The 121896-nt window shown below is 42.5% G+C and overlaps 2 protein-coding genes and 3 long non-coding RNA genes across 5 annotated transcripts; all 5 read right to left on the bottom strand.

Annotated features, from left to right (window-relative positions):
• Nucleotides 1–11060: 11060 nt before the first annotated feature.
• Nucleotides 11061–16718, bottom strand: LOC120944862. Its single transcript, XR_005750517.1, has 4 exons — nt 16526–16718; nt 14715–14766; nt 11288–11354; nt 11061–11208 (listed from the first exon to the last, which is right to left on the bottom strand). It is a non-coding gene; the product is annotated as an uncharacterized LOC120944862 (long non-coding RNA).
• Nucleotides 16719–18535: 1817 nt separating this feature from the next.
• Nucleotides 18536–39239, bottom strand: LOC120946225. Its single transcript, XM_040361048.1, has 8 exons — nt 39095–39239; nt 36087–36138; nt 30383–30449; nt 24975–25119; nt 23808–23955; nt 22461–22527; nt 22194–22347; nt 18536–18606 (listed from the first exon to the last, which is right to left on the bottom strand). Exons 1-8 carry the CDS (start codon nt 39177–39179, stop codon nt 18536–18538), a joined length of 789 nt encoding a protein of 262 aa, XP_040216982.1. The 5' UTR covers nt 39180–39239.
• A 105-nt stretch (nt 39240–39344) lies between these two features.
• Nucleotides 39345–45981, bottom strand: LOC120944861. The gene is made up of 3 exons (XR_005750516.1): nt 45837–45981; nt 43562–43613; nt 39345–39409 (listed from the first exon to the last, which is right to left on the bottom strand). It is a non-coding gene; the product is annotated as an uncharacterized LOC120944861 (long non-coding RNA).
• A 4414-nt stretch (nt 45982–50395) lies between these two features.
• On the bottom strand, nt 50396–55704 carry LOC120944860. Its single transcript, XR_005750515.1, has 3 exons — nt 55644–55704; nt 55400–55544; nt 50396–50482 (listed from the first exon to the last, which is right to left on the bottom strand). It is a non-coding gene; the product is annotated as an uncharacterized LOC120944860 (long non-coding RNA).
• A 2320-nt stretch (nt 55705–58024) lies between these two features.
• Nucleotides 58025–77354, bottom strand: LOC120944859 (vitrin-like). The gene is made up of 7 exons (XM_040358615.1): nt 77181–77354; nt 76962–77011; nt 69225–69263; nt 64676–64727; nt 64406–64466; nt 64126–64318; nt 58025–58148 (listed from the first exon to the last, which is right to left on the bottom strand). The coding sequence occupies exons 1-7, from the start codon at nt 77216–77218 to the stop codon at nt 58027–58029; spliced, it is 555 nt and encodes a 184-aa protein (XP_040214549.1). The 5' UTR covers nt 77219–77354; the 3' UTR covers nt 58025–58026.
• Between the last annotated feature and the right edge of the window lie 44542 nt (nt 77355–121896).

Below are 121896 nucleotides of genomic sequence, written 5' to 3'. Positions count from 1 at the left end.
CTGATGTTTTTTTCTCAACAAAAATGGAGTTACGCTTTAGCCACTTGACTTCCAGACCAGACTTCATGACCAGGCCATTTTTTTGCGATACAACACTGCATTACTCTAACTGACAATTGCATGATAAGCAATGCTGTACCCAAATTAAATTTGTCCTTTTTTCCCCACAAATTGAGCTTTCTTTTGGTGCTATTTGATCACCACTGCATTTTAGATTTTTGAGCTATAAACAAAAAAAGACTGTACATTTTGAAAAAAAAAAATTCTACTTTTGTGAAATAAAACATATCCAATAAAAATAAATCACATTTCTGAATAAATTTAGGCCAATATGTATTCTGCTACATATTAAAAAATATTCAAATAAGCATATATTTATTGGTTTGCACAAAAGGTATCTTGGTATGCTGACGGCTTAAGAGTTTCCTTCACTGAAAATAAGGGTGCCAAGACCAACCCCTGAAAAATAACCCCACACCATAATCCCCACTCCACCAAGTGATTTGGACCAGTGCACATAGTAAGGTGACCTGCACAGAGTCCTGACCTCAACTCCATAAAACACTTGTGATACGAATAAGAAGTGGAGACTGCGAGCCAGGCCTTCTCGTCTACATCAGTGCCTGACCTCACAAATATGCTTCTGGAAGAATTGTAAAACATTCCCATGGACACATTCCTAAACCTTGTGGACGGCCTTCCCAGAAGTGGTGGGCCAACTCAATATTGAACGCTACAGACTAAGACTGGGATGCCATTAAAGTTCATGTGCGTGTAAAGGCAGACGTCCCAATACTTTTGGTAATATAGTGTATGTAAGTGTACAGAAAAGGACTTCTTTCTAAGGCTAGGTTCACATCACGATTTTTACATCCGATAATCGGACCGTTAAATCGGATGTAATCGTATATGACAAAATCGTATGTAATCGTATGTCAAAATGTATTTTTTAAATCGGATTCATAAATCGCACAGCTAAATTTTCCATCCGATTTTCACAAAAAAATCGGATCCTGGTTTTAAATAATGTCTGGCAATGGCCATAAAGTTTTGGCTATTTGAAGGTTTTTTTTTTGTTTTGTACAATAAAGCTTGTTTCAATGAACAAAAGGGGTGTGGTTTAGAGCGTGGAGAAAGAGAGACGAGCTTCTGATTCAGTGATCAAGCATTTCTGTGTTTTATAGCATGATTACCTCATTACTTTTGAGATTGAGGATGCTGCAATGGAGGAAGAGGCAAAGGAGACACTTTCTATCAGGGTAGGAGTATCTTCAGGGGTGGGCAGCCTGTCTCCTCACGTACTTCCTGTGTGTGTGGGAGAGAAGCCACGCCTTTCAATTATGTAGAGAAGTGCTTTCTGGGAAAAAGACGATTCTTGAAGTTTCTAGCTCGTTCCAGTGTCTAGTGCGCATGCGTAATAAAAAATCGGGTACGATTTATAGGATAAAAACGCACAGTCATCCGATTTATTACGATTTAGATTGACCACAATATAAAAAAAATCGGACACGATTTTAATACGATTTCAAATCAGGACCAAAAATCGTGGTCAAACACGATTTTTGATGCGATTTTAAATCGTATCAAATATGATGCGGATCAAATCGGATGCACTTGGGGACCTACATTAATGAATGGAAGTGAATAGATATGTTTTGCCATACAGATTTGTACGATTTCAAACCTAAGAATCGTGAGAACAAGTAGGATGATAAAATCGTGGTGTGAATGCACCCTAAAACGACAGATTTCAGGTCAATAATTCTGAAACTATTAAAGCTAAAAGGATCAGAATTACAGCCAGGCAACCACACTTTTTTGAAAAAGGTCAACAGTAGCAGCTTCCGTAGTATTCTTATTACAGATCAGCTTTAAAAAGAAAATCCATCCCAAGCTTTTTACTTTGGATTCCCAATCATTTATGTGCAGACTATCAGATGTAAACTCCATTCTCAATGTTACATACATCACTACCACATAATAATCTAATAATATAGTGATGGAAATTGACCAAATATTAACAAACTGCATTTCCTTCCCAAATGATTGTCTTACGTACTTTGAAACTTCTTCAGGAATCTCCTCTGCAGTTGTAGAACACTGAACTTTAACTGGAGGAGAGAAATAGTAAACAGGTAAATAGAGAATTATACAAATTAAATACATTTCAATTAGTAGTCATAATGCCCTATATTAAAGTTATTCATACATGGGGAGAACATATGAATTTCCTGCTCTGAACCCAACACAAGAAAACCTGGTGGCTTATTTTTAGCACTAGAGTCCCGGGTTCTCCTGCATACCATTGTCAGTGTCAGAATTTCCTATATAAATTGTTGTGTGCTGTACATGGATTTTAAACTTTCCTCTGCTACAGCACAGACCTTTGTCCTCCAACAGACCACAGCCGAGGTTTTGTTGACCATTACACATCGTTTTTTTTCGACGGGAAACCGCTTATGTGTACGGGGCATTAGAAATGCAGAGGAAACAGACATTCTTTAGCACAACTCTAGAGCATAAAAACCCATTCTGCCGTTGACCCGAATTGTGAAAGCAAGGACAAAAACAGACTGCTTCCTTTGGTGTATACCCACACACACATATGCATTTATCAAGAAATAAAAGAAATAAAACAATATAAGCAAAGAAAAGCAACACTTGAGTGGTTTTAGTATAAAAGTAGCATAAACACAAAATATTAATTTTAGTAACTTCCATCACACAGACAGCAGATCAGAGCGGAGCCACACTAAGTGCTTTGGATTCAGGCTAATGCACACTATAGAGGAAAATGCTTTGTTCATTTTTCATGACATAAGCCCTGTACACACAGCCCAGAATCTCGTCAGGAAAAAAAAGTTGTTTTTCCTGATGAGATTCTTGGCAAGATTCTCTTGCCGGCCGAGTGTACACACACTCCATTCAAAAGAACCGCAGTTCTTTTGAATGGCACGAACGTGGTGACATCATTGACTACGACGAGCATGCGCTCGTCACATTCTTTGCTTCACCCTATCTATGCTGTGGAAGTCATTTCGAGCATGCGCAGGTTTCCACGGCGACAGGTAAGTATCCAGACTCTCGGGTTCTCTATTTTTCTCGTCTAGATTCTGGGCAGTTTTCTTGACGAGAAACTTCAAAGCCTCGTACACACGCACGGTTTACTCGGCGTGTGTGCGAGGCTTGAGGTTTACAACCACTTTAAGACAAACCTCTTCTTTGCTTGGCCATACAATGTGTTCACCTTATTGTCTCCTCCTTGGCAGCACAACATCACTTTTGCAGTGCTTTTCTTCTATTCTGTTTAGGCCACTGGGGATGAAAGTACTTGGTACTTCCAGGTATAGGGGAAGTATGCATTTCTATCCTCTCCCTCCCATGTGACAGCGCTGCTCCTTGGGGAATAACCATTCTGGCACCAGCGGTGTTACATGGCAGCAAGAGAAAGTCCTTAGTTTTGTGTAAGCTCAAGTTTCATTCCCGCACATTACAGAAACTCTTTATTAAAGGATTTCAAGCACCCACCTTTCCCGGGAAGTATTGTTAAAAAGATTTCTCTAAAAACATTCCTTTCGATGTGGTGGTTATTATATATATATATATATATATATATATATATATATATATATATATATATATATATTATATTATAACCTCTTATTTTTATTCATGGTCAGCTTTAACATATCACTGGTATCCATTACTCGCAGCAACATACTCTCATTCAGCTGAAGAACACAATTATATTTATTTATCATGGATGCAAATGGTCATGTCCATTTAGTTTAAGGCTGGGTTCACACCTAATACCAATGCGGCTCACAGAAGGAGTCTGGTGCGTCCCGTTCACCATTTCGGGTCTGATTTCAGCCTGAATCTTTGGCTGAATTCAGACCTGAAATGGACCAAAAGACGCACAGGGCTCTTGTGTAAATTTGCACCGGAGCCACAGCGTAGATTTGTGAACAGATCCACAGAGAACCGGTCAAAATCTCCTGCTATTGCGAATTGGATGTGGCTTCACCGCATTCCAATTCGCAATGGTGTGAACCCAGTCCGAAAGAACATGAAAACATTGATACCGAGGAAAGAAAAATATTCACCTTCAAGTAGTTCTGTGGGCTGATTTTTGGGTAGTTCTTCAGTAGATGGCCATACAACAAATTTCTCTTGACTTGGCTTTTGTTCTAATATAAATGATTTATCTCTTGTGTGAAGTATACCGGTTTTAAGTGCCGCCATGCATACTGGAATTTCCTATTTTTTACAAATCAGTGAAAAAAAAATTTGAATTGTATTTTATAACTGATGTTTTATATATATCAGGATGATTCATCTGCAACTTACACTGCTAAATTCATCAGGGCCTGGCAAGTCGTCATTTTCCACTTTGCATTGTTCTGGACAGTTCACCCTGTAGAAGAAACAACATTGTATAATAAAGAATACTGAAGTGCATGAGAACACACGTGTCTAATATTTCCGAAGTCAACTAATCTACAATATGTTAGTTGCTAGTGTAGGGTATTTGGCACCAAGAAGTGTAAAGTAAAAAATAGAACCTTCCCCCAAAGTGTCACTTGTAAATGAAATGTCCCTAACAAAAAAAAAACTCCATAACTTATCTGAAACCTTATTCCTAAAATGTATTTATTTCCCTACAAATATTTAACCCTCTAACCTACCTTATCATACCCCTTGCTCACAGTGGCTTTTAGATTCAATTAATTTAAAACAAAATGAGCTTCAAACCCTGTAAATAATATATTGTTTCCTATAAGTAATATACATATGCCAATCAGCCATAACATTAATATCACTGACAGGTAACGTGAATAGCATTGATTATCTCGTGACAATAGCATCTGAAAGTAGGTTGGATATATTAGGCATCAAATGAACATGTTGTTCCTGAAGTTGATATGTCGAAAGCAGAAAAAATGTAAAAAAAAAAAAGTAAGGATTCGAATGACTTTGACAAGGGCCAAATTGTAATGGCTAGACAACTGGGTCAAAGCAACCCCAAAACTGCAGCTCTTGTGGGATGTTCCCTGGCCACAGTTGTCAGGACCTACCAAAAGTGTTCCAATGGAAGGAAAAATCCGGGGGAACTTGTGACAGGGTCATGGATGGTCAAGGCTCATAAATGCACATGGGGAGCAAAGGCTGGACCATGTAGTCCGATTCAATAAAAGAGCTACTGTACCTCAAATTAATGCTGATTCAAATAAAAAGCGTCAGACACACAGTGCATAGCAATTTTTTGTGTATGTCCGCAGCTAAAAGCACCTACAATGGGCACTTGAGCATGAGAACTAGAGCAATAAAAGAAGGTAGCAAGGTAGCCTGGTCTGATGAATCACGTTTTCTTTTGGACCCCTTTCACACTGGGGCACTTTGCAGGCGCTATAATCCTAAAAATAGCACCTGCAAAGCTGGTGGAGGAGCAGTAGAGCAGCGGTATACATACTGCTCCTTCACCGCTCCAAAGATGCTGCTAGCAGGACTTTTTTTAGCCGCAGCTATACCGCCAACAAAGCGCCTCTGCAGAGGTGCTTTGCAGTGGTTTTGACCCTTTCTCGGCTGCTAGTGGGGGGTTAAAAAACCCCACTAGCGACCGAATAGCGCCGCAAAATTCATGGTAAATCGCCGCTAAAAATAGCGGCGCTTTACCGCCGACACACACACCACCTTAGTGTGAAAGGGGCTTTAGTTCTGTCAGATGGGCTGCAGTACACATGGACAAAATTTTATCTGGTTTCTATTATAATATAACTTACATAGTTATATATTTTCAAAGTAGGTGAGGGTCAGGCTTAAGGTCAATGTTAGAGTCAAAAGTTAAGGTCAGTATATTTTAGGTAGGATTATTTTTTTTTTTTATATATAATATAGTATCACTGTCAGTGTGTTTTAGGTAGGATAAAACAAAACAAAATGCTCACTATTGTTTCTGGGCCCTTCTACTGGTACAAATGGTACAAATATTATACCCATATGTGGTATTTCTGCAATCGTCAGCAGCAGTTGAATTTATTTTGGGTTGTTCCTTGGCGGTAGGTCATGGTAATAGCAAGAAATATACAATTTTTCTTTGAGAATAAAAACATCAGGAGATATCCATTGCCATTTACCACCAAACGAAAGCCAATTTGGCCAGAAAAAAAAAACATGGTGTAATCCACCTGGATACACAAATTAGTTGCAATAACATGTACAGTTTTACAGAGACATGTCATGTCAAAGATCAAAACTATGTTCAGTTACATAGTTAGTCAGGTTGAAAAAAGACACAAGTCCATCAAGTTCAACCATAAAAAAATAATAATATCATACAGTCCCATCTACCCAATTCTATACCCAGGTGTTGTAATATGTTGGCCGATTTATGTGGGATATTATATTATAAGTCCAAAATTGACCAGGCCAGATTTCAGTTGACATTTGGTACCTGTTAAAATAATTGCACATATCAAAAGAGGCTTGTCGATTGTCAATTCACAAAGATCCAGGATAAGTCTACTTCACTACAGGGCGGACTGACCATTCGGGCTCTCGGGCACTGCCCGAGGGCCTCGTACCACTAGGGGGCACCATCAGGGTTGCCAGCCTCAGTAAAACCAGGGACAGTATGTAAAAATCTGTGTTTTAAAAAAAATCCAAAGATTATAGTTGCCCCGCCTCTCCAGTACCTTTTCAGTGTGCGTATGTGTATTCTGTGTGTATGTATACTGTGTGTATATTGTGCGTATACTGTGTATGTATACTGTATGTGTGTGTATATTATGTGTATACTGTGTATGTATACTGTATGTGTGTGTATATTGTGTGTCTGTATGTGTATACTGTGTATGTATACTATGTATACATATGTATGTGTGTGTGTGTATCTATTGTGTGTCTGTGTGTGTATACTGTGTATGTATACTATATGTGTGTGTGTGTGTATATTGTGTGGCCCCATAATCTATTGCCCGGGGGCCCCATAATCTCCTATTGCCTGGGGTGCCCCATAATCTCCTATTGTCTGGGGGCCCCATGAGTTGTCAGTCTGCCCCTGTCAATACCCACAGTTGATCCAGAGGAAGGTGAAAAACCCCAGCAGTGCATGATCCAATTTGCTACAGGTGAAAAAAATCTTTCCTGATCCCCAGAGAGTTAAGGTTTGTTTTACCTGCCCCCACCCCCCTCGTAAAGGGGTTAAAACCAAAATCCCTGATGTAACATTTATCTATGCTAAACATGTAATGATGAGACATGAAAGCTGCCATTTTGACATCTCCTATTAAAAATGAAAGTTGCCTGGCTATCATGGTGGCTTTGATACTTTGGGGTTGATTTACTAAAGGAAAATAGACTGTGCACTTTGCAAAGTGCAATTGTCCTCTGCAAGAGCAGTTTCTCCAGAGCATAATAAATGAGGGGGTGCCCTGCTGACTTTCATCATCCCATCACGTGCAAGCAAAAATGCATTCTTTTTTTTTTATCTTCCTTGTACGTGATTGGGCTCTCTTTGCAAATTGAGGCTTTACTTTATTTACTTAACTCTGGAGCAAATACACTTGCTCCTAAGGGCTCTTTCACACGGGCGGCCCGTTCAGCGCTTCGTGCTCCTCTATGGAGCCGCAGATGTCAGCGGTGACATGCCCGCTGACATCCGACACGCTCCGATCCGCCAAAGTGTGACAGAGAAAAAAAACGACTTTTCCATCCGTCTAGCGGATCGGATCGGGCGAACACGGACAGGCGGTCCGTGTTCATCTGATCCCCCCATAGGGGAGAGCGGAGAAAAGACAGGGTGGTCCCTTCACAGTGTGCGGGGACCGCCCTGTAATCCGCCGGCTCAGCAGGCATCAACGGAGCGATCCCCGCTGTGCAAGCGGAGGTTCACGGGGCGGATCATCCGCCCCGTGTGAAAGGGGCCTTAGAGTCACGATCTCAGACAAGTATACAGTACAGATAATACTTTTCCGCTGACTTTCCTGATTGGTAGACTTCTGGGCAACAATTTAGAATGATTGTGGAGGATCCGAGTGACAGGCAGCATTTTCAGAAAAAGGTCAGCAATGGCTGCCATTGCATTTTTCTCATGATAGGTTTACTTTAGGGAACAACTCCCAAGCTCTTTACTCTGGATTCCAAATCATCCAGGTGCAGACTGGGAGATAATGTAAAACAAATAATAATAACTCCTCCTCCTCCTCCTACTGTAGTGTGAATTTATGAGTGTTACTATTTATTTATTTTACTATTTATTTTACTATTAGCTAATATTTGAGTGATAGCTATGTCTTTGGATATCGACAAACTGAATTTCTCATGGGACAGTCGTACGTACTTTGCAACTAGTTCAGGTATCTCCGCTGCTGTTGAGTCACACTGAGCTTCAACTGGAGGAGAGAAAAAGTAAATCGGTTAAATACTGTAGTGTACACATAAAGGTAAAATGCCATTAATAGTCATCTCTGCAATATGAACTACATGGGTTGAACTCTGTGCAGATATAAAAACACAAATAAATGCAGCCCTGTAATCATTATTGTATGTTTAAATGTATCACAGTGCATGGCAGTCCATCATGGACTATAGAGTCTCAGGCCTCGTACACACGACCGAGTTTCTCGGCAAAAACCAGCAAGAAGCTTGCTGTTTTTTTTTTTGCAGAGGAAACCGGTCGTGTGTATACTTTTCGACGAGGAAACCACAGAGGATCTCGTCGGTCCAAAAAGAAAGCATGTCTTCTTTTTCCTCAACGGGAATGGGAAAATTTGGCTCGCCGAGATCCTCGGCGGCTTCACAAGGAACTCGACGAGCAAAACGATGTGTTTCGCCCATCAAGTTCCTTGGACGTGTGTACGAGGCTTCAGAGAAAGTAGGGAATGCTGCCAATCATCAGACTTTGAACGGCCAGTGCCAGAATAAAAAGTACTGCAGAGAAAATCTCTGGACGGAAGATGAATATTGCATTAATTGTAATGTGCTATTCATTTTAATCCTGTTATTTTTGGCTGTAATTCTGCTTCAACTACACAAACACACACAAAAATATATATCTACTGTACATATATACACTTACACTATATATTACCAAAAGTACTGAAATGCCGGCTACCAAAAGTTCTAGTCAAGTTCCTCCACCCCAAACTCGCTCATCCATGTCTTTATGGACCTTGTTTGTGCACTGGTGCGCAGTCATGTTGGAACAGGAAAGGGAAATCCCCAAACTGTTCCCACAAAGTTGGGAGCATGAAAATGTCCAAAATGTCTTGGTATGCTGACGCCTTAAGGCCTTGTACACACGATACGTTAACCAGAGGACAACGGTCTGAGGGACCGTTGTCCTAGGTTAACCTATGAAGCTGACTGATGGTCCGTCGTGCGTACACACCATCAGTTAAAAAAACAATTGTGTCAGAACGCGGTGACGTAAAACACAACGACGTGCTGAAAAAAACAAAGTTCAATGCTTCCAAGCATGCGTCGACTTGATTCTGAGCATGCATGGATTTTTAACCGATGGTTGTGCCTACTAACAATCGGTTTTGACCTATCGGTTACCAATCCATCGGTTAAATTTTAAAGCAAGTTGCCAATTTTTTAACCGAAGGTTAACTAACCTATGGGGCCTACACACGATCGGTTTTGACCGATGAAAACGGTCCATCAGACCGTTATCCTCTGGTTAACCGATCGTGTGTACGAGGCCTAAGAGTTCGCTTCATTGGAGATAATGACCCAAGCCCGACCACTGAAAAACAACCCCACACCATAATCCCCCCTCCACTAAATGATTTAGACCAGTGCACAAAGCAAGGTCCATAAAGACATGAATGAGCGAGTTTGGGGTGGAGGATCTTGACTGGCCTGTACAGAGTCCTGACCTCAACCCAATAGAACACCTTTGAGATGAATTTGAGCGCAGACTGCGAACCAGACCTTCTCGTCCAACATCAGTGCCTGACCTCACAAATGCGCTTCTGGAAGAATGGTCAAACATTCCCATAGACACACTCCTAAAACTTGTGGACAGCCTTCCCAGAAGAGTGGGCCAACTTAATATTGAAACTTACAGAGTGAGATTGGGATGCCATTAAAGTTCATGTGTGTGTAAAGGCAGGCGTCCCAATACCCTTGATTATACAGTGTGTGTGTATACTGTATATGCAATATTCTTCCATGTCTATGATATACTAAGCACATGCTTTGGTCACCAATCAGCTCAGCAAAGTTCATAAAATATCACCATATTTACAATAGTTTCCTGCATTTGTGAAAGTAAGGATTGTTTATTTAAGCACTCAGTGGAGGAAAGATTTACTATAGCATATACATATATAAGTCAGGTCTTGGGTTTAGCTCTCATTACACAGGCAGCTGCCCAGGAGGATAGAAATGTGCTAAAGCTCAAATGAAGTAAAAAATTTCTATAGAACACTGTACTATATACCGTATATATATATATATATATATATATATATATATATATATATATATATATATATATATACTGTATATATGCGTAATGGTTCAACGTTCTCTCTTGCTTTCTTGTAAAAGGTCTGTATGTCATTCAGCTGATTATATCTCCCAAATGTATTAAGTCGCAAATGTCGAAATTGCCCATGTATATTTAAAGGAGTTGTAAAGGTTAATTTTTTACTTTCTAAATAGGTTCCTTTAACCTAGTGCATTGTTGGTTCACTTACCTTTTCCTTCAATTTCCCTTCTAAATGTTTTTTTTCTTTGTCTGAATTTCTCACTTCCTGTTCCTCCTCAGTAAGCTTTCCACCATCATCCCAGTGTGTTCTGGCTGGGGGTTAGTCAGCCAGAACAGCTTACTGAGGAGGAACAGGAAGTGAGAAATTCAGACAAAGAAAAAAAACATTTAGAAGGGAAATCAAAGGAAAAGGTAAGTGAACCAACAATGCACTAGCTTAAAGGAACCTATTTAGAAGATAAAAAACAAACCTTTACAACCCCTTTAATTTAAAAGAAATTATATCCTGGCAGTTTTTTTTTTTTTTAATCCTGGCAGGTTTAAAAATAATCACCTTCTGGCAGTTCTGTTGACTTATTTTCTGCAATTTCTTCAATAGGTTTCCTTACAAAAAATTTCTTTCGACCTGGTTTTCTTTCTACTATAATTCTGATAACTCCTTTGCGAAGAATACCGGATTGAATTGCCGCCATACATACTGGTGTTTCCTGTTATAGAATAGAATTTTAGTAAATAATTGATGTTTTTCTCATTTACATGTTTACATTTTAAAATGATTAAACTTACACTGTCATATCCATCTGTGCTCTGCACTTGGTCCTTATTCATTTTGCACTGCTCTGGACATATCACTCTATAGTAGAAGAAAACATATTATTGGGGTCGTAACCAGGAACAGATTTTCTCAACCTTTTTAGCCCTGAGAAACCCTTGAAATAATTTTCAGCTCCCAAGGAACCCCTTGCACAAAGTATATGTACAGTTTCCAGTTCACAATAATAAGATTGATACGTTTTATGTACTCAGTGAGAGGAAGAATACCTGTCACATTGACACCATCTCATTAGGGGTGTGTGGGAAAAGAGCATCTTATATTTGAGGTAAGAGGGGATGAATACTAAAAGATCCTTGATTTCATGCCATTGGCTTTGACAAGTGATGCTGGCCCTGCAACTATTAGTTGGAAAGTTAAAGGGGTTGTAATGTTAAAAAAACTTTTTTTAAATAACAAACATGTTATACTTACCTCCACTGTGCAGCTCGTTTTGCACAGAGTGCCCCCAAACCTGGTCTTCTGGGGCCCCTCGGCAGCTGTCTCGGCTCCTCCCCGCAAGAACTCAACCCCCCTTAATGCAAGCGAGCTTGCATGGTGTTGTGTTCCTGCGGGCGCACTTCCGGCGCGCTGCATCATTGGATGTGATTGACAGCAGCACAAGCCTATGGCTGCGCTGCTTTCAATCCATCCAGTGTAGCCAATCAACGGCCAGGCTTAGAAATGAGGAGGATGATGGGGGCGAATGCAGGACTTTCGAGGGCTCAGGTAAGTAAAACGGGGGGTCGGGGGAGGGGGTCGGTATTGTCGGATGTTTTTTCACTTTAATGCATAGGATGCATTAAGGTGAAAAAGCATTTACCTTTACAACCCCTTTTAATTTCTCACAGCCCAATGAACCTCCACAAACCTTTGGAGGATTCCTAGGGTTCCACAGAACCCTGGTTGAGATTGTTCATGTAGGAGTACAGAAATTACACACTGATAGGGATAAGCCGAACACCCCCCTGTTTGGTTCGCACCAGAACCTGCGAACACACCAAATTTTCGTGTGAACTTTAGAACCCCGTTAAAGTCTATGGGACTCGAACGTTTAAAAAAGAAAGTGCTAATTTTAAAGGCTAATATGCAAGTTATTGTCCTAAAAAGTGTTTGGGGGAACTGGGTCCTGCCCCAGGGGACATGTATCAATGCAAAAAAAAGTTTTAAAAACTAACGTTTTTTTGGGAGCAGTGAATTTAATAATGCTTAAAGTGAAACAATAAAAGTGAAATATTCCTTTACATTTTGTACTTAGGGGGGGTGTAAAGTATGCATGTGAAATAGCGCATGTTTCCCGTACTTAGAACTGTCTCTGCACAAAGTGTCATTTCTGGAGGAAAAAAAATGACTCGCGGCTATAATGAATTGTTGGCTCCCGGCAATTCAGAGAAAATTCATTCATAAAAAAAAAAAAAGCATGGGGTCCCCCAAATTCAATTACCAGGCCCTTCAGGTCTGGTATGGATATTAAGGGGAACCCCGCCGTAAATTTTTTAAACAAAAATGACGTGGGGTCTCCCCCAAATATCCATTCCAGACCCTTCAGGTCTGGTGTGGATTTTAAGGGGAACTCCACCCCAAATAAAAAAAAATGGCGTGGAGTTCCCCCAAAAATCCACGCCAAACACCTTATCCGAGTACGTAACCTGGCCAGCCGCAGAAAAAAGGGGGGAAGAGAGAGCACCCCCCCCTCTTGAACCATACCAGGCCACATGCCCTCAACATGAGGAGAATGTCCCCATGTTGATGGGGACAAGGGCCTCATCCCCACAACCCTTGCCTGGTGGTTGTGGTGGTCTGCAGGCGGGGGCTTATCAAAATCGAGAAGACCCCTTTAACAAAGGGGACCCCCAAATCCTGACCCCCCCTATGTGAATTGGTAATGGGATACATTGTACCCCTACCATTTCACGGATGAAGTGTAAATAATTGTAAAAAAACACACACACCGTGGAAAAAAGTCCTTTATTTAAAAAAAAAATAATCCAGCGGTGGTAATCCACTCTCGATCCCCGCTCCAACATTGTCGGTATCAAGCGACGGGTGATCTCCTCTCCGGTCCAGCGATGATCATCTGGGATCCAGAGCGCAGCATCGCCGGCCGCCTGTCTCCACCGGAGACAGCCCGGCGAATGACGCGGCTCTTTAGAAAAACACTCTCTAACCATGAAAACGTAGCAACTAAGGAAATCCCTAAAATGAGTCCTTAAGCCCAGGCTCACACTGGGCTGCGGAAATGAAGCCGTACGAGTTCAGCTGAACGATTTCACTCCCGCTTGTCAGTCCGGATTTCGGGCGCAATTTAAGAGACATCTGTGCAGGTACAGAAACTACTTTTTGAAATCGGTGCCATTGCTGGCAATGGCCAACAAATGCCGCCGATTTAACATGCAATATTGACATGTCAAAATTCACCAGTGTGAACCAGGGCTTACAGTCAAACGCGTAATCCCTATCCTACCCTTTTAACAGTCACACTGCTCATGTAAAAACATATTATTTATTAAATACAGCAATATTAATAAAAACATATAACCCCTAAAAACATGAAAAACCCCATGTAACTCAAAAAGAGCCCAAAGAAATGTAAATAAGGGTTAAAATTGTTGTGTAAATTAAACAAGAGCATACAAACAAGAATCTTCAGTTGTAATTGTGTAATAGTATTGTAATAACACTATAAAATGATAGCACTTGTATACCCCAGAGGACAGCTATTTGAGGAGATCCTGTATTTAATAAATTTAACACAAATTGTTAGATTTATTAAATTTGTAGAACCCGAGTTCCCCCCAGATTGGCGCTTTTGCAGAAGGTCTTTTGAAGTTTACAGGTGCGATTAATTTATAGTCTTAATACAACTATGATAATAATATTCTTTTTTGTATATGCCTGCTGGTTTCTATACCATTTGTTACTGGTATTTACAATTTAGAGTGCTCCTTTTTGAGTTATATGATATTTCAAATTATTTTAATTGGTTGGAGTTCATATGTTTTTTTCATCTTGTTGTATTAGTAATATGATATACTGCATGTTTTAAATTTTTATATGAACATTGTAGCTGATTTAGTCTGTGTAGGGATTGTGGTGGTTTCTTAATCTTTCGCTGGCCAGTACACAAGGTGGTGTGTTCTAGTTTGGGATATTTTTCTACTGTCAGCATGTTTTTTGTTAGTACATGAGTACTGCAGCACAACTGATCAATTCAATTTATGAAACAACCCTGAATCACTTCACTCACTTTGCACATTTGTGTACATGCAGGGTAATAAAAACGATGTAGCCTCCTCCTCAATGTTACATACATTCATGCTATATGCTTCTATTAATATTGTGATGGAAATGTTTTGGATACCAACAAACTGCACATTTTTAACAGAGGGCTGTCTTACGTACTTTACAACTCCTTCAGGAATTTCCTTTGCTGTCGTTTCACACTGAGCTTCAACTGGAGGAGAGAAATAGTAAATCAGTTAAGTATAGAAGAGTATACATACAGGTAAATATGCTATGTATAGACATATAGACTTAAAAAATAATAATGCATATGTAAAGAGAATGTATGAACTTCTGATTTAAGTTTAGTTAAAATGTGTAAATAAATGTTTAAATAAAATAGGGTCCTTATTTAAACCAAAAACGTGTACTCATAAGGGTTTTAGGCCATTGTCCTGTACAATGCCCCTTGCTGTGGACACAATTATAAACTTCATCCCTTTGACAGCTACCAGCCAACACTTTGCATAGCTGGTATCTCTAAATTCCTGCTGTCACTGACTGTAAAATTCAGAAATGAATCCAAGTTGTAAAAAAGTACCCATTAAGGATTTAAACCATTGCCTAGTACAATGCCCTGTACTGTGGACACAATTATTAACTCCATCCCTTTGACAGCTACCAGCCAACACTTTGCCTATGTAGTAGCTCTAAATCCAAATTGTCACTGAACCTTAAATTTATAAATGAATCTGAGTTGTAAAAAAAAGTTGTACCAATAAAGAGTTTAGACCATTGGATAGTACAATTCCCCGTGCTGTAGACACAATTATAAACTTCATCCCCTTGACAGCTACCAGCCAACACTTTGTGTAAGAGGCGGCTCCAAATCCCAGCTGTCACTGAACTTAAATTTACAAACTAGTTCCGGATAGTTTTGAATCATGTGGTCGCTATGTCAGCCATGACACAGTGATAACAGGCATGCCAAAGGCTTCATGACTGTGGTGACAGCAGGGACGTGGAGCTCTGTGTGTAAACACAGAGCTCCACGTCCTGTCAGGGAGAGAGGAGACCGATCTGTGTCCCTTGTACATAGGGACACAGCATCGGTCACCTCCCCCAGTCAGTCCCCTCCCCCCACACAGTTAGAACACACCCAGGGAATACATTTAACCCCTTGCTCACCCCCTAGTGTTAACCCCTTCACTGCCAGTCACATTTATACAGTAATTCGTGCATTTTTAAAGCACTGATCACTGTATAAATGTGAATGGTCCCAAAATTGTGTCAAAAGTGTCCGATACGTCCACCGCAATATCGCAGGCCTGACAAAAAAAAAACGCTGATCGCCGCCATTACTAGTAAAAAAATAAATAAAAAACATAAATCTATCCCCTATTTTGTTGGCGCTATAACTTTTGTGCAAACCAATCAATATACGCTTATTGCGATTTTTTTAACAAAAATATGTAGAAGAATACGTATCGGCCTAAACCGAGGGAAATTATTATTTTTTTTTTAAATGGAATATTATTATAACAAAAAGTAAAAAATATTGTGTTTTTTTTTCAAAATGTTCTGTCTTTTTTTGTTTATAGCGCAAAAAATAAAAATCGCAGAGATATATAAATACCACCAAAAGAAAGCTCTATTTGTGGGAAAAAAATGATAAAAATATAATTTGGGTACAGTGTTGTATGACCGCGCAATTGTCATTCAAAATGAGTCAGCACTGAAAGCTGAAAATTGGTCTGGGCACGAAGGGGGTTTAAGTGCCCAGTAATGAAGTAATAATACTGTAATAATTTTTAATTATAGTATTAAAAGGAGAGGTAACTAATGTAAAAAATGTTGCAATATATCATTGTTCGGCTGACGAACATCGCCATATTTATTGTTTTCTGATGGTAAGAATGGCCATGTGTATTTCGTTTTTTTTTTAAAGAAAAGAAAATCATTGATACTAATGTAGGGTAATAAATAATTACCTTCTGGTAGATTCTTCGGCTTTTTTTCAGCTAAAACTTTAATAGGTCTCCTTATGACAAATTTGGTTTGACCTGTTTTTTTCTCTAATATAAATGATCGAACTCCTTTGGGAAGAACACCAGATTGCCTTGCAGCCAAGCACACTGGAGTTTCCTGGTTTTAGAAAAAGGTATGGACTAGAATTAGAATTTCACTTTTTAAATGATGCTTTATTTATTAAATGATGCTTACGCATTAACTGTTTAATATGATTCATCAACCACTTACATTGTTATATCCATCCATGTTCTTCTGCACTTTGTTTTTACGCATTTTACAGTGCTCGGGACATATTACCCTGTAGAAGAAGAAAACATTACTGGGGACTCATGTAAGAACATATTACTCTATAGAGTTTATACAGGAGTGCTCCATCTCCTACTGCCAGAAAGGAACATCTAGCTCTCTTTTAAATGCTACTTAGAAGGGCTCTAGCTCTTGAAAGTAGGCATTAGTGGATTTATATGAACAAGCTTGATAGTGGAATTACATGGATTGTCAAGTGGCTGCTAATTTATCCACGTGGTATAAGTAGCATAATAGAAAATTCACTTTAAAGTTAGAAATACACAGCATTTAAAAACGTTAAGGCCACATCACTATGTGACATGGCTTTTTGATCAACACAGCTTTTTGATTACCATATCAGTGCAGACAAAAGCCATTTCCTTTTACAGAGGGCTATCTTACATACCTTACAACTCCATCGGCAATCTCGTTTGCTGATGTAGTACAGGTGGCCTCAACTGGGAAATAGAAATAGTTACATAATAGTCAAGTTGAGAAAAAAAACAGTTCCTTGAGTTCACTGAAGAGAATAATAAATAAATAAATAAAACCCCTGCATATATAAAACCCTAAACCTACAGTAGTCCCAGAGAAGTGTAAAAAAAAAAGTCTTATTTTTTTACGGCATGGTCCAATTTGCTCCTGGGAAACAGGGGGAAAATATTCCTGATCGCCTATGGTAATCAAATATTTCCTGGATCAACATTAATCACTATCACTATAAATATTAATAACCGGTTATATTCTTTATGTTTAGAAATACATGCAGCTTTTTTTTTTAACAATCAGAAGAGCTGGATAGAAGAAGCCTTTCTGTGTGCGGAGGTTAAACGTATTTTCTTCCAGACATCCGGAGTACCCTCTTGTCCTTTGTAATGACCTTATGCCACGTACACATGACCGTTTTTCATGTCATGGAACAAAACAACGTTTTTCTCGACGAGATTCCTCTCAAGTCTGCCTTGCATACACACGATCGTGATAAAAAAATTGCTTGATCAAAGCGTGGTGATGTACAACACGTACGACGGCACTATAAAGGGGAAGTTCCATTCCAATGGCGCCACCCTTTGGGCTGATTATGCAAATTTCCCTTCTCATAACTTGCTTCTGAGCATGCACGTTTTTTTCCAGTCGTTAAAGCCAACACACAACCATTTTTCAGGATGAGAAAAAATAGAGCAGGTTATACATTTTTAATGGGCATTTTTCTCGTCGAGAAAAATGCTCTGGAGCCTACACACGACCGTTTTTAACAACCAATTTAAAAATGTAATTTTTCTCGTCATGAAAAAAGGTCGTGTGTACGGGGCATTAGAGTAAACAGCTTTTTACCAAGATTACTATTTGAAATATTTAGGTATATTTACAGTACATAGTAATCATGGAAAGTAGCAAAGGACGGATGGACGGCCGCACACCAAAGAACTCTTGTCTTTATTGAAGGAACATGAGCAAACACCGCAAATACACAGTGCGGCCGTCCATCCGTCCTTTGCTACTTTCCATTGCCTAGTGCATTGCCAGCACCCACATCCACCTGGACTTATCCACAATTGCACTTGGTATTTCCCTGGAGCAGTGAACCCCACCTCACATAGTAATCATATCCCCCTTAAATACCATTTCTCAAGAAAGAATACGTTCACTTTAGTTTGGTTTCTTTGAAACTTCATATCATTTTAGTTGCCCTTCTCTGCATTCTCTTCTGGTTTTGCAATGTATTTTCTGTGAACTGGTGCCCAAAATGGAACTGCAAATTCCAGATAAGGTTTTACTAATGCTTTGTACATGAACAAGATTATGTCTCTCTCCCTGGAGTCTATGGGGTTTATTTACTAAAGGTAAAAGGCTATTCACATGGTACATGTGCATTGTGATTGGCCCTGTCTGTACTATGTAATCACTGTGACCAATCAATGAATGGCTATGTATGAAAGCCATACATCTGACATGTGATCGCTATGATTGGTCACAGCAATCAGATGGTATCGGGCCTGGTACAATGATCTGTCATCACACAGTGGGTGCGGGAGCTGCGGTGGCTCAACGCGATTGGCACTGCGCTGACAAGCCATTCACCTCTGCAGCTAGGGGTTCGGATCCCGGTCTCGGCTAGATGTGAATTGAGTTTGGTGGTCTCAGCCCAGGCTCCCGGTGGGTGTGCTATGCGAGGTAAGCCTGCGCTTAGTACGCCCACCCCCCTCCCACAAAAACCACCACACTTACACGCACTCGAAATTGGGTTAACATGCACTCACTTTGACCACGCGGTCTCTAAAAAAGAGAGGCGAAGGACTAACGGGGCTGGTTGAGCGGGCAAATCCTCTCACTCCCTTATAGGGAGTCCCTCTGCCCCATTGGGCTTCAAAGCGGAGCAGGTAGGGCGGGCTGTGTGGGAGGATCCCCTCACACACCTGCCATTGCCACCCGGGGCATGGAGAAAAGTGGCAGATTGCCTCTGGGGGAGGCCTGCCTACTCCCAACTCCTGCAGTCCGGCTCCTCTCTCGAGTACACACACAAAATACACTTTAAAAAAAATAATCACACAGCGGGTGACAGATCGAGCCGCAGTACGCTCAGGAGGGCTCAACTAGAGGAACTTAACATAACAGTGCTCCTGTTCGGCTGCCATTTGACTATAGGCTGGGTGGGAGGTAGATAAGTAGAACTAAAGGCAAACATTTTTTTTTTTAATTTTGAATAGAGTAAGTGAGGGTTATAGCCACTGTCAGGTTTTTTTTGCCAGCTTTGTTCAATTGGGGAGATTTACCTTCACTTACTGTCCGATAGCCAAAACATGAAGTGAGAGAAAATGTCTGCAAATTAAGGCAATCCCTTGGGCCCCCCAAGGTCAATAGAAATAGTGTCCTCATTGGAAGATTTTCCCTCTATGGCCTCGTACACACGGCCGAGGAACTCGACGTGCCAAACACGTCGAGTTCCTCGGCCAGTTCAGCCCTGAAGCCGCCGAGGACCTCGGCGGGAGGAGAGCTCCCATAGAACAACGAGGAAATAGAGAACATGTTCTCTATTTCCTCGCCGAGGTCCTCGTCGGCTTCCTCGGCCGAAAGTGTACACACGGCCAGTTTCCTCGGCAGAATTCAGCCAGAAACTCGGTCGGAAGCTGAATTCTGCCGAGGAAACTGGTCGTGTGTACGGGGCCTATTACTTTGCTTGGAACAACCCAAAGTTTGGTATTTTCTTTTACTTTCACTTTAAATGATAATGGCAAACAGGACACACAGATGGGGTACATCTCCCTAACAAGGGCGTTCTAATCCATCTCCACTCTATCCAAAACAAACAAAAAATTGCCTTTAGTTATATTAAAATAAAGTAGTATTATATGGGGAGAACATATTAATTTGTGCCAGCTGTCTGCATGTAAAAGTACTAACCCTAATGTTATGATTTTTACCTGATTATTTATTGAAAATATCCTAAAATATCTTGAGCACTACCCCCAAAGGAACCATTGGTTAAGATTGGTCCTCTGTTCTCTGCCACAACCTTTTAAAAACTTCAGTCCTCCGGACACACCAGTTTGATAGAGGAAAAGAGCAAGAAGCACAAAAAAATATCTTAACACTCATTACTAAGGCTATCTTGATTGAGGCACAAAGACTATGTGTAAAAGTAAACATATATATAATTATTTAAAAAGGTGGTTAATAAGGCAAGTACTGTATATACCAACAACAGTTATGGTTGCACAATCCAACACACTGGGTAGTTCGCAAAAGAGAGAGAGAGAGGGTGGGGCATAAATGGAGTAATAGCCGAAAATCTGTATAAACTTTAGCAGTGCCACCCAGAATACCAATAGGCAGTGGTTAGATCTTATATAACAATACCAGAGCTATACTGTCTACATGTCCTAATGGTGGCTGTGCTAGGCCAAGACTGTTTGGGTTAACCCAATTAGTGATAAACAGCATAAACAATGTAAAGAAAAGGGGAGGGAGACTATTGAACTTAGTAAAAGAGGCAGGCTTTAAGTCTTTTGCCGGCTAACGTTGGGTTCCTTTAGATGAATGTTGGTGCACTAGAGGTAGTCTTTATATTCTGCAAGCAGTCAGACATGCAGCATGAACAAGGCAAGGCAGAACACTCATGACCCAGGGGCTGTGTGGTAATGCCAGGGGGTGCATGTGCTCTCTACTAATTTTAGTATTTGATGCAGGCATAGATCAGCAATGGCCTGAAACCTCATAACAAGTGTCCCCACAAAATGTGAGTGCAGAGAAAGTGGGGCATATCTGACTGGGAATGTTAGACCACAGAGTGCACTGGGTAAAACTCTGGTGCCTATTAATCTGCATAGCCATAGTTAGGCACACTGAGCAACTGCTACAACTCAAAATTAGAGGAAAGAGTATGTAACTGGAGGATGTTAATGTATTGTCTGTCAGAAAATGTATTAATGTGACATAGTTACATAGGGCCTGATCCACAAAAAACGGCCGTAACTTAACTTTTGGCATTTAAGTTACACCGCCGCAAAGTCTCTACCTAAGTGCCCGATCCACAAAGCACTTACCTAGAAATTTTGAGCGGTGTAACTTAAATCCGTCCGGCGCAAGGCGTTCCTAATCTAATGGGGCGAGTCCCATTTAAATTAGGCGCGCTCCCGCGCCGGACGTACTGCGCATGCTCCCGACGTGATTTTCCCGACGTGCATTGCGTGAAATTACGTTACACCGAGTTTTGGGAATCGCGCCGGGTAAAAAAAGTTGCGTCGGGAAAAAAAAGAGATGCGGCGGAAAAAAAAAATTAAAAAAAAAAAATTGACAGCGTCGCGGGAAAGAAGGGTCTACTTTTACATGGTGTGCTAACTTTACACTTTGTAAAAGCAGCCCTAATTTTGCGACGGCAAACTAATACTTACGGAGAAAAAACGAAGCTTAAAAGCTTCGTGGATCTCCGTAAGTGCTAATTTGCATACCCGACGCTGGATTTCGATGAGAAATGCCCCCAGCGGCGGCTGCGGTACTGCATCCTAAGATCCGACAGTGTAAGTCCCTTACACATGTCGAATCTTCTGCCTATCTATGAGAAACTGATTCTGTGGATAGCCGGCGTATCCCTTTTGTGGATCAGGCCCACTGTTTGTCTGGGTGAAAAAGTCCATCTAGTTAACCAATAAAAAATAAATAAAACATCAAATGACATTTAGGATATCATTAGACCTATTGTTCCTGGGATAGTTAAAAAATATGCTCATTAGGCTGAGCAAAACTTTTTATTATCCCATAAAATGAGAGAATGTGTATGTGTACTATGTTTTGAAGAATAGGAAACCACTGATACCCCCTGATATGGTAATAAATAATCACCTTCTGGTAGCTTCTTTGGCTTCTGTTCAGGTATTTCTTCAATAGGCTTCCTTACCACAAATTTCTTTTGACCTGATTTTCTTTGTAATATAAAAGATTGAGCTCCATTGCGAAGAATACCCTGCTGAGATGCTGCCAAGCATACTGGAGTTTCCTGTTTATTTATTTTTTAAGGGACAAAGTAAAATTAGAAATGCATTTTGTAAATTATGTTTTGCTCACTGATAATACATGCTTAGTTTTCAGCATGATTGATCTGCAACTTACCCTTCCATATCCATCTGTGTTCTGCACGATGCCTTCTTCCATTTTGCACTGTTTTGGACATATTACCCTGTAAGAGAAGAAAACAGGTTAATAGGGTCTCATCTCGGTTTATAGTACTTGATGGAGTTCATATAGGAGTGCTCCATCTTCTGCTGCCAGAAATCTACCTCTCCATCAGGAGAAGACTTTCAGGAAGAGGCGCTGCCTCGAAATGCATTAGCCAGGATATTAGAGGTCGAGCTTCAAATGAAGCACTAATGGACAAATTAGATGTTCCTTATTCGCTTGCCGAATGCCGCCTGTAGATATACGTCGGAAGAATGATGGCACCGCTGCGCAAAGCAAAGTACCTGTACGTTGCTTTGAATTTGCCACTGTGCGGGCGCGCGTGCCCCTGTCCCGCGATCGTGTCACAGAGCTGAAGAATTATGATGTGATTAGCTGTGTCCAATCACAGCGGATCACATTTAAACAAATGCCGGTTATCCTCTCCTAAGTGCTGTCAGTGTCTGTGGAAAGTGAAGCAGATAACCAGATTTCTAGATACAGGGGATATTTACACTGATAAGCAGTGCAGCCCCATCAGTGCCCATTAGTGCAGCATATTAGTGTCCATCAGTGCAACCTATCAGTGTCTATCGTTGCAACATATCAGTGCCCATCCGTGCAGCATATCAGTGCCGCCTTTTAGTGCCTCCTTATCAATACAGCCTTAGGCTGCATTCACACCTGAGCATAGCGTTTTGCGGGGTTTTTTTTACCGCGATTTGCCGTGACAAAACGCAGCGTTTTTTACCGCGATTTTTTACAGATCTAGGGTCACCAATGTAAAACGCCCAAACGCCCAAATTCGAGCGACAAAAAAGGGTCCAGAACTTGTTTGGGCTTCAGGCGTTCGGCGTCAGGCGTTTTGGAGTGGAGATGTGAACCATCTCCATAGAGAATAATGTATTTTTTCCCCTCTAGCGTTGAATGCAGCCTTAGTGCCAATCAGTGCAGCATATTAGTGCCCATCAGTGCAGCCTTATTAGTGCCCATCAGTGCTGCATCATTAGTGCAGCCTCATCAGTGCCCATCAGTGCAGCCTCATCAGTGCACATCAGTGAAGAAGAAAAATTACTTATTTTCGAAATTGTATGGCAGAAACCAAGAAAACTTTTTTTTTTTTTTCACATTTATCATTTGTTTGGCAAAAAATAAAAAACCCAGTGGTGATTAAATACCACCAAAATAAAGCTCTATCTGAAAGTGGTTAAGAAACTCCTTCCAAGTTCTTTACTGGGGATTCCAAGTTATTTATGTACAGACTGAGAGATATAAACCCTCTACCCTCTTTCTCAATGTTACTGTACTTTCATGCTACATCCTTCCATTAATATAGTGACAGAAATGTTTTGAATATCAGCAAACTGCATTTCATTCACAGAGGACTGTCTTACGTACTTCACAATTCCTTCAGGAATCTCCATTACTGTTGTAGTGCAGTCCACTTCAACTGGAGGAGCAAAATAGTAAATCAGTTAAGAACAGAAGGGTGTACAAATGGGTAAATAGGCTTATGCTTATACATAGATATACTGACCTAGAATAAAGTCACACACATATAGGGAGGACATATAATTTAAGGGGTTAAGAGGATATGTGCTGAGGGGCGCTTTGGGAGGGGAAAGGACCTATGCTAGAAGTGGGGGTTGGATTGGAAATCTGGCCCCCCCACAAGAGCATAAGCCCTCTCACCCCCCAAAGTGCCCCCGACACATATCTAACCCCCACACCTCCCTACTAGCACTACTAGTCCTCTCCTCTTTCAAAATGCCCCCCTAGCACATAATGGACCCCCACCTCCCTATTAGCACAAGTGGAGAGGGGTGTGTGTACTGAGGAAAGGGGGTCTATGCTTAGTAGAGGGGGAATCTGTACTGGGGGGAGTCTGTACCTAGTGGAGAGGGATATCTGCACTGAGGGGGGTCTATATTTAGTGGACAGGGGAGTCTCTACAGAGGGACTGGGGTTCTATATATATTGGGGAGGGGGGTCTGTACTGAGGCATGGGGGGGGGGGGGGCTATGCTTATTGGCTGAGGGGGGTCTTTACTGTGGGAGGGGGGTCTATACTTGGTAGAGAGGATGGTCTGTACTGAGGGGGGCTATACTTGGCAGAGAAGGGTCTGTACTGAGGGAGGGGGGTCTAAACTTAGTGGAGAGGGGGGGACTGAACTGAGGGGGGGCTATACTTGGCGGAGGGGGAGGTGACACCATGTTTTACCACACCAGGTGACACCAACCCTAGTGACGCCACTGCACATGTTACAGTAGTACCATGCGATCCAGTTTTTGTAAAGTAGTGCATGCATTACTTTGGTGCGGTTCAGCGTGATTTCAGCCGATTCAAATGAATGGGCTGAAATCAGACTGCACCCAGATCACAAGAAAAAAATAACAGGAATGTGCTTTGTAAACTGGCCCCTAAAGAATAGGATATCACTGATACTCCTGTAGTGTTATAAATAATCACCTTCCTGTAGCTTCTCTTCAGCAATTTCTTTAGGAGGTTTTCTTACAAGAAATTTGTCTTGACCTGTTTTTTTCTCTAATATAAACTTTCGAACTCCTTTCGGAAGAATGCCAAAATTAAATGCTGCCAAGCAAACTGGGGTTTCCTGTTTTATTAAAAATAGGAACAGAATAGAAATTAAAATTACATTTTACAAATGATTTATGAACATTTAAAGGCTATGTTCAGCTTTTAATTTTTCACAATAAATAGAAGCCTTTTTCTAATGTCTTTTCTGCTTATCTCTCATTTACTGGATCAATGGAAGCTCTGAATCTTCACCTCTTACCGTAGTTCAAAATTAAAAAGAAATCTATTCTGAGCCCACCACTTCCTGTAGCATCGTGTGACCTTCCCAGAAATGTTATATCCCATCATGTACTGCCTTACTGCATCACAGAATAGGGTGTGTTTTACCTCTGTGGATTACACCTCTCTACTATACCACATCTCTTTTATTTCCACACACTTTCCTAATTTTTCCTTTAGGATGACCATACACATACAAGGACTGTACAAGAATTAAAAATCATACATATGTGTACATATAAATGGTGAGAACCCGAATGCATCAATGCGTTTCGCCTTGAGGGCTTCTTCAGGACGCAATTTCAGGAAAACAGTAGTTGTAGAGGTAAGAAAGGGATCTCACTCTTACAAATTAGTTTATTGGTTAGCATGTGGCCAAACCAGACATCCAATAGAGGGGAAAACGAGCCACGCAAAGAAGGTGCATTTCAAGGCGAAGCAAAAACGGGGAGACCAACTGTAATCTCCAAATAGTCGGTGTATATGACTACAAAAGTCACAAATGGAGAAAATGGATATAATAAGAATGTCTTTATTTTCAGCCGACAAGCCCAAATATAGGACGTCAAAGTGATAATTCAAAATATCAATAAGACGGGATTTACAATACGGATCCCCCAAGTAGTAACTATTATTAGACTGGACAGGTTCAAGGTAATCCCCAGGGGAGAGCACAAAAATAGGGCTCTACACCCACTAGCAAATGTATGAAGGCATAGGACACGCCCCCTGCCACACCCCCTTAAAGGAGAATTAACCAAAAAAGGTTAAAGGGTCACTAAATGAATTTTTTTTTGCTGAAATGACTGTATACAGCAGGGGTCTCAAACTCAAATTACCTGAGGGCCACAAGACAAGTTTCCATATCCCATGGGGGGCCGCATGCAAACTTTCAAACTTCAAAAACAGTACTGGTGTCAGCGAACGCATTATTAACCCTGACCACTACACTGCACACTGACCACTACACTACACACTGACCACTCACCATCAGGGTACAGCACATCAGGGCACATGGAACAGCACACATGAGTGCACAGTGCACATCAGGGTACAAAGCCCAGCACATCAGGGTACAAAGCCCAGCACATCAGAGCACAGCACATAGGGGTACAGCACAACAGGCCACATCAGGGTGCACGGCACATCAGGACAGGGCATATCAGGACAGGGCACAGTGCAGGACATGGCACATCAGGGCACAGCACATCAGGACAGGGCACATGGCACATCAGGGTACAGGGCACATGAAACAGCACACCAGGGTACAAAGCCCAGCACATCAGGGTACATGGGGCACATCAGGGTACATGGTGCATGTGGCACATCAGGGTACATGGGCCACATCAGGGTACATGGGGCACAATCAGAGCACATCAGGGCACATGGGGCATATTAGGGCACAATCAGAGCACATGGGGCATATCAGGGCACATGGGGCACATACAAGCACACCAGGGCACAATTAGGGCTCATGGGGCACAACCAGGGAACGTGGGGCACATGAGAGCACATCAGGGCACATGGGGCACAGCACATCAGGACATGGCACATGGCACATCAGGGTACAGGGTACCCTGATGTACAGAGCCCAGATCATCAGGGTACATGAGGGTACATGGGGCACATGGCACATGGCACATTGGGGCACATGAGGGTACAATCAGGGCACATGAGAGCACATCAGGGCACATGAGAGCACAATCAGGGCACACCAGGGCACACGAGAGCACATGAGGGCACATGAGAGCACATCAGGGCACATGGGAGCACATCAGGGCACATGGGAGCACATCAGGGCACATGAGAGCACATCAGGGCACATGAGAGCACATGAGAGCACATCAGGGCACATGAGGGCACATCAGGGCACATGAGAGCACATCAGGGCACATGAGAGCACATCAGGGCACAATCAGGGCACATGAAAGCACATCAGGGCACATGAGAGCACATTAGGGCACAATCAGGGCACATGAAAGCACATCAGGGCACATGAAAGCACATCAGGGCACATGAGAGCACATGAGGGCACATCAGGGAACATGAGAGCACATCAGGGCACAATCAGGGCACATGAGAGCACATCAGGGCACAATCAGGGCACATGAAAGCACATCTGGGCACATGAGAGCACATCAGGGCACAATCAGGGCACATGAGAGCACATCAGGGCACAATCAGGGCACATGAGAGCACATCAGGGCACATGAGAGCACATCAGGGCACATGAGAGCACATCAGGTCACATGAGAGCACATCAGGGCACAATCAGGGCACATGAGAGCACATCAGGTCACATGAGAGCACATCAGGGCACAATCAGGGCACATGAGAGCACATCAGGGCACATGAGAGCACATCAGGGCACATGAGAGCACATCAGGGTACATGAGAGCACATCAGGGCACAATCAGGGCACATGAGAGCACATCAGGGCACATGAGAGCACATCAGGGCACATGAGAGCACACCAGGGCACATGAGAGCACACCAGGGCACAGGTCAGCATTTACTTGTTGTTTTCTTCAAAGGCAGAGTAGCGCAGGAAGCGTATGTCATAAGTTCACTTGTCTCTCATGTCACGCTGCTCCTCCCCCCCGGCAGCCCCCCTCTCTTCTCGTCCATCTCAGATGATGTCACAAGCAAATGGGGATGGACGAGAAGAGAGGAGGGGCCGCCGGGGAGTAGCAGTGTGACATGAGAGACAAGTGAACTTATGACAGACGCTTCCTGCGCTACTCTTCATGCACCTCGATCTACACTTACGCGGCACCCGCAATGCCTGCAGGCCATTTAAAACCGGCGGCCCGCGGGCCGGTACTTTGAGACCCCTGGTTTACAGGGTATAGAGACATAATAGTTAACTGATTCTTTTTAAAAATGATTCAAAATAGATAAAAAACAATCATATAATGTACCTACAGTTTAGTTTTGTTTTTGCTGTTGTTTCCTGGTTCTCTGATGTACAAAGCCAGAGAGCCAATAGAGGGCAGTGAAGGTTTTGTAAAACGAAACCGGATTGGTGCTGACACACAGTAATCACACCTCCTTGATTAGTCACCACAGTGAGAAATCTCCCAGTACTGTGGTGATCATGAAACAGACAACCAGGAAGGGTCCAGAACAGAGAGGAATTACAGCAACATCAGAGCAAAAACGAACAATGAGGACATGAAACCAGGACTGCAGTAAGGTAAAGGAAGCTATTTAGCTACAAAAAAAATTCCTTTAGTGACCCTTTAATTATTTTCACAAGTGTTTTTTTTTACCACTACTATTCCATTATATTGGCTTTTAACATTTACAAATGCAGCAATTTAGAAATTGGATGAAAGGTTTAGCACTTTGAATCACTTTTTAAAAGATAAAAAGTGCATTTCATTTACAACTATATAGATCAGACCAAAATGAGGAACAAATGAAGGGGAGAGAGGGACAGAGGGACATTGCTCCAATTCAGGGACAGTCCCTCGAAATCAGGGACAGTTGGGAGCTATGCCATTCACAGTACAATCTGATTGTACAATCACCTTTAGATTTGCCATCAGCTATGTAGTGTAAGGGGCCTGTCAGATTTGATACAAATTAAATGGATTGTTCAGGTGGGTTCTGCTATTGCATAGTTTTGGTAAACCTAACATAAATTGTACAGAGATTGTACAATCAGATTGCATAGTGTATGGCCAGCTTCATACAAGTACATGGAAGTTCTTGTAATCCAGCTCTAGTTTAGGGAGGGAAAGTGTATAAACACACCAATTTCACTTTCAGGCCCATTTACACAGCGTAGTGGGAGCACACATTTTTCTGTGTGTTTTCCCGTGGCATTCATGGGGCTGCCCTGTGTGTGACAATGCAGAAAAGTAGCTCATTGGGTATTGTGGCATGTTGCACATTTTTTACAATGCATTTTTGTGCCTTTTTGCACTCTGCAAAATGTGTGTGTGCTTCTGCATTTGGGGTGCTGTTAACAATTATTGGCACCGAAAACACAAATAGTTAACTAGTTTGTTTTTGGTATATAAAGGTGGCCATACACTATACAATCTGATTGCTCAATCGCTGTACAATCTTCTTTAGATTTACCAAAACTATATAATAGGAGGAAACATCTATCTATCCAATCACTGTATCCAGTCAGGCAGGCACTAGCACTACATAGCTGATGGAGGATCTAAAGGATTGTACAATCAGATTGTATAGTATATGGTGAGCTTTACAGACTTCCAGGGACACATTTGTCCTGTTTTCAGTACTATGGCTCTGCTCCAAATAGGCTGTCATGTGATCACTCAGCTCCTGCACAATCTGCCAAATGAATGATCTATGTAGGATAAAGGTAAAATACAAAAAGATCGATCTGCAGATGTCTCCCAGGCTTAAGATGTAATCAGGGTAATACAGATGTAATCAGGGAGAACATTATTCATTGACAATGTATGCATCATTGGAAAAGCATTAAAATTATAGAGGTGGGTGGGAGCAAGCTCCTGGAGGGGGAGGGCAGGTGCAGGGTGGGTGTTAATGAGGTCAGCTATCAAAATGCTTCCTGAGTTTTCCCACCCCAAACACCAGGACAAACCAGGAAGTAATGGAGGAATTTTCTATAGGAGACACTGGAGGTAATTCCTGTCTGAATTCCCTCTGTTCTCAGCTACATAAGAGCTGGGGCAGGAAAAACAGCAGCATGCTGGTCTTTCTAGTGAATGGCTGTGCAGGGGATGGGGGGGGGGGGGGTGTCAGCACAAGTCTAATCATTGGAGGAGAGCACACTCAATTCCCAGCACAGCTAGAGAACTGAACACGTGTTCTCCTGCTTAGTGTGGTCAGTTTTTAATAGGAAAGCAGAGGGACTGGCTGGAACACACAAAAAGCAATACAAAACAAACAGGATATTTTTCTTCTTTAAAGCAGGCACATTTCAGGAATATGAAATGTAAATGTTGGGTTTACATACTCTGTAAGGATATATTGGTATATAGGGAAGCTGTCATTTAGAAAAAAAAGGTGAACTTAGCCTTTAAATTACTTTTCAGTTTGATTTATCTGCAACTTACACTGTCATATCCATCTGTGTTCCTCACTTGTTTTTTTTTCATTTTGCAGTGCTCTGGACATACCACCCTGTATAAGAAGAAAACATATTAGTGGGAACATATTACACTGTAGAGTTCATGTAGGAGTGCTCAATTTCCTGCTAATGGAAAGTAACATCTAACTCTCTCTAAAATGCTAATTAGAAGGCTGGTGGCTCATATATTTGATTTAAAAGCAGGGATTTGGTGAACTTGATTTTGCTATAAAGTTCATGTTTTTTTTGCTAAAGTTGCGTTGAAAATGGCCATGAATTTATCCATGTGGTGAAAGATGCATAAATAAAAACAAGTTCTCTTTAAAGCTAATGTAGCACCCTCGTCCTAGAAATAGTCCTAGAAATAGGACTACATATAAATTTAGTTGTGCTGGGTGGTAGCCAGCCTGTCTAATTTGTAGTGTTCAAATTTGTAGGGGTCAAATGACTTCTGTTCTAATTCTATTCAGTTGTGGCTTCTCCTTTTTGTCAGTAGGTGGCACTGTTGCCTTTGACATTAGTATGATGAGCTACAGCACATTCAAGTTATGGGTAAACATAATTTTCTCAGCCAATCAGATTTGCTGCTATAAATGCTGGGAAAAGTTATTTATTGATAAGAAGTCAGGTGATCGTAGGCCTATTCGGGTGTTCAAGGTTGTTGAAGGAGTTTGCCAATCTGCCTATTTGCTGATTGTTACTAAGGGTGTCCTATCCCCTCTCTGCCACATTTTTCCTGTTTGACAAATAAACTTGTCTCTTGTTTAAGCATAAAAGTGACTTGCGCCCAACTTTCTTTTTTGTTCATAACCCACAATGCCCAGTACCCTGCACCCTGAGGAATTATGTCAGCCCTCCCCACCTCTGGTAGACACCATCATAACATCGGGGTAGGTGCTACACTAGGAACATGTAGCACTCCTAGCTTTAATACCTAATAACTGTGGGTTTATTGATTATCAAAGCTAAGCAATAACACGTCAGTATGGGCATGTTGACTAATGGTTTGTTGTGTAAAATAATAATGTGATCATACACATATTTGACCACATGGCCTTGTTTATTAACAAAACATTTAATTACCATGTGTTGATTAACCTACCGATCACAGGACTTTGTTGGCAAAGCCAAATGATCACAATTAAAGTAAATTTCATCTATATTTGAAAGCCTTTAACAGTCTTTGAACAGTGCTTTCCAACTACAATGTTTAGTTTACTCTTCATGATAACAAAATTGGATGGAGGCTTATTACCATTCGTAATAAGTAATATTACTAGTAATGGTAATAAGCCTCCATCCAATTTTGTTATCATTGGATGGCACTGCAGATACATTTGCAGATAGATTTTTTGCTGCATTTTTTAGGTAAGATCCTAACCAACCTAAAAGAGGTTACTAGGGTTGTCCCGATACCACTTTTTTAGGACTGAGTACAAGTACCGATACTTTTTTTATGTACTCGCCGATACCGAATACCGATACTTTTTTTAAATGTGTCCCCAAATGCAGCCATGTCCCCCCACATATTGCAGCCATGTCCCCCACATATTCCAGCCATGTCCCCCACATATTCCAGCCATGTCCCCCCACATAATGCAGCCATGTCCTCCACATTCCAGCCATGTCCCCCACATAATGCAGCCATGTACTCCACATTCCAGCCATGTCCCCCACATAATGCAGCCATGTCCTCCACATTCCAGCCATGTCCCCCACATTCCAGCCATGTCCCCCACATTCCAGCCATGTCCTCCATATTCCAGCCATGTCCTCCACATTCCATCCATGTCCTCCACATTCCAGCCATGTCCCCCACATTCCAGCCATGTCCCCCACATTCCAGCCATGTCCCCCACATTCCAGCCATGTCCTCCACATTCCAGCCATGTTCTCCACATTCCAGCCATGTCCCCCACATTCCAGCCATGTCCCCCACATTCCAGCCATGTCCCCCACATTCCAGCCATGTCCCCCACATTCCAGCCATGTCCCCCACATTCCAGCCGTGTCCCCCACATTCCAGCCATGTCCCCCACATTCCAGCCATGTCCTCCACATTCCAGCCATGTCCCCCACATTCCAGCCATGTCCCCCACATTCCAGCCGTGTCCCCCACATTCCAGCCGTGTCCCCCACATTCCAGTTGTGTCACCCACATTCCAGCCATGTCCCCCATACCTGGATGATGCCGCACGTGCCGCCGTTAATCAGCGTGCGGGGAACAGCTTTCGTTTGAATAGCTGTATCCCCGCCGCGTATAGACACTCCCCCTTGCGCGGGATTGGACAGATCATCCGTCCAATCCCGCGCAAGGGGGAGTGTCTATATGCGGCGGGGATACAGCTATTCAAACGAAAGCTGTTCCCCGCACGCTGATTAACGGCGGCGGCTTTGCGGTTTGTGGCGATGGGTTTGCGTCGGCGGTGGCGGCGGGGGGGGGGACAAGTATTCTATTTTAGTATCGGGGGTATTTGCGGGAGTACGAGTACTCCCGCAAATACTCGGTATCGGTCCCGATACCGATACTGGTATCGGTATCGGGACAACCCTAGAGGTTACAAGACCATCCTTATAGGGTGGAATTGATGTAGTTGGCTGAAGAGGGATCTTTTTTTTTCCTGCTCAATTTACTGCTGTATTGTAACCTCTCTAAATTGAAGAAAGCCATGCTTGTTATATGTAACTATAAATTTTGTAGCAGTTCATTTCCTAAACAGAAATCCTTTCTCATTAAGAAAAGATGAAATAGTTGCACGCTGCCACCTACTGGTGATAATTTTTTTTAAGGCTGCTGCTATCACCAAATGTGTTCCCACATCCGCAACAGAATAAATGATAAATATGTGGTAGCACTGCCCCAATTAATTCAATATACACTAAATGTGACCATAACAATAAATAACTAAAGTAAAACCACATTTCATAGCATAATGGGTAAAATGCTAGTGCAAGCAATAAACCAGTGAACATAATTCGATTAGATTTAAAAAAAAAAAAAACTCTAATTGCCATACTACTGTGTCCGAATTGCATGCAGTGCATGGCAAACATGGGTTTAAATTTAGATGGTGAGGAGGTTGCCTCTTCACCACCTGTCAAACACACTTGGATCGCTTTTCAGAGGAGCAGCAGTGCCTGCTGTACTTGTGAATGAGCCCTTAGTTGCATTCTGCAGCAGCACCCTTAGGGCTCATTTACATGTACAGTTGTGGGGGGGGTGGTAAAACCCTGCGGTTGAGGCAGCAGCCAAAGGTGTACACATGCCGCAGCATTAATAAAACCCCCTGTTGCTTTTCGTAGGTGCTACCGCCTGCCAATCACGACCCATTCAAGTAAATGGGGCCACTCTGCAAGCACTCCGCAACTGCATGCTGTGGGGTCCAAGGGGTTAAAGCAGATGTTGAGAAAGCAACACAACACTGCCTGCTTTAACCCCTTGTTTGCTGTACTGCATAAGGTTGCAGGGCACTTGCAGAGCAGCCTCATTTACTTGAATGGGTCATGCTTGGAGGTGGGGAGGGCTGACATAATTCCTCAGGGTGCAGGGTACCTGGCTTGGCAGATGCTACACCCACCAACCATGACAGGACATATAACTTCTGCTGTAACATATGTACACACCTGGCTACTGCAGATAAAGGGGGTGCGGTTGGGGCAGGCATGAAAAAAAACCATCATAAAATGGAGGTCCGCCAAATCCTACTAATACTGCAGCTGCTGACTTTTAAAATAAGGACACTTACCTGTCCAGGGCATCCGAAGCTGATCTATCTCTCGGCTCTCGTGTGATGCCGCCACCATCTTCAGTAAGGGAATCAGGAAATGAAGCCTTGCGGCTTCACTTCCTGGTTCACTACTGTACATGCGCGACTCGCACTGCGCTATTCCACTGGTCTCTGCTGTCTTCTGGGACCTGTGTGTCTCCCAGAAGACAGGGGGGGATGAAGGAAGTGGCGTAAATACCCGCGGGTATCTATGCCCAGAAGTGGGAGCAAATACCTGTATTACACAGGTATATGCTCTCCCCTGAAAAGTGCCAAATGTAACACCGGAGGGGGGGGGGGGTGTTACGAAAAGCGGAATGTTCAATTTTTGGGTGGAACTCGTGCTGGACATTGAGAGACGGGATTACATCGCTGGAATTCATTTAAAACATTTTTTATTTTTAAATAAAAGACTTGTCCATCTGTGTCGTTTTTTTACAATTTTTTACACTTTCTTTGTGAAATGGTAGGGGTACAATGTACCCGTTACCAATTCACATAGGGGGGGCCGGGATCTGGAATTCCCCTTTGTTAAAGGGGGCTTCCAGATTTCGATAAGCCCCCCGCCCGCAGACCCCCACAACCACTGGGCAAGGGTTGTGGGGATGAAGCCCTTGTCCCCATCAACATTGGGACATCCTCCCCATGTTGAGCGCATGTGGCCTGGTACGATTCAAGAGGGGGGGCGCTCTCTCGTTCCCCCCCCCTCTTTTCCTAAGGGTCTGGTATGGATTTTGGGGGGAACCCCACGGCATTTTTTTTTGTATTTTGGTCCGGGGTTCCCCTTAAAATCCATACCAGACCTAAAGGGTCTGGTATGGATTTTTGGGGGAACCCCACGGCATTTAAAAAAAAAAAAAATGTCACGGGGTTCCCCTTAATATTCATACCAGACCAGAAGGGCCCCCACGCTTTTTTTTCAGTGACCGACAATTCATTATAGCTGCGAGTAGTTTTAAATTACTTTTTTTCCTTTAGAAATCACACTTTGTGCAGGGACAGTTCTAAGCACGGGAAACATGCCCTACTTTGCAGGCATACTATAGACACCCAGGTACGAAATTTAAAGAAATATTTCACTTTTATTGTTTTACTTTAAACATTATTAAAAACACTGCTCCCAAAACAACGGCCGTTTTTATAACTTATTTTTACATTGATTCATCCCCCAAACACTTTTTATGACAATAAATTGCATATTAACCTTTAAAATTAACACTTTTGATTTCTCCCATAGATTTTTAACGGTGTTCCGCGGCTTTTCGAATTTGCAAATTGTACGCTGTTCGCCGAACGGGCGAACAGCCAATGTTCAAGTCGAACTCGTGTTCGACTCGAACATAAAGCTCATCCCTATTTACAAGTATTCCATTAGCATTGCACTCTATTTGATGCTCTGGGAATGGCGAGTCAGCAAGCCCAGAACGTGATCTACCAGTCACCTGTCCGTGAGCTACTGGTAGATCGTGATCTACTGGTTGCAAACCCCAGCAATGAGGTGTTTCATAAATACAACACAATCCTTTCTCATTACTCAAGTCTCTGTAATAAAGGATGCAAAGACTGCTTCTGCCTCCCCATTTATTACCTATTTATCTAGGTTTTTACTTTGAGTGACCACCTTTTCTGGTCTCTAGACATGATCCAGGTCATCAACTTAAAAACTTAAAATCAGTGGAACAAAGTTATAGCCAGGCATCCAACATTTGCACAAGAAAATGGTGACCAATGACAGCCGCTATACTTTTCTCACGATAAATCCTTTCCAAGCTCTTTACTGGGGAATCATTTATAAGTATGAACCCTCTAAACTTCTCCTCAATGTTATATGCATTCATTCTAGATGGCTCTATAAATTTACTGATGAAAATGTTTTGGAGATCAACAAACTGCATTTTATTCACAGAGAGCTGTCTTACGTACCTTGTGACTCCATCAGGAAGATCTTTTATCGTTGTATCACATTTAACTTCAACTGGAGAAGAGAAATAGAAAATCAGTTAAACTATAACTAAAGGCAGAACTTTTTGTTTAGTTTCTTTTGCTGTCTGTGCCCCCTAAAATAGATTCACTCTCACTATTTGTCCTGTTTACTATTAGTGTTGAGCAGAATACGCCATATTCGATTTCGCGATATATCTCGAATATATAGTCGAATATTCGAGATATATTCGCTAAGTTCGAATATTCGTGATATTTTATCGAAATGAAATGATTGCGAATTTTCGCTATTGCGAATGCGAAAATAATTGCGAATTTTCGATAACTGCGGTAGGAGCACTCTGATTGGCTCAGAATATTCGTGATATTTTATCGAAATTTCGCAAAATGCGAATGCGATATTGATGGCGAAATTTCGACAACAGCGCTAGGAGCACTCTGATTGGCTCAGAATATCCGTGATATTTTACAATACAAAATAATTGCGAATATTCGGCAAATGCGGAAGGAGCACTCTGATTGGCACAGAATATTCTTGATATTTTACAATACAAAATAATTGCGAATATTCGGCAAATGCGGAAGGAGCACTCTGATTGGCTCAGAATATTCTTGATATTTTACAATACAAAATAATTGCGAATATTCGGCAAATGCGGAAGGAGCACTCTGATTGGCTCAGAATATTCTTAAAATTTTACAATACAAAATAATTGCGAATATTCGGCAAATGCGGAAGGAGCACTCTGATTGGCTCAGAATATTCTTGATATTTTACAATAGAAAATAAAAAGTGTTTTGCATTGGTGGTGATTCTTTACTCCATCCATCTGTCACAGCCGTTTGTCAATCAAACACCTTGAAGATTGAACACGTTCATGCTGCATGCTTTGGACTTTTTTTCACTTCACATATCAAAGACATTTTTATAAAAGATTATTTTTCTATTATTGGGACTATATTTCTTTATATATTTGTTTCACTGTGTATTTCACAAGTTATTTGCGCTTGCTTATTTTATAATTTGCCCACATGTCTTGTCACTAGACATATTTTTTATTCTTGTAGAGCGACTCCATTTTCTGTCTTGTATTAATTTATGTTGTATAACATTTTTGAGTTGCTGCTGTATTCTCCCCTTTTTTTAAGGTATGCGCAATTTTTTCCTTCTTACAAAAAAAAATAATATCAAACATACAAATATTCATTTTTGCATCAGAGACAATCAGAGTTCTCCTACCACAGTTAGCGAAAATTCGCAATCATTTTCGCATTCGCATTATCGAAAATTCGCAATTTTTTTTTTTTTTTTTATTCGGCAACATAAAAGGATCGCCTTAGCTTAGCTACTCGGCCCAGGGTCTCTAATCATACCAGCAATGCTTTTAGACGTCGATAGGATGTGATCTGTTTTAAAAATAAAATTGAAAAAATGCGAATATTCGGAATTGCGAATATTCACCGCGAAATTCGAAATATATCGCGAATACTCGAATATGCCATATTCGAGCCTAATATTCGCAATACGAATATTCGTGAGCAACACTATTTACTATTATCATTGAAAGTAAAAGTAAAAGAAAACCCCACATTTTTGGTTGTCCCCAGAAAAGTAATAGAGGGGAAATCTTCCAATGGGGACACTAGTTCTGGTGGTCATAGGAATCCCCAAGGAATTCCCTTAAAGGAGAAGTCCAGCCTAAGCTTATTTGGCTGGGCTTCCTCTTCGGATCAGAGGAGTGTCGTTTCTTTTGCACTCCTGTGACCTTTTTTCAGCAGAGAGCGGTCTGAAGTCCACTCTCTGCTGACATCACAGATATCAGTCCAGGCACTGCATCATCACGACAATAAAGTATGGATCCGCCAGGTACCTGGACTGACACCGTCTCAGCCACTCAGCAAACCGCTGAGAGCCTGGGACAGCCTGCTCTGCCCCATCCCTCCAATGAGTGCGGAGGGAGATGAGCTGTGACTGACAGTCCACAGCTCTCTACTCACAGGTCTCTGAAAACCAAGCAATCGGCGGTGTTTGATTGCTCAGTTTTCAGTGCAGAGGTGCCGGGGGACCGATACAAAATCAAACCGATGTTGCACCCACCTAGGTAAGTATGAAACTGAAATAAAAAAGAAACCCATACTTTTCTTTTAAAATGCAGGGATTTCTTATCACTTCCTGTTTGGCTGTGGGACAGGAAGTGAATGTAAATCTTCGCAATGGGACAAAGATGGTGAAAAAAAAATCTGACAGGGGTTATAACCCTCCCTTGCTCTATCCAAAATGAAAAAAAAAAGTTGTGCCCATAGTTTTACCTTATGTATAGTGCATATATAAATGTAACTATGCCATTTATAAATCGCATTGACCTAGAATAAAGTTATACATATCTGGGGATAACATACATATTTCTTGCTCTGAACCAAAGTCCCAGTATGGAAAGGTCACAGTGAACAACATGCACAGCACTGTCAGTCTCCACAGAATTTCTTATGCAAGATATTGAGTTTCTGAAAGTCAGTATTTGCATAGTATTTTACATAGCTAATTTAAAAAGTGTAATTAAAATTAACTCATTATTTCAGCTTACAAATTTCACCCCTAATATATTAATTCAAAGCACAGTTGAGTTAAAACAAAATAAAAAAATAGCATTTCATTTTCTTTCCTTCAGTAAACTGTTGAGAAATGTGGACTTATCAGGTTCACTTTGACCAGAAGGTCCCACTGCTCCAATGGCTCCGTAGCTGGGGTAGCGAGATGTCACTCCCATCACCACCATAGTAGTGTGCAGGCCAGTGACAGAGGAACATCTCTCTGCATCTGGTTACAGAGGAAACAATTACATTCTTTAGCAATCTTGTCACTAGCGATTTGTCTCTAGTGGCCTGTCTTGTAGTAAAAAATTGTCCCAAAAATTTTGAAAATGGCCATGTGAATTTAGTTTGAAAGCATAGGAAAGTATTGATACTCTAGTGTTATAAAAAAAAATCACCTTCAGGTGGGTCCGGCTTCTTTTCAGTCATCATTATGATAGGTCTCCTCATAATGAATTTCCTTTCAACTGTGCTTTTTTCCATTATAAAATGTCGACCCCCATTGTTAAGAAGACCGGAATGAATTGCCGCCAAGCATGCTGGAGATTCCTGGTTTTTGAAAATAAGTACAATGTAATATCAGAATTGCCTTTTTTGGCTGATGTTTCCCTAAATGCTTCCTTTTCACTATAAATCATCCACAACTTACACCAGTATATCCATCTGTGCCCAGCAATTTTTCATCCATGTTGCACTGCTCTGGACATGTCACCCTGTAAAAGAGGAAAATATAATACTGGGGTCTCATGCAAGAACATTATCACCCTATAGTGTTCAAGTAGGAGAGCTCCATTGCCAACTAGACATGTGCACACTGAAATATTTAATTTCAGAATTTCGTTTTGAATGTTCCACCTACAAGCTATAGTAGAATTCTAATATTGTATGATTAGTAATAATTATATTTATTATTTATTATTACTAGTCAACCAACATAAATGTCCACTCGCGGCGACTTCTTTGTCAAATCTTCATGTCGAATCTTTTCTCTCCATGTCAAATAATCTTGGACTAGTAGAGTTAAGTTAGACACATTCTACCTTTTTTGCTATTGTCTCTATAATGTCAAATCTTTTCTCTATATGTAGAATAATCTTGGACTAATAGAGCTAAGGTTAGGCACATTCGACCACAGGTTCGATAGACACAGATCGCTATTGTCAGTGTCATGTCAAATCTCCTATCTATATCGAAATGTTGTTGCAACGAAAATGAAAATAAAGCATTTGTTTATGTCGGATCTTTCGTTTTTCGGACTCGTTATCATTGGTTAAAACAATAACGAAAATACACCAAATTCGGATGAAAATGCATTTGTAAAACGATTGCACATGTCTATTGCCAACTGCCAGAATTGTGGCTGCTAATGCAGCACTAAGTTACTACCTGAACCAGATTGACAACAGACAAAAACATTACTAAAATTAGGACTTGGAAACGGAGATTCACCCTGCTATCTTTATGGATGCAAGGTCTGCTTTTTTGATATACAGTTCAATAACCCTCTCTCCCAAAAAATGATCGGTAAAAAACATTTAAAAGATCGGTGCCCAATTTATTAACCCACCTATACTCTAATGATCCAGCTCCGATAGTGGATGCTCTCAGAACTCAGGAGTTCAAGAAAAGTAAGTAGACATGTACATTTGGAGATGTAATCCTGCTAAGCTGTTTGGGGGTTATCCTACACCAGTGGTCATCAACTCTGTCCTCAGGGCCCACTAACAGGCCAGGTTTGTAAGGTAACTTAAATACATCACAGGTTATATCATTTGCTGCTCAGTGATTGTAGTATTCTAGTCTGCATCTCCCCAAGGTAATACATAAAACCTGGCCTGTTAGTGGGTCCTGAGGACAGGGTTGATGACCACTGTCCTACACTGACCCTTTGAGGACTAATGCTACAAATGTACTAAATATGTTTTTCTTTACTTTTGTCCAGACTACACCTGCTAGCCTAACTTTTGCCACATTATTTGAAATCACCATTTAACGTTACCATATACTGTGCCCCTCACATTTGTGAACAAATTCACCTGTAGCACCCTGCTCCCAAGTACAATTCCCATCATGCCTAGTCATGTCTGTGAATGTCAGATTTTTACAATGCCTCATACGATGTATAGTCCTGCAACAGATGGAGGGTCGTAGTTTGACAATCCCTGCTTTAGAGAGTATATCACCAAAAATGCAGTACCTATTAAAAGGGATGTCTTACATTTGAGTTGTTGATCTTAATGTAGACATTTCGGAAAAGTCAGGAGCCATAGAAACAATACTCTCCATGTGAAACTGTTGGTGCTTAGCTATTCAACTGATCCACTGGCTTTGTTAAGCCTCGTACACACAATCGGATTTTCAGACGGGAATTGTGTGATGGCAGGCTGTTGTCAGAAAATCCGACCGTTTGTACTGTATGCTCCATCGGACAATTGTTGTCAGGTTTTCCTCCAACAAATGTTGGATAGTATGCTTTAACATTTTCTGACAACAAATGTGTGTTGTTGTATTTTCCGATCATGTATACAGAAGTCCTTTGGACCAATCCAAAGTACAAACAGGCATGCTCAGAAGAAATGCTAACCATAACACAACATTAGCAGAGGTTGCCCAAAGGTTGGCACTAAACAGCTGAAAAACCACAACGTTTCATGTTTGTTGGCCAACAATTCTTTGCCATGTGTATGCAAGACAAGTTCATGGCCAACGACCTTCGGACAATCCAATCCTGTGTACCAGGCTTTACTCTGATTAACTGTTGTGGACCACTTGCAGAATCAAAGATTTCTGTCTTTTCTCCCTCATCTATAGACATGTTTTTTCATCAAATCAGAAACAAATTTTGAGAAAGAGTTCTGTGCTGTTTATCTAATAAAATGCTCCTGTGGTGACCTTTTCTCTGGACCAGTAAAGCAGGCATGCACTTTAAAGGAGAAGTACAGCCAAAGCTCATTTTGCTGTACTTTTCCTGTAGATCACTGGAGTGCAGTCCGATCTGTACTCCTGTGACCCATTTTCAGCATACAGCTGGCTGATGCCTGCCGTTGGCTGATGTCAGAGATCCGGTCCAGGCTTAGGTAAGATCGCGACCATATGGTTGGGATTCGCCCACATGCCTGGATCGGCACCTGGCTCAGCCTCTCCGCAGGCTGCAGAGATCCTGAGCCGGCCGCTACTGCCCCCTCCACAGCCCAGTGCTCCAGTGAGTGTGCGGCGGGGGGTTGGCAGAGCAGAGAGCGGTAACTGATAGTCACCGGCTCTCTGCTTAGTGTTAAAGACGGCAGAGGACAGATGCAGCCACCAAGGTTAATATGGTTCTGCAAAAACCCCAATTCCTGTACTTCTCCTTTAAATCATGTGGTAGGACAGGTTTATGCTGGCGGTGAGCTGAAACGTTGTTCTTGTATCATAAATTTTTGGACTGTTTTTGTTTGTTTCATGCTGAAGAATGGCTGGCTAGTGATGCGGACTCAATCGGACAAATATCACAGTAGAGTAAAACCTTGAATTGCAAGCTTTATTCATTCCGGAAACATGCTTGTAATCCAAAGCACTCTGATATCAAAGGGAATTTCCCCATAAGAAATAATGGACCCTCAGATGATTCATTCCACAACCATTAATTCATAAGTCCTTCAGCTTAGAGTCCATATAAAATGATTATAGCAATGTGATAGATTGTGTAACCATACAATGGCCATCCACAAATAGAAGCCTCCACAAGGGGATTGGAAGCAAAATCCAGCAGGAACTACAGAGTTTAAAGAAGAGAGGCAGCTCTAAGTGTAGCAATTTGGTTACATTTAATGAAGGTACAAAATTTAGCAACTCACATGGTTGATGACTAAAACAGGCACATCTAAGTATGCAGGCATCCGGGATAAAGCTGTCCACATAGACCATCCTCCGTACCGCCGGCTACTACCACTGTCAGTATGCAATTATGACTGGGAAGTCTACCTTGCAGTAGAGAGATCTGAAAGCGAGGCTTGAAGCGCTCGTGGAGCGCAGCATGGAAGGGATGACATTGATGGTGGTGCAGAGGACGGTCTATGTGGACAGCTTTACACCAGATGCCCGCATACTTAGATGTGCCTGTTTTAATCATCAACTATGTGAGTTGCTAAATGTTGTACCTTCATAAGTATTGCTACACTAATGCCTTGTACAGGCGAGCAAACATGTACGATGAAACCGGTCCACCTCACCGTTTTCACCGTACATGTCTGCCCGGGGATTTCTGTATGGTGGCTGTACTCACCATCATACAGAAATCCGCGCGTAAACAATATGCGGGGCGTGCCTGCGCCGTTGCGGCGACGATGACGCGGCGATGTGGGCGGCCCTGCCAGTTCAAGGCTTCCACGCATGCGTCAAAGTCATTAGACGCATGCGAGGGATGGCGGGCGCTCGGACATGTACGGTAGGTCTGTACAGACGACCGAACATGTCCGAGCGGACAGGATTCCAGCGGGCTGTTTTAAAACAAGTCCAGAAATATTTGCCCGCTGAAAAAAGGCCCGGCGGGCAAATGTATGCTGGAATCCTGTCCGCTCGGGCCTACACACGACCGAACATGTCTGCTGAAACTGGTCCGCGGACCAGTTTCAGCAGACATGTTCGGTCGTGTGTACGGCCCATTAGAGGCGCCTCTCTTCTCTTGTATACTCACTTGTGACATGACTCTACTTGTATATCAAGACATTGCTTGTACATATAAGTATGTAAATGTGTTTAAAAATGTTGCTCGTCTTTCAAACGGTTCTCAAACCAAGTTGCTCTAAATTCAAGGGTTTTACTGTATATACATTCATTTTACATGCTTCTATCAATATAGTGAAAGAAATGAGGACTGTCTTACGTACTTCACAATTCCATCGGGAATCTGATTTACTTTTGTAGTGCAGTCAACTTCAACTGGGGAGAGAAATAATAAATCAATTACAAACAAAAGTGTATACATAGGGGAAAATATGCTATACATAATCATAATGACCTAGAATAAAATTGCACATATATGGGGAGAACATATGACTGTTTGCTCTGAACCCAAGGCCTAGAAGTGAAAGACCACACTCAGAATGGCTATAGATCAAGTCTCTAGGTCCTCCCACAGCACTCTGGTGCTTTAATTGTTTGCCTGCTGGCACAGGGAACTGTCTGGGAGGACATAAACGTACATGGGTGGGGTGAAGACAAGTTCTCAATTCTTGTCTCATATCTTTTTTCTCTTTAAAGCTCTGTACCCCCAGTGCTGTAATTTCTGCTTACTTTTTAATGGAAATTTCTTAAAGTTCAAATTTCTTTCAATGAGAGAATGCTTTCTACCCTCCATTTCCAGAGCTGGGTGAAAGCAGAGATGAGTACCATCCATACGTCTCATCACAAGTGCCCTTGCATAAAACACAAAAGAGGAAAAGAGGCGACATGTCTGATAAGACTTCTTAGGCCGTGTATACACGATCAGATTTCTGATAGAATAAAATCCGATGGATTTTTTCGTCGGAAATCCAAAGAAGCTGACTTTCATCAGTCTTGCATACACACTATCAGACTAAATTCCGACCGTGCCAAAACGCGGTGACGTAAAACACTACGACGAGCAAAAAAGTTCAATGCTTCCGAGCATGCGTCGACTTGATTCTGAGCATGCGTAGAATTCTTTCCGATGGAGTTCCACACAGACGATCAGAATTTCCTATTTGTTTTTTTATCCATCGGAAAAATGTTCTATTCTTTTACACCGATCGGTTTGTCCGATGAAAAAAGTTAATCGGACTGTTTTCATCGGATAAACCGATCGTGTGTACACGGCATAAGCTTACAGAATGCATCAGGTCAAACTCTGCTGCCTATAGGACAGCACAATCTCATTTAGACACATCGTGTAACTGCTGTAAGTTGAAATTAGAGGTAAGACTACGAAAAAGAGGCCGTTAAAGGCCAAACTTTGCCACATTATTTAAAATTACCATTTAACGTTACCATATACTGTGCCCCTGACCTTTGTGAACAAATTCACTTTAATATTTGGCCTCTATCCAGCATATACTCACTTACCCTCTACCTCTGTGCCACTCTGGTTCCGCCAAGGGTAAAAAGAAATACCCAATAATCCAGGATATAGGAGGTCATGTGACTCCCCATCCTTCCTTCCATGTGACGGTGATTGTAATTGGCAATTGGATATATTTTCTTTCTTTGGTTGCTTGTTTCAATGTTTGTTTAGCTGTTCGATAAGATTATTTAGATAATGATCTTTCACATTTGGCTATCCACCCCTCAGAAGGGAAGGAGTCTTAAAGGGGTTGTAAAGCTTTGTGTTTTTTCACCTTAATGCATCCTATGCATTAAGGTAAAAAAACACCTTGCAGTCTCCGCCCCCCCCCCCCCCGAGCCGCTGTTTTACTTACCTGAGCCCACAATCTCCGTGGCCGCAATGCTTTCCCCCAACTCTTGTGGGCTATTCATTGAATGATTGATAGCAGCGCAGCCATTGGCTCCCGCTGCTGTCAATCAAATCAATGATGCTTCGCGCCGGGGGCGGGGCCGAGTGATACACTCAGTGGCTATGGCCACCAACTGTATCACACAGGAGCGCGTTCGCAAGCTAACCCCCTTGGGAGAGCGCTTCCCAGAGGGGGTTAGCTCTTGCAGGGAGGAGCCGAGACAGCCGCCGAGGGACCGCAGAAGATGAGGATCGGGGCCACTCTGTGCAAAACAAACTGCACAGTGGAGGTAAGTATGACATGTTTGTTATTAAAAAAAAAAAAAAAAAAAGTCTTTCTGTGGCATTAGCTGTCATCGGGACCTATTGCTACTAAGGTAGTTGCAACATACTCTTATTAAACTGAAGAAACCTCTCAAATTTACTATTCCATAGGGGAGTTGTCAGACAGACGACTCTCCCATTAGCGATACTGCCGCTGGTGATTTCTCAGCAGCAGGATTGCTAAGAGGCTGCCCATTGGTCCATATGGAATGGCTCTCTCTGTAGCTGATGCAGCCAGATATCACTCTCTCGTCATGGGGTATGAAGAGAATGATTCCATAGAGAAAGACAGCAGAGAATGGCCCATGTGAATTTAGTTTGAAAGAAAATGAACACTTTGATACCCCTGTAGTGTTATAAAATATCACCTTCTGATACTTCTGTCTTATTTTCAGGTATTTCTTCAATAGCTGTCCTCATAACAAATTTTCTTTCAGCTGTGTTTTTTTCCATTATAAATGATTGAACTCCATTCTTAAGAAGGCCAGAATGAATTGCTGCCAAGCATGCTGGAGTGTCCTGGTTTTAAAAAATAAGTACAGCATAATATTAAAATTGCCTTTTGACAGATATTTTACTATACAGTCTACTTTCCTTATACTGTACTATGATCTGCAACTTACACCAGTATATCCATCTGCATCCAGGGATTTCACATTTTCAATGCTGCAATGTTCTGGACATGTCACCCTGCAGAAGAAGAAAACAAAATACTGGTGAATCCAAGTGTTTGGCTAGAGACAGAGAGAGAGATTTAGGACACTGTGCCCCTAATGGACTTCAGCTGAATGGGTTAACACTACCCTGTCTCTATCCACCAGGGGTAGCTCACAAGCAGAAGGCACTCAGGAGGCTTGATGGTTGGCAGCATTGAATCACGGGAGATGAAATTCAGGAAAGAACGTTTACTATGACAGTCTATGGACCATTAGACCACAATTCCCAATGTAAAAAGGGTATAAGGGGAGAGAGAGTTGTATTTTCTCAGGCTGAACACTGAGGAACTTTCTCTTTGCTGCAAGGACACTGAGGTATGCACATTATTGTTTCTGTGTGCACATCAACCTGCCTCAAGCCTTGCTGCTAGAAGAGACTGAGGACATATGGACTGACCATCTAACTAGCAGCATTATTTACTGCATGCAGACTTTACTGGACCTATACTCATACGCACCACCACAAAGACTGGGTCCCAACGCTAGCTGGGTGAAGAACTAGGGCTAATGACTTTTCACTCAGATAGTTGCTTCAACAACAACTATACCTATTGTCAGAAGTAAGAGGTACCTCTTTAGGGTGTCTTAAATTGTAATGCTGCCATTCATTTAGAGTGCGCTCTAAAGTGGATATAGCCTTCTGTTTACAGAGGAGTTATCATAGTATTGTTTATCATTGTTGTTACTGTTTTCTAATGCCATTACTTATTGCTGATTTTGTATTTGGCAGAAGGTTGCTACTAGTTACTAACATCCACCATATCACCCTGAGGCCAGACCTCCATATATCACTCTCAGAGACAATGAACAGTAATTTTGCTTTGTTTTGTTTCTCCGGCTCCTCTGTTCCAGGACACCTCCTCCATGACCGTGTAAGGATGAGGCTCCCTCCCAGCTCCCGAGGTCCTCCGCCTCCTGCTTGCAATCTCCATTCTTCACTTCTCCCAGCCGACAACTCCGTCCGATGGGCTTATGAAGGAGGCCTGACAATTCCAATTGGGGATTGGTGAGGGCTCCTCACATGAGCTCCCTGTCACTCCAATTCCCAGCCCTGCCCCTCTTCCAGAATATTCTCCCTGGAAGCAGGAAAGGGGCCCAAGAACTGAAGCACAGGTTGTTAAATCCACTGCTACACTAACCACTCCCTGCCCCCTGATCAAAACAAGCAGGCCTAGCCTAAAGCATTGACCTGCCTAAATTTACCTGCCTGGCAGCTACCACATCAAAAATCCTCACCTCTAGCACCTACCTATGGTAGCGGGTGCTACATGTAGATTAGAAGATTTACTCTAATTTAGCTTGTAGAACTCCATTCTATGTTGCTATAGCCTAGTGAACATATTGTCCAGTGATCTATAATTGACATAATCAATTACTCATTTATGTGCATACTGTTATTTACTGCAACCCGTGACAATATATTGGGTTTTTGATACTGAACCTTAGTTGTGTGCAGGGTAACTATATTTGTGCTCCCAGTAGCAGTGCAGTGTCCGTCTGCTAAACCCTGTGTGCGAGTGGGGTTCAAGTTTTTCACAGAGTCGAGATTGAAAAACAGAGAACCCAATCAACAAAGTGGATCCTGTTGGCGTAGTGCTACTGGGGTCTAATGCGGAAACATATCAAATTCATGTAGAAGTGTTCCATTGCCTACTGTCTCATACAGCACTAGATTACCAGCTGAACTAGAGTGACAGACATAGAAAAAAACTAAATTTGGACTTGGAAATTAAGATTCACCATGCTATCTTTATGTTTGCAAGATCTACTGCTGCTACTTGTTTGATTTCCTGTTCTATAACACTCTCTCCCAAGAAGCTATCACCAATACAATTATTAAAAATATTAAAGGGATTGGTGGCCAGTTTTAGCACCCCACTATACCCTAATGATCCTGCCCTGTTAGTGGATGTTCTCAAGCGTTCCAAGAGAGTAAGTAAACATGGGCATTCCAAGATGTATGCCTGCTAAGCTCCTTGGGGGTTATCCTACACACTAACCCTATGTAGCACCCTGCTCCCAATGAGTGGGTGCTATATGTTAAAATCATAGTTGTCAGAGCAATAGTTTGGCTCAGACAGATTGTATTTAAATTATGGTTCTGTTTCAGTTCAGCTGGGTTACACGTTTTTACACTTGACAGTAGGTGTCACTGTCACCACTGGTCGAGGTTGAAAATGCAACAGGTTGAATGTATTGGATAATCCCTCTTTCAGAAGTGGCTCAGGGGGCGTGGTCAACCAACTGTGCATTCTGGGAGAGGGTACTCAATGTGCAGACACCATTTTGTGGGGTCGGTTTTCGTTGATCCAGGACCTGAGGGCCCTCCTGGCCTCAGGGATGTATTGGCGGTTCCCGCCTCGGGGCTACATTGGCCTGAGGCTCCATTACTGAGATGTAGGCCCAGGAGCTGCAGGGGCCTACTGATCCAGGGATGGTCCTGTGTCGCCTTGCCTGCTGAAAGGGACCGAGCAATTGAGGACTCAATTGGAGGATGCATCCGGAGCTGTGCTCTTTTCTTCAGAAGTTAACCCAGTTCGTAGTTACACAAGTCTGTGGCAGAGACTGTTGAACCAATTCTACTTTCACCAAGTCTGTGGCAGAGACTATATTTGATCGAGCTTCGCACCGGCTGCTAGGCCAGTGAGAGTGGGCCTATCCGGTGGTCGCTGAGTCCAGCGTGGCGACAGTTGGTCCTCTGGACCTAGGAGAATATCCGTGATTCGCAAGTAAGATGCCTGAATCTCCCCTAAACCTTCATCCCTCTTTTCTGAAATTACTTTAATAAAAAACCCTCTCTGCAGGAGGGAGAAAAAGAGACTGGGTGTTTGGCGCAGACATTTCTTTCTTTAACTGCCTCTTTAAAGAGAACCCCTGAGACGAGTACAAGGAACAGTAAAGGTAACGGCAAGCCCAAATCTAAACCAGCAGCTCCTTCGGGGGTAGTGCTACACCTATAAGGGGTAATGCTACAAATGTACTGAATATATTTTTCTTTATTTTGTCCAGGCCTACATTTAACCTGCTAATCTAACTTTTACCACTTTATTTCAAATTAATATTTAACCCTAAAATATACTGTGCTCCCTGTACTTTGTGAGCATTATCAATTTAATGTTTGGCCTCTCTCTCTATCATATACTCACTGATCCTTCACCCTGTGCTACTCCATTTGCTGCAGATAATGAAAATAAGTACCCAGTACTCCTGAATATAGAAGGTCATATGGCTTAATTCCCTTTCTCTGATAGCGACAGTGATTGGCAACTAGAAATATTCTATTTTATTTTTTGGTTACTTGTCTCCATGTTTGTGGAGATGTTCTATGAGATTATTTAGATGAGGATCTTTCACATTCAGGTACATACCCCTCAGAAGGGAAGGAGCCTTAAGCCAGCCATAAGTGGTTAAAATCTCGGCCGGTTCAGCAGAGATCGGCCGAGATTGGAACGATACATGGGCAGGCTCATTGTACTCAAGTTTTCAATCAATCAACTTGGGTACAACCAACCTGTCGAATTTTTTATTATTGTCAGCAGCTATAGCCACTAGCAGGAAACCCTACCTTACTGGAAGAACACAGTAGCCCCATGGGAGGGATTTCCCCCTCAACACTGACTGTGTTCATAGGGGAATTGAGCGATTTTCTTGGGTTGTAGGAAAGAACATCTATGGCAGGCTTTAGAGTCTATATCACCAAAAATGTAGCTCCTATTGCAAGGAATGCTTGACGTTTGACTTGTTACTTTTGGTGTAAACATCATAGAAGAGCTTGGAATCACTCAAACAAATGTGTCATGGAGGCTACCACCCTCTCTATCTGAAAATGTTAGTTGCTTGGCTAAATGCTGACCCACTGTCTTCATTACTCTGATTAACGGATGTGGAACAATTGCACAGACAAGAATTTTTGTTTTTTCCCTCTGAACTACAGACAAGAACAGGCTTAGCGACTCAGGCACTGTTAAATGTCAAAGAATCAGAATGACAGTCAGGCATCCAAAATTTTTAGAAGAAGATTAGCAATGGCAGCCTCGATAGATTTTGGGTTACATATTTACCTTAACAATTCCCTCCAAAGCTATTTAATAGGGATTTTGAGTTATTTACTGTATGCGCAGTTTGGGAAAAATAAACCCTCCAGCCTCCTCATGAATTTATTTACATTCATACAACATAAATGCTTCAATCAATATAGTGATAGAGATGTATAAAAACATTTATTTCCTATGTAAAGTCTACGTACTTTATAGTTCCTTCGGGAATCTGATTTACTGTTGTGGTGCAGTCAGCTTCAACTGGAAGAGTGGAACAGTAAACTGATTAAGCACAGAAATGTATACCTAAGGATAAAATATGCTATACATAGTCATACCAACTTAAAATAAAATCTTTTGTGGGAAAAAAATAATAATAAAATCATACATGAACAAGGAGAACATCTGGCTATTTGCCTTGAACCCAAAGCCCGGTAATGAAAGACCACATTCAGAGTGATTGTAGATCAGGCCTCCATGTCCCTCCACAGCATTCTGCAGCCTTCCTCCAAGGGCTTTAAAGTGTAAGTTCACCTTTGTACACTTTATTTTTTATTTTCCGCTAAATTCCAGCTCCCCTATGCACCAATATAGCATTCATGTACTTATTTTATGCAAAAAAAACAAAGCTTTCCATTAAATCTACAGTCACTTACTTTTCTTGTCCTAATCCACGTTACCAGACATTTCCATGAGTAATGTCTTCTTCCTTACAGACTGTAGGTCATCATGACACAGGAAGGAGTTGACCAGCTGACCTCATTAGCACACACCCTGAATCATCCACCCTCCCATTGCCAGGTGCATGTTTTTTTAAATGAATTGCAATTAATCAGTGATCACCCTTCTTAATAAATACACAATATACAATCAGATTGTGTAGTGTATGGCCATATTTATACACCTAAAATTACTAGTTGCGCTTTAATTGTTAATGGCACACCAAACACAGAAGCAGATACACATATTGCCATGTGAAAAAAAATGAGGGGAAAATGACGCACAGTAAAAATCACGCAACCCACAAAACGCCAAAATGTACCATTAACCGCATGTAGTGCAGCCAATTGAAATCAACTGGTTGCCCTATGCGTGTCACAGGAAAAATGAGACACAAAATGTGCGCTCCCACTATGCGAGTTCCCGCTATGCAGAGTTGTGAACGAGGCTTGACAGCTGAGTCTTGTATAAAGATGGCCCTACACTATGCAATCTTTTTTTTTATAAATCTCTTTATTACATTTTTTCTCTTTCATTTTAAAATATATCTTTCACATTTCACATTTATCAGCTTTCTCCAAAAACCATACAAATCATTTCATTACAATTACATACATTATATTTGTACATTACATACTGTACATTTGACCTCTTAACTCTTTCTTCCATTCGTGTAGTTCTGTCCCATTTCCATACCTACACTATGCAATCTGATGGTGTATATAGTGAGAAGGGTTTTCACTGATTGATCACATTTCATTTAAGAAACATGCACCTGGGAATGGGTGGGTAGATGATGCAGGGTGTGCTACTTAGGTCAGCTGGTCAACTCCTTCCTGTGTTATGGCCTAAAGTCTGATCAGGAAGAAAAACATTACTAATGGAAACATCTGGAAACATGGATTAGGACAAGAAAAGTAAGTGACTGTATATTTAATGGCAAGCTTTGATATTTTTGCAAAATAAGTACACAAATGCTATATTGGTGCATAGGGTAGCTGGAATTTAGAAAAAAAAGTGTACAAAGGTGAACTTACCCTTTTTTTTTAACAAGAAAGTGAACTTACCCTTTAATTGACTTCCTCCTGGTATGGGGAACTGCCCGGGAGAACATAAACGTACATGGGTAAATCTCAATTCTATTCTCATACCTTATTTCTCTTTAAAGTCTTGTACCCCTGCTGTTTTGAGTTTTACCTACTTTTTTATTACAAATATCTTTCAGTGAGTGAATGCTTTCTACCCTCCAATTCTAGTGCTCAGTGCTATCATAGATATGTACCAGCTATGCCCCTCATCAAAAGTATCCTCACATAGAACACGAAAGAGGAAAAGAGGGAGCATGTCTGACTTGGCTTGTTAGGTTACAGAGTACACCAAGTCAAACTCTGCTGCTTATAGGACTGTCTCATTCATCACAATATCATTTAGGCGCATCATATGTAACTGCTGTAACTGTAAATTAAAGGTCAGACTATGAAAAAGAGGCTGCTAGTACAAAATTATTTCTGTGGCATCAGTTGGAATTTAAGATACACTATATTGTCAAAAGTATTGGAACACCTGCCTTTACACGCACATGAACTTTAATGGCATCCCAGTCTTAGTCCATAGGGTTCAATATTGTGTTGAGCTTCAGAGTGTCTATGGGAATGTTTGACCATTCTTCCAGAACATTTGTGAGGTCAGGCACTGATGTTGGATGAGATGGACAACCTAGCTGCTCACCATCCTATTGCTGGTGATTTGTTGAAATCGTCAGTGATATGATCACTTAGGCCGCGTACACACAGTCGGTCCAAACCGATGAAAATGGACTGAAGGACCTTTTCATCGGTCCAAACCGATCGTGTGTGGGCCCCATCGGTCAGTTATCCTTCGGTCAAAAATTTTAGAACTTGCTTTAAAATTGAACCGATGGATGCCTAACCGATAGGTCAAAACCGATGGTTAGTATGCAAAAGCATCGGTTAAAAACCTGCGCATGATCAGAATCAAGTCGACGCACGCTTGGAAGCATTGAACTTCGTTTTTCTCTGCACGTCGTTGTGTTTTACGTCACCGCGTTGGACTCGATCTGTTTTTTAACTGATGGTGTGTAGGCACATCCAGGGCCGTCTTTACCGCAGGGCAAATGGGGCAGGTGCCCTGGGCCCTGTCACTGTTGGGGGCCCAAAGCAACCCCCTTTGAAAAAAAAAATAAAATTTTTTTTTTTTTTTTTTTTTTTAGGGGTCCGGAGGCCCCCAGGGGCCCGGAGGACCCTAGGGCCCCAGATGGCAACCCCCCCCCTTTTTTTATTTTTTTTTAAATAATAAAAAAAAATTATATATTTTTATTAAAGGGACAATTTTTTAATATATATTTTTTAATTTTTTATTAAAGGGCCAATTTTTTTTTAGAGGTCTGGGGGTCCCCAGGGACCCATAGTTCCCCAGGGCCCCGGATGACAACCCCCCTTTTTTTATAAAAAAAAAATCTTTTTATTTATATATATATAATTATAATTATAATATTTATATATATATAAAAATGTTTATTATTATTATTATAGGACCCAGAGGTCCCCAGGGCCCTGGATGGCAACCCCCCTTTTTTTTTTTTTATAAAAAACATTTTTTTTATATATTTTATTTCTTTTTTTTCTTTATATATATATATATATATATATATATATATATATATATTTATTAAAGGGCTCAGAGGTCCCCATGTGGCAAACACCCTTTATCTTTTTTATAAATGTTTATTTTTTTATTTTTGTTTATATTTTTTTTTTATTTAAGGGCCCAGAGGTCCCCAGGGCCCCAGATGGCCACCCCCTTTTTAAAATATATTTTTTATATATATTTTTTATTTCTTTTTTTCTTTTTATTAAAGGGCCCAGAGGTCCCCAGGGCCCCGGATGGCTACACCCCTTTTTTATATATATTTTTCTTTATTTCTTTCTTTTTTTGTAAAGGGCCCCCCCCCTGCTTCTCAATTTCAGGCGGCAGCACCCCCCATTCCGGTTCTCTGCTCCAGGAAGCTCCTGAAGCTGTGTAAGTGGCCCCATAATTCCTGATGGCGGCCCTGCCTCCCGTTAAGCCCCTGTGCTGCCCACAAATCAGGCTGAAAATCATCAGCGGCGCGCAGCCAGTGACAGTACTGCTTCCCTTCCCAGTGTTTTAAAATGTACAGCACCCCTGGCTTCCCTTTCTGCCTTTCAGCACCCCTTCTCCCTTCCTGCCACTGGGTGCTGCTTGCATATAAAAGTGAATTAGAATGTGATTTTATAACATCCCCAGTTTGCTCTTCCCGAGGCTGACTTCTTCATGTCCTGCTCCTCAAGGTATGTCACTGTTTGCTAATCTATATTGTAAATAGAAGTTTTCTGTAGAGTGTGCCCAAAGTCTTTATAATATTTGATGATTCACTGCAGGTCTGGTCAGTGTTTTAAAAAGTTCCTCTATTTTACACATGGTATGGCATGGGAGTCACAGCACCGTCTGTCCATTCTGCTTTAGCACCATGGGACCCCATGCCATGCCATGTGTAAAATAGAGGAACTCTTTAAATCACAGACCAGACCTGCAGTCCAGGCTGAGTAAAGCCTCAGAGTACATGACATTACTGTCTGTATTTAACGGCTTGATGGGCTTATTTTGGGCCTGGCTGGTTCACATGTATGTGTTTTGGCGGCCCACATTTGCGCAGGCACAGCAGCCCATTCATTTGAATGGGCCGCCATGCCTGCGTTTCCTGCAAAGAAAAGCGCATGCCTCATGTAATAGGCTGCGCACACGGCACGCCTATGCCCATCAAGCACTGAAATACAGCACTGTCTGTCCATTCTGCTGTCTGCTGTGACTTATCTGCAGTTCCCGCACTGTCAAACTTGCTGCATTTTTAGACGTTTAGGTCACGCTTTTAAAAACACAGTGCGTTTGTGTGTGCAAGAACTGCAGGTAAGTAGCATGGTGCAAAAGCAGAATGGATTTCAAGGCAACTGTATTTTTAAAATGCTGAATGCACCTTTTTTCTGCAGGAAACAAAGGCATGGCAGCCCGTTCAAATCAATGGGCTGCTGTACCTGCACAAATGAGGACCGCCAAAACATACATGTGAACCAGCCAGGCCCAAAATAAGCTGGAGGGGGGCCCAAAAAAAATGTTTGCCCTGGGCCCAAACCATATTAAAGACGGCCCTGGGCACATCAGACCATCAGTCCGCTTCATCGGATGAACCGACCATGTGTAAGCGGCCAAAGAGGCTCCACCTGTAGCTCAAGCAGTCACATATCATTCTCATAGAGATCGATAGAGACTCAGCAGAGATCGGACCAGCGTCAGTACAACAACAACATCTTGTTGCATCTGGCTATATAAAGGGCAATTCCATAGGGGCAGGGAATGGCCATGTGAATTTTATTTGAAAGAATAGGAAAGCATTGATATCACTGTAGTGTTAGAAAATATCACCTTCTGATTGTTCTGTCATCTTTTCAGCTATTTCTTCGATAGGTTTCTTCATAATAAAGGTTCCTTCAGCTATGTTTTTTTCTATCATAAAAAAGCCTTTGTGAAGAATACCAGACTGAATTGCTGCCAAGCAAACTGGAGTTACCTGTTTTTCAAAAATAACGAAACATATTTGTATTACATATTATGACTGATGTTTTGGTAAATAATTTTTGATGTTTTTGTTTTTATGATTGCAACTTACACCAGTATATCCATTTGTGCCCCAGTCTGCTTCTGCTGTGCACTGCTCCGGACATTTAACCCTGTAGAGGAAGAAAGATATTACTGGGTCTCATGCAGGAACATATCACATAAACCCTATAGGTTTTATGTAGGTCAGGGGTAGGCAACCCTAAAGAGGTGTAAACCGCAACACATCAGTGTAAAAGCAGCCCTATACTATTATGCCCAGTCAGTGTATTGCTTCACACTGACCTGAAGATCTCTTCTATCGTGCTGTTGGCACCACTCTGGAGACCGATAGCCAGGATAAGAGGTGGAGTGCAGTTGGTATCACTCCACGTGGGATAGGAGCCAGCGCTACAGAGGAGGCATCGGCTTATGTGGCTCTTGCTCCCTACTACACCTCCAACTTTACAAGTAGTCCCTCTGCATTGCACTCTATTTGATGCTCTGAAATGGCGGGTCAGCAAGCCCAGACTGTGATCTTCCAGTCACCTGTCTGTGATCTACTGGTAGATTGCTATCTACAGGTTGCTGACCCCCGATGTAGGTGATATAATGTTTTATCTCCTACTCAACATCTTACTCTCTACAGTTTTCTACTTAGAAGGGTCATGGCCGATTCCTTCTTTCTAATCAATTTCATGAGCCTTGACTCTTCTAAGTAGGAGTTCAGAGAGAGCTAGATGTTCACAGGAGATGGAGTTTTTTGAGCTAACTTGACTTCAAGTACATTTTTGTGCTCTCTGAAATGTAATTAAAATTTGCTGCTAATGTATCCATTTGATAAAAATATTATAATAGGGGAACATTCCCTGTCAGGGCCGGTTCACATGGGTGCTATGTGGGAACACTGCAAATCCACTGCGGGTTCCTGAGACAATTGACACTGCCATATGCAAACTGCTGCACAACACCACTTTCAATATAGTATCTATGTAGGTTGCTCACACTCCATCTCATTCATAAAATGTCTTGTTTTCTTTTCACAGAATACAAGGCATTCTGTGGTTGGATGTGATGAAGATCATGACGTTCATTTGCTCATCCAATTACAGAATGCTTTGTATTCTGTGGAAAGGTTACAACACATTTTATGAATGTTGACAGTTTTTGTACACTAAAGTACCAGGCCCCCTTTTTTATGCAGTGTATTGCCTTAAAGCAGTTGTCAGTGATTTTTATAACTTTTACCAACCGTTAAGCCTATAATAAGGCTTACCTGTAGGTAAAAAAAATAAAATAAAGGCCCATCATAACAGACAGGACACCCGAGGAGGAAAGTTTTGATCGGGCTGTTAAACTAAGACTGGCACAGTATGGTCCTAACCCCCCTGCTAAGACTGTTTACTGAAGGAAAAGTTTGAACACACCTGACCTGTATCACCATTGTCATTGGACAATTTAACCCACCCTGTTTCCCAAGGGTGGGAGGGATGCATTTTGAAGAGAAATGTGTTACCATGTGCTTGCAATAAAGATTCATTCCCTGTTTTGAACATCAAACAGAGCTGTGTGTCTCGTTAATGGGGGGGGGGGGGGGGAATTTGTATGGGTTGTGTTCGCCGGATTGTGGAGTGTCGATATCTGTCTTGGGGTCGGGAATGGAATATCCTTGGTTTCGGGAATGGAATATCCTTGGGTTCGGGAATGGAATATCCTAAACGGCTTTAACCCTGTCCCATTTGGGGTTCCGTTACACTTCACAACCCCTTTAAAAGAGAAATCTTAGGCCTTGTACACACGATCAGTCCAAACTGATGAAAACGGACTGAGGTTCAGTTTCATCAGTCCAAACCTACCGTGTGTATGGCCCATCAGACTTTTGCAAAAGCATTGGACTTCGTTTTTTTCAGCACGTCGTTGTGTTTTACGTCACTGCGTTGGACTCAATCGGTTTTTGAACTGATGGTGTGTACGCACATCAGACCATCAGTCCATCAGACCATTAGACCATCAGTCCGTTTTCATCAGTTTGGACTGATCGTGTGTACAAGGCCTGAGGCCCCGTACACACGTCCGAGAAACTCGACGGGCAAAACGCATCGTTTTGCTCGTCGAGTTCCTTGTGAAGCCGCCGAGGATCTCGGAGGGCCAAGTTTCCCCATTGACTAACGAGGAAATAGAGAACATGTTCTCTATTTGGCTCGACGAGTTCCTCGTCGGTTTCCTCGGCCAAAAGTGTACACACGACCGGGTTTCTCGGCAGAATACGGCTCCGATCGAGTTTCTGGCTGAATTCTGCTGAGAAACTCGGTCGTGTGTACGGGGCCTGAGAAAAGCAGCAGGCCAATCCAACAAGCAGGAAAATAACTTTCTGGGGAATTTTGTAAACCAGAGATATGAAATTGACAGCAGAGAGAGATAGAAATTAAAAAAGTACTTTTATCAACATGCTTCTTTTAATATGATGCAAAAAATGTTTTGAAAATCAACATTTGCGTGTTCTTTACAGAGGGCTGTCTTACGTACTTCACAGTTCCTTCAGGAATCTCATTTACTGTTGTAATACAGTCAGCTTCAACTGTGGGGAGAGAAATGGAAAATAAGTTATGTAGATAAGTTTATACATAAAGGCAGATTTGTAATTTAAAACTGGAATTCTGGGTTCTCCCGCATCTCCAGCATTGTCTAAACCCCCAGAATTCTCCACCTGACATCACAAAGTTTTAAGCAATTCTTAATGGCATAGAAACACTGTGAAGTTTTAAACTTTAAGAATAAAGACATCCTGATATTACTGGTAAACACATGTGCAAATATGGGGGTGGATTTACGAAAACTCGAGAGAGAGAGTGCAAAATCTGGTGCAGCTGTGCTTGGTAGCCAATCAGCATCTAATTTCAGCATCTCATTTCAGCTTGTTCAATTAAAGGGGTTGTAAAGGTTCGTCTTTTATTTTCTAAATAGGTTCCTTTAAGCTAGTGCATTGCCGGTTCACTTAACTTTTCCTTCGATTTCCCTTCAAAATGTTTTTTTTCTTTGTTTGAATTTCTCACTTCCTGTTTCTCCTCAGTAAGCTTTCCACTATCATCCGAGCGGTGGAAAGTCATTTAGAACAGATTACTGAACAGCTTACTGAGGAGGAACAGGAAGTGGGAAATTCAGACACAGAAAACAAAGAAAAAAAAACATTTAGAAGGGAAATCGAAGGAAAAGGTAAGTGAACCAACAATACACTAGCTTAAAGGAACCTATTTAGAAAATAAAAAACAAATCTTTACAACCCCTTTAAGCTTTTTTTTTTTTCTCTTTAATATTTTTATTTTGTATTTTTTTTTTTCCTTCTTTCCAAAATACAGTGTGTTACAAAAAATCTTCACATCTATATAAATGATGCGTGGTACATACAGTCAAAAGAACAATTATCGTGCTAATTATATATAGTATGTTGTTCTATCTCCCCTCCACCCACCAATCTTCCATCACCCCCCTCCCGTTCCATCCCCCCCCCCCCCCAGGCAGCGCCCATGTCATCCTGACCAAAAAGAGAGAGAAAAAAAGGAAAAGAAAAAGGAAAGGAAGAAAGAAGAGAAGCAGTCAAGAATGGGAGAGAAGTCACCCCTTATGCAAATCTGGATTATAGTCGCTTTTTTTTTTAAGAGAGGAACCGAGGTCGAATACGGCTTATTTTAGTTTTTAATTGTTTGAAGATTCCTGGCTTCCATGGGTGGGGAAAGTTTCCAATGATACCGATCCTTTTACCTCTACAAAGGGAGGCCTATGCTTCTCAGCCAAGGTCCCCACACTTTTCCTAGCCTTTTGTGGTTTCCTTGTTTGATAAATGCCACTCTCTCACTCTCTATCAGCCTGTTTATTGTTCCGATCCAGTTCCTAGCTGATAGAGGGTCATGCGCCTGCCATCGCTGAGCGATTAATTTGCGTGCCTGAAATAGGCCTCTCAGCACACCCTCCAGTGTACCCGGGGGGAGTCTATCGTCTTCCATATCTCCCAAGAGACAGGTTCTGGCTTCTAGCGCCAAAGAGGTCCCAAAAATGTTGTTTAGCTTATTGATGACCTCTGTCCAATATCTAAAAAGTTTAGGACATCTCCAGAACATATGGACAAGGTCACCTGTGGCATTACATCTAGGGCATTGATCGCTCGTTTTCCAACCAAATTGAAACATTTTTTTTGGGGTGTAATAGACCCTATGTAGCAAAAAGAGGTGAGACAGTCTCTGTGCCGGGGCGATAGATACTAAAACCCCTCTGCTCAGAATCCTGTCCCATCTCTCGTGTGTTATCGGTCCCAAGTCCCGTTCCCATCTTTCTCTGCTCCTAAGAATACCCTTTTGGTTTATGGCTCTGTCCCCCAAATTATTGTATAATTCTGAAATAAACCCCTTTGTTGAGGTTTTTTGGGCTATTTTATTAAGAACTGGGGTCTGGGCCCTGATTAGTGGGTGGGATTTAAACTGGGTCTGGATGGCATGCCTGATCTGAAGGTATTTGAAAAAAGTATTATTTGGGATATTAAATTCTTGTCTTAAGTCTGAAAAGGACTTCATAGTATTCCCCTCATACAGATGGGCCAATCGTGTGATTCCCTGTCTCTCCCAGATATTACATCTCTCCACCCCCTCAACTTCTGGGAGGTTTTTATTGTGCCAAAGGGGAGCAAATTCAGATATTCCAAGGTATCCCAACAATGCCTTTGTTGCCCTCCACACCTTGTTGAGTAGGTCTCTGGTCGGGCACTTATATGCAAATGAATTTGCCTCCAGGACCTCTATTAGCGTTCTATGTGGGGCCCCTGCCAACATTATTCTAAAGCAGCAACCTGCAATATGCTGAAGCTGTGACGCCAGAAAATAAATTCTTGGGTGTGGAACCGCCATCCCTCCCCCCCCGACCGGCAGCTGCATAGTATGCAACCCAATTCTGGCCTGCCCATCTTTCCACATTAATTCGCGAAATAGCGTTTCCAGTCTTTTAAACCACACTTGGTTAATCCAGATTGGAGAATTGTGGAGAATGTATAGTATCCGGGGGAGACAGATCATTTTGATTAGGCTGCATCTCCCGGCCGCTGAGAGGGGGAGGCGGCCCCAAATATCTTTTTTTTCGCTTCAGCTTAATCAATAGGGGGGCCAAGTTTGTTGCAATGTATTCGCTGACGTCACGGGTGATCCAAATCCCCAGATATTTAAATGTCGTCAGGATTTTCAATTGGGGCATGTCGATTGATGTAATATATCGTGCTGTATCTATTAGTAGCAAAGCCGACTTGTCCCAATTGATGGTTAATCCAGAAAACCTGCCGAACTCTCTGACCATATGGACCACTGGGGCCAATGAATTATTAACATCCCCAATAAAAAATAGGATGTCGTCTGCGAACAACGATATTCTATGTTCGTCTAAGCCCCTTTTGAATCCCGAAATGTCTTCCTTACATCTAGTTATTATAGCTAGGGGTTCCATGGCCAACGCAAATAGAAGTGGGGACAGGGGACAGCCTTGCCTCGTTCCCCTCTCCAACTCAAACAGATCTGATGTTTCACCATTAATCTTTACTTTTGCACAGGGTTTATTATATAGGAGCTTAACCCACCTAGTGAAGGACGGGCCAAACCCAAAGCCTTCTAGTACACTCCATGGGTATGTCCACTCCAGGCTGTCGAATGCTTTGGCAGCATCTAGAGCCAGCAATGCCCTAGGGCCCTCATTATCAGTGTGAATCTGGATGTTTAAGAAGACCCTTCTTATATTAAGGCTTGTTGACCTGTTAGGAATAAATCCTGACTGGTCAGGATGGATAAGGCGCTCAATGAACCCTTTTAATCTTGTTGCAAGAACCTTTGCAAGGATTTTTACGTCCGTGCAGAGTAGCGAAATTGGACGGTATGAAGCGGGGTCAAGTTGATCTTTTCCCTCTTTGTGGATTATGATGATTGTTGCCTCCGTCATAGAGGGAGGAAGGTGTCCTTTGGAAAAAGCCTGGTTCAAAGTGTGCAATAGCTCAGGTAATAGTATGTCTCCATATTGTTTGAAAATTTCTGTTGGGAGCCCATCAGGGCCTGGTGATCTATGATTGGCCATCTCTGTCACAGCACATCGCAGTTCTTCCAGCGTAAGTGGGGATTCTAGTTTTTTTTTTCTCATTGTCTAACAAGGTTGGAAAAGAAAGTCCCTGAAAAAAAGTCTCCATATTATCATTCTCCCCCCTTGATTTATATAGGGTTTTGTAGAATTCGTGGAACGTACATCTTATCCCCCTGCCTTCTGTTACAATTTCGCCTGTTGGGTTTCTAATGGCCCCAATATTAGAAGATGGAGAGTTAGTCTGTACCAGTAGCGACAGCACCCGCCCCGCCCTTTCCCGTTCACCAAATTGGAGTTGCTTTTGAAAAATTTGGCGGTTCGCGGTCTTTCTCCTAATTACCATTTTATAGGCCTGTTGTTTTTCAAGCCATTCCCCTTGTCTACTTGGGGAGGGATCTGCTATGTAACGTTGCTCGGCTAACATCGCAGCGTTCCTCGCCTCTTCCTCCCATTGTCTGGATTCCCATTGTAATCTTGCCACTTTTTGTATTAGCAAGCCCCTTAAATATGCCTTCAGGGAGTCCCAGACCATGTCGGCATCTGCCGTGCCAGTGTTAATCTGAGTGTACTCTCTCAGACTGTCCGACAGCTCTTGTGATTTCCCAATCAATTCAAGCCAATAGGGGCTGATTCTCCACTCCTTTGAAGTTGGTCTCTCCTTTCTTCTGATTATTAAATCTAATGGTGAGTGGTCTGAGACCCCTCTCGGGCCGTATTCTATTTCCTTCACCCTATTCGTTGAAATTGAATTGCCCAAGGCCAAGTCGATTCTGGAAAGTGTGTTATAAGAGCTGGAGAAACAAGAATACTGACGGGTTGTTGGATGGTGGACACGCCAGATATCCTTTAACCCCTTTAAGCTTTAACAAAAAAAAAATGGAAGCTGATTGGTTTCTATAGAGAGCTTCTTTTATTTTGAGAGAAACAGGGTATTTGATGCCATTTGGTAGGTATGTATGTGTGGCAGGCATAGGCTACACCTATTCTCTGAGAAAAAAGCCCTTCTTATGTGGGATATAGTGAGTGCAGTTGTCTTTACCTGATTGAGGCTGTTTTGTAGGAAGATTTAGATACACTGAGCGCAGGACAACCTTGTTTTTTTTTTTTTTTTTTTTTTTTTATTAATCTTCGTTATTCAAAAAAAATTCATGAGGTTGTCTGCATTTTCTCGGAAGACCCAGTGCAACCACTACATAGTAATGTGATTCCAGTGTTTTTTTTAATTGTAAAGTTTTTAGTTGGTTGAAGTGGAAATGAACTGCTTGCCGACCAGCCGCCGTATACGGCGGCAGGTCGGCTCTGCTGGGTGAGATCACGTAGATCTACGTCATCTCGCCGAGCAGCCAATAGGGGCGCGCGCATGCCCGGCAGCCGCGACCAGCACCGGGCACCCGCGACCGCTCGTTACAGAGCGAGAACCGTGAGCTGTGTGTGTAAACACACAGCTCCCGGTCTTGTCAGGGGGAGAAAAGCCTGATTGTCTGTTCATACAATGTATGAACAGCGATCAGTCATTTCCCCTAGTCAGTCCCCCCCCCTTCATTTAGAACACACACAGGGAACATACTTAACTCCTTCCTCGCCCCCTAGTGTTAACCCTTTCCCTGCCAGTGGCATTTTTATAGTAATCAATGTATTTTTATAGCACTGATCGCCATAAAAATGCCAATGGTCCCAAAAATGTGTCAAAAGTGTCCGAAGTGTCCGCCATAATGTCGCAGTACCGATAAAAATCGCTGATCGCCGCCATTACTAGTAAAAAAAAAATATTAATAAAAATGCCATAAAACTATTCCCTATTTTGTAAACGCTATAACTTTTGCGCAAACCAATCAATAAATGCTTATTGCGATTTTTTTTTTACAAAAAATATGTAGAAGAATACGTATCGGCCTAAACTGAGGAAAAATAAATGTTTTATATATTTTTGGGGGATATTTATTATAGCAAAAAGTTAAAAATATTTTTTTTTTTTAAATTGTCGCTCTATTTTTGTTTATAGCGCAAAAACTAAAAACCGCAGAGGTGATCAAATACTGTGTTTCCCCGAAAGTAAGACCGGGTCTTATATTAATTTTGTCCACAAAAAACACACTAGGGCTTACTTTCGGGTTAGGGCTTATTTATTTACGGAATGTACAAATTTTACAAAGATTCTGTGTCCCCCTGTCACCCCCCCCCCCCCCAACTGTCAGGTCAGGAGTCATTACAGTATTTTGAGAAAAACATTGTGGCACTGTATAAGGTGCAGTACCATAGAAAATACCTTTTACCGTAGGGTACACAACAACTTTTTGCAGTCTGGGAACAATAGCAAACTGATATTTCAGATCTCAACTTCAAAAACATGATGTATTTCTGGTCTGAATTGCTTGTGAAAATATGTCACTGGGTAAAAACACATTTTTGTCCTACAGATACTAAACTTCAGACAATGTAAAACGAAATATTACCTGTCAATATAAAATCCTTATGTGGTGGTGTGACGACAAAGGAAGCGTACCAGGGACCATGTCCAAGAGAACTGATTTGGTTCCTTGTTGTCCCATGGTATTCATGTATCCCTGATGTCTTCTTAAAACACGCTGCTCCCCCACGTTCTGTAATAATTCCTGAATGGAATGCAGCTCCACAGATTGAAGATTTCTAATAAATAAAAACATTTATTTTCATAAACATTATGACATTTTATTTTACTGTGGCAAATAGAATATATGATATGTGTAATCTTACATCAGTATAGATGTCTGATCCATGCACCTCTTCCTTTGAACAGTCTGATGGACACACAACTCTGTAAGAACATATTCTTATTACTTATACAAAATAACAATATATATGGCCTAATGTATCAAAGGTCAGTACCAAGTACTGGAGTTATTTCTCCACAGCAACCAGTGAGAATTTTACTTTTCTTAAAAAAAAAAAGAAAATCTGATTGTGGCTGTCTAAATTCTGGGGAAGCAAATATAGTAACAACATTTAAAGACATGTTATGCTTACATTGTTTGGGATGCAATCATATGGCTGCCAGGTGTGGAACACGAAACATTTACTGGAAGATAAAAGTGATAATTGGGTAATGCGTGGTTTCAAATTGTTTTGTTTGTTTTAAAAAAAAAAAATAAGGCTTCATTTCCACTGACGTTTTTACAGAACCTTTTCTAAGCGTTTTTTACAGCTTACCACCCTCATCCTGTAAACTTTTCTATGCTGTCTGTCAATTTCACTGCTGCCCCTGTGATCGCTCTACTTTCATTGATACCCAGAGTTTGTATACATTCTAATTCGTGTTTGAATTCAAGTGACGAGTCACTGTGTAAAAATGTCTGCGCCAGGGACTTACTTTACATTATAAATGATAATTGAAAATACTAGAGTTGTAACCAATAGGAACCAAACAGATTTCACCATTTATTTCTGGGGAAAACAATAAAAAAATATTTAAATGATTGCTTTTGAAACAACTGCAATTGTGTGCTATTTTCACTTTCTTTAGTATTAATGCATCAGCCCTATAGCTTCTTATGACAAAAAGTTATGAATTTAGGGCCTGATCCACAAAAGGGATACGCCGACGTATCTACTGATACGCCGTCGTATCCCTGTTTCTATCTATGGAACTGATCCACAGAACCAGTTTCTCATAGATAGGCAGAAGATCCGACATGTGTAAGGGACTTACACTGTCGGATCTTAGGATGCAGTACCGTAGCCGCCGCTGGGGGCATTTCTTGTCGGGTATGCAAATTAGCACTTACGGGGATCCACGAAGCTTTTACGCTTCGTTTTTTCTCCGTAAGTATTAGTTTGCCGTCGCAAAATTAGGGCTGATTTTACAAGGTGTAAAGTTAGTACACCTTGTAAAAGTATACCCTTCTATCCCACGTCGCTGTCATTTTTTTTTTCCCGCCGCAACTCTTTTTTTTTTTTTACGCCCGTCGCGATTCTCAAAACCCGGCGCAACGTAAAACCGCGCCAAGCACATCGGGAAAATAACGTCGGGAGCATGCACAGTACGTCCGGCGCGGGAGCGCGCCTAATTTAAATGGGACTCGCCCCATTAGATTAGGAACGCCTTGCGCCGGACGGATTTAAGTTACACCGCTCAAAATTTCTAGGTAAGTGCTTTGTGGATCGGGCACTTAGGTAGAGATTTTGCGGCGGTGTAACTTAAACGGGAAAAAATACGTTACGCCAGGTTTTTGTGGATCAGGCCCATAAAGTGTATCTATAGACCAAACTTTGTTTCTTATGTATTGAGTAGGAAAAGCTTATAATAGTGGTTTTCAACAGGTTGACCACACTCTACGCAGTCATGTTGGGTCTTGTGTTCGGACACTCTGTCTTTGCTGGCTGTTATTTGCTATTTTTTGGAATAAAATCGGGAATCCATAGTGGAGAAGGATCTGGGGGTCTTGGTAGATCATAAGCTCAATAATAGCATGCAATGCCAAGCTGCGGTTTCCAAAGTAAGCAAAGTCTTTTCTTGTATTAAGAGAGGTATGGACTCCAGAGAGAGAGATATCATTTTGCCCCTGTACAAATCATTAGTAAAACCTCATCTGGAATATGAAGTTCAGCTTTGGGCCCCAGTTCTCAAAAAGGATATCGGGAACTGGAGAAAGTGCAGAGAAGGGCAACCAAACTGATAAGAGGCATGGAGGAGCTCAGCTATGAGGAAAGATTAGAGGAACTGAATTTATTCACTCTTGAGAAGAGATTAAGGGGGGATATGATGAACATGTACAAATATATAAGGGGTCCATATAGTGAACTTGGTGTTGAGTTATTCACTTTACGGTCAACACAAATTACAAGGGGGCACGCTTTACGCCTAGAGGAAAAGAGATTTAATCTCCAAATACTGAAAGGTTTCTTCACAGTAAAAACTGTCTCTTGGATGAGAAAACCGGCCGTGTGTAGGCTCTCCAGCAGTTTTCCCGAAGAGAAAACCGCCGAGAATCACGGCGAGAAAATTTAGAACATTTAGAACATGCTCTAAATTTTTCTCGTCGCGAATCGCAGTGTTTTTTTGCTCGGCAGTTTTCCCATAGGGAAACACTGCTAGGGAGCCTACACACGGACGGTTTTCTCGACCAAGAGAAAACCTGTCGGGAAAACAGGTCGTGTGTACACCAGGAAAAGGGACCAAGCCGGTCCTCGGTTTTCCCATCGTGTTTCTCAGTGGTGTTTTCCGAGAAACTCGATCGTGTGTACGCGGCATAAGAGCTGTGAAAATGTGGAATAGGCTCCCTCCAGAGGTGGTTCTGGCCATCTCAGTATTTTAAGAAAGGCCTGGATTATTTCCTAAATGTACATAATATAACTGGGTACTAACATTTATAGGTAAAGTTGATCCGGGGAATTTTTTCCCCTGCTGTAGCAAATTGGATTGTGCTTTGCTGTTTTTTTTGCCTTCCTCTGGATCAACTGTGGGTATATGGGATTGTGTATATGGGATTGTATGATATTATTTCTTATTTATTTGTTTATGGTTGAACTAGATGGACTAGGTGTCTTTTTTCAATCTGATTAACTATGTAACTATGGAATGTTCCTGTGGTGTGCAGCCGTTCATTTCTTCTGCAGTCATGTTAGGACATGGAAGGCATTGGAAGAATTTACCGGGCCCTGGTTTCCCTAAGGTTGGAACCTACTGCTCTAGACTAGTCTGTGAAATGTAGCTGGGCTATCGTGTTTACTAGAATCGCACGATGGGGTTGATTTACTAAAGGAGCAAACAATGTTCACATAGTTTAGTAAATGAAGTGATACTGTGCTTAATTAAACACAAAATCATATGCACTATAAAGGAACATAAACACAAAAAGTAGGAATTATGCTTGCACCTGATTGGATTGCAAATAGTCTTCCTTTGCAAAGTCAAATTCACAGTGTCTTTAGTGAATTGCAGAAAGTTGCATAAACACATTTTAAAATACTGGTAGCCATAGGAGGCATGTGTGTGTGTGTGTGTGTGTGTGTGTGTGGGGGGGGGGGGTAATTAGATATAAAGGCAATGGTTGAGGAATGGGCTCCTATAAGGTATCCAAAAACGTGGCTGTATAGTGTAAATGCAGCACATCAGCTATTGGAGCTTTAGGATATAATACGATTTATATCATTTTGATCAAGCAGCACTATCATCTAGTTAGCATCCAGTGCACCTGGCTGCTTAAACAATTATGGGACATGCAATTCTATGTTAGACCTGAAGGTTAATCTGCTTATGTATTACCTTTCCTGATTCTTCCTCTCTACCCTCATCAGCATGCTAATAAATCTTTTTGTTTTCACAACATACCTTATTTTAGGCCCAGTGCCATTATCACTGGGTCTCTGTGGTGGAGATTTACTAAAACTGGTGCACACATAATCTGGTGCAGCTGTGCATACTAACCAATCAGCTTCTAGGTTTTATTGTCAAAGCTTAATTCAATAAGCTGAATTCAGAATCTGATTGGATACTGTGCACAGCTGCATCAGATTCTGTGTGCACCAGTTTTAGTAAATCTCCCCTACAGAGACCCAGTGACAATGGCACTGGGCCTAAAATAAGATATTGTGAAAGCTTAATTCAACAAGCTAAATTTAGAAGCTGATTGGTTACTATGCACAGCTGTGCAAGAGTGAGGATAAGACTAGAGTTCACCTTTAACCCCTTTGCGCCGGCGCCTCCCGGCTCTTTAAGGTATTTCAAATGCCGGGAGGCAGAGTTTATGATCATGTGACCGCTCTAAATGACTGTCATGGCAGTCACATGATCGGAAAGTCGCAAGAAGCAATCAGGAGCTTTCTGTTAGCCACCGGTAACTTTGCACTCAGATATGTCTGCAATTTGGTACACAAATATGCAGCCTCTTGGCGCCAAGGCCCACCGAGAGGCCGCATATTTATGTACCTGTCTGCACCTAGGGGTTAAGTACAGAACTGATAGGTTGATAATGAATCCATTCTACCCGAATAACCTTTCATCTAGCTCTTATCTATTTACATTTCAATTTCTTTTTTTTTTTTTAAGTGTATTTTGTGCGTGTACTCGAGAGAGGAGCCGGACTGCAGAAGTTGGGAGTAGGCAGGCCTCCCCCAGGGGCAATCTGCCACCTTTCTCCATGCCCTGGGTGGCAATGGCGGGTGTGTGAGGGGATCCTCCCACACAGCCCGCCCTACCTGCTCCGCTTTGAAGCCCAACGGGGCAGAGGGACTCCCTATAAGGGAGTGAGAGGATTAGCCCGCTCAACCAGCCCCATTAGTCCTTCGCCTCTCTTTTAGAGACCGCGTGGTCAAAGTGCGTGTGTATTAACCCAATTTCGAGTGCGTGTGTAGGTGTGGTGGTTTTTGTGGGAGGGGGGTGGGCGTACTAAGCGCAGGCTTACCTCGCATAGCACACCCACCAGGAGCCGGGCTGAGACCACCAAACTCAATTCACATGTAGCCGAGACCGGGATTTCAATTTAACAGGAATCTGTAGCAATTAAACATTCTAAAATATTCTATTCAGACTTTGCACTAATTATATGATGATTATATTCCCTCATTCCAGACTTACTTGAATCTTTATCCTTACATTCAGAATGGTCAGAATCATCTGGAAAATAAATAAAATACATGGTTGGTCTTTCACAAGACAGCATTTGACTAGTTAGAAATAATATGGTAACCTATGAATGCTGCTCTTTCCAAGTATTCATATAACTGTGTTTACTATATAATCAGTTTTCATTGTGATTTATATTAAAAGCCAATATTTTCTTTAAAACATACATGTGATTTTAAAATAAGAAATCTCATATTTAAAAAGCAAAACTGTAAATTGATAAGCTATGGGGCTTATGCTTTAACCTATCAATTTATAGCAATGAATTATCCATTTGGAAATAATATACTGTAAATGATCTACATATTATATTTGATAATAAACTGCATGTTTACATTCACTTCCTATTGACTAACTTATTACCTCTGCCTGAAGTCTTCTCTGAACATCAACACATGTTTCTTTAATTAATACTTTCTAAGGTTAGTTTTGAACCAGTGGCGGCTGGTGCTCAAAATTTTTTGGGGGGCGCAAACAAACGGAAAAAAACAAAAAAACTATTACAGCCTCACTGTGCCCATCAAACGCAGCTACTGTGCCCATCAATTGCCGCCACTGTGCCCATCAATTGCAGCCACTGTGCCCATCAAACGCAGCCAATGTGCCCATCAAACGCAGCCTCTGTGCCCATCAATTGTCGCCACCGTGCCCATCAATTGTCGCCACTGTGCCATGCCATCAATTGTCACCACTGTACCATGCAATCAATTGTCGCCACTGTGCCATGCCATCAATTGTCGCCACTGTGCCCATCAATTGCCACCAGTTTGCCCCCTCAAAAACCACCAGTTTTCCCTGTAAAATGCTGCCAGATTGCCCCCTCAAATACCACCAGATTGCCCCCCGCCCGGCACTTACCTTTCTCAGGTCAGCCATCCTCCCTCCACTGTCCTCGATGTCTTCTCCCGCCCTCGATGTCGCTTCAGCCAATCAGGTTACCGGTAACCAGACCCGGTGAACCTGATTGGCTGAGACGCATGTCAGTGTTAACCAGGGAACGCACACCCTGTGCGTCCCCTGGTTAACTATTTGGAAGCCGATTAGAGCCAACAGGCTGTAATCGGAAAGCCTATCAGAGCCGCTGGCTCTGATAGACACTTCCAAAGCCAACCAACTACTGTTATTCAGATGGCCGGCACTCACCAGGGGGCTGCCCATCTGAATATTGGGCAGCAGCGGTGCCGGCGACAATACATAGATTCATGCAATGCATGAATCTATGTATTGTTGACTTCAGTGGCGGTGCAGGAGCGAGAGGGGGCGGCGCTCCTGCGCCCACTATCGACGCACCGCCACTGTTTTGAACTTTGCTAGTTTAAAGTGGTAGTATAGTTGGTTGAAAAAATAAAAAAAAAATTCCCTGCAAGGCAATATCATAATGTACTAGTATGCATCACATACTAGCACATTATGAGAACCTTCCCTTAGAACAAATCCCTCTAGCACTCCGCTGTCACCGCTGAGAGGGCTGACATCTTCCCCCCATCTACCTTCTGGGTTTGCAGCCTCCGGCTACATTAGTGATCAGGGGCGCAATGTCGTCACACCCACGCATGCCTGTAAGAGCCGCCATTTACAAAAAAGGGTTCTTAAGGTTTGGTACTGAATGCCGAACCTTCAGAGCGTATGCGATGGTGATGTCACCGACTGCATGCACTCTGAATATCTTCTAAACAGTGCAAGTTTAGAAGATTTTCACAGTACCTACAAGTAAGTCTTATTATAGGCTTACCTGTAGGTACAAGTGGTGTAACAGAGTTTACTACCACTTTAAGATTATGTCCTCTTGTTCTTTATTTTAGCTTAATTTAGAAATACTGCCCTTCTAAGGCCAAGATTAAAAACACAGAAACATGACCTTAAAGTAGCAATAGAAAAATTAAAGTGAAAAGTTTTAAATAACACACGTTATACTTACCTGCTCTGTGTAATGGTTTTGCACAGAGCAGCCCCAAACCTCCTCTTCTCGGGTCCCCCATTGGTGCTCTTGGTCCCTCCTTTTTTCTGAGTGCCTCCCATAGCAAGCTGCAAGCTCACTCCATAAGTCCCATGAGTGCAACTGTGTTTCTATTACACATATGTTGTTCCCAGTTCATTTATTTGCACAATCAGTTTTGTCCCTCTTTTCTTTTTGAGCAACACGGGTCTTTGAAGGATTGAAAGTAATGAAGGTTTGAAAGCAATCCATCACATCTTTGGAGACTCTAATCCTGATCATCTGGGTACCGTTGTACTCCTGATTTCTATTTCCACCAAGGAGTGTGTGACCTTTTTTTCTTAAACATTAATAGATCTTTGGAAAGCACTTTCATTTATTTTCTAAACCACTTTATTTATTAATTTATTTCAGGGGAGGTTCACTGGGTATTAATATAATTGTTTACATATTGGATCACTATAATTGTCTACATATTTGATTACTGTGCAATAATTAAGGTTGATGATAGCGCTTTATTAACCCTTATTTCTACAGCGTTTAGAACCACTTTAAAAAGTAATGTTAGAAAGAGAAGTTGCTGTTTCAACTTAAGTAATCTTAAAGTGGTTCTTAAGCCTAAGCAATGCATTAACTGTAGGTATTAGTATTGCCAACCCCCATACTCGTTATACTTAGCTGAGTTCCTACTCAATCCAGTGCTCTGCCCATCTGTAGCTGATTTCCAATATCCTTCTACTATATGATACCCCCAACAATATGCTAACATGGTCCCTGTGTAATATCTGCATGCTCCACGGGGTCCCCCTACTATATATTTCCTGCACCTATGTGTGAACATGGTGCCTCTGAAATATTTCCATGACCCACAAGGCTAATCAGAAATATGATACCTGTTGTAATGTGGCCCATAAACTCATTATAGTCAGTCGGGTACAAAATAAAATACCTTTAAAAACATGACGCTTAAAGCGGAGTTCCACCCAAAAATGGAACTTCCGCTTTAAGGGAAGGTGACCCCCTGACATGCCACATTTGGCATGTCATTTTTTTTGGGGGGGGTGGCGGAAACACTATTTCTAGAGGGTTTCCGCTCCCACTTCCTCCCTGGGTACCGCACCGCCGGAAGAAAGGTTACCTCTCCCCCTCCCTCTCGGCAATCATCTGGGACATGTCACAGGTCCCAGATGATTGCTCGGACAATCACGGTGCACAGTGCGGCTCGCGCATGCGCAGTGCGTGCCCGGCTGTGAAGCCAAAGCCGGGCGCCCACAGTAGTGATGCTGGCGCCACGGAGAGGAGGGGGAGATGAGCGGGGCTTTGTTCCCTCGCATCGCTGGACTCTGGGACAGGTGAGTGTCTGATTATTAAAAGTCAGCAGCTGCAGTATTTGTATTTTTATTTTCGTAGGAACTCCACTTTAAGATGCTGGTTTAGGTTATCATAATGTTGCCAGAACATTTGGGGTTTAATGAATTTATATTTATATATGTATAAGGCCAAATATTGTATATTTTTCATTTTCATATATATTTGACATGAGAGAAGCCATTTTGGCTCTTAAGTTGAAATTAAGTTCATAGCTCATGAATAGACAGTGGTTTATGTCTTACAAAGAGACTATGGCCCGGATTCACAAAGCACTTACGCCAACGTATCTCCAGATACACAGTTGTAAGTACAAATGTGTGCCGTCGTATCTATGCGCCGAACCAGAAACCAAGATACACCTAAAAATAGGCTTTATCTGACCGACGTAACTTGCCTACGCTGGCGTATCGTGGGCGCATATTTACGCTGGTGCTCCTATTGATTTTCAATTCAAATATGCAAATGAGGGAAATACGGCGACTCAAGAACATACTTGTGCCCGGCGCATAATATACGCGGTTTGCGTAAGTCGTACGTCCGGCGTAAAGTTATGCCCCATATATGTGGCGCAACCCATGCAAAGGTATGGACCTGGGAACTCAAGCCGTCGTATTTTACGTTGTTTACGTTGTACGTGAATATGACTAGGCGTAGGTTACGTTCACGCCGTAGGCAGTGATTCAACATATCTTAGTCAGTTGTTTCGATGTGATTCTGAGCATGCGCACTGGGATGCGACCACGTAATGCCCTGCAACTGCGTGTAGTGTATGCAATTGTGTGGCACTTATAGGGTTAAAAAAGGCACGTGGGAGGCATCACGTGGCCTCATCGTCTATCAAACCTTGTCAAAATCTGTGTTCAGATCACTTTTCAGAAGAACGATGGTTTAGACACCGGTAAAACTTACAGGACACCACCACATAAGTCTGATGGAGGAGTCCTGTGAGGCTCCAAAAAAAAATATGTTATATTATGTGATCATTATGATGCTTGAATACTTTTCTGGATGCAAGGTAGGCTGACGACATAGTTTACTTATCTTGTAGACACACTCTAATACCGCGTACTTATGGTCGGAATTTCTGACAACAAATGTTCGATGGGAGCTTTTTGTCGGAAATTGCGACCGTGTGTAGGCCCCATTGAACATTTGCTGTTGCTGTTGGAATTTCCGACAATAAAAATTTGAGAGCTGGACAACAAAATCCGTTCTCATAAATTCTGATCATGCGTGGACAATTCCGACGCACAAAATTCCACGCATGCTCTGAATCAAGTATGAGATGGAAGCGATTGGTCTGGTAAAACCAGCGTTCGTAATGGAGATAGCACATTCGTCACGCTGTAACGGACTGAAAAGTACGAGGCTGAAAAGGGTGAATCATCTCTCACCAAACTTCTCCTAACACGACTGATATTGAACTTCCCTTTAATAGTGCCATCGTACGTCACCGCGTTCTTGTCGTTCGGAATTGCCAACAACATTTGTACAATCGTGTGTATGCAAGACAAGTTTGAGCCAACATCAGTCGGAAAAAAATCCACGGTTTTGTTGTCGGAATTTCCGATCGTCTGTATGCGGCATTACTGTTACAATTTCCTTATTACTGTGTACATGTAAGGAAAACCAAGCCAAACCAAGCCAACAAGGAAGGCAATCCTATCATAATGGACATTGTACTTTGACAAACCTGGGAACTGAGAAGCAGAGATCTCTCCAAAAGTGTCCACAAATCAAATAAGAAGTTATGAGTGATTCAACTTATCAGCATCTGCCAAAAACTAAAACACACGATTTGGGTGGAATGTCCTCTTGATATGCTTAGTAGTTTGGGCTTGAATTATGCAGTTGACATATTTGAACACATTTCCCCAAAAACATTCCCCCAGTTTTTTAAAAAAACAAATTATTTTTACATCAAAATGCTAATTCATTTTGGTAAGAACTGGCTTTATTAAAATTCAAAGCTTAGAAAACAAAAACATCTCTCTTCTTGTTTTAGCCTAGGTTCACACTGATGCAGGTTTAAAAGCTGAACTCGCACGATTTCTAACCCGCATGTCAGTCCGACTTCGAGAGTGATTTCAGAGACATCTGTGTGGGTTGCTGTACATATGATATGTCTATTAAAAACACCCCTGAAGTCGGAAAAAGTAGTGCAAGTTCGACGATAACAGAATGGATATGTGAAATTAACGAAATCCAATATATGGAAAAATAGATAAGAGAAGAAGGCTATATAAAAAATCAAATGCCAGGAATGTGGCAAAATTGGGAAGAATTTTGGTCCTCAACTAGAATGATAGAATACTTATAAATGAAAAGTAACAAATAACCCCTAAGGCCGGGTACACACGGACAAACATGTATGGTGAAAGCGGTCCGTCGGACCGTTTTCACCATACATGTCTGCCAGAGGGCTTCTGTACGATGGTTGTACACACCATCGTACAGAAGTCCGCGCGTAAACAATACGCGGGGCGTGTCCGCGGTGTCGCCGCGTCGATGACGCGGTGTCGCCGCGACAATGACGCTGCGACGTGGGCGGCCCGCCTTTAAAATGCTTCCACGCATGCGTCGAAGTCATTCGACGCATGCGAGGGACGGCGGGCGCCTGGACATGTACGGTAGGTCTGTACTGACGACCGTACATGTCCGAGCGGGCTGAATTCCAGCGGGCTGTTTTAAAACAAGTCCAGGAATATTTGTCTGCTGGGAAAAGGCCCGGCGGGCAAATGTTTGCTGGAATTCGGCCCGCTCGCGCCCACACACGACCAAACATGTCTGCTGAAACTGGCCTGCGGGCCAGTTTCAGCAGACATGTTTGCTCGTGAGTATGGGGCCTTAAGGGGATATAAGAGGTTTTTTTGTTGTTGTTGTATGAACGGGTGAAAGGGTATGGGAAGACAGTAGAAATAGGTGAATGTGATTGTAGAATTTTTGGAAGAAAATGGACGAGAATAAGGAAGTTATTAGATAATAATTAAGGTCCTTTATAAACACACAGGAGATGAGTAAATGTATGTTTTAATGAATTTTGTATTACTGTACATATTTTTTATAAATCAATAAAAAGAAATGAAAAACAAAAGTAGTGCAGGAACTACTTTTGGGAATCGATTCGGATGGTGCCGTTGCCAGCAATAGCCGGCGATTTGACATTTCAAACCGGCCCGATGTGAACGTGGGCTGAAGTGTATCTAAACCCAAAAGGTAACTATTTTCATGATTGTCATTGCAGCTGTGCCTTTCCGCACCTAGGTAGCTGTGAAAATGTTCTCATCTTATTGGGTGGTAGCACCCCACCTCTGCTTTATTTTATCAACATATTGCAGCTTACCATCCCTTATGCCGCGTACACACGATCACTTTTTGTGATGAAAAAAAATGTCATTTTTAATCATGAAAAAAAATGAAATTTTTCCAACTTCACCATCGTTTTTGAAAAATTATAAACAAAGCGACTGCACTCTAAAGGGGAAATTCTATTCGCCTTGAGGCTGCTTTTAGCTGATTACTTGTTAGTAAAAGACGATTCGTGCTTTTTTATCTGTTACAGCGTGATGAATGTGCTTACTCCATTATGAATGGTAGTTTTACCTCCCATCTCATAACTTGCTTCTGGGCATGTGCGGGTTTAAAACTTCGTTTTTGCCCACACATGATCATTTTTTATGACACAAAAAATGACATTTTAAAAAATGACATAAAAAATTGAAGCATGCTCAAATTTTTTTTTGGTCGTTTTTCAGAAGACAAAAAATTATGTTTAGCCCACACACGATCATTTTAAATTACGTTTTTAAAAATGTCATTTTTTTCCAGCACAAAAAGTGATCGTGTGTACGGGGCATAAGATGTGGTGTCTGCATTTGTTTAGTTTCTTTGGCATTTTCCATGCTTTTAATTTGGTGATCCTGCCGCTAACACACTTCCTATCCTGGCGTGACAACACTTACTGAACATTCTCTACTGCATAGAGGACAAGCACTGTCACTCTAGGCTGCTCTCTGGATTTGGGCTATAGAACACCTCCCCCTCTGCTCTTCTGCATAGCAAAGTGGGAGGTGTTCTGTTGTTCACGGTAGATAGCTGGGAAAGCTGATAAGATTATTTGAGATTTCAGTTCAGTTCACAGAGAGTTAAAAGGACTCTGGATTTCCGAGAACATTTTTCTGTTCTTGAAAAAAAAAAAAAAAAGAATTCAGCTACTAAGGACTAGTAAACTGCAATATCTGACTTTTGTGTTTTTGGGTTTAGATATACTTTAAAATACTAACATTATGCTTAACTATATTACATTTTAGAAATACTTGCATAAATACTTCACTATTAGTTACATAAATACTTTACTATTAATTAAAGGTTATAACATATACCTGATTTGGCAAGTGACAGCAGAGCCAGTAGGATTAAAAGCATCTTTGCTCTAAAAAGAAAAACACAGAGAAGCTTTAGGAGATTTCATAAAGACAGAAACAGCATATTGCACTGTGTTTCTTCATTTGCTTAGGGTGCTATTAAATTCTGAGACAGAAAAACAAAAAAGTTCAATATTTAAATGTAATTATAATTTGAACAGTATTAGTAACAAATACCTTAGTGAGCAATCCTGGAGGTACTGGACCCCTGCCATCGTAGGCGTAAAACTGCTCAAAGTTGAGTAGAAGTTTTAAATCAAATCTCAAAAGGAAATATCAGATAAGATCTCACATAACATAATTCCATGTTTTGTGGTTAAGGTGCTTTGATCCATGCTGCCTTTTATTAAAAGCTGAAATGGAAAGGGGAGGAGGCCAGAAAGGGGAGGAGTATTGTCACAACGTACCCAATAGAGGAAAACGATGGATGGATTACATTTGGTAATGGTTTATCAAATACTGATGCCTTGATGGAAAATATTCAACCGTCATTTAAAACTATCTGCAGTCTTTGCTTTAGGCTCCATTCAGACTTGTGCAAGCGTGTCTGAGTGGACATGTTGCAGGTAGGGCAACCCATTCATTTCAGTGAGCTGTCCTAACTGAGAGGAAGCTGCATTGATTCCCAAGTCACAGTTGCCGTCACATGGGGGGTGTCATAAGGAATTTGCAGCACCCCCACGCATCTGCTAAAGTGCAGCGCCTTTCCCTGTGGATCGGAAACACATTCGACTTTGTACACGTTTTCCAACCAAACAAATGTGAACATAGCCTTACATGCTTTTCTATTGATTTGTATATCTATGTGTAGTGCCCTGCTCCTATTGGGCAGGCGCTATTTGTAAATTTAAGTTGTCTGAGCTGTAGTTTAGCTCAGAATGATTATGTCAAATTATTGGTTTCTGTTCCAGTTTAGCTGTGCTGCACATTTTCCACTTGACTGTGGGTGTCGCTGTCACCGTGGGTCAAGGTGGGAAACGCAGCGGGTTGGGTGCATTGAGTATTCTTTCCCAGAAGCAGTTCAGTGGGCGTGGTCCCCGCCAATGTGCATTATGGGGGCGAGTAATTAAGGGACAGACACTGTTCTGGCGGGGTCTTCTGATCCTAAACTGATGGACCTGCTGGCCTCAGGGATGTGCTAGCAGTTTTTTTTTCCAGCCTCGGGGCCTGCTGGCCTGAGGCTCCGCTACTGAGAGTAGGCCCAGGAGTTTTTGGGGCCTACTGGTCCAGGGGTGGTCCTGTGCTGTCTTGTCTGCGCGAAGAAGCCGAACAATTGGGGATTCAATTGGAGGACGCATCCTGGCCAAACTACCTCACAGTGCTGCCGGCTGGCTGAAAGATCCTGGTACTGTGTAGCTGTGTCTTCGGAACTTTTGCAAAGTGTGAATGGTCCCAAAAACGTGTCAAAAGTGTCCGATATGTCCGCCGCAATTTCAAGGTCACAATAAAAATCGCAGACAGCCGCCATTACTAGTAAAAAATAAAATAAATAAAAATGCCATAAATCTTTCCCCTATTTTGTAGACACTATAACTTTTGCACAAACCAATCAATAGACGCTTATTGCAATTTTTTGTTAAACTTTTTAACAATCTTTGTTGCACACTGCACAGTGACTTTTCAGTTAGAGAAAGGGTTTGCCTTTGCAATTTTGTTTGTTGATGGCTGTACTTTAATTAAATACAGCAATAAATTATATTGGGCCAGATTCTCGAAAATTTTCAAATTTCGACGCGGGAACGACGGCCATACTTAACATTGTTATGCCGCACTTACGCCACCATATAGCAGGGGCAACTATACGCCGGGAAAAGCCTAACGTAAACGGCCTAACTTTACTGCGTCTGCCGGGTGTACGTTCGGGAATTCGCGTATCTACCTAATTTGCATACTCGACGCGGAATTCGACGGAAGCGCCACCTAGCGGCCAGCATAAAAATGCAGTTACGATCCGACGGCGTAAGAGACTTACGCCTGTCGGATCTAACAGCTATCTATGCGTAACTGATTCTAAGAATCAGGCGCATAGATACGATGGCACAACGCATAGATACGACGGCGTATCTGGAGATACGCCGTCGTATCTCGGTTGTGAATCTGGGCCATTGTATTTAATTAAAGTGTATCAACAAACAAAATTGCAAAGGTAAGGCAAACCTTTTCTCTAACTGAAAAGTCACTGTGCAGTGTGCAACAAAATGAGCCTATCATGAACAGCAGGCTTGAGGCAAGCTCAGTGACAGGTGACAATACCCCCACAGGCCCCACCCACACTAAAGACCCTCTCCGATGGGGTGCTAGTTGCTGCATTTAATTAAAGTGCATCAACATAAACAAAATTGCAAAGGCAAACCCTTTCTCTAACTGAAAAGTCACTGTGCAACAAATATTGTTTGTGCAGTGACAGTGCGCAACAAAGATTAAACATCCAAATTACATGTAGTTATACTGTATTTGGATTGAGCTAATAAAACAACAAAAAATCCTGAGGTAACTTTTAGTTGAATTGAACATGTAAAGTTTACATGTTCAACTTCATTTCAACTATTGTAAACACTAACACCATTTTAAACATTCTTTGCAAGGAAAATGAGCCTATTAACAACAGCAGGCTTGTCACCTGTCGGTGACAGGTGACAATACCCCCACCCACACTAAAGACCCTCTCCGATAGGGTGCTAGTTGCTGGAATGGCCAGGTATTTTCTTGCCAGACGACTTAGTCTTGTGAAGTTGGGCTGATGCTGCTTCCACCACTCAAGTGGGTCAGTTTCAGGATCCACCTCAGGACCCAATAAGTAGGAGGTGAACTCTGCTTCGATTTTGTCCTTTACTGACTGGTGGCACAGTGCAGGTGCTGTTTTCTTAAAGAAGGCAGCTAAAGTTTTCTTCTTAAGTGAGCTTGTCTGTTCTTCTTGGCACATTTGTACAGTAGCCGGACCTTCTTCCTCTGAGCAGAGGGCAGAGAGCTCAGTGACAGCTCTTTCCTTAATAATGTCCAACTTGTCCGGGGTAATGTAGGTGGTATGGAACCGTGGATCCATTAGTGAAGCCATGTCCAGGAGCTTGTCATTCTCAGGGTCACTGTATTTCTGTTCAAGGTAGCACATAATATTTATTTTTATTGTAGCAGTGAGATCTACATTTTTCTGCTCGCGCCGAAAAAGACTTGTTTTAAACAGATGCAGCACAGGTTTTATGTATGAAACGCTTACATAAGATTCTCCGGACAGCGAGTCAGTAAAGCCCTGAAGTGGTTTGATAGCTTTGTTTGTGGCATCTAAAACCTCCAGATCTTGCCACATAGGAACAAGATGGCGGGTTTTCTTGTCAGCACCCAGAACACGGACGATGGCTCTCTTTTGTTCAAGATATCTTTCAATCATTTTTTGATGCAAACCCCATCTTGTAAGTAGTGTTGAGCAGAATATGCCATATTCGATTTCGCGATATATCTCGAATATATATTCGAATATTCGAGATATATTCGCTAAATTCGAATATTCGTGATATTTTATCGAAATTAAATGATTGCGATTTTTCGCTATTGCGAATGCGAAAATAATTGCGATTTTTTGATAACTGCGGTAGGAGCACTCTGATTGGCTCAGAATATTTGTGATATTTTATCGAAATATCGCAACATGCGAATGCGATATTTATTGCGCAATTTCGACAAATGCTGTAGGAGCACTCTGATTGGCTCAGAATATTCGTGATATTTTATCGAAATATCGCAACATGCGAATGCGATATTTATTGCGCAATTTCGACAAATGCTGTAGGAGCACTCTGATTGGCTCAGAATATTCGTGATATTTTACAATACAAAATAATTGCGAATATTCAGCAAATGCGGAAGGAGCACTCTGATTGGCTCAGAATATTCTTGATATTTTACAATACAAAATAATTGCGAATATTCGGCAAATGCAGAAGGAGCACTCTGATTGGCTCAGAATATTCTTGATAATTTACAATACAAAATAATTGCGAATATTCGGCAAATGCGGAAGGAGCACTCTGATTGGCTCAGAATATTCTTGATATTTTACAATACAAAATAATTGCGAATATTCGGCAAATGCGGAAGGAGCACTCTGATTGGCTCAGAATATTCTTGATATTTTACAATATAAAATAAAAAGTGTTTTGCATTGGTGGTGATTCTTTACTCTATCCATCTGTCACAGCCGTTTGTCAATCAAACACCTTGAAGATTGAACACGTTCATGCTGCATGCTTTGGACTTTTTTTCACTTCACATATCAAAGACATTTTTATGAAAGATTATTTTTCTATTATTGGGACTATATTTCTTTATATATTTGTTTCACTGTGTATTTCACAAGTTATTTGCGCTTGCTTATTTTATAATTTGCCCACATGTCTTGTCACTAGACATATTTTTTATTCTTGTAGAGCGACTCCATTTTCTGTCTTGTATTAATTTATGTTGTATAACATTTTTGAGTTGCTGCTGTATTCTCCCCTTTTTTAAGGTATGCGCAATTTTTTCATTCTTACAAAAAATAATAATATCAAACATACAAATATTCATAACATACACATACACAAAGCCCCCCCCTTTTGCATCAGAGACAATCAGAGTTCTCCTACCACAGTTATCGAAAATTCGCAATCATTTTCGCATTCGCAAATTTTTTTCAATTTGGCAACATAAAAGGATCGCCTCAGCTTAGCTACTCGGCCCAGGGTCTCTAATCATACCAGCAATGCTTTTAGACGTCGATAGGATGTGATCTGTTTTAAAAATCAAATTGAAAAAATGCGAATATTCGGAATTGCGAATATTCACTGCGAAATTCGAAATATAGCGCGATTTCTCGAATATGCTATATTCGAGTCGAATATTCGCAATGCGAATATTCGTGAGCAACACTACTTGTAAGTGACTCTGTTACTATTTGATGAAGAGGAAGACCCAGCTCTGCCTGAACCTCTGACACGTCCTGCCTTTTTATACACTTCAGTGGCACGGTCAATCCATTCATCTTTCACACCATTCACTGTAATTAGGAAAAAAACAACAACAAAAACCACATTTAGTTTCAGTAGTATTATACAGTATAATAGTACTAAACTTTTTTTGTTATCACACATACCTTTGTTTCTAATTTATTTTCACACAAACTTACCTACAGCATTGTGCGGTCTATGTCCAAAGCACTTGAGGTTTGGCCAATTATTGTCCTTCACAGCTCTGACTATATTGGAGTCACTGTCGGTCGTCATACAGGTAAGGCGCTCCTCTGAAAGGCCCCAGGAGTTCAGAGCATCCTTTAACTCTAGTGCAAGGCTGCTAGTCACTCTTCTAGATCCGTGATCACACGCTCCAGGCTGCTATGCAGGCATGCAGTATGAGGGGTGGGGGGCAGTGGACAGCAGACTGGATGGCTCCGGTGACCCTGTGCAGAGTAAGCCAGGTGCCTTGGAGTCAGGATTGCCAGGAGTCAGTGCAGGCCCCGGGTGTAGCAAGATTGGGTGTAGCAAGATGGCCGCCGGTCACACTGCCAGATCTATGTGAGTTTACCTCCAGGCCGCTGTGCAGGCGTGTGTTATGGGGAAGAACTGAAGGCGGTGACCATGCGAGGAATAAGCCGGGTGCAGGGAACTCGGGAAGACCAGGAGACAGTACAGGCCCCGTAACCGGGTGCAGCAAGATGGCCGCCGCATGAGAAGGAGCTCTCACATGTATGGCTTTTCAGATCACCATCCGGCCACGCCCAATCATGCTCTATAGGAGGATTCTTAGCGTGGGGAGCTCAGACACACACGTCTTCTCCGCCTCCCAGACAGTGCCATTTCGGACACGCCCCCTGCTACGGTAACCCTGAAGGGAAAAAAAAGATTTTGGCAAAATCTGAATCGATTTGACCTTCCAACTCGATTTTTAAATCGAATCGATTTTTTGCACAGCCCTACTATTACCTCCCATTGGAAAGTTTAGTGAACTTTTTAACTCATTAATAAACTTAATATATTTTTTCCACTTATCCTTACATTTTATGCTGTGTCACTCATTTGGTCCTCTGATTCCTTTCATCCTTGATAAGGTTTTTTGGGGTTTGCAGTATTTTTGACTAGAGTGACGATACCTACACTTGGTAAACAATGTTTTGAGGACATAACTGTGCGTTATCACATATTATTCCAGGCCCTTTCCCCCCTTTTTGTCGGTTTGTACTTCTTCCTCCTACACTTGCCTTCTACTTGTATACCCATGAATACATACCAAAGATCTATTCTACGGTATCTTCTTAATGCAGCCAAATTCAATATTCCCACCCATTGAAAAAGCTTTACTTCCCCTTCAATTTGTCTGTGGATTGAGGAAATCCACATGGTTCTGCTGAGATGCCTTTATTTTCACAACTTATGGCCAGACACTATTGTTCAGAGATTTAGAGTAATAACTGGATCCATTGTCCTCTTGATGGCCTGCATGTAGGGCCAGTGATACTATAAAGCAGGATAGGGGGAGATAAAATCTGAATCACCAGCCACTTGAATTTTTACAGTGCTGCAGATGTGTTTTTTTCACACTCTACAGAGTGTGTACTTTAGTAAGCGGACTGTCAGCTTTCATGTGGAACTGATACATGCGGCTGTGAAGCTGCCTATCACTTCCATGATGTGCCACCCCCTCCCTCCGCGTGACCCTGCTCCGCTGTTCCACCTTTGGGCCCAGTGTGGTCATGGCTGGTTGTCCCTGGGAAGGGCAATGGGAGTCCAGCAGACCTCCCTCCACTCAGCCTCCCTCCTGTACATACACCAGGAAATGAGGTGTATGACTTCACTTACTGGGCCAGAGCTGTTATTCTCCGGGATCAGTGCTGGGGGAAGCAGCTGATGGAACACAGTCTGTGTTTCATCAGCTGCAGTTTATCAGAAAGGAGACATCCAGGGTCTAATAGACCTTTGGTGCCTCCATAAAGAGAACCTGTCACCTATATGCTGTCACATAGGGGGCTATTGGTCCCCTATGTAATAGCTATACAAGTTATGTAAAAATATATATAAATTAAATCAAAAAAAATTTAAGTATATAAGCAGGCATCTAAAAAATAAAAAAAACATTTTTTAGAGCCCCATATACACCCACACCTAAAAAAAATGTAGGACATCTACATATGAAAATGGCAATTGTCCTACACATGTTATTGATTGGCACGCATGCCAGAGTTAGAATGGTTTTAGTGGCAGTGCTTCTGCATAACTCTAAACTAATGACCTGTAGGGGCTTTTAAACATTGTAAATGCACACAATTTTAAATGCACAATGTCAAAATGCACCTTAGGTCTGGTATGGGTTTTGGGTCCCCCCCCCCTCCCCAAAATCCATACCAGACCCTTATCCGAGCATGCAGTCTGGCAGGACAGGAAAGGGGGAGCAGCCTTTCCTAAACCATACCAGGCCACATGCCTGGCTCCACCCCCCCACCCCAAAGAACCTTGTTTCTATGTTGATTGGGACAAAGGCCTCTTCCCACAACCTTGGGCGGTGTTTGTAGGGGTCTGCGGGCAGGGGGGGTTATCAAAATCTGGAAAGCCCCCTTTGACAAGGGGGGCTCCGAGATCCCAGAGCCCCCCCCCATGTGAATCAGTATAGGGTACATTGCACCCCTGCTCATTCACCAAATAAAAGTGTCAAAATAAAATAAAAACACACACACACAGTTTTTAACAATTCCCTTATTAAAAAAAAAAAATGCGCTGTCCACCCATGTAGATCCATCATCAATCACAATGCCACCACACCGCTGGACCCGAAAAATAAAATAAAAAGCTCCACCCGCAAAGAAGACTCCCCGCCAACTGCCTGCTCCGCCGTCTGACAATTCTTAAAGTGATATTAAAGTCTTGTTTTTTTAATTTAAGATAAAAAAAAATGTCACACTTACCTGCCCTGTGCAGTGGTTTTGCACGGGGCAGCCCAGATCATCCTCTTCTTTGGTCCCTCACTGTCTGGCCCCTCCCTGTACTTTCTCCCGCTGACAGCTGATGATTCATCTGTTGTTAAGGACCTGACGGGTGGCTTCCCGGCCTGATCCTTAACAACCGACACCTATTCGCTGTGTGATCTTGAGATATTGCAAGTTGTTGGTTAATGTTGACCCAACCGGTCAATAGTGACTCATTTCTCTGTGTAGACTGTTGACATGCTAATTGAGTCTGCTTCTGAAAGATTTATCATTGTGTGATGCTGCTTTGTGTGAATTCTATTGATATAAGATGTGGAATGGAACTTGTCAAGCTGTATGCGGAGACAGAACGTCTGTCTAAGATGTGGAATGTGACTTCTCAGGTGTAGTAATTAGGTCATGTTAAAAATGTCAGCCCGGCGCTGAAATGTCGGGATACTGATTAGTAATTAGCCCATCTGAAGGCGTATTGAAGCCCCAGTGTGTGATGAGGGGGTGAAGAGTCTCTTTGGCCCAGATTCTCAAAGGGCTTACGATGGCGCAATGCCATGTACGCCATCGTAAGTCCTAATCTGGGCCGTCGTATCTATGCGACTGATTCTTAGAATCTAGAATCAGTTATGCATAGATATCCATTAGATCCGACAGGCGTAAGGCTCTTACGCCGTCGGATCTTAAATGCAATTTTTTTTTGTCCGCTAGGTGTTGCCTCCGTCGTTTTCCCCGTCGAGTATGCAAATTAGCTAGATATGCAAATTCCCGAACGTACACGCGGTCGACGCAGTAAAGTTACGACGTTTACGTTAGGCTTGTCCCGGCGTAAAGTTGCCCCTGGGTATATGAGGCGCAATCAATGTTAAGTATGGCCGTCGTTCCCGCGTCGAAATTGATAAATTTACGTTGTTTGCGTAAGTCGTCCATGAATGGGGCTGGACGCCATTTACGTTCACGTCGAAACCAATGACGTCCTAGCCACGTCATTTGGAGCAATGCACCCTGGTATATGTTACGGACGGCAGGAACGGCGGGAACGCGCTTAATTTAAATGCTACACGCCCCCTACCCACCTAATTTGAATTAGGCGGGCTTGCACTGGGTGATTTACGCTACGCCGCCGCAACTTTACAGGCAAGTTCTTTGTGAATAAAGCACTTGCCTGCAAAATTTGCGGCGGCGTAACGTAAATCAGATACGTTACGCCCGCCCAGTTTTACGCAATTCTATGAGAATCTGGGCCTTTGTTCCTTTCATGCTTGAACTGTATAAAACCCTGAGAGTGTACCATTAAAGATGTCTTTCATTTGAAACCAGAACCCAGAGCTGTGTGTCTCGGTTATTCTGGGAAATGGGATGGGTCGGGTCCTGTCGGTTGGAGTGTCAGATAAGCTGTCGTGGTTGATAGAAGGGAAATCGTAAACGGTGGTGACCGTTACAATTGGTGGCAGCAGTGGGATGATTCCATCGTCAAAATGACGGCTACAAGGACACAGGACAATGCAGACGCTGTATGAATGGCTGAAGCTCTCTTCCCTCAAGGACTTACTGGAGAGCCGGGGCAGATCGGCCTGCAACTGTAAGAGAAGGGACATTATTGCAGAGCTTGTCCAAATGGATAGAGCTGAAAGGCCCAGCGTAACAGAAACGCCCAGCATAACAGACAAGACACCCGAGGAAGAATTTTTTGACCGGGCTTTTAAACGTGGACTGGCACAGTATGTACCTAATCCTCCACCGGAGATCATAGACCGGGTTATAGCAGCTGTGGATGCAACTTGGCTACAGCAAAGAGGTGCTGCAGCAGCATAAGTCACAGCAGCACCAACTGAAAAGAGAGGAGAGGTACAGATGCCAGTCGCCATGAAAGTGGAGTTCCAGGGAGCCGGGGCAGTTGGCCCCTCTCTCCAGCAACAAGCTGAGGTGGTAAAGCTTTTACTCCCAGCGGAATCACTGGCAGTGGGGCAGGATGCTGCTGACTGCTGCACACCACTGCAGCTTGAGCTGATATCGGGGGATGGGACTGTGGTCTCCCCTCACAGCAACCCAGCAGAAGAGCTGGCAACAGAGAAGAGTGCCACAAGCCTCTGCTCTCAACTAATGGACGATGGAGTTCCTGGGGCAGTGGATGGGACTTCAGTCTTCACTGACACAACCCCAGAAAATGGTGCGTCACCGAGACAGGAGGTTGTCGGCTTTGCTTTGCAAGCACCGGGGGATTTTCACCTACCACCAGTGGATGGGACTTCAGTCTCCACTGGTATACCCCAGGTATGGGGGCCAGTTGGCCCAGATTTCCAACAGCATGATTCACTGAGCCCAGTCACCCTGTCTTCTCTCCAGCCACTGAAAGGACTCCAGGGAGAAGGGCCAGTCCAGGCCTCTCCCTAGCGGCAGGCAGGTTCTCTGAGAGAGGCAGAGGTTGGCGGGGTGAATAATGCTCTGTTTGGAGCAATTTATTTGGGGTATGGTATGGATACCAGCATTGGAGGACTGGAACTACTGACTAACTTCGGAGTCAACCCGTTTGGGGTTCCCTCCTGTGTCAGTCTCCCACCGAAAGGGGAGAGATGTAACGGAATGACCCGTGACAAACAGAGACTTTGGAAGAATGCCAGCGTCACTAATAACTCTTGTATCTAGGGTCACCCTGTGTCCCTATTGGGCATAGGGTGACTGGGAAATATTAATTGTAAATTACATGAGATGGGACATTACTGATAGTTCATATTGCAGGATCTTGAGATATTGCAAGTTGTTGGTTAATGTTGACCCAACCGGTCAATAGTGACTCATTCCTCTGTGTAGACTGTTGACATGCTAATTGAGTTTGCTTCTGAAAGACCTCTCATTGTGTGATGCTGCTTTGTGTGAATTATATTGATATAAGATGTGGAATGGAACTTGTGAAGCTGTATGCGGAGACAGAACGTCTGTCTAAGATGTGGAATGTGACTTCTCAGGTGTAGTAATTAGGTCATGTTAAAAATGTCAGCCCGGCACCGAAATGTCTGGATACTGATTAGTAATTAGCCCATTTGAAGGCGTATTGAAGCCCCAGTATGTGATGAGGGGGGTGGAGAGTCTCTTTGTTCCTTTCATGCTTGAACTGTATAAAACCCTGAGGGTGTACCATTAAAGATATCTTTCATTTGAAACCAGAACCCAGAGCTGTGTGTCTCGGTTATTCTGGGAAATGGCATGGGTCGGGTCCTGTCGGATGGAGTGTCAGATAAGCTGTTGTGGTTGATGGAAGGGAAATCGTAAACGGTGGTGACCGTTACAGCTCCATCTTGTTGCAAATGGTGCAACAAAGTCAGAACTGCTAGTTCACAGGGTAAAAGTACTGAAGGTGTTGAAGAAGTTTGTCTGGATCATCATCCATTGAAAGAACCTAGTATACTTGGAGGCATGCTCCAAAATAATACAGGCTTCCATCTCCTTACCAGATGAGATGGTCCTGGCGATCTGATAAAGAGCAGGCTTAGTCCTGTCAGCCTATCGCTTTTTGGCAGCCTTGTGCCTCAAAGTTATGGGGTTGCTAGTAATTGCAATTCCAATGGTAAAATGGGCCAAGTGGCAACTTGGAAATATCCAATGTGCTTTTCTCTGTCAATGGACATCAGGATCTCTTTACAAAACAATAGTGATCACACAACAAATGAAATGAAGTCTGTGGTGGATCAACAGAGCAAACCTGAAAAAGTTATTCCATCAGACCCATCAGTTGGACAATCTTCTCAACTGATGCCAGTATGACCAGTTGGGGAGCTCATATGGACTCTCTTCTAGCACAGGGATGCTTAAACTTAAACATCACAGAAATGGTCCCCAATGCTCTGGAATTGTCAGTGGCACATTGTACCCCAAAAGGATTCGTTATACAATTAGAGAAACAAGCAGAGCATGCATAACAAGACAGCTGTAGCCTATGTCAGCAGTTCACAAAATGTTTATTGAGTAGAATTTCTCCATTGGGCAACACCAATTGTGTGGAGTCCTATATATACGTGCAATAGTTGTATTTGTACATTACTAATCTTTTACAAGGATCTCCCAGTTTGGATACCAAAATAATGGCTTTTAAAGCAGAGCTTCACCCAAAAGGGGAAGTCCCACTTGATATCTCCTCCTCTTTACAAAATTGCACTTTTTGTTGGAGGGGAGCGGGTACCCGATCCTGACAGGTACACACTTCCACATCCACTCAGATTGCCTAGGCGATTTGAGCGGAAGTTTTTTTTCCCCCCTTTCCTCCCCGCAGTCTTCATTACAGGTCCAAGAAGACCGTCGGACCATTCACAAAGTGCCAAGTGCCCACACTTCGGATGCTAGTGCCGGGGACAGAACGTGGCTCAGGTGAGCACATCGCTGGATCCTGGAACAGGTGTGTGTCTGCTTATTAAAAATAAGCAGCTACAGTTTTTGACTTTAATAAACAAAAATATGACTGGAGCTCCTGTTTAACTAATCTGTCCTGAGGTCTCCCTCATATATATGGTCACCTTTGGATGTGCCTTAAGCAAATACCAATTTATACCCAGAATTTCCTGCATATACTTGAGATTCTTGTATAGCAGGTGCCCTGCATATCCCGTTGCCTGGCCAAGCTGGCCAAGGTTCATCTGTGAGGGAGAAAGTGCCTGTCATCATCTGAGGGAGATTTCTCCCCCTCTTCCTTTTTCTCTTCACTGGCTCACACAGAGATGCTCACTCTGCATCCTCCCCTGTGTTCCTTATTGGCAGGAGGAGTGGGAGCCTGAGTGAAGGGAATTATAGGAACCAATTAGAAAGACCTGCCACCATCATTATACTGCGGCAAGGCGTCACGATCCCGCGAATCACCGTAGCTGTACGTTGGCTCGGGATCCCGCTTTTGTGGGCACAAATGCTCCCATTGGCCAGCAGGGGAGCCATACTCGATGTCCACCAGCCACCCGCAATCGTTCCTCGCAGTGACAGAATGGGGATTTTCCAATGCAAACAAGGCAGATCTTTGTTCTGACAGGGGAGATCACAGAGAACCTGTCCTTCTGCTAAGCAGGACGATTGATCTGTGTGTTTCCCCAGTCACATAGTCCCCCATACAGTTAGAAAACATCTGCAGGAAACACATTTAACCCCTCGATTACCGCTGATGTTAACCCCTTCCCTGCCAGTGTCATTAGTACAATAACAGTGCATATTTTTAGCACTGATTACTGTAATAATGTCTGGTTCCCCAAAAAGTATCAAAAATGTCAGTTAGGTGTCCAATCTGTCCGCCGCAATGTCGCAGTCCCATGTATTTCAGTGTGAAGTGAACATTCAGGTCACTAGACGTCCCAGCCTGTTCCAGGACGTTCATTTGGGCCTTCACTGCAGGATTTGGTGGGAGGGGCACTTGCCCATTTTCAGGAAACAGGGACACTGCATACTGTTAGAGTTGCTCCACTTTGCTCATCCAGTCCTATGAACACTGTATACAGACATTGTTTCTCTTAGTTACCTTGCTGACACCTGTAGTGCCACAGGACACCAGGCCGTCCAGTTACAGAGACACTGTATACAGTCACCATTGATAATCTGGGCCAGTTGTACTGTCCAGCCCTGCTGTTTAGGGGTTTAAGTGCACCAACGAGAATGGCTAGCTGAAGAGACAAGGCCTCATCCTTCTTCAAAGGGACTGAAGTTACTGGTGCCATACGGGCACGCACACACACGCCCAGGGCTCTGTATATGTAGTGGGTGTGCCGGATAGTTTGCCTTGGAAGCTAATGCCTTAAGTGTTGATTTAAGTACAGTGTTGGTAGTTGGGCCTGTGGTGATATAAAGAGGGTCATCCCTCTGCTCTTCTCCTATCTGGACTCATAGAGCCAATCTGAATATAGGTAACCAATCTGGCACAGATTGCCATAGTGTGATTTATTGTTATTGAAGTGTTTGCCTCTGCTTTTGGGGTTATTCTCAGGTTTTGAATTCCCCTGAGAGCAGCCTGAATATAGTATTGAGCTATATTGCTCTTAATCTCAATTATTACTCTCCAATTGATGACTTGATTATATATACTGTAACTGTCTGTTACTTTTCCACAGACATATTGCAGTAAAGACAATTTTAGTGTTTTATTATAACGTGTGTGTTTCTCACTGGTCCTTGCACTTACACAATTACCAGGTGTGCCAAGAGGGGCTGAGCTGTTCTTAGACCGGGGGCTACTGGAGTGTAAAACTTTTATGCCTGCTGTAGGTTTTCTAAATCAAGTATTCACTAGAGTACCATAATCAGTTTTGTATATCTCTACATGTATAAAAATGAATTTGTTGTTAATCGCAGGTCATGGTTAGGGTCAAGTTAAAAATATTAAATAAATTCAAATGTTCCAGTCACCCAAAGCGCAATTAGTTCCGCTGCATACAGTGAACATTTTGCTCATCTCTAGAATTGACATTGCTGTACAAAGTCTGGAAGATTTCATGTACAGGAGGGCTTACAAAATCTCTGAGCTACAGAGAGCATAAATAGCTATGAAAACTCATCCTGCCCCCACAAAACTCCAGCGAAAGCTTTTGAACTCCTGTCTGACTGTCAGGGACAAAGTTCTGTATTTGCTAACAAGTCCTGGAAGAGAATAGGCAGGAAGCCGTATGATGAAATTCTTGACTATTGTCACATATGAATGCGTTTTACACCCTAATACAAACATAAGAACACCCTACTACATATTAGTGTTAGTGGTAAAAACTATGGGCCAGATTCACATAGAATTACGTTACGCTGCGGCGACGTAACGTATCCCATTTACGTTACACCGCCACAGGTTTACAGCGTAAGTGCCTGATTCACAAAGCACTTACCTGTAAACTTGCGGCAGCGTAGCGTAAATCAACTTGGCGCAAGCCCGCCTAATTCAAATGGGGCGGGCACCATTTAAATTAGGCGCGTTCCCACCGAGTGTACTGCGCATGCTCCGTCCATAAAATTACCCAACGTGCATTGCGCTAAATGACGTCGCAAGGACGTCATTGGTTTCAACGTTAACGTAAATGGCGTCCAGCGCCATTCACGGACGACTTATGCAAACGACGTGAAATTTAAAATTTTGACGCGGGAACGACGGCCATACTTAACATTGGTTACACCACCTAGAGGGCAGCCTTAGTTTTATGCGACGCATCTCTACGGAAACTAGGTAAATTTAGAGCGACGGGCAAAGCGGACGTTCGTGAATCGGCATAACTAGTCATTTGCATATTCTACGCCGACCGCAATGGAATCGCCACCTAGCGGCCGGCCTAGAATTGCAGCCTGAGATCCGACGGTGTAACACAGTTACACCTGATGGATCTTAGGGCTATCTATGAGTAACTGATTCTATTAATCAGCCGCATAGATACGACAATCGTATCTCAGAGATACGACGGCGTATCAGGAGATACGCCATCGTATCTCTTTTGTGAATCTGGCCCTATGACCCTATGCAACTTTGTTACACTTTTTTAGTTGTTTACTGATTATTACATAACATACAACTAAAATAATGAGGACAATAGCTAGCCCAGTGGATGTTCCCATCATTCCTGTTTACACTTTTATTAGACCATAACATGCTCAAGGTAATGAAATGACTGACCTTAAGAAATGACATTTAACTGTCTGCCAAAATCTGTCTGCATTAACTGAGTCAATAGGTACATATTTAATATACACAAGTGAATTACAGCTCTGAGAAAAGGTTTGTGAACCCCAAGACCCTAAACACATTGCCATTTGTTAATTTTAGCTTGTTAACTCTGTTTGTTGACGCATTAAAACAAAACCCAACAGGCAGTTTTTATAAGGCCTTAATGTACAGTGGGGCAAAAAAGTAATTAGTCAGCCACCAATTGTGCAAGTTCTCCCACTTAAAAAGATGAGAGAGGCCTGTAATTGTCATCATAGGTATACCTCAACTATGAGAGACAAAATGTGGAAACAAATCCAATGTGATTGTCTGATTTGAAAAGAATTTATTTGCAAATTATGGTGGAAAATAAGTACCGTATTTATCAGCGTATAACACGCACCCTAACTTTAAGAGGGAAGTTTCAGGGAAAAAACTTTCCACAGCCCCCTGCGTATAACACACAGGTACAGTTTACCCTCTATTTTCAGGGTAAAAAAGTGAGTGTTATACGCCAATAAATACAGTATTTGGTCCTCTACAAAACAAGCAAGATTTCTGGCTCTCACAGACCTGTATCTTCTTATTTAAGAGGCTCCTCTGTCCTCCACTCATTACCTGTATTAATGGCACCGGTTTGAACTTGTTATCAGTATAAAAGACACCTGTCCATAACCTCAAACAGTCACACTCCAAACTCCACCATGGTGAAGACCAAAGAGCTGTCCAAGGACACAAGAAACAAAATTGTAGACCTGCACCAGGCTGGGAAAACTGAGTCTGCAATAGGCAAGCAGATTGGTGTGAAGAAATCAACTGTGGGAGCAATAATTAGAAAATGGAAGACATACAAGACCACTGATAATCTCCCTCGATCTGGGGCTCCACGCAAGATCTCACCCCGTGGGGTCAAAATTATCACAAAAACGGTGAGCAAAAATCCCAGACCCACACGGGGGAACCTAGTGAATGACCTGCAGAGAGCTGGGACCAACGTAACAAAGGCTACCATCAGTAACACACTACGCCACCAGGGACTCAGATCCTGCAGTGCCAGACGTGTCCCCCTGCTTAAGCCAATACATGTCTGGGCCCGTCTGAGGTTTGCTAGAGAGCATTTGGATGATCCAGAAGAGGATTGGGAGAATGTCATATGGTCAGATGAAACCAAAGTAGAACTGTTTGGTAGAAACACAACTTGTCGTGTTTGGAGGAGAGAGAATGCTGAGTTGCAACCAAAGAACACCATACCTACTGTGAAGCATGGGGGTGGCAACATCATGCTTTGGGGCTGTTTCTCTGCAAAGGGAACAGGATGACTGATCCGTGTACATGAAAGAATGAATGGGGCCATGTATCGTGAGATTTTGAGTGCAAACCTCCTCCCATCAGCAAGGGCATTGAAGATGAAACATGGCTGGGTCTTTCAGCATGACAATGATCCTAAACATACCACCGGGAAACAAAGGAGTGGCTTCGTAAGAAGCATTTCGAGGTCCTAGAGTGGCCTAGCCAGTGTCCAGATCCCAACCCCATAGGAAACCTTTGGAGGGAGTTGAAAGTCTGTGTTGCCCAGCGACAGCCCCAAAACATCACTGCTCTAGAGGAGATCTGCATGGAGGAATGGGCCAACATACCAGCAACAGTGTGTGACAATCTTGTGAAGACTTACAGAAAACGTTTGACCTCTGTCATTGCCAACAAAGGATATATAACAAAGTATTGAGATGAACTTTTGATATTGACCAAATACTTATTTTCCACCATAATTTGCAAATAAGTTCTTTCCAAATCAGACAATGTGATTTATAGTTATAGTTTCTATTAAGTTAGTTTTTATAGTTATAGTTTCTATTAAACAAGGGGGATTAAATTTGAAGGAAAGCATGAGGTGGGAAGACCATAAATAATAATGGTTGGATGATGCTAAGGATGGAATCCGAAGGCTGCAAGTAAATGGTTGGTGAAAGAAGGCAGATTTTATTGTAACTTGCAGTCAAATGCTTAAAAAAAGTAGAGCTAGGTGGAAATTTTCTTTTAAACATGATGTGACCTCATGATCAATGACCTATCTGTCTCTGGTGAGTCCTGTGACCCCTGACCCCGGCCCGTGTCACTAACCATTCAGAGAGGCTGCCCTCCCTCCTGGCCTGTCCTGTACAGCTGCAGCATGTGCTAAAGCCTATAGGAGTAGTAGGCTTTAGTGGATCGGTGACTGGTGACAGTTGGAGCCTGGAGGCAGGGATTGTTCCTGGCAGGGTCATCGGATACAGAACCCTGGCCGGTGAGTAAAGAACGCTGACATTTTATATATACTGTATAGTGTTGTATAGACTGATCTGTCCTTGCATGTGTGATGTCATTGTACCGAGTACCTGGCCTGGATGTAAGGCCAGAGACTTTCTTTTCTTTTTCTGGATGTAAGGGTCCCCTTCCCCCCCCTGCAGTGGTATAGGGTGTCTGTCCATACATTGCTTCATATGGATGGGTTATGTAATGCTGCCAGGGTCTATTCTTCTCCTATGGAGGCCTCCTCCACAAACAGGACAACCTTCCCAGCTGTCATCTGTGCCCAGCTGCTGAGCAATAGAGGCCTCCACGCAGAAAAACACAATGCATGCCTTACAGCAGGGGTGCCCAACTGCTGGCGCCCTCTGATGCTCTGGGATGGTTGGTTAACAAGCCCAGATTGCGGGTTCCCAACCTGCCATTCCCAGAGTGTGAAGAACTAGCAGAACTAGCAGAGCTGATGTTTCTTGTATAGCACCGGCTCTTGTCACATGGGCAGGGCAAAGGGGGTGGAGTCATGTGGCAGAGCCACAGAGGTGGGTGGGGGTGCAAATTAGGTTTAGCCTAGGGTGACAAAAATCCTTACATCAGCCCTGTGAATATCATGCCATGATGTGTGACTGGCAACTTTCCGACTGCTCTGTCTGTCCCCACGTAGATTAAGTTAAGTACTGTATTCTTCTGCCATCTTAAACTAAATCTCTGTAAATATTAAAAATGCTTGTTTACCGCATTTCATCTGTTATTTTGTTAAACCATAGAAAGCCTATTTGGCACAATAAAAAAAAAATGTCATCTGGGATGCTAAATCTATTGCCAAGCACTGCATAAATCTGTTTCTTACATGGAAACAAGCTGCGAATCACAGTCATCCTTTTTAAGCTACTTGTGAGTATTGGTTGATCATTAACAGTTCAAGGAAATATTCCACCAAAATACAAATATGTCTGAATTTACAAGATATACACAATTCCACTTAATGTTAAAGTGGTTCCAAAGGCAAGAGATTTATTTACCTTAATGTAAAGGTAACCCCCCCACCCCCTCATACTTACCTAAACCTGATCTCGATCCAGCGATGTGGACAAAAGCAGAGGCTTTCCCTGCTCTCTTCCGCCTTTTTGACTCAGAGACAGCAGCGGAAGCCATTGGCTCCCGCTGCTGTCGATCACAGACAGTTAGAAAGGAAAGGGGGGAAACACATCTGTGGACACACAGATTCGGGCTTGGGGGGTGGGCTCGCACAAAGTGCCCCCATAGCAAGAAACTTGCTATGAAGGCACTTGGTGGGGAGGTGGAGTCAGGAGCACTGGCAGAGGACCCCGGGAAGAGGAGGATCAGGGCTTCTCTGTGCAAAACCATTGCAGAGAGCATGTAGGTACAGTATAACACGTTTGTTATTTGAATAAAAAAACAAGCATTTACAATCACTTTAACATTAACAATTTTAAATTTAAAACCAAGAGATTTTCTGTGCTTACAATAAAAAAACAATGCTAAATTTGATCTATATGCAATTAAATTATATGCTTTGAATTATATGATGGGGAAGGGGATCTGCTCCCATGTCTCTCTATCCATCCTTTCTCTCGTGTTTATTACTTAGATCCTAGACCCAGGAGAATGCGGCATAGACTTTTTTAAAATGTATATTAGAGGACGGATCCATTTATGTACCTATATGTATCTTCAATGTCTTTTTTTTTTCTTTTATGTAGATACGTGTATTTTGTGACTGTTTTGAATCTTTATGGATGATTTGCAAATTGATTTGCAAAGTATGTAAGATTTTTAATTGTGAAAAACTCAATAAAAAACTATTTAAACTAGAATTATATGAACATTTTTCAAACGCTTTATGCAACAAGATGCATAATTCCCCAAATGATCAGACAAAGAGTAGCTTTAACCTGAACTTTTACTAAACAGAGTAGGTTTAACAATGCAAACAGGGTCAAAATTGTAAAAGAATGTACACGCATCTCACATAAATGACAGTACTCTCGTAGCAATCGTAGCAGTGCTCTCTGCAGAGGATATTGTGTTCTTTCCTGGATGTCTGCATGTGGGGACTAACAGTGGGGGGCTGTACACCGGACTGCAGTTTACATGCCCTATGATCTCTGCCTCATTAGGGTAAGTGGGCATCCTTCATCGCGCTTGAGAAAAATCTGCTTTACTGAACAAAAATAATGATAATGGATTTACATTGTCGTCCATTTTTTTAACAGACTTGTCAGTGTGGTGTGTTTAATTTACAGTTAAAAAAAAGGAGTGGTATCTGGGGGACCCCATATTTTTAAAGGGGGCTTCCAAGTTCCAATAAGTCTCCCACTCACCTTCCCCCAAAACCACCAGGCCATTGTTGTGGGGAAGAGCCCCCCTGGGCCATGTTGAGGGCATGAATTACTGCATCAATGCAGCGTGGCATGGAGGCGTTCAGCCTGTGGCACTGCTGAGGTGTGATGGAAGCCCAGGTTGCTTTGATAGTGGCCTTCAGCTTGTCTGTATTGATGGGTCTGGTGTCTCTCATCTTCCTTTTGACAATACCCCACAAATGGGGTTTAGGTTAGGCGAGTTTGCAGGCCAATTAACCATGATAATTAAACCAGGTATTGGTACTTTTGGCAGTGTGGGCAGGTGCCAAGTCCTGCTGGAAAATGAAATCAGCATCATCATAAAGCTGAAAACAAAGAAAAAAAAACATTTAGAAGGGAAATCGAACGAAAAGGTTAGTGAACCAACAATGCTCTAGCTTAAAGGAACCGTTTTAGAAAATAAAAAACAAACCTTTACAACCCCTTTAATGCATTCTATGCATTGAGGTGAAAAACCCTCTGTAGTGCAACAGCCCCCCCCCCTAGAGCCCCCTTTTACTTACCTGAACCCTATCATTCAGCTCCAGCTGCTGTCCCATTCCTCATTGAATAATTTGGTAGCAGTAAGAGCCATTGGCTCCCCCTGCTGTGAATCAAATCCAGTGACACGGGAGATGGGGGGCGGTGCCGAGTCCTGCTGTCTGTGCCAATGGACGCAGCAGCAGGACTCAGGAGCGTGCCCGCACAAGTGCCCCCATGGAACGCGGCTCTCTGTGGGGGCACTCGAGAAGAGGAGAAGCCAGGAGCGCTGCCGCTATAATTATGATGCAATCCAATGTGTCCAATGTTTTTTTGACAATGAGTTATACCTGCCTACAAATACGCTGGAAGAATGCTTGTTTGGTCTTCCTGACGTAAAATGATCCCCAATTGCATTGCATAAGGTAAGGCACAAATGCAGAATGTTGACAGTTGCCAAAACATTTTGGTGTATAGACACGGCCACTAGGTAAAGTTATTACAATAGCATGTAAATGAAAATGTCAATAATTGCATTTGCCACAAGGGGAAGTGCTGATTCTGCAGCAAGTTAATGTGATTTTAATTTAATAATGACTTTGGACCAATTGATCTTTCAAAGATCTAGAATAGGTCATTTTTGGATAGGGACTGATATATTTGGATACTACAGCATCTGCTTGCAAAAATGAAAAGGAACGAGGGAAAGGGAAAGATGCAAGTTGTATCACTGATAGATAGGTATCTGCTTGCAACAGATATCAGTATTTTCCCAAAATGTGGACATTTTAGCGAGATGCCATTCATCAAGCTTTCTAATAAAAACCTAAATGTTTCTTTTTGTAATTGTTTTGTCATTTTATCTGTATATTATATGTAATCAAATGACTTGTTTATCTTTGTACTTTTTTTGGGGTGTGGTACTGTACACTACCCCAAAAAATTATGATATATGTTTTGTTAAATCAAGACACATTTGAAACCAATGTTTAGTACGCACAAACAGTATTTACATTTTTTTTTGCCTTTGTAGGTAACATATTAATGTTGTGAATACCATAAAATATGTATTTGTACACAGTATTAGCCAGATTCAGGTAGAGTTACGCCGGCGTATCAGTAGATACGCCGTCGTAACTCCAAATCTGCGCCGTCGTATATTTAAGTGTATTCTCAAATTGAGATACACTTAAATCTAGCTAAGATACGACCGCCTGCGCCGTCGTATCTTAGCTGTCTATTTACGCCGGCCGCTAGGGGCGTGTACGCTGATTTACACCTAGAATGCGTAAATCAGCGAGATATGCCTATTCATGAATGTACGCTTGCCCGTCTCAGTAAAGATACGCCGTTTACGTAATGCGTTTTCAGGCCTAAAGATATTCCACCAAAAAGATGGCGCAGCCAATTTTTAAGTATGGACGTCGGACCAGCGTCAAATTTCTAAATTTTTACGTCGTTTGCGTAAGTCGTCCGTAAATGGGGCTGGGCGTAATTTACGTTCACGTCGAAACCAATGAGTCTTTGCGGCGTAATTTGGAGCATGCGCACTGGGATACGTCCACAGACGGCACATGCGCCATTCGTTCAAAACGTCAATCACGATTCATTAGCATAAAACACGCCCACCTCTTCACAATTCGAATTAGGCGCGCTTACGCCGGCACATTTACGCTACGCCGCCGTAACTTAGGGTCTACGTGAATCTCGCTATATATCTTTTGTAAAAAACAAAAATTTTAAAAATGAAAGTTGAAAGTACTTATTGATTAATTTGCACCAAAAATAAGGTACTAGTGTACATGATTATATGGAAACCTTTTTAATTGGGAAGGCTCCTAATATGCTATTCCACATTTTTTGATTCTAGTATATGGTATGATTGCGTCAAATTATTTTAATTAGTGCCTGATCGATCTTCTGATTGTATTTTTCTCCTGGGAAGTAAATCTGTCGACAATAAGATCGTATACAAGTATAAATTTAAACTGGACTCTTAGTTCAAGGCACCACATCAACAATTATTTGAACTTATAATTATTACAATTTGGCTAAAGGCTAAATTTTTTTTTTTAATTTTGGATAGAGTAAAGAGAGATTAGAACCTCTGCTAGTTTTTTTTGTTTTTTTTGCAGTCTATGCTCCAATTCACCCTCTCTATTTGTCCCGATTACCATTATCACTGAAAGTTATAGTGAAAGAAAATCAAAAGTTTGGGTTGTCACCAAAACAGGAATAGAGGGGAAATCTAATGGGTACACTAGTTCCGGTGAATTTTGTATTTTAATTATAGGGACTTTACCGGTGCTAAAAAATCTTTTTATTTATCGCAGTCAGCTTTTAAAAAATAGTTGACTACAACGAAACAGTAGATGATAGATGTATTGCACAAGGAGACAGGTTTCCACTTCCCCCTCACTTCTATTGTTTGGAACGATCAGTGTAAGTTAGTTGCAGTCATGTGCTTAATGCACAGATCCCATAATTTGTAATCCATAGTCCCTAATCCATTTTAAGAGTGGGCAAGAGAGAGTGGCTACTTTCCTACATACAGCGGGACCATGGAGACAGAAAGTTACCCTCTAACAAGAAGTTTAAAACCAGAGTTTATTTTCACTTTAAGGCACAGAGGGCCAGATTCACGTAGAACTCCGGCGGCGTAACGTATCCCATTTACGTTACACCGCCGCAAGTTTTCAGCGCAAGTGCTTGATTCACAAAGCACTTGCCTGTAAACTTGCGGCGGCGTAACGTAAATCCGTCTGGCGCAAGCCCGCCTAATTCAAATGGGACGTGTATCATTTAAATTAGGAGCGTTCCCGCCCCGAACGTACTGCGCATGCTCCGTTTTGTAATTTCCCGCCGTGCTTTGCGCGAAATGACATCACACCGACGTAATTTTTTGAATGGCGACGTGCGTTACATCCTTTCCTATTCCCGTACGACTTACACAAAAAAAAAAATTCAAAATTCGACGCGGGAACGACGGCTATACTTTAACATGGCTAGTCTAAATATAAGCCATTGAAATAGCATGCGTAACTTTACGACGGGAAAAGCCGACGTAAGAGAATGCGACGAGCGTGCGTAGCTTCGTGGATCGCCGTAAACAGCTAATTAGCATACCCGACGTGGAAAACGACGCGAACTCCACCCAGCGGGCGCCGAAGTATTGCATCCTAAGATCCGAAGGCGTACAAAGCCGTACGCCTGTCGGATCTTAGCCAAATGCCGTCGTATCTTTGTTTGAGAATTCAAAATAAAGAGACGACGCGGCAAATTTGAAAGTACGCCGGCGTATCAGTAGATACGCCGGCGTACTCTCACTGTGAATCTGGCCCAGAATTTAAACACTTGTGAAACAAACTGAGAAATATACTTTAGATGGATATTATGCTGAGATCCAACCAAAAATCTATCCCTAGATTATGGATATGGTATTTACATAACAATTGTGTTGGCGGATAGGACCTGTGATACATTTGCCTATATGTCTCAGTTTACTGCTCCCTGCTAGCCAGGTTATTGATGTGCTAATGTCCCCTCACTATTTCTAAAGGTTAATTGATCTATTGTGTTGTGTGAAGGAGAGCTGGGTTTAAGTGGCTTGTGTTAATTATTCTGATTGCTTCATTGTGGTAAATATCTCTCTATATGCGGGGTCGAGCGGTCTGGTTGATGTATTCAGTACAGCTAGTGCTCAGCGTCATTGATGTCATTGTCTAAAGAAAATGTGTTTCAGCATCGGCCCCGTCGTGTCTACCTAGTCATCTGTATGGAAGCCCCAGTGTGAGGGGGCGGAGATTTGTCATTGTAACAGTTTTGGAAATGACATATAAGCTGTGTGTTATAACATTAAAGTCTGTGTTGTTCAAGCAGTAAGCTGGTCTCATGTGTGGCTTTCTGGGCGATTCCAGGGATATCCCTCCTCGTGGAATATTGGGGTGATTTTCGTTATGGGAAGAAGGGAACGTTGACGGGGATATCATACCGATACCGTCACAATTGGTTGGTAGCAGTGGGATTTTTCCCTTCTATTCCCCTTCACACCCGGATTCCAAGCAGACACTGGAAGAACTACTGGAAGTTTGTGGAAGGATTGCTAGCAACAAAACCAAGCGGGTCATCATAGCAGAATCAATGGAGCTAGACCAGGAGGACGGGATTGCAGCAACGCCAGCAGTACAAGAGATGGAGACACCAGTGATTCAGGAGGAGGAATCGCCAGCCAACAAGCTAATGAGAGAGAAGCTAGCGTGGTTCGGCCCGAACCCAACGCCAGATGTGGTACTGAAAGTGATGGACATGTTAGTAAACGCAGAGCTACAGAAGGATAAACAAATAAGGGACGCAGAGCTACAGTTAAAACTGGCAGCAGTCCAACAAGCAGCCGCACCTTCTACGAACAGTGAGTACAGCACAGCAGACGCAAGGAAGATTCCGTTTAGCGCTTTTAAAGCTTTTGATGAAAAGGACTGTGAGATTGATAACTTCCTGGCGGATTTTGAGCGACAATGTAACCTGCACCGAATAGCTAGAGGAGACTGGGTTGCAATATTGTCAGGCAAACTGTCAGGCAAAGCTTCTGATGCTTTCCGGACCGTGCCAGATCAGGATATCCATAGCTACGCCCGGGTTAAAGAAGTGCTCCTGGCTCGTTATGCAGTAACCCCAGAGTCCCACCGACAGAAGTTCAGCGACTCACGCAAAACCACGAAAGACTCTTATGCGGAATGGGCATGCCAATTGTCCCGGTCGGCCTCTAACTGGGCTAACAGCAGCCAGGCCACCACCGCAGAGGACATTTTGCAACTAATGCTCCTGGAGCAATTTTACAATCACATCCAGACGGACGTCAAGGATTGGGTGAGAGATCGCAGGCCCATGACTCTACCAGAGGCCGCGAAGTTGGCGGATGAATATGCAGATACTCGCAAGACGAACCAGGTCACACCACAGGAACAACCTCCACCACAAACGGTGCCCTCACACCCACCAACCGCTAGATACCAACCTCCTAACAGACCGGTGACATCTAGCCCTCACTATCATCGCCAGGAGGGCAACGAACAACGCTGCTTCCGGTGCAAACAGCTGGGTCACTTCAAGCAGAATTGCCCCATGAATGACAACACCAGGTCAAATTGGTCTCAACCTGGGTACCGCCCACCAGCAGCAGCCCATTGTGTAGACTCGGCTTGGGATCCAAAGGAGCTGGGTCAGGAAGAACCATTGGGCACCCCTTACGAAGCCCTCATGGTACAATCTGTTATTACGGACAACAGGGAACACCATTGTCAGCTGGTCATGGGCGACAGCCCTGAGCCGGAGGGGCCCTGGAGGGAGCTGGGCAGAAAGAGGCACCGCCGGCCACCCTTCAAGAAGAAGAGGTCCTGGAAGCCGTATAACAAGCTGACCTGGAAGGAGAAGAAGCGACTGGAGGAGAGGGAGTCGCAGCGGGCGTCCCAGATGCGTGCCGAGATGTTCGCCAAGGGCCCACCGGTGGCCCCTTACACCACCACCCAGTTCCTGATGATGAAGGACCACGTGGAGAGCCTGCAGGACATGAGCAAGCAGGAGCTGATCCGTGAGTACATAGAGCTGGAGGAGTGCATAAGCCGCATGGAGGAGGAGAACAACCACCTGAGGTCACAGCAGCATGAACTGGAGATGGAGCTGGAGAAGCTCCAAGAGGAGAACCGGCGGCTGCGGAGGGAGCAGGGGGTGGCTGACCTTATGGGGCTCTGATTCCCCTCCCCCCCCCCGGACTCTGAGCACCAGTGCTACAGCATTTCAACAAATATAACTTTTTCTTTTTATGAATCTCCTGGGATTGTCACTTCAGAGCCATAACCTGCCCCCTCCCATAGCGGGACACCTAGACGGCGGCGCACAGACCCATTCGCTGTCTTCACACTGACTTCTGGTGACTTTGCAGATCGCACAAAGACTTGGGGACTGACCGGCGTGTGATCTGACGACCCGGTGACATACCTGAGTCTGAAGCAGTTGCCAAGGGAGGTCAGTCATGCCAAACGGAGTTAACCTCTGACTAATAGCTCTGAACCCGTCAACCCTACTGGACCAGGGAAGGTCCAACCGGGTTTGCCGGAGCAGGGAGCAAAAGGGGGGCCATTGTGATACATTTGCCTATATGTCTCAGTTTACTGCTCCCTGCTAGCCAGGTTATTGATGTGCTAATGTCCCCTCACTATTTCTAAAGGTTAATTGATCTATTGTGTTGTGTGAAGGAGAGCTGGGTTTAAGTGGCTTGTGTTAATTATTCTGATTGCTTCATTGTGGTAATTATCTCTCTATATGCGGGGTCGAGCGGTCTGGTTGATGTATTCAGTACAGCTAGTGCTCAGCGTCATTGATGTCATTGTCTAAAGAAAATGTGTTTCAGCATCGGCCCCGTCGTGTCTACCTAGTCATCTGTATGGAAGCCCCAGTGTGAGGGGGGCGGAGATTTGTCATTGTAACAGTTTTGGAAATGACATATAAGCTGTGTGTTATAACATTAAAGTCTGTGTTGTTCAAGCAGTAAGCTGGTCTCATGTGTGGCTTTCTGGGCGATTCCAGGGATATCCCTCCTCGTGGAATATTGGGGTGATTTTCGTTATGGGAAGAAGGGAACGTTGACGGGATATCATACCGATACCGTCACAGGACCCTCTGCCTTTTAATATTTTTTTTTTCCCCCATCCCTATAGGGCAGCGGTTCTCAACCTGGGGGTCGGGACCCCCTTGGGGGTCAAATGATGATTTACCAGGGGTCACCGAATCTTGGGCTGTTCCTGGAGCCCGCGGCCACCCACTGAGCCGCTCATTCAGTTCACGACATGGCTAGGGGGCAGAGACTAGAGGTCAGCTGACTGGTGAGGAATGTGAAGTGGGAGGGGCTGGAGGAGACCCTATCTCCTGATTTTGGCATAGGTGTCACTGCTGCGAGACACAGTGAGTAACACTACCTCTGATTAGAGTTGCCATTAAAAGTCCTCACTACAGTTCTCAGATCAGCAGATGACCTTGATCAAGAGCACCTAAGTTGACTGATCCCAACTCCCCATCAGCACTGTCACTATTCCCATTAACCCCCCCCCCAAGGAATAAGAGAAGGAATAAAAGTAGAGAATACATGGAAGGGAGAGAAAAAGAGGGGGAGGAACAAAGAAAAAGGGAGTGAAAGGCTAGAGAGAGGGATGGGGGGGAAAAAGGGTATAAAAGGAGCACAAAGAGAAAGAGGGGGTACATCCTCAAATGTTCCATAAGGGTTTTAATACTGTATGAGTGGAAGGGACTCAGGGAGCACTAAATGTCCTTGGGATAGGGGTACAAATTACTTGTCTTGCCTTGCGTGCTGACAACCCACACTACGAAAATAATTTTACTGTTAGGGGTCTCCACAACTTGGGAAATTTTATCAAGGGGTCACGGCACTAGAGGGATTGAGAACCACTGCTATAGGGGCTGGTAAGGAGAGGCGGTGGCCTCAAAAAATTGATTGATGGCATAGCTCACCTCTTTCACGTTTCCTGATGCTACAGGTCAACTGACTAAAGAAATGCATCAACTTTACCAGGACTCCACCATTATAATAAATGTCCAAGATAAAATTAATATTTTCTTGACATATGTATCATGCTGATTGGTCAGGGAAATCAGGTAATTATATGAAAGGTTGTAGTGCAGTAATGGTGAACCTTGGCATCCCAGATGTTTTGGAACTACATTTCTCATAATGATCATTTACACTGCAGAGTGTAAGAGCATCATGGGAAATGTAGTTCCAAAACATCTGGGGTGCCAAGGTTGGCCATCACTGGTGTAGTGTGTGAGATCATAAATTAAAATTTTTGGCAGTATCAAAATGTATTTTACTTTTCAATTAAGTTTTTTTTTTAAACAGTTCACTACAATAAATTAAAGGATTTTTAACAAGTGAAAAAAAGTGTACGTCATATGAATTTGATTGGCATCTGTGAAGTCCAAGGGCCAGATTCAGAGACATCGGCGCATCTTTGTGCCGCATAGCGCATCTCATATGCTCTACGCCAGCGTAAATTGAGAGGCAAGCTGAGTATTCACAAAGCACTCGCTCCCATAGTTGCGCCGGCGTAACGTAAATGGGCCGGCGTAAGCCCACCTAATTCAAAGTAGGCAGGTAGTGGGCGTAATGTATTGAAATTAACCGTGACCCCATGTAAATGCATGGCCGATCGAACGGCGCATGCGCGTGCATTATCAGCATCACGATGCATAAACTCCCTAAGATACGACGGCTCAATGTGTACGATGTGAACGTAACTTACGCCCAGCCCCATTCACGTACGACTTACGTAAACAACGTAAAATACGACGGCTGTTCCAATGTTTCCGACGTCCATACCTTAACATGACTTACCCCTGCTTTATGAGGGGTAAACTTACGTCGGACGTACGCCTTACATAAATGGCATAGATTACTGCGACGGGCGTAAGTACGTTCGTGAATCGGCGTATCTTGCTTATTTACATATTCGACGCGTAAATCAATGGAAGCGCCCCTTGCAGCCAGCGTAAATATGCACCCAAGATACGACGGCGTAGGAGACTTACGTCAGTCGTATCAAGCCAAAATTCAGGCGTATCTTGTTTCCTGAATCAGGCGCATAGATACGACGGCGCATCCTAGAACTTACGCGGTGTATCAACAGATACGTTGGCGTAAGTTCTCTCTGAATCTGGCCCCAAATGTGTAAGTAATATTTCTATGTTCCAATACTATTGTATATAAACTTATTTTGTGTATGACTATTAGACTGCCTAACTACTGCCCAAACAAGGTCAGCCCAATGACTACCGTATGACTGACTGTACAATCGGGGTCTATATTGAAAACTAGCCACGCTCAGACGCTCTACTTAGGCACAAGCATTCCTCCAAGCTACTGGTGGCTTTGTAACTTCATTCATTCTCTTTTCTCTTGGATCCAACACAAGATCCTTACATAAATAAGACTGAGCTATATCTATTAGGTTAGGTTTAGACCTGCTTCTAAACTGCCACTCCTCTAAAAAACCCGATCCACGTTTAGGCTACTTTTCAGAGCCATTTGACAGGCAGTGAGGAGGCAAAGTGACGCCGTGTTTTAACCCAATAATTGCTGCACAAACATGCTGCATTGCCATGGGGTATATGCAGCACTTCCTCATCTCTTCGCAGCATGTTGTAACTCTGCTTGTATATTTCACAATAAATCTGTATCATTTTTTTCCCCTGATGGTGATGCCAGGAGATGACGGAGGTAATCCATATTGAGAAGCAGTTTAAATCAGGATGACATGTATATGCTGGTAACCATTTATAACTCAACCACTTGCTTACTGGGCACATATACCCCCTTCCTGACCAGAGGACTTTTTGCATTTCAGCACTGCGTCGCTTTAACTGACAATTGCGCGGTCGTGCGACGTGGCTCCCAAACAAAATTTGATGTCCTTTTTTTTTGGTGGTATTTGATCACCTCTACGGTTTTTATTTTTTGCGCTATAAACAAAAATAGAGCGACAATTTTGAAAAAAATTATATTTTTTACTTGTTGCTATAATAAATAGCTCAATTTTTTTTTATTTGTTTTTTTTACAGTCTAGGCCGATACGTATTCTACATATTTTTGGTAAAAAAATAAATAAAAAAAAATCGCAATAAGCAACTGGTTTGCGCAAAAGTTATAGCGCCTACAAAATAGGGGACAGAATTATTATTATTTTTTTTTTACTAGTAATGGCGGTGATCTGCACATCGGACACTTTTGACACATTTTTGGCACCATTCACATTTATACTGCGATCAGTGCTATAAATATGCACTAATTACTGTATAAATGTGACTGGCATTGAAGGGGTTAACACTAGGGGGGTGAGGGAGGGGTTAAATGTGTACCTTAGTGAGTGTTACTAACTGTGGGGGAAGGGGACTGACTGGGGGAGGTGACCGATCTGTGTCCCTATGTACAAGAGACACAGATCGGTCTCCTCTCTCCCTAACAGGACGTGGATCTGTGTGTTTACACACACAGATCTACATCCTTGTCTCTGTAATCGCCGATCGCGGGAGCCCGGCGGACATCGCGGCCGCCAGGCTCGCGCATCAGCATCCCAGTGATGCGGCGGGCGCTCGCGCGCCCCCCAGTGGCCAGGAGGAGCGGAGGCCGTAAAAACACGGCGGCTCAGAGAAGTAGAACCACCCTGCGGCCATATAAAGTCGTACGGCCGTCGGGAAGTGGTTAATGGTCCATATCATCTAGTAAGCAGCCCTGGTGGTGCACGATGGTGGAATCCACCCACTCTGCTCTGATCATCAGGGGATCAATAAGCTGATCCAAACAGAGACTGCCCCGTGTGAAACTGGACAAAGGCCAAAGTATAACAAAAACAGAAACGATAGAATATATTGAAGTTTGAACAGCTGTACATTTTAAACAGTCAATCATGGATATGGTTTTACTTTTTATAGCCTTTTCCAAGTACTCAGAATTGATGCCTTTCTCTGCTTGCTTTTTAATACTTCTCACTTACCATCAAGAACAATAACCTACACGTTTGTTGACAGTATGGATTGTGCGACTTTATTTAAACTCAAAAAGCACTTTAGAATGAAAGTTTAAATGGCTGTTGGCTGCAACAACTACTTACAGCCGACAAAAACAAACATTCCTAATTCTAGCTTAAATATTCATATCCACGCTGCCAAAGAGGATCATATTTCACATGACTCTTTCACTACCAGCTTTGCTAGTACAACCTGTAGGCCGCGAGCTACAAACAGTCCAGTTATTAGTTTCATTCGGGAAATCATATCAAACCTTAAACTGTTTCATTTTTATATATACATATGAGCTTAAATGCAATATAAATGTAGCACTGCCCACCGAAAGAGCTGCTGGTTTAGATTTGGGCTTGCCGTTACCTTACTGTTCCTTGCGCTCGTCTCAGGGGTTCTCCTTGAAGAGGTGGTTAAAGATAGAAATGTCTGAGCCAAACACCCAGGCCCGGATTCAAATACAATGGTGTATCTATCCGCGGGCGTAACGTATCACAGATACGTTACGCCGCCGTAAATTAGGGCGCAAGTTCCGTATTCATAAAGAACTTGCGCCCTTAGTTACGGCGGCGTAACGTATTTGGTCCGGCGTAAGCCCACCTAATTCAAATGTGGATGATGTGGGCGTGTTTTATTTAAATTACATGTCTTTTTTTACGAACGGCGCATGCACCATTCGTGAAAGAATCCCAGTGCGCATGCTCGAAATTACACCGCAAATCGTCATTGCTTTAGACGTGAACGTAACTTACGTACAGCCCTTTTCTCGAACGACTTACGCAAACAACGTAAAATTTGCTAAATTCGACGCGGGAACGACATCCATACTTAACATAAGATACCCCTCATATAGCAGGGGTAACTTTACGCCGGAAAAAGCCTAACGTAAACGACGTAAAAAAATGCGCCGGGCGGACGTACGTTTCTGAATCGGCGTATCTACCTAATTTGCATATTCCTCACGTAAATCGACGGAAGCGCCACCTAGCGGCCAGCGTAAATATGCAACTAAGATACGACGGCGTAAGAGACTTACGCCAGTCAGATCTTAGCTAAATTCCGGCGTATCTTGTTTTCTGAATACAGAAAAAAGATACGCCAGAGCATCCTAGAAGTTACGCGGCGTATCAATAGATACGCCAGCATAACTTCTTTCTGGATCCGGGCCCCAGTCTCTTTTTCTCCCTCCTGCAGAAAGGGTTTTTTATTAAAGTAAACTTCAGAAAATCACAGATATTTTCCTTGGTCCAGAGGAACAACTGTCTCCACGCTGGACTCAGCAACCTCCGGATAGCAGCCGGTGCGAAGCTCGATCAAAAGATAGTCTCTGCCACAGACTTGGTGAAAGTAGAATTGGTTCAATAGTCTCTGTCACAGACTTGTGTAACCACACACCGGGTTAACTTCTGAAGAAAAGAGCACAGCTCACAGTGCCAGGATCTCTCAGCCGTTCCGGCAGCACTGTGAGGTAGATTTTGATCTGGATGCATCCTCCAATTGAGTCCTCAATTGCTCGGTCCCTTCCAGCAGGCGACACAGGATCATCCCTGGATCAGTAGGCCCCAACAGCTCCTGGTCCTAAATCTCAGTAACGGAGCCTCAGGCCAATGTGGCCCCCGAGGTGGGAATCGCCAATATATCCCTGAGGCCAGGAGGGCCATCAGGTCCGGATCAGGAAAAAAAACGACCCACAAAATGGTGTCTGTCCCTTAAGTACCCTCTCCCAGAATGGACAGTGGGTTGACCACGCCCCCTGAGCCACTTCTGAAAAAGGAATACCCAATACATTCAACCTGTTGCATTTCCAACCTTGACCAATGGTGACAGTGACACCTACTGTCAAGTGGACAAACATGCAACCCAGCTGAACTGAAACAGAACCACAATTTGAATACAATCTTTCTGAGCCAAACTATTGCTCAGACAACTATAATTTTAATATATAGCACCCACTCATTGGGAGCATGGTGCTACACAAGAAAATAAGTTTCAGGGATAATATCCAAAATTGCTGCAGTCCAGAGTGTGGTGATTGATTTTCTCCAGTCCTCTGACTGATATGTCATAATGCAAATCAGTCAAAAACAAAAAAAGAGTTCCTGTCTGTGTTTCTATTGCTATGTTGTCATCAGTGGCCCGGATTCAGGTAGAATTGCGCTTTATTTACGGAGGCGCAGGGCAACGTTTTTGCCCTGCGCCCCCGCAAATTTGCTCCGCTGCCCTTGATTCACGGAGCAGAAGCTCCGTAAATTGCGCGGGCGCGCCGGCAAAATGCCCAGCGCAAGAGCACGCAATTTAAATGATCCCGTAGGGGGCGGGAATCATTTAAATTACGTGCGTTCCCGCGCCGATCGTAGAGCGCATGCTCCGTTGGGAAACTTTCCCGATTTGCATTGCGTCAAATGACGTCGCAAGGACGTCATTTGCTTCAAAGTGAACGTGAATGGCGTCCAGCGCCATTCACGATTCACTTACACAAACTACGTAAAATTTTAATTTTGCGACGCGGGAACGACAGGTATACGTAACATGGGCTGCCCCTGCTAATAGCAGGGGCAGCCTTGCGCGAAAACCACCGTACGTAAACGACGTAAATTGCGTACGCAGGGCTCGCGCAACGTTGTGAATCGGTGTTAGTATGCAATTTGCATACTATACACTGAGCACAACGGGAACGCCACCTAGCGGCCACCGCAAGAATGCAGCCTAAGATATGCGGGCATAAGAGCCTTATGCCGCGCAGATCTTAGGCTGCAGTCGGCGTAACGAGGTTCCTGAATCAGGAGCACTCGTTACGCCTGGGCAAGTAAGCAATTGCACTGTGTAACCTATAGTTACACAGGCGCAATTGCTTCTTGAATCTACCCCAGTATGTTTTTATTTAATCGCTGCATATTTAGTGGTTACGTTAGTCACAGAGCAAAACTACACAGCGCAGCTTGGGTTGGACAAATTATCTTGAATTAATGAAACATGGCTAATGCCCCGTACACACGACTGGTTTTCCCATTGTAAAAAAAACGATGGTTTTCCCGACGGAATTCCTCTCAAGCCTGCCTTGCATACACAAGGTCACACAAAAGTCCGGTGAACTTTTGACTGCCAAGAACGCAGTGACGTAAAAGACTATGACTAGCCGACAAAATGATGTTCTATGCTTACGTGCATGCGTCAAATTGTTTCCGAGCATGCATTATTTTTTTCCCATAAGGAAAAGCATACAGACGAACGGTTTTCCTGCTAGGATATTTGTAACGGAATGACCCGGGACACCCAGAGACTTTGTAAGGATGAGTGGTACTCTTGTACCGGCGTCACCAAGGAGTCTTATGTCTAGGGTCACCTTATGTCCGATAGGGCCATAGGGTGACTGAGAAAGTATGTCCTAAATTACAGGACAGGGGACATCACTGATAGTTCATATTGCAGGATTTTGAGATACTACAAGATGTTGGTTAATTGTGACCCAACCAGTCAATAGTGACTCATTCTATGATTAGCCCTGACTAGTGACATGCTAATTGAGTCAGGGCCTGGAAGACATTTCATTGTCCTTGTGTAAAGGTGTTAATCCAGGTCTGCTCCCAGACCTCTTATTATGTATGCTAAATACTGTTTATGTGTGGAATGTACTTGTCGGAGACAGAACGTCTGTCTAGGGATGTGGATTGGGAAGAGATCATAGTGTGTGATTAGGGGGGTGGAGATTTCATTGTCCCTTTGAATACTGTCACATGATTGTAACTGCATAAAAAGCTGAGAAGAAACCATTAAAGTGGTCATTACATTTGGAACAAGTACAGAGCTGTGTCTCGTCTTGATTCTGGGAAAATGGGATGCCTGCTGATTTGTCTGTGGGTCAAATGAGCTGTCGTGGATGGGATGGAAGGTCTTAAACGGTGGTGACCGTTACAATATTTTCTCTTTTTTTCAGGGCAATTTTCCTGTGGTAAAAAGTCCGATGGAGCATACACACGGTCGGGATTCCCAACGAAAAGCTCTCATCGCAGTTTTCCAACGGGAAAACCGGTCGCGTGTATGGGGCATTACTTTTTGTGTGGCATATTAATGTTTTTCAAATGAACGCGTAGAGATCCCCTTTATTGGTTAACATTCTCTGGATCCTCAGGTCACTGTAAAGAGGAGCAATGGTGGCATAAAAAACATTCTTTAGAAACAGGACTTGGCTGTTGGCAGCAGTCACAGACAACATCTAAACCATATGATCCCAGATTATCTGAGGTCCAGGAAGAGGACCTCATCATGGATTGTTGGGTATCTGGGTTGGACTATTGGTTGGAGCTGTTGCTTGCCCTGAGCCAGTGTACTCTTAAAAAGAGTATCCAGTGCAATGTGTGTTTTTTTTTATACAAAGAAACAAATTTGTCTGTTCTCTGAAACATTTAGCTAGCTCATTTTAGGAAAAAAAAACTCCTGTAGCTGATGCTAACCAGCCAACTTTCACTGTGTGCATCAATAGAAACACATAGCCCTGTAGCCTAGGATGACAAGGCACTCCCCTGCTCTTCCCTCCCCCTCCCATCTTCAAGCTAACAGACCAACTGGAGACTGCACTGTCCTCTATTAAGTTTAGACGCAGGTCTAAACCTAACCTAATAGACATAGTTCAGTCTTATTTATGTAATAATCTTGTGTTGGATCCAAGAGAAAAGAGAATGAATGAAGTTACAAAGCCACCAGTAGCTTGCAGGAATGCTTGTGCCTAAGTGTAGTGTCTGAGAGTGGCTAGTTTTCAATATAGACTCCGTGTAACGCCGTCAGCGTTACTCCTTCCACATGGAGCGCAGACTTGTCACTTATGACAGTTGCGCTCCATTCAGATACACGTCCGCGTCACTTCCGGTGCGCGGACGTCTGCGCTCCACGTTGGAACGCGGAAGTGCGTTCCAACGTGCGGCGCTCAGCTCAGCCACTGCCCGGGCTATTTAAACTCCCGGGAATGGCGGCAGGGTGTTCGGATATTCCTGTTGGACCCTGCCGCCACCTGGGAACCCAGAACGAGCTACAGAGTCCCTGTAGCACCTGTCTTCACAGCGCACCTGTTCAGAGACCCAAGACATCACTAGCTTCTGCTGGAGATTCACCACCATTGCTCACTACAGGCTAGATACCACCACCACCTGTGCGGACTTTCCTGGTACAAACCACCTCCTAAACCGCAAGTATATCTAAACCACATTACTGCTGTATAAGGTACCATCAACACCTGTGCGGACTTTCCTGGTACAGACCACCTCCTAAACCGCAAGTATATGTAATACCAGCTTGTTGCTAATAGTGATTGCTAGTATATGCCTGAACTATATCCTAGACTCTATACTTATTACTATATACTAGCACCAGATACAGCAGAGTACTTCATACTATTCATATGTGTGTGGTGAGATACTACAATACCAGTAATTTCTACTACCTTTATTTGATGCAAATACCTAAATTAGATTTACGATTATAGTATCTGGGTTGTGTCTATCAATTAAGCTTAAGAGGAATTAAGCTACTACTTTTATGTGTTACCTTCATTAGAGGATATGATGATAATACCCCAAACTCTTATTGTTCTGTGAGAGTGAAGTGGTGGTTGATTTCTGATAAGCCTCTACACCTGCGGTCTAAACATTAAGTAGAGTCTTATCATTTTCAGGGTCATAACATAATATCCGAACCCAAAAAGATAAAGGATATAATTACATATATCTTTTAAATGGATCCAGCTGACCTTGCAAATCATTTAGTTGCACTCTCTCAAAGAGTTGATAATCTTACTAACAACATGAATGAGTTACGTATGCAGAATGATGCTTTAAGAGATCAAAATTTACAGACAATTTATTAGTTCATGTCGACTGATGTTTGAACTACAGCCACGTACTTATCATTCTGATAGGATAAAGATCCTTACATTAATTTCTTTTCTTAGAGGTGAGCCCAGGGTATGGGCTGACACCTATGTAGAAGAACACGGAGATCTCTTAGGAGATTTTGACACATTTCTTGATGAGATGTCTTTGTTATACGAAGATCCCAACAAACAGTTAACAGCTGAGAATTCAATCAGGAGTCTTAGACAGGGAAGGCGTCCTGTTGAAGATTTTATTTCAGAATTCAAATGTTGGTGCAGAGAAACTCAATGGTCTGATATTTCTCTCAGAAACCAGTTCCGTTTGGGTTTATCTGAAGCTATGAAGGATGAGTTAGCTCGTGTTGACCTACCCACTACTTTGGAAGATCTTATGCACCTCTCAGTCACTATTGATCGTCGCCTTCGCGAAAGAAAGACCGAACGTGCCACTACCTATTCTGTCACTCCCTTCAGGAGATCTAGATCACCTCCCAAAGATTCTCCAATGGATCTTAGTGTTATTAAAGGACCTTTAACCTCTGCAGAGAAACAGCGTCGCAGAGCTAACAATCTTTGCCTATATTGTTCTGCTCCTGACCACATCGTTTCCACCTGCCCTCTTCTCAAAAAGAATTCAGAAGGTAATTTCTCCCACATTAATAAATTAAATTCACCCGGAACCATATCTAATCATTATATTTTTGTTCCTCTCACCCTACAGTGGGATCAAGGAAAGATTTCCATTGAAGCAATGGTCGACAGCGGGGCATGTGGCAACTTCATTGACTCAAATGTTGTAAAAGCAAATAAAATTCCCAGTGTGTTAAAGCAGATTCCAGTGTCACTCACATTTATTGATGGATCTAACTCTTCTTTCGGTCCAGTTACATCTCAGACAGTTCCTTTAATAGTTTCTTGTGCCAATGGCCACACAGAGACTCTCAATTTTGATATTATTTCATCTCCAGTTTTCCCTATAGTTTTAGGTTTACCATGGTTGCATCTTCATCAGCCTACTATTCTTTGGCCCACAAGATCTCTTTCTTTACAGTCTACTTACTGTACAGAATTTTGTCATCCTCCATGTATCATCTCCTTCTCAGAGATTCATCCTACTAATTTACCAGATTACTTACAAGATTTTGCTGATGTGTTCAGTAAGACTAACGCGGAGAAACTCCCTCCACATAGGATTTACGATTGTCCTATTGACTTAATTCCTGACAGTCCTATCCCTACCGCTCGGATCTACCCCCTTTCACAACCAGAGCTTATACACCTAAAAGTTTACTTGGATGAGAACCTTAAAAAAGGATTTATAAGGCCCTCCACTTCTTCTGCCAGTGCAGCTCTATTTTTTGTAAAAAATAAGGATGGATCACTTCGACCGATAATAGATTATCGATCCCTCAATAACATCACAGTAAAGAATAGATATCCATTACCACTCATTCCAGAGCTTATTGAAAGGTTACAGACAGCTAAGATCTACACAAAGCTGGACCTCAGAGGTGCTTATAATCTTATAAGGATTCGCTCTGGAGATGAGTGGAAAACTGCTTTTAAAACTCGATACGGGCTTTTCGAGTACTGTGTAATGCCTTTCGGCTTATGTAATGCCCCAGCAACTTTTCAGTGGTTTATTAACGATATTTTTCATGATCTGCTTGACATTTGTGTTGTTATCTACTTAGATGACATATTAATTTATTCTGATACTCTCGAGGAACATCACAAACATGTGCGTTGGATTCTGGAGAGACTCAGAATTCACTCTCTATATGCAAAACTTGAGAAGTGCGTCTTCAGTCAGACTACTATCTCCTTTCTTGGTTATCAAATCACTCCAGATGGAGTTCAGATGGACCATACTAAAGTGGATTGCATTTTGTCTTGGCCTTCTCCCCAGTCCAGAAAGGCCCTTCAGAGATTCCTTGGATTTTCTAATTATTATAGAAAATTCATTAAAAATTTCTCATCAATTGTGAGACCACTTACTAGTCTAACCAGTTCTAAGATACCTTTCATTTGGTCCAAGGAAGCACAGAAATCATTTGAAACACTTAAGCTTAGTTACTCTTCAGCTCCCATTCTCCAACTTCCCAATCCAATGTTTCATTTTACGTTGGAAGTTGATGCTTCACATTTTGCCTTGGGTGCTGTACTTTCCCAACGACCCACATTATCACACCCACTACATCCTGTTGCCTTTTATTCCAGAACTTTATCACCAGCTGAAAAGAACTATCCGATTGGAGAAAAGGAACTGTTAGCAATAAAGGACGCTCTCGCAAACTGGAGACACCTTCTGGAGGGTTCTACACACCCTATCACTATCCTCACTGACCATCGTAATTTACAGCATCTCAAAACTTGTAAAACTCTTTCTGCCCGTCAAGTCAGATGGAGTTTATTTTTTGATCGTTTTGATTTTGTCATCTCATACCTCCCTGGTACTCAAAATATCAAAGCAGATTCTCTATCTCGTATGAATGAAGATCAATCCATGGACATTCCACCACTTTCCATTATTCCTTCCAACCGAATTATTGGAACAACTTTGACATTCGATAAATTGCTCATTCAAACTCTTTCTAAAGATAAATCTCAACTCCCTAAAGGTCTACAACAGCAGTCTAATGGACTATTTACTTTCAACGACAAGATCTACGTTCCACCAAGTTTACAACTCACACTATTAAAACAACTCCACGATGCCCCACTTGCAGGTCATCCTGGTATTAGTAAAACCATTCTTTTACTGAAGAGAAGTTATTGGTGGCCCCATATGACAAAGACTGTTCATGACTATGTGAGTTCTTGCCACACTTGTGCAATCAACAAACATTCGAGGAAACCACCCTATGGGTTATTAACCTCCATCCCAATACCTGACAGACCTTGGGATGTTATATCCATGGATTTCATAGTAGACCTTCCTAGATCAAATGGATTTAACACCATCATGGTCACTGTTGACATATTAACCAAGATGGCCCATTTTGTACCTTTGAAAAAGTTACCTACTTCTCAAGAAACAGCAAGGGCTTTTGTATCTAATATTCTTAAATTGCATGGCCTTCCATCCCAAATCATTTCGGATCGTGGGTCACAGTTTATTTCCAAGTTTTGGAGAGCCCTTTGCCAAACCTTACAAATAGATCATCGTAGATCTACTGCTTATCATCCCCAAACAAATGGGCAAACGGAACGTGTTAACCAAACTCTTGAGCAATATTTGCGCTGTTATTGCACCCATCTTCAAGATGACTGGGTTGACTTACTTCCACATGCAGAGTTTGCATATAACAATGCTTCCAATTCATCTTCTCAGTTTTCACCCTTTTACGCAAATTATGGGTTTCATCCTAATAGTTTACCTTCTACTTTTTCTCCAAGTAATGTTCCGGCTGTTGAGAATTTCTTATCAACCATAAAAAACACTCTAAACACTCTTCGTTCTAATCTAAAGACTGCTCAAATTAGACAAAATAAATATTACGACTCTCATAGAACAATATCACCTCCATACAAGATTGGAGATTTGGTATGGTTATCCACTCGGAATTTACGACTTAATATTCCTTCAAAGAAACTTGGTCGTCAATATACAGGACCTTTCTCAATTTCTCATGTAATAAATAAAAATGATGTTAGATTACTTCTACCTCCAGATTGGAAGATTCATCCATCTTTTCATGTTTCACTAATCAAGCCTTATAAATCTAACCCCTTTCCAAATAGAGATCCACAACCTCCTCCTCCAATTCAAGTTTTTGGTGAAACTGAATATCAGGTAGAGAAGATTCTTGATTCTAGGAAAAGAGGATCCTCTATTCAATATTTGATTCGTTGGAAAGGCTATTCTCCCACAGATGATTCCTGGGAATGTTCTTCAAATATTCATGCTCCTCGGCTCATTAAGCAGTTTCATCATAAATATCCTGATAAACCATGTCTCACTGGGCGCTCCGGAGGTGCCCCCTTGAGGAGGGGGGTATGTAACGCCGTCAGCGTTACTCCTTCCACATGGAGCGCAGACTTGTCACTTATGACAGTTGCGCTCCATTCAGATACACGTCCGCGTCACTTCCGGTGCGCGGACGTCTGCGCTCCACGTTGGAACGCGGAAGTGCGTTCCAACGTGCGGCGCTCAGCTCAGCCACTGCCCGGGCTATTTAAACTCCCGGGAATGGCGGCAGGGTGTTCGGATATTCCTGTTGGACCCTGCCGCCACCTGGGAACCCAGAACGAGCTACAGAGTCCCTGTAGCACCTGTCTTCACAGCGCACCTGTTCAGAGACCCAAGACATCACTAGCTTCTGCTGGAGATTCACCACCATTGCTCACTACAGGCTAGATACCACCACCACCTGTGCGGACTTTCCTGGTACAAACCACCTCCTAAACCGCAAGTATATCTAAACCACATTACTGCTGTATAAGGTACCATCAACACCTGTGCGGACTTTCCTGGTACAGACCACCTCCTAAACCGCAAGTATATGTAATACCAGCTTGTTGCTAATAGTGATTGCTAGTATATGCCTGAACTATATCCTAGACTCTATACTTATTACTATATACTAGCACCAGATACAGCAGAGTACTTCATACTATTCATATGTGTGTGGTGAGATACTACAATACCAGTAATTTCTACTACCTTTATTTGATGCAAATACCTAAATTAGATTTACGATTATAGTATCTGGGTTGTGTCTATCAATTAAGCTTAAGAGGAATTAAGCTACTACTTTTATGTGTTACCTTCATTAGAGGATATGATGATAATACCCCAAACTCTTATTGTTCTGTGAGAGTGAAGTGGTGGTTGATTTCTGATAAGCCTCTACACCTGCGGTCTAAACATTAAGTAGAGTCTTATCATTTTCAGGGTCATAACACTCCGATTGTACAGTCAGTCATACGGTAGTCCTTGGGATTACCTTGTTTGGGCAGTAGTTAGGCAGCCTAATGGTCATACACAAAATAAGTTTATATACAATAATATTGGAACATAGAAATATTACTTACACATTTGGACTTCACAAATGCCAATCCCAAATTCATATGACGTATACTTTTTTTCACTTTCATTTATTGTAGTCAATTGTTAAAAAAAAAAACCTTCATTGAAAAGTAAAATACCTTTTGATACACTACTGCCCCTACAGGTAAAAATTTAGATTACTCAAGATGGCCGCATACCTGGTTGCTATAGTAACCTCCCAAAACATAGCATCATTTGACGTCATCAATTACACAGCTGTGACACATACACCCAGTATCTCCTGATACTCCGGCGTACTTTCAAATTTGCTGCGTCGTATCTTTATTTGTAATTCACAAACAAAGATACAACGGCTTTTAGCTAAGATCCGATAGGCGTACGGCTTCGTACGCCTTCGGATCGTAGGTGTAATTCTCCGGCGGCCGCTGGGTGGAGTTTGCGTCGTTTTCCAGCGTTGAATATGCAAATTAGCTGTTTACGGCGCTCCACGAAGGTACGCGCGTTCGTCGCAATCGCTTACGCCGTCGCTCGACGGCTTTTCCCGTCGCAATGTTACGAGTCCTCTTTAGGTGGTTTAAAATTACACCATCCATGTTAAAGTATGGCCGTCGTTCCCGCGTCGAATTTTAAATTTTTTTTTGCGTAAGACGTCCGGGAATACGAAACGACGTAACGCACGTCGCCGTTCAAAAAATACGTCGGGGCGCCTTAATTTCACGCAAAGCACGGCGGGAAATTTCCTAACGGAGCATGCGCAGAACGTTCGGCGCGGGAGCGCGCCTAATTTAAATGGTACACGCCCCATTTGAATTAGGCGGGCTTGCGCCGGCCGGCTTTACGCTACGCCGCCGCAAGTTTACACGCAAGTGCTTTGTGAATCAAGCACTTACACAGAAAACTTGCGGGGGTGTAACGTAAAGGGGATACGTTACGCCGCCGTAAATTTTCGGGAATCTGGCCCTAAATGCCAACAGTTGTACAATGGTTTTAGTGTGATGTGTAAAATAGATTCTTTCTAAATTTAAAATAAGCCTTGATTGTATTGTCAAGCTGTGCATAATATAACATTTTGTTTATGCATTTAAGAGTGTAAAGAAAAAGGTCTGTTTGTTTTGAGAAGGATTACCTAGTGTCAAAGTAAATCATTTTGTTTACATAAGTCCGTGGAAGTCCGTGGAAGTCAGGGGAGGCTATTCACTAACCAAGTTTTAAGTGTACAAGTATCATTTAAAAGGGTTGTAAAGGTAAAAAAATGTTTCCCTAAATAGCTTCCTTTACCTTAGTGCAGTCCTCCTCATCCTTCCATTTTGCTTTTAAATGTCCTTATTTCTTCTGAGAAATCCTCACTTCCTGTTCTTCTGTCTGTAACTCCACACAGTAATGCGAGGCTTTCTCCCTGGTGTGGAGAAAGTCTCTTGAGGGGGGATGGGGCGAGCAGGAGTGTCAGGACCACCCACTAACACACAGCTCCTTTCTCTATCTGCAAAGTAGAGAGTGTCCTGACTTGCCTGCTCGCCCCCTCCCCCCTCAAGAGGCTTTCTCCACACCAGGAAGAAAGCCTTGCATTACTGTGTGAAGTTACAGACAGAAGAACAGTAAGTGAAGGAGGACTGAACTAAGGTAAAGGAAGCAATTTAGGGGAAAAAAATTACCTTTACAACCCCTTTAAGCATAAGAACTGTGAATATATCTTGTAATATAGAGCTTGCATAGAAATGTATGTGAATATTATCTGAACATTAATCACCATTTATCTCTGATATGTAAAAGTATATCATTTATTTGTTTTATCACAAATTATACCTGATAGTAATTTTGCACTGTATCTTTAGTTAATATATATATATATATATATATATATATATATATATATATATATATATATATATATATATATATATATATATATATATTAAGCAATATTCATTTGTGTTACTTGTCTTCAAACTAGCACAGATAAAAGAACTTAGAATTTCTTGTTGATATTGTAGGAAGTTGTAAATCTCCCAAATCAAAGATTTGCAAATTTCCATAAATACAATACTATTTTTAGAGTTGAAAATATGTTTATTGGTATTTTAACAAATGGAACAAACAAAAGGAGAAGTCACAATCCAAAAACAGTCATAAGTGCATTGGGGTAAGGAGTCAGCCCAATGGCTATCGCCCACAGCAGGACTCCTACCAACGTATAACACAATAAGAACAGAAATGACTTCAACATGAATGTAACCACAAGGGCCCCATCGTAGTTGGCAGAATTGCAACCGGGATTGCTAGTAAGAGAACAATAAGACTAAAAGGAAAGATAAATAAAATAAAAAAATAAAAATAAAAATAAAATAAAAATGACAAACAAGACAAAAACCAAAATGAAAATGGGAAGTCAGGAATCTGGGGTGTCAGAAGGTAGGAAAAGAAAGGGGGGGAGAAGGAAGAAGAGGGGGGCAGAGGAAAGAAAAAAGGAGAAGACGGCTAGAGAGAGATCAGAGCAAAGAGTTCGAGTTGCTGAAAGATCAGTCAGGGGAGATAATATAGGGTGTGCGGGGAACGGGAGACCCAACTCGTCCTAGGGCAGTGAAATACAAGGGAGCGCTCATGACTGGGGTGACAACATGTTAGCCAGAGTGTCAGAGGAGAAGCGGAGCCAGATGAGCCACAGTAGTTTATAGGTATCAAAAGTGTCGTTATCAAGAGCCAACATATCCTCCATTCTCATAGTGTC

Source organism: Rana temporaria, chromosome 7 (genome assembly GCF_905171775.1).
Source record: "Rana temporaria chromosome 7, aRanTem1.1, whole genome shotgun sequence".
NCBI lineage: Eukaryota > Metazoa > Chordata > Amphibia > Anura > Ranidae > Rana > Rana temporaria.
Note: the sequence above shows the minus strand (reverse complement) of the source record. Positions and strands in the feature narration are given on the sequence as shown.

Bases quoted from the DNA above. Each gene is read 5' to 3' on its own strand.
- LOC120946225 (XM_040361048.1), bottom strand. From the start codon at position 39,179: ATGGAAAAAAGCACAGTTGAAAGGAAATTCATTATGAGGAGACCTATC. The intron at 30,450-36,086 runs GTACGTAAGACA...CTTCTTATACAG, and splicing joins CTTCCTGATGGAGTCACAAG to GGTGGTATGTCCAGAGCACT. The intron at 18,607-22,193 runs GTGATTATTTAT...TGGAATTTGCAG, and splicing joins GCCAAAGAAGCTACCAGAAG to TTCCATTTTGGGCACCAGTT.
- LOC120944859 (XM_040358615.1), bottom strand. From the start codon at position 77,218: ATGGCAGGGGTCCAGTACCTCCAGGATTGCTCACTAAG. The intron at 69,264-76,961 runs GTATATGTTATA...TTTATTTTCCAG, and splicing joins GCTGTCACTTGCCAAATCAG to ATGATTCTGACCATTCTGAA. The intron at 64,467-64,675 runs GTAAGCATAACA...ATGTTCTTACAG, and splicing joins ATGATTGCATCCCAAACAAT to AGTTGTGTGTCCATCAGACT.